At 43.5% G+C, this 138,755-nt stretch overlaps 1 protein-coding gene across 12 annotated transcripts; it reads right to left on the bottom strand.

Annotated features, from left to right (window-relative positions):
- Window positions 1-17,887: 17,887 nt before the first annotated feature.
- Window positions 17,888-123,355, bottom strand: SERTAD2 (SERTA domain containing 2). Of its 12 annotated transcripts, XM_036334342.1 has the most exons (8): window positions 40,074-40,392; window positions 39,542-39,622; window positions 38,567-38,639; window positions 36,221-36,586; window positions 27,979-28,883; window positions 26,409-26,626; window positions 22,207-23,140; window positions 17,888-20,086 (listed from the first exon to the last, which is right to left on the bottom strand). In XM_036334342.1, the coding sequence occupies exons 7-8, from the start codon at window positions 23,134-23,136 to the stop codon at window positions 19,931-19,933; spliced, it is 1,086 nt and encodes a 361-aa protein (XP_036190235.1). In that variant the 5' UTR covers window positions 23,137-23,140; window positions 26,409-26,626; window positions 27,979-28,883; window positions 36,221-36,586; window positions 38,567-38,639; window positions 39,542-39,622; window positions 40,074-40,392; the 3' UTR covers window positions 17,888-19,930. The 12 variants fall into 12 exon arrangements, with proteins under 12 accessions (XP_036190235.1, XP_036190234.1, XP_036190236.1 ...); XM_036334341.1 differs by lacking the exon at window positions 38,567-38,639; XM_036334343.1 differs by lacking the exons at window positions 36,221-36,586; window positions 38,567-38,639.
- Between the last annotated feature and the right edge of the window lie 15,400 nt (window positions 123,356-138,755).

The raw sequence follows: 138,755 nt of genomic DNA, 5'->3' as shown, positions 1-138,755 counted from the left end.
TCTGGCCGCCAGGAGTTTGCGGCAGTTTGTCACTCCCCAGCCCTAGGAAACGAATCCTTAGGACAATACTTGACCGAGGACACATGGCTCCTCTGCTATGGAGACTTGGGGTTTCTAAATATAAGTCCAGAGCTTGGTCCACTGTTGGAATGCCCCCTGCTGCTGCAAGCCAGCTCTCCGGGTTCATGAGGCAGGTGGGGCTAGAAGCAAGGCTTTCATCTGTGCTGGCAGTGATGGTGAGGGTAGCGAGGCCCCCAGAGAAAACAAGTCACCATCTCATTGCCTGGAGTCTTTTCATTCCTCAGGAAGCTCTGTTTCTAATGTTTCTAGAAACTGGTCTGAATAACAGAAATGCCTCCAGGACCACACACACTTGCACTACACAACTCCAGGGGGCGCCCTCACGGAGTCAATAGCACCCATGACACCCAGGGGGCTGCAGTGCACAGCACCACTGCACACAGTGGCCTTGGACACTTGTGCTGAACAGGCCGAGTGCCCCTGTGGCCAGGCCTTCAGGGAGGCGGGGTTCGTCGTCCTGTCCCAGCTCTCCGGCAGGAGTAGCTGGTGGGTCCCAGCCTGAGAACCGTGCGGGCTTCATCAGTCGGGGCCTTTGTATCTTGGAGCTATTACCAGAACGTAAGTCCACATGGCCCACAGGCTCCGGAGAGGACCGCGCCCGGACCCAGGGCCAGCGGAAGCAGTCTGGGCCTCCGCGGGGCTTTCTCACATGTTCTGTGTGGTTTGAGAAGGACTCCCTGGCTCTAGGTTTTTAGAGGAAAGTGTCGAGAGACTTCAAGTTGTTAAGCTTGGGGGCTGCCCTTGGACAGTTCTGTCACATCCCTGCATTCCTACTAGGATTTAACCTTTCCCTAGATTCTGTGAGCCCAATACATGTGCATGTATATGGATATAAACATGTATATTACTATATATATTTATATATAACATAACACTATATGTTTATATATTATACTAGAGGCCCTATGCACGAAATTCATGCACTGGGGGAGGGGGGGGTGTCCCTTAGCCTGGATTGTGAGAGGGCACAGGCCAGGCCAAGGGACCCCACCAGTGCACAATCAGGATGCAGGAGGTTGGCCAGCCTGGGAGGGAGCACAGGAGGGCTCCAGGGCGTGTCCGGCCTGTCTCACTCAGCCGGACCCCAGCAGCAAGCTAACCTAACAGACAGAGCGTTGGCCCCCTGGTGGTCAGTGCATGTCATAGTGAGTGGTTGAGTGGCCTTAGCATATAATTAGCATATTACACTTGGATTGGTTGAACGGATGACCAGACACTTAGCATATTAGGCTTTTATTATATAGGATATGTACATGCATCCTTAAGCTCCTCGGAACCAGGCTGCCTTAGATACGTCTCTGAACCATCTGACCTTCTGTGGGAGCTTCGCCTTCCTGCAGAGGGGGCGGGGGTGGGCGGGGGAGGACACGAAGTCCTTTGGATCAATGTGTTGGGAGCTGCCACCAAACGTATGAATTAAGAGCTAGCGTCTTTGATCTCAGTGAGTAAGTCTATAGGAAAATGGATTTAAGTTGACAATAATGTCATTTCCACACAGTCCTGGAAGCACATGAATTTGGCCTCAAAGCCAAAAGCTCCCTACTTTCTGATCAATGCTCTCAGCCCAGTGCAGCCAAGTCCCTGGCCGGGCTCCCCAGGGTCCCGCAGGGCATGTGACGTGGGGGCAGGGCCCGCCAGGCTTCGGCCTCCAGGGGGAGGGACAGCCCAGGGCTGTCGCTGGCCCAGCTGGATTTTCCAGTCCAGCCTGCGCGTTCCTCCCCCTTCCTTCCCCCAGCCTCTGGCAAACACGTGACGGCACGCCAGGCTCCAGAAAGTGAGGGGGGTTCTCCCGGGGCCCTTCCTGGTGGGGGCGCTAGAGGCTCTGCCAGCCCCATCTTGGGGGGCAGGACTGCCGGGCTAGTCTGGCAGAGGTTCTTGGATGCCCCCCTTTTCCTTCCCTCCACCTCCTCATCGCCCTGCGTCCTCGCCCCGGCTCCGCTCCCCCCGCAGACCCTCTCCCACCATCTGCCACTGACCCGTCCAGGTGGAGAATGGCAGCGCCTAGGGCTGGGAGGACCCAGAAACCGTCCCCTGCAGCCCGCGCGCCCGGCGCAAGGAGACCCGAGGCCACCAGGCGCAGCGAGCCGAAGAGCAGCGCTGTGGCCGATGGTCCGAGGGGCGAAGGCGTGCGCACGGGAAGCCCCCCGCTTCCTGTGGACTGGGAGGGGGTCCCCCCGCGCACCAGGGCCGGCTGTGGGGACCAGGAGGGTGGGCATTTGGGGAGGGAGGCCTCAGGTCAGTCTCCGCCTTGCGCCTTCGCCCCGGCGCGTGGCCCTGCCCACCTCCCGCTGCCTAGTTGGCGGGCGCGGGAGGACCAGGAGCTCAGCAGGCGCGCCGCGGGCCGGCGCTGGGCTGGGCTGGGCTGGGCTGGGCTGGGGAGGGCGGTCGCCGGGGCAGCCAGGTGTCCGGAGGCCTGAGACCCCCGCCGCCGCTCCCGGGCAGATTCCGCCCACTCCGCCCGCTGCCTCCGCTGCCCCCGCGGTCCCCGGGAGACGCGAGCGTCGGAGCCTCCCGGGCAGTCACGACCTCCAGCCCCGCCAGAGTGCTCGGAGTTCCCGCTCCATCGCCCGCCCCCCGCTCCCCGCCTCGCCCCCGGGCCTGGCGTCTGCATCCCGCCTGCGAATGTCCAGCCGCCGCCTGCCCTGGGCCTGAGCCCGGCCCGTCTCCCTGGGGCAGCATCCCTGGTCTCTCCCTCCGACCTCCCGGACCAGCGTCCGCTAAGTGGGACCCTGGGACCAGCACCATCGGCGCTCCTCCCCCCCTCGCCCCCCCCCCCCCCCAACTTGCTAGAAATGCGGACTCTACTGAATCAGAGTCTCTGGCCCCAGCAAGGGGTGTGCCACGGGCCTGCAGGACACATCTCGTCCTCTGACGTCTGAGAAGCGGGCTCTGGAGCAAGGACGACGCCTGGTCCCCCTCCGCCGGGAGGGTAAACTGAGCTCCTTGCTGGTTACTGATGGGTGAGCAGGGAGATTGTTTTTGCAGGCAGCCCCGGGGTTTCTTTAAGAAAATTGTCTCCCTGGATGGTGACTAGAAGTGACTTGGAAAATTACACAAATTTCCTCAAAGAACTGACCCACTTAGCGCCTCTTTCGATTAAATCCCGAATTGTTTACCTCCAGCTGGAAAAGCACACTGACTCTTGCCCAGGGCCTCCGGGCCTCACGGCCTGTGAGGCTCACGAATTCAGCCTTCTTCTGGAGAACCTTGGGCCACTGCTTTACGGGTGTCACTTACAGGCCAAGTGAAAATCTAGCCAAGAAGGTTTGGGGTACATTTGCAGAGACTGGTCTAAGGTCATTCCCATTGCGCTGGCCAGTTTGGCTCAGTGGATAGAGCCTCAGCCTGCAGACTGAAAGGTTCCTGGGTGCGGTTCCCCAGCGTGGGGTGGGTAGGAGGCAGCCAGTCAATGATTCTCTCTCATTGATGTTTCTATCTCTCTCTCTTCTTTCCTCTCTGAAATCAATAAAAATATTTTGTAAAAAATAAATAAAGGTCATTCCCATTTCATAGGCAGCAACTACTTCCCTGAACTAGAAAAGATGTGGACACATGGAAAAGATATGGCCATGATATTTTGTCTTCCCCCCACCCCAGAATATTCTTTAATATTTTTACATAATGTTTTTAAATAAAACTTAAAACCTACAAAACTCTGTAATGTGCCCCCATCCCTAAGACAAGTCTCCGTTGCTAACCTAGTGAGAGAGAAGGCTGGCCTAGTGGCGGTGGCTCAGTGGGGAATGTCTCCATCCAACCGGAAATCCTTTTCACATGCAGCCACCTTTGAGCCAGGCTGCCCTTAACCCAAAGGAGTCATTCTGATGATGGCGGATTAGAGAGAGGGGGAGATTTGGCAGCGGTTGGCCAGGCCCCTCAAGTCGCATCCCCCAGGCGACATTCCCACATGCCTCTGGGCAGTCTGAAAGGGCAGAGGGGTTTGGGAGGATAGGGCCTCTGGCTGGTCAGTGGGTGCCCCTGGGCGGGCGAGGATGGGAGAGGGTTTGATAGAGCAGTGCCTACTGTACGGTGTCAAAGAGCCTTGGAACTATCCCTGCTCTTTGTCCCAACAATTCCACTTCAGGTAATTCTCCCACGGGAATAATCAGAGAGGCCCTAAATGAAGCACCACAATGGGGGAGCGGTTTAATCAGAATTTCTCACATGAGAATTGCTCACAATATAATGTAAAAAAAAAAAAAGTCGCATTGAAAATATATGCACTGCAGCCCCCTTTTTTTCTATAATGAGTACATGTTACCTTAGAATTTTGGAAAAAAACTATTTAAGAACCCACAGTGCCAGATTCAAAGATGAATAAGAGACACATTTAGAGCCCTGGGCCCATGGTTAAAGGACATAAGAGGTGCCCAGACAGCAGCAATGGAAGCTGAGTGGATGAATGTGGAAGAAACCAGCCTGGTGCAGGGGAGCTCAGGGCAGGGAGAGAGAGAACATCTACTGGGACTTAAGCTCCTTGGGGACAGATCAGTGTACACGACACAAAGCACAGAGAAGGGGCCGTCAGAACCCAGTTTGGCTCCCCAGGGCCCTGTGACTTTAGGCAAATTACTCCAAACTAGTCTGACTTTCCTCATCTGTAAACGGGACAACAAAGAGGTTCCTATGAACAATTTTACTAATATAATAGAGGTGAAGCATTGCCTCTGGCACAAAGGAAGTGCTCAGGAAAAAATAGATTTATAATAAAAGTGTTTAATTTATTCATTGATTTTTGAGAGAGAGCAGTGGGAAGAGAGAGAGAGAAAAACATCAACCTGCTGTCCCACCCATCCATGCATTCACTGGTTGACTCCAGCAGGTGCCCTGACAGGGCATCGAACCCACAACCTCGGCTCCTGGGGAGGACACTCCAACCAGCTGAGCTACCAGGCTAGGGCTATAGTAAACATTTTAACACCAAGTCTAGGTGGGAAAGCGTAAGATCTGTGCGGAATCAGTGGGGGTGCAGGGCATGGGTTCGTGGGGAGAGGGTGGGAGAGAAGGCAAGGGGGGTGGGTGTAGTCTGGGGCAGGGAGTGGGCACAGGTGGAGGGGTGCAGCTGGTGTAAGCTCTGCTCAGGGGTCGAGGCTGGGAGACCATGTCTGGGGAAGGGGGGTGGTTCTGTCCTTCCCTGACTAACGGAGTAAGTGGGGAACGTGGGGAAGATCATGTGGACGGAGTTTCCAGAGATGGACTCAGAGCCCTTAGCTCCGACTATGGAGGGAAGGGAAAAGGCACGGAGGGGTGTACGCAGAGCACCCTGCATCTGCTAAGGATCTACATTACAGCACAGACTGCTTTGTCCTCTCAGCAAACCTGAACACCGCTGTGTCCATTTTACAGATGAGAAAACTGAGGCTGAGGATCACACACTAGCACCAAGTGGACTACGATTCAAGCCACCGAGCGTGAGCTTCCACCTGGCTGCGCACCAGCACCTGGAAGTGTTTGTGGTGCTCCCAAGGCCTCAGCAGTCAGAGACCTTGAGTAGCACAGAGCCAGCCCGTGGGTTTCCAGGGACCTTCCTGATGAAATCACCAGAAAGACCCTTTCAGCCCTTCCTGTCCCCCAAAGTGGGACCGAAAGCGCCTGCACTAGGTGGACCAGAGGTGTGTGTATGTGTGTGGGGGGGGGGGTGGGGGGGGGATCCTTTAGGTTTTAACAAAAATGAATTAAAATATGTTGGTTTTGGTTTTTGTGTTTTTGAGAATGTTATAAACCCCTTGGTAGGACTAGAGGTGGTGGAGGCAGCCCCTGTGCCCCCCATACTTGGCACATGCCTATGAGCCAGGGGACTGGCTCCCCCCTGAAGGGCCGGATGCCTTGGGCCCACACTCCTCTCTCTGCTGCTGACATCTGAAAGATGAAATGCCTCAGATAAGAATTTAATTCTTGCCAGAATAGGCCAGACTGCTGAGCTCCTGAAGGTGGGTACAAGAGAGAGACAAAAGGGGTCCCGAGAACCCTGGCTTTGGCCTCCTCCACGTGGAGCTCTGGCTATCTTCAGGCCGCGTCTCATTGCCTGAGCGAACGCTTCATTTTTCCCAAGCCACCTGGCAGAGAGCCTGACCACGGCATCTGCCTACCCCGTTTCCTGAAACTCTGGCCTCCTCCCTGGGATTTACAGACTTTGGAGGGAGGTGCTGTGTTGCCTCGCAGCGCTGATGCCCATTTTTCACTAGAGAAAACTGGGTGTCAAAGTGCCGAGAATAGATTCTGCAGTGAAAGCATTTGGAGCCAGACAGTGGGAGAAACCTCTTTCATAACAAGGGTTCTCAGCCATGGCTACAAATTCGAAGCACAGGACACTTTAAAAATACTCTTACCCAGGCTCCTCCAAATATTTACTCTGGGCTGATGAGGCTCTTTCTTCCTTTCCTTCTTTCCCTCCCTCCCTCCCTCCCTCCCTCCCTCCCTCCCTCCCTCCCTCCCTCCCTTCCTTCTTTCTTCTCTTCCTTCTATTGTTTGAAAAGTCTTCTAGGTGATTCTAACATGCCAGGTTCCACCTAAATAAAACAACTGTGTTAAAAGAAAACTATCTAATTGAGAAATGGAATGGACAAAGGATATGAATGGGCACTTCTCAGAGAAGAAACAAAAATGGCTGATAGGCACATGAAAAACTGTTGACCCCAATTAATAATTAAAGAAATGCTAAATAAAACAAAATGAGATAGCATTTCATGTATCAAGTTGTCACCCTTTTTTTTTTTTTTTTTTTTGGTAAGGAAAGAATATTTCAGGAATTGCTATGGTGTGTCTGTGTGTGCTGAGGTGGGGAGGGAGGATCTCAAACACTATTTATGAGAATAAACGGTTACAACCTTTCCTCAGGGCACTTGGGCAACACACACCCACCTTTCTTCACCCCATCAGTTTCACTTCAAGATTCCAGATAGGATGTACTGAGATTTTAACTAGTGCTGTGCATCATAACAGGAACAAAAATTTGGAAACTTCTAAATATTAAACATTAGGAGATTAGTTCAATTAATTATGGTGCAACAGTGGAATAGAAGGCTGCACAGCCATTGACCATGAGATGGTGGATGAACACATACATCCCCACTTGGGAAGGTGCTCAGATAAAGTATTGAGGGGGGTGGGGAAGCAGTTTCCAAATTGTAGTGATACTATTTTGCTTCATTAAAAAGAAAATAGAGTGTAGCCCTAGCCAGTTTGGCTCAGTGGATAGAGCGTCGACCTGTGGACTGAAGGGTCCCGGGTTTGATTCCGGTCAAGGGCACATGCCCAGGTTGTGGGCTCGATCCCCATGCAGGAGGTAGCCAATCAATGATTTTCATCATTGATATTTCTATCTCCCTCTCCCTCTCCCTTCCTCTCTGAAATCAATAAAAACATACTTTAAAAAATAGAGTATAAAATATATGTGTATGTATGTGTCTGAACTAGGATGAAACTTACAAAAATATATACAAAGTTTTTAGCAATCCTTGCCTCTGAGTAGTACAATGATGATCACTTTATATTCTTATCTTTGCTTCTTTGTGTTTTCTAGCTTTGCCCTACAAAGGACATACTTGTTTTTGTCAAAAGGAGAAAAAAATATTTTTAATGTGCATTTTACTCTCCAGAGAAAACTTTGCGATTGTGTTTTCTTCTGGGAGGGGAGGGGATGAGTGAACATCTTGGAGCCATGGAATCTGCAGATAATCCCCTGACCACTCATCCTCCTCTCTACATCTTACCTTAAATCAAGAAGCCAAAATAGAAGCCCAAACTGGGTTTCCCCTTCTCTTCCAGGCCTTTTGCCACACTGTTGGGCTGTGAGATGGCAGAGGGAAGTGGAACGGGGGAAGAAGAGGACCCAGAGGTCTGAGGGATCCCCATCAGAGTAGCAAAGACCCAAGCTTCCAAGTCCTGGCTGCACCTCTGTGTGTCTGTCTGAGCCTTGTTACCCTCTCTGAGCCTTGGCGTCCTTAGCTATACAAAGGGAATAATAATAATTCTGACTTCATGGGTGGGTGTGAAGTTTTACTAAGCTGGTGGAACGTAAATGCTTAACACATTGCCGGGAACACAGCACTCAATAAATGGCGCTACCGATTCTGACTTGGGCAGCCAGGCCGTTCCCTGCCCAGAGGTGGACAGATGCACACAGGGAGCCTCCAATGGCCCTGACCCTCACTGAGGCCCCTGTGGCCACCTCCAGAGGGGAAGCTGGGGAAAGAAGCCAAGGACCAGAGTCAGGGACCTATTACCCGGGAGCCGCACTGGGTAAGAGCTCCCTACCCCGTGTGCCCTGTCACTTCATCCGGTAAATGCCCTCAGGGACTGGTACCCCATCTTGGCCCTTGCTCCTACAGTCACTCCGTTGATCTCAGTCCATTTGGTGATGCGCCAGAGCGGCCCAAGGCCTCTGAACTCACCCTGCCACTGTCCATCGCCCCTGCTCTTTACCACGTGGGACTTGGGGGTTAAAAACAGCCTTCATGCACCCGTCCTCACACCCTCCAGGGCCATCTCCCTGCTTCCGAGCCCGTGGCTGTCAGCCCAGAGCGCAGGCTCCCACCAAAGCCGCTGAGCTCTTCAGTGCAGAGCGAGGTGTCTCCGGGGCACAGAGCCTCCCAGCCCTCAGCGGCAGGGCCTGTGGCCCAGGCATGGGGAGGCGCCTCTGCAACAGTGCGGATGCCCTCTGACAAAATCCGGAACAGAGTGGTTTTCTGGTCTTCTAGAAGTTTCCATCTGGACAGGGGAACTGCTCCCACCCACTGCCCAACCTAGAGGAGGCCATTGTCCCTGGAGGCAGCAGCTGGCCCCAATTCTCCAGAGAGGGCTGCCTGGACCAAGTCTCCGGAAACCATGTTTGGAGGCGAGAGCCTTTATAGCAGCGGGTTGAACGCCGGAGATTCCCTAATCAAGGAAAGAGTTGAGAGAACCTTTCGGGTTTAGTACAGAGGACCTGGTGGGCCAGCTTGACTTCACATCTCTGGAATGAGTGAGGGGATGGATGGACGAATGGATGAAGGCATGACTTGAGTTTACTCTTTATTTCTAGAGTTAATTAAGGCAGAGAGAGAAGAAAACATCCGTGGATGTGCTAACAGCAATTAGAAGCTACCAAGTTCCACAAGCCTGGCACGGAGTTGAGCACACAGGGTCAGTGGCAGCCCCTGTGCCGGTGCTGCCCGCAGCTAAGCCAGAACGTGGCCCACAGTGCTGTGTGGTCACCTCTCGGATGCGTGAATGAAGGACATTACAGACGCTCAGAGGAGTAGGAAAAGGGGGGGAGGACTCTGGGTGTGTCTCCACATGGAGTTAACGCCACCAGTGCTTCTCCGTGTGACCTGACAACTGCGGGAGCCTGGAAGTCAAGCACCCACAGATGGGAAGCTCATTTTAAAAAGTGAAATTACCAGAGCAGGAGGGGCACAGCCAGATCGAGAGGGCTCCAGTTCACACCCCAGGCGGCTCTCCTAGCAACCTCGCAGAGGCCAGAGCTCCTGCCGAGCTAGTCAAATAACACCTCACCCAGCTGCAGGCCTTCCCCTCAGAACTGTCTGACATTCTAAGATGTAACTGCCCTGACCCCGGCCCCGCGCGGACACACACACACACACACACACACACACACACACACAGTGACCCTGTCCTGGCTATTCTGTTTGACGCTTGAGCCAGAGTTAGGGTTTGTGCGGACTGGATTCCCTGAAGGTGGAGCTTCTGTGTGGGATGGGGTGCCCAAGAACTTCTCCGGAGAGCCCGACCCCGGCCCCCAGGCAGCCCATGGCTCAGGCCCTCTGGGTTCATTGCTGGGCAGTTGCCTCTCCCTGATCTGGACACAGTCCCTGGGCTCCAGCCTTCTGCTTGGTCCTCATCTGCTGTCTCCACCCCTGGACCCCCAGGCTGAAAAGGACAGTCTCAGGGGCAGTGCCAGGCCCTGTCAGATGGGGGCGTTGGACCCCGGAGGCATCTGGAGTGGAAGGCAGGCCTGCAAAGCTGGTGTTTTTCTCCTGGGAGTGGCCCCTTTGTGTGACTCAGACCCTGAGAATTTGGGAGCCCTGCTTGGCTCTGGCTGACGCTGGGCTCCCAGGGGCCCTCACTGGCCTCAGCGTGAATGCACTTGGGTTTCTTGGCTCCCCTGGCCCCCTCCCACTCCCCTCAGTGGGTTCCTTTTGTTGTCACTAAATCCCCTCCAAGCTCCCCTTCCAAAAGCCAGCAGATCCAAGTGGAATTCAACACCCAAACACTCACACAAAAGCGAGGATTAATAGCTGGCTTTGTCTGGGCACAGATGTGCAGCAGCTTGGGGGGGGGGGGTAACATTTTTCCTGCCACTCGAGTCAACCCAGCTCCACAGGGGGAGGGGGGAGGGGAAAGCGGGGGGGGGGGGGCGGGACAAGAAGGAGGGGCTGCCACATGGCTCCCTCAGGAGCTCTCGGAGCTGAGCCCCACCTCTCTGAGCTGCTGTGCTCTTGGGGTCTGGCCCCACCAAGGAGACAGGTCCTCTCCCACTGGAGGCCCCTCAGGGTCCCCTCCTTTCCCTTCCGACAAGTCACACTCAGCTGCTGGGGGGACTCACAGTCCCTGTTCTGGAGCCTGACTCTGACACAGGCCCCAGCAATCCTCAAAGAAACCCGTGAGCTGAGCGAAGTCGTGGGGCACTGACTGGAGGCCCCAGGAGCTTGTAGGCTCAGGCAGCTAGAGAGGGTTCCTGGAGGAGGCGGGGCCAAAGTCCAAAGGATGGGCGGGGTCTGGAAAGGAGGGAAGGAGGGAAGGAGGAGGGCGTCCCAGGCAGGGGACTCCAGGAAGAGTCCTTGGGGCAGGAGAGAGCAGGGCCGGCCTGCCGGGCAATCCTGGAGGAGGGTGTGAATAGTCCTTCGGGGCAATAGGGAGCCACCAAAGGTTGTGGAGCAGAGTAGGAGCTGGAGGAACACCGTGGGAGTGGGGACAGGCGGGAGGGGCTGGAAGCCCAGAAGATAAATGAGTGTTGCTGGGGGCAGAGCTGGTTTTCATCCAGTCTCCCCTCTGTCTCCAACAGAATCCCGCTTCTGAACAATCCAGGGCAATGTTCAGCCACGTGGTCATGGAGGTTTTGAATTTGGTTCTCAACACTTCAGGGAAAAGTATCATATTTCCCTTTTGCCCTGTCTCAGGTCAGTCAGGCTCCATTCCCAGCTCTCTGGTTGGAAATATGACATCGGTCAAGTTTTGGTGATTGGGATGGGGGTGGGGGGCCTCCCCCTCCTTAGGGTGGTGCAAGCATCTGGGGTCTCTAGCCCATCTGGTCTCTGAGGAGCTTGTTGACCAAGACAACTGTCAGGAGGCTCAGAGGGAAAACAGGGAAGAAACAAGGCAGCAAATAAATGATGGCGATGACTTTACATGGTGCTAACTGCTGCGGGGAAAATTAAAGAGCCATGTGCCTGGCTGGGGTGGGGTGGTCAGGGAAGGCCGCTCTGAGGAGGTGGCATTCGAGCTGAGACTTGGGTGGGGCAGGCAAGACAGAGCGGGACTGGGGGGGGGGGGGGGGAGAGAACCTGGGGAGGGCAGGGCAGGGCAAGGTGGCTGCAGAAGTTCACACTGGCAGCGTTTAGGAGCAGCAATTTTGTTAGGGGGGCACTCGAGGATTTTCTTCCTTTTAGGTTGAAAGTTTGGACCCAGCTCCGTGGGTCACACCAGGCCTGGGTCAAGCAACCTGGAACTGGCAAAGGGCCTATCTGCCCCCTTAGCTGAGCCCCTTCTGCTCCCTCAACTCCCGAAGAGTGTGCATGTGTTTGGGCTGGAGGAGAAGCCTGGCGGGGGTGGAGGGGACAGAGGGAAGCTCTGACTGGCTTCAGTCCCCGGAGTCGGAGACGGTTACAAAGCTCCAAGAGACCGGGCGACCCCAGCTCCACGGCTCTGTGGTCAGCAGCAGGGCGGCAGCAGGTGTCAGACCAAACCTGGGCTCAGCAACCTCGGTCCTTGGGTTCTGGCTAGAAAAGAATTCAGAGCAAGACCCACACTGTGAGACCATTCATGTGGTAAATCACAGAGTAGAAGAAGGAATTCCTAGAAGAAATGGGCTTAGGAATCAAGTTCTAGAGCTAAAAGGAGGGTCCTTGGAATTGGGGAGTGAGGGAGCTAAAGGTAATGTGCCTGGGGAGGGGGAGAGGGAGGGGGAGGGGAGAAGGGGGGAGGAGAAAGGGGGGAGGAGGAGGGGGAGGGGGGGGAGGGAAAACCATGAGTGTGTTCCCTGGAGGGTCCTCCATCCTTAGGATTTCAAGGGCAGAGGTTTTAGGGGAGGTCCCAGGGGCAGATCTCAATAGAATATCCAGCTGTTTCCCAGGTGTGTCCATTCAGGGTCGTGGTCTCCACTGATTGATTGGCCAGCACCAGGGCAGGGGGGTCATTATCCAAAGCCGCTGGGCCCAGGGCAGCCATGGCTGGTTTTGTTGCTTTTCTGGACCCGGAGCTGAAATACAACTGAGGCCTAGATCTCTAGGGAGGAAAGGCCAGGGGGTCCAAACCTCAGGACCAGCGATAGGCGATACTCGAGGGGAGGGTGAGATATGCGAGGGGAGGAAACGTCACCTGGGAGAGGTCCCACCCTACAACTGACTGTCCATTGTTAGGCGCCTGGGGCTTTCCATCCTGGTGACCTTTGTACCTGGCCCAGGTCCTTGCTCTGCTCCAGGCTGTCTAACTGCCTACAGCAGCTCCAGGTTCTAAAGAAGGTGCGAAGGTAGGAGCCAGAGGTGGGGACTGCCCTCCGCTGCAGGCTCTTCCACTTAGCAGACTGGGCCCCTCCCTGCACCTCAGTTTCCCCAGGCCTCCTCGGCCTGTCCCCTCCAAAATCGTCATGAGAATCCAACAATGCGAGTGTCTGTGAATGTGGGGGGTGATTATCGCCACCAATGGACCCTCTCCAGGCCCAGGGAAGCCGCAGTCCTGCGAGCGTGTGGCTTGGATTGACTTTGAACAACACCATTTCAAAGGCGCTGGGCCACCTGGCACTGTGTCCAGACACTCAGCTGGGAGGTAAGTGACCATAAATCCTTTTCTAGAGGCGGCCTGGCTCCGCGCACCAACGCACCAAACAGTGGCGCACACTCCCACCAGCAATCACGCCCTGAGAAGACAAGTGGAAAAGAAGTGGTGTGGTGGGTGGGGGGAGGGTGAGTGGAGGGGGGTCGCTGTTTGTGCTCTGGCTCCTGAGGCAGGCAGGCCAACCCCCCTGAGGTGGTGTCTGCGTCCGGAGACTGCTCCCAGCTCGCCCCACCCCTCCCCCTTCCTGGCTCCAGCCTCTCCCCCGCCTGAGCTGCTGCAGCCATTTCTTGTCACTGCTGAACAATAGGCCTTGCTAGCAGCTGGCAGCTTGGCCGCCCAGCCCGGGGAGGGGCGGGAGGGAGGGACAGAGGGAGGGAGGGGGGCCTCCTGGCGGCCTGTGGGCTGGGGCAGCCAGCCTGCTGCAAGGGGGTTCCCAGCTCCAGGGACAATGCCAGCCTGTGCGCCTCCCTGGTCGTGCTCACAGCTGTGTCATGTGCGTGCTCAGTGAGTTGTAACCCTGGGGACTGTTACTCCTGATTCAAAGATACCTTCCCAAGAGGAGCAACAGGACATTAAAAGCAAAGATGGAAGAGGCAGCAGGGACTCTGGGACCCCCGATTGCCATAGACTTGGAGCAGTGTCCTCAGTAAGTAAAGAGCTGACCATGATGACGACAAGCATGGTGTTAGGAAATCAGAGTATGGTGCTCGATCCGATCCGAGAGCTTAGTAAAACCACCAGGCAGGACCCCAGGCCTGGATACAGGCGGAGGCCCGGGGGATCTAACTTGCCCCCAGGGAGAGCCTCAACAGGAAGCACTGGCATGTAGTCGTCCTGTCAACCGAGTCCCTGAGAGGGACAGTGACTGGCCCAAGGTCACACAGAGCCAAGATCGGAGAACCGAGGGGGGCACTGAGCCCTGTAGGGCTCTCCCAACTCCTGGCTCATGTTGTCCCCGGGGGCATCTTCCTCCTCTTGTCCCTCCGGGCAATGCCTGGATGTTGTTCTTCACACCCCGAGAAAGAAGAGAGGTGTGAGGTGACTTGGTCAAGGTCAGGCAAGTGAAAGGGGTAAAGCCCCCACAGGGTCTCCAGCCTCTCACCTTGCTCAGCCTCCTGTCAGCCGGTCTGGGGGCCCCGAGGAACCAGGAGCAGTAACAAGCAACAGGGAGCGTGTGCTGATGTGGTTGTATGAGTCAGAGAGGCCCGGCCCACAGTCCTAGCTCTGCCACTTGCCAGCTGTGTGACTTTTGGGAAGTTGCTTAAACTCTTTGAGCCTGGACTCCCTCCTGTGTAAAGCAGGGGTGGTGAGATGAACGTCCAAGGACTGGGGCGAGGAGTCCACTTAGTGGTGTCTGGCACATGCCTGCTCAGTGAGTTGTAACCCTGGGGACCGTTACTCCTGATTCAAAGATACCTTCCCAAGAGGAGCAACAGGACATTAAAAGCAAAGATGGAAGAGGCAGCAGGGACTCTGGGACCCCCGATTGCCATAGACTTGGAGCAGTGTCCTCAGTAAGTAAAGAGCTGACCATGATGACGACAAGCATGGTGTTAGGAGATGGTGTGCCCACAAAACGTGCCTCCAGCGCTAAAACACCCCAGCATTGCTTTAAGGTTCAACCTAAAACACTACACTGAGCCCCCACCGGTTTGGCTCAGTGGATAGAGCGTCGGCCTATGGACTGAAGGGTCCCAGGTTCGATTCCGGTCAAGGGCATGTAATTTGGTTGCGGGCACATCCCCAGTAGGGGGTGTGCAGGAGGCAGCTGGTCGATGCTATTCTCTCATCGATGTTTCTAACTCTCTATCCCTCTCCCTTCCTCTCTGTAAAAATCAATAAAATATATTAAAAACATAAAGAGGAAACACTACACTGAGCGGAGACCTGGATCTTCACCTTGCCCACTGCCATGTTAGCTGTAGCTGCCCTTTAAACGCCTCCTCTTCCTCTTCCTCCTCATTCTCCTCCTCCACTTTCCCCTCCCCCTCCTCCTTCTCCCTCCTCCTCCTCCTCCTCCTCCTTCTTCTTCTTCTATGTTTTGGGGCTGTTCTAAGTGCTTTACATGTATGGACTCCTTTAATCCCCGCCATTGCATAAGATCAGCTCAATCTGACCCCTTTTATAGACGAGAAGCTGAGGCACAGAGAGGCTCTGGAATCTGCACGAGGCTCCAGATGTAAATGGTGGAGCAAGGACTCAGACTCAGACAGTCTGGCTGCAGAGCCAGACTCTGCAACTCAGTGCTATAAACTGTGTCTTGCCTTAGACAACAATCAATTCTCTGTGTCTCAGCTTTCACATCTAAAATGGGGCTCTTTGACCATTAGTTCCACGTCTAGGCCCCTTTCTTGGTCCTAAGTTCTGTGAAGATGTCCACTCTTATGTGACTTTTCTGACTGCTCTACCTCTCTGGCCCTCACACCATCCCCTCCAACACCTGGACTCTATCCACTTTCCTGGGGTGTACTTTCCAGTCTATATAAGCCCCTTCATTTCCCAGGCCCTCCTCCATTAACAGGGACTGTGGCCTGGCCCAGCTATGGCCAGACACTGTCTGTCCTAAGCATTGGTTTGCAAAGATCAGGGAAACATTTTCGGTTAAGGGCTGAAGAGCAAATACTTTAGATTTTGAGACCAAGCCTTGTGTTCTCTGTGCCACTGTAACAGGGCAACAACCATAGAGAATACACAAATCCATAAACAGGACCATGTTCTAATAAAACTCTACTTACAAAATCAGGCAGTGGACAGGATTTGGCCCAAGGGCCATAGTTTGCTGACCTGTGGCAAAGATGACTATCACAGAGTTTCTGCTCTTTGGAGCAGCAGAGGGTAGCAGAGGAAATGAGCAGCGTGCAGCTAACCTAAGACACGGCAGGACTTGCTAAGTGTGTTAGCAGAGCTGCAGAGCCCTCCAGGAGAGAGCAGGTGGGTTCTGACTCGGGGATGTGGATGGGCACTTGAGCTTGGCTTGGAGTGATGGTAGAATTTCTACAAGCAGAAGTGGGGACATACCCCAGGGCATGCAGTGTGCTGGGAATGGGGCATCCGAAGGGTCAGGATGGGAGTGGACCTGGGACCCAGACAATGAAGACTGACTTCTGTGCTTTTCTCATGCCCTAGAGAAGGGTGAACTACAGGGCTCTTCTCTTCTTTTGATTCAACAAATGTTCTGAGTGCCTACTATGGCTAGGCATGGGTGTAGGCATGAGAAGGTAGACAACATCTGCAACTTTAATTTTTATTGCATTGTCAACATTTGCACAGAGATTTAGGTCTGACTTTATCTTGGCCTCATAAGCAGAGAAATTGAATGAGTTGCTGAAGTTATGTCTAAGGAACAGTGGCTGCTCCTATTCCAGAGTCCACTCTACTGAACGGCAGACTAATTCCTAGCTGCCTAATGAGTATCTCTACTGGGATGTCTGGAAAGACTCATCCTGCTCTTCTCTCCATACTAGTTTGCTAGGGCCGCTGTAACAGATTGGCTTCAACAACAGATGTGTTGTTCTGGAGGCTAGAAGTCAGAGATTGAGATGTCAGCAGGGCTGGTTCCTATGAGGGCTGTGAGAAAAAAATCTGTCCCAGGCCCCTAGCTTCTGAGGTCTGCTGGCAGGTCTTGTAGACATATTACCTGGATCTCTGTGTTCATCTTCACATGGCGCTGTCCTTGTGGGTTTGTGTTGATATCTGCTCCCCTTTTAAGGACACTAGTCATATTGAGTAGGGCCCGCCCACCCCAACAACCTCATTTTAATTTGATTATCTCTGTAAATACCCTATTTCCAAATTAAGATCCCATTTTGAGGTACTGGGGGTTAGAACTTCAACATAACTTGTCTTGAGGACACAGTTCAACCCATAACACCTCTCCCAATGCCCCTCCCCCATATTCCATTGCTGATTGAATGGAACCTTCATTTCCGAGGCCTCTCATCTCCAGGCCACTCCTTCATCTCTTCACCAGCCGGTCTGGTGGCCAGAATTGCCTGGACCAGGCAAGGCTAGATGCCACAGGCCCGTCACAGATGTCCCGGCTGCCAAGGAGGTTGCATTGGATCTCCTCCATTAACTTCTGGAAGGCGGAGGGGGAGGCCAGGTTGTATAAACCGGGGGGCTGCTTGGAAGATGTGCAAAAATGCCTGAACCACTGGTGCTTTGGGGTGTCAACTCGAGCATCAAGGATGTGCTGGCGTCGTTAGGAAGCAGGAGCCCTAACCAGAGACGCCCTCTTGGGAAGCTGTGGTGGAGATGGAAAGTAGGTGGTGGGGAGTGGCCAACATTTGGGAATAGAATGTGGCTTGGACTGGAGAACAGGTTGGGAGAGCGGGGAGGTGGGGGGGATTAGGCCTGGGGGAAGGGTGGTGAGGCCAAACAGAGGCCCAGAGGGGAAGAACAGGCCCCATGGGGGAAACGAGGCTGTTTTCAAACACACAAAGTCTGATAGTTAAGTCCAGAGCTCAGGAGAGAGGCAGGACCTTAAAACAAGTTTTCAGACACCTGAGTGGACTAGAATCCCTTGGGAAAGCCAGGAGGAGTGGAGGCTCTGCAACACTCTAGTCACTGCCCAAACCCTGGGAAAAAAAACTATTCAGAGAGTTGGAGGGAGAGAAGCGAGAATGAGGAGTCCGAGAAGGGCCCCAGAGGCAGGGTGAGGAGAGAAAGGTCCTCCTGAGACCACAGCGGTGAGGGAAGGTCGTTGTCGGCACCAGCTCTGGCAGAGGCCCTGGGGGGTGGTTCCTTAACACGAGCAAATTGTGTCCCGAGCTGGTTCTGCTCAGGTCAGAAGGAAGCTGCACACGCACCTCTGTCACCTTTTAACTGTTTATTGTATAATATAAAACTACAAAAGTAAGACTGCTCATTTCCATGTACATTTCCTCTGTCCAGTTGTTTCGATTACAGCCCAAACCTACATGTGAATACAGCCATCGGGGTTCCAATGTAACGTCTGTAATATTGCATAGAAAAGGCACAGCTCTCAGGTCTGTGGGGGAAAGGTTACACTTCCTCTTTAGACAAAATCCTCCTTAAAAACTATGCACCAAATGTCGCTATGTACATCATTTCCAAAATCTTGGTTGTTTGCTTGCATGGACTGCACTTCTCTTCCAAACTTATTATCCCCAAAAGATGTCCAAGGTTTTTATTGGCTTTGTCTGCAATAGCATTTGATCCTGGCTAATTTTCAAGAAACATTTAGACTCATTCTTAGAAGCACTGAAGACAACGGTACACAAGCAGGAACATACACCTCGCTGTTCGCCCGCAATTACAGGAAGTTAACCATTTACAGCCAGAATAGGTCCAATATGCTCTTTTCGGTATTTTCATAAAATGTAGGAAGGCCCAATTTGTAACAGCAAGGTTTTTAAATTAAGACAATTCATGGAAAATATCAATCGCTACACTAGGTAGAGTCTTTTTTTTTTTTTTTTTAAACATCTGTCATTTAAGAAGGCTGCCCAGCGGTATTCATAATTCATTGTTTACCACAAAGGTGGTTAATAAATTTAAGCTTTAAAAACGATCCGTAAGTTGATACTTCGGCTCTTTGGAGCTTATTTATGTAAGAAATTTTCCTTGATTGACCTCAGGGCAGTTGGGACGCGCCAAGGGGCTATGGCAATAAAAAGCTCAATTGATAAAGACACTCGAGGTGTAGAGGAGGCCCTGGCTAGTTCTCACCTTGTGGTGTGAACAAGGGTGTCAGTGTGGTTGCCCCTTCTGTTGGAGAGAGAAAGTGCTACTAAAAAACATTTAAAAAGATCAACCCTTTGATGCTTGATTTTCTTTAAAAATTTGGAGGTATTGAAACATCCCTCACCCCTACCTTTTGCATATTTCAAATAGACCCACATTGGAGAAGAGAGTACAAATGAATGTGGACTGGGCATATGATGAGACGACCCGGGGGTCTGCCTCGGACCCCCTGTTAATACAGATTGACATGCCTACCAGAGAATACATTCCTACCATACATTCTGCACATGTTACGATCCAGATGTTGTTAGAGCTCCACAGTAAAATAAATATATTTACACAGAAAAAAAAAAGGAATAAATAACTTACGGAAAAAAAATCACTTCAAATTCAAAGCTCTTAATATTCTGCTCTCATCTTGTCACTTCATTGCACATCACTGTCCATGGGTGTCCTCTCCCAGTCACACCCAGCACGTCTTTCTCATGAAGGCACCTCGAACTGCCTGCCTGACTCTGAAGGCCACCCGATGTCCTCTGCACGGGGGAGGCGCGCCCCAGGCCGAGCTCAGACTGGGACGTGCAGATCGCACACGGCTCACAGTCTTCCCTGCTGGGACATCGCTTTGGGAACACTTGATGGTTTTGTTCTTTTTAAACCGCGCCACTCGTTTCCCGGGTCTTCCTCAGAAGACCGTGAATATCGAGCGTTTACGGCAAGGGTGTCCAGAGCTGACAAGCGTTTGCCTGATGTTGGGGCGTTTTTTTTGTTGTTGTTTGTTTTGATTTTCAAGACCAGCCTTACAAATACTAGAGTCCGAGACCACGTCTGGGCAACACTTCGCCGTGCTTATTTGAACTGTTGCCCAACATATGGGATTTGTTTAAACACACGATTTGCTAATCCAACCAAAGTACAGTTGTTCTAAGTTACTGTAAATCAGCTTTTAACAACGGCAAATCAACCGCCTTACCCTGTTATTGTTCGGAATAATCAACACTATTGTGTACGTATACATATGGATAAGTGTGCAGCATGTGGTGAGTGTACCAGGTCCTCCAGTTATCAAAAGCGTGGCATCCGGGCTGGCTTGTTCTCCACAGAAAAAGGAAGCTCTTAAAACGGACAGGCACAGCAACACTGGAAGCATTTACAACAACCCTCCCCTCACCTGTATATGGTCCCTGGTCCCATCACAGGAAATGACACATCTGCAGCAGTACAAGGTGTCCTGGTGGAGGTTGCTTGTAGGAGAACAAGAGCAATTTGATCTGTTTCCCACTGCTCTCCTGAGTTGATAATTAGCCTTTAAAAACACATTCAAGTGGGGGAGGGGCGGGGAAATAAATTAGAATGTAGATTTAATCATACCATGCACGATGAATCTTTTGATTAGATGAGCAATTCCTTCATCACAAATGTATTTGTTTTGCCATGTGCATTATAAAAATAAAACTATCTATGGCTTGTTTAAAGTGCCATCTTATAAAGCTGTCTTTTTTTAAATTGGCCAGAAAGACTCAATTTTATCCATGGCAAGAAGTGAGCAGAATTGGTGACTGAATATTGACAAATGACTAACAACAAAGACAACAACAACAACACAAATCCCATAATTTAAAAATTCTTAAATAAATATAAAAGTTATTCCTAAAGAAGCCACCTGCATTTCAAAAATATAGGATGTAACCAGCGACAGTACCATTGGAAGAAAGAAACAACTGAAAGGAAAAGGCCATAAACAATGTCGGCAACAAGCATGATACATTGCAAACATTTCAAAATTAAATGTACACCGTTAGGAATAAAAAGCTACTTCTCAAGTGTCCTGGTTTGGGGGTAGGGGGTAGGGGGTGAGGGTGGCAAGGGGAGGAGGAGGAGGAGGAACATGCATAGAAAGTCCTGTGTATTTGGGTAAAACAGCCTTGTGAAGTGTAGTTAAAGCAGTTGATTCAAGAAAGCAACCAGATTGGAAGCTGTGACATAATGGGACCAACTCCTGGTTCAAGGGCCACGGCTGTTTCAAGAGTGCATCCTGGGCTGGGCCGAGGTGGGCCGAGCTCATGGTGGTGATCATGAAGATACCATTTTCAGCATTTAGCAACAGAGGGAAGGGAAGCTGGAAAAGACAATTGGGCAACATGATGGATGCCTTCTGGGGGAGATTTTTTTCTCTAGGAGCCCTAAGCATTGCAAAAGGGTTTAGTTCCAAGAAGAGGTTGGTTGCTTTTCATAAAATTTTGTTCACATGTAAAATTTCAGGTCATCATAAAAATTATGCCAAAAAGGAAAGATTTGTGTTTTTTTTTTTAAAAAAAATAAAAACAATTAAAAGCGCAAACTTGGCATAAATACAGTGAGTATTCGGTAGTCTTCCCCCTCAAGAGAGGGAGCTAAAGAGAACCATCACTTAAACCCCGAGCTCCATGGCCACCTCCCGCCAACTGCTTAATGCAAGTTTGATGAGCAGATGTGGCTCTGGCTTTGGAAGTCACAGTGCTGGCGGGTGTTCATGCCAGGAGGCCGGCGCTTGTGAAATTTGGGTGTGATATCGCCTGGCCCTTTCTTAAAGCGCTGTGTGTGTGTGTGTGTGTGTGTGTGTGTGTGTGTGTGTCTGCATTTGGGGGACGCTGCGGATTGATTTGATCCAATTTTCTCTTTGCACCAAACACATATAAAACATTACAACGCTATAAAAGTACAAGTGCAACTTGTACATCTGAAGTTTGCAGGAACTATGTGAGCAAATCCTATCAAAATAGCTATCTCATATGTATAAACAGCATTTGTTTTTAGAAAAACAATATCATAAACTGCAGAATCTGTACAAAAATATAAAATAAATTTGGGCAGCAGTTTCTAAACAGCCATGTAAATGCAACACTTACGAGGAGTTAATGCCTCTAAAAAGGCTGAATTGCCAAGTCAACCTATACAGGGCGAAAATGCCGGAAAAGGTACTGAGATTATCTAAATAATATATATATATATACTTTTTCTTTGTTTTACCTCTTGCAATAAAACTTATAGAAAAAATAGACAAATATGCACATGCAATTTACAGCTTTCCCATCTTATTCCTTGTGCTTCACTTGAACTGTTAATTTTTGCCATTCGACACAGCAACATTGTCTTCAAATGTATTCTTTCCTATTCCAGGGTAGTAGGTCTCTGAGGAACCACTCAAAAACGTGTATTGAAAGTGGTCATACTTGGATGAAGGCACTCCAACTCTGCTCAAAGCAAAAACTAGTGTGATCCTTTTGTAAAACGTTCTTTTTCTCTGAAAAAGGCAAGCAAGGGTGCATGCACAGTGCGGAGCGCTGTCGGGGCGCGGGGACACTCGCAGGGTCCGGGCGGCACGGTCACCGGGGCGGGGGGGGGGGGGGGGGGGTGGTGTCCCCGGGATTAGGACCCCACGAGCACCTCCATGATGTGGTCCAGCTCCGTGAGGTCCATTTTGAAAGGCTGACTCGGGGCGACGGGCTGGCTGCTGTAGGGGGCGAGGGTCTTGAGGAGGTCGTCCGCCGACACGGGGGCCATCTTCGCGGCTGTGCCCGAGGCGGAGGTGCAGGGGTCGAAATCATACATGGACGTGTCAATGTCGGCGAACAGGATGTCATCCAGGGTCAGGTCCGTCAGAAACCCCGTGGACGTGGTGACCTCGAAATTCCCGGGCAGAGAGTCCATCAGTTTGGGGTCGTCGGGGCGGCCGTCGGGGAGCCCCTCGGGTTTCGGGGCGCTGGCCTCGCTGGCGCCCCCTTTGGAGCTGTCAGTGGCGGCCCCGGCGGCGGAGGTAGATGTGGGACAGAGCTCCTCGATCTCGTCCAAGGCGGAGGAGAAGCTGTCCTTCTCGGGCGGGAGGGCCGGGGAGGGGAGTCTGGGGGGGGCCGCGGGCGGCGGCGGGGCGGCCGGGGAAGTGCAAAAAGTGTCGTCGTCGTCCTCGAGCAGCGAGGCCGGGGTGAGGCAGGCCTCCAGGGGTGTAGTGCTGGCCAGGTCCCCGGGGTGCGCGGGCGGGGGCGCGGGGGCGCTGAAGGCGGGCGGGGCCTCCCGGTAGCCGCCGCTCAGCGAGGAGGCGCCGGGCTGGGAGGACGGGGTGAAGGCGGGCCGCAGGCTGCCCTCCTGCTTGAGCTCCTCCTGGATCCGCCGCAGCATGTTGTTGATTAAGACGGTCTTCTGCAGGCTGGGCTCGGTGAGGGGCCTCTGGTTGTAGAGCTTCATAAGGGAAATGTTGAAGATAGTCTGGCGCTGTAAGGTGTAAGACACCTTGGACGGACCGTCGGAGGGAGACAGGATTTTGCCTTCCAGCCCATCTTCATGCTCATCAAACTTCCGTTTTCCTCCTTTACCCAACATATATCTGGCAGAGGAGAAAGGAAGGAAACGGAGTTACTCACAGGAGAACTTACTGCTGCCATTAGGAAGACGCTGACAGAGGTCAGCACGTGGACTTCTGCGAGCCCCTTGCCCAGGCTTTGCTGGAACACACGGGTTAACCGGGGAAGACCCCAGAGTCAGGGAACTGGAAGATCTACTTCTGTATGCCCGTGGAGCACTGTTTTTCACTACACAGTCTGGTGAATGTATTTCTTGGGAAATGTGTACGACCCAGACAAGTTAAACGTTACCATGGAAACGGTGATTTTTACTTTCTCAGCTCCAGCGCTTGCCTAACATTACCATGCAGGTTCAATTTCCCTCCCCCAAACAGATTTATTTTTAAAGCCCAAGAAAACACTTACAATGCTATGACCTGGACAGATAAAGGTGTCAGAGGTTACAGCCTGAACACATCTTGAACGATTAAAAGAACCAACTTGGAGGGGAACATGCACAATTTTGGTAGCACTGTGTGTGCTTTCAAAACGCCTTTTCCTTCCTCATTATGCACAGAGCCCTTCTGTCTGCCTGGTGACACGTGGTGAAGCGCTTGGCCTGTGTTAAATGACCGCAGTGATTAAGTAGCCACCGCTTTTCAGTCTAGAATCAAGTGGAAGAATGTGGATTTCCCTGCCCAAGTTTTTCCATGGCTCAATGTCACTGCATACAGTTATGTCTGAATGCACGTGGACTAACTGAAAGTAATGTGCTCTGATTATAAGCATTGCTGTTTGGATACCTGAGACATTTCATAACAAAATACTTACTGTGAGTCCAGATATATATATATATGTATGTATTTCAAAGAATCAGCACTCTCATAGCTCAGACCTTGAGCATTTGGGAGTGGGTGGGACTTCAGCTCCTGCCCCGCCTTGCCTGACACTCACAGCCTAGGCTGAGGCGCCTCCTCTGCTGCCCTGGCCGGAGTCAAGACACCTTCAGTTGGCTGCACCTTCCTCTCAGAACTTCGACCATCTCAACACAACAAGTGCAAGTCCACTGGCCTTTGCCTCATGGACCTTAACTTCTGACTATTTAATCGAGAATGTTGTCCTTTTGTCATCCAGACCAGGAGACATGGCTCTACGCCAAGCCCGTGCTTGCTCTCACACCCTCTACACACGGACCCACAGACACGCGGAAATGCTCTCAAGGCCACTCACTCTGATATCTTTAAGTACGAGCACGTGCTTTTGAAAAAAGTTATTCAACTTTTCTTCTAACAGTGACTTGCCTTTTACCGAATTGTTTCAGCTGATTTTGACGGCACCTCATTCAATCCTTCACTAACTCATTCTGCATCTGTGCTGTCTTGGGCTCTCGGCCAGGCAGTGGGTCCCTCAGGGGAATAAAGCCTGGTCTTCAGGGGCTGAGTAGTTTCTCCTACACCTCCTCATCATTTTGGACTATGAGTCTCATCCTAAAGGGACACAGCTAACCACAATGAAACTTCAGAAATTCCTTCCAACTCTTCGTTGAAGAAGGCCACGCTGCCCCTGGAGGCGGACAGATATGCAGGTGGTCACAGAGCCTGGCACACAGGTCCCACTGGAGGTGACGACCTCCGTGTGCCTCAGTCGCAGGGAGAGAAAGACGAAGACAGCTGCAACGCATCAATGTCAGAATCAGCTCGAGAATTTGTTAATGCTCATAAAAATGTGGAGCTACTTGCATGAAACACTTTTCCGCATTTTATAAACATTAAGAAAATGTCTGTCAATCAATAGAACCAAAGACCAGTCTCATAATGAATTGTTCCCTAAGGTGAGGGAGGTATGATAGCGACTACTTGCTTATCCAAGACCTCATGTGACAAACATTTCCTGCTCTGTAGTGCTGAAAGTCTCATTTGTATATTTACTTTGCATAGAACATTTCCTATCTGAAGTATCTGTGCCCATTTAAACTTCAGTGTGAATCCGAGAGGAAGTGATTTCGTTTCATGTTACAAAACACTTTCTACTTTATGCATTTAGAAGTGTGACCGGACCACTGTGTTTTGAAACAGATAACTGTATTCACAATTACACTGTTTATATTTGCTTACAATTTAAGCATCTAAATACTTCCAGAGAAAATCCGCTTTTGCCAAAGAGCTCTAAGTGCATTTAGTTCTCATATAAAGCTGTTAGATGATCTATGTTATATATTATAATGTGAATAGACCCAAGACATTTAAACATGTGTGACAGAGTAGACAAATGCATACATGTAACAGCGAACGGATCGGCCTCTCTGACTCCATCTTGGTCAAGCCTGCTTCGTTCCCATGGCCTTCAGGCCAATGGCATCTATTTAGTTTTGCATACAGACATGCTAATCATTAGAGGAATCCTGCTTGTCCCTTGAATTAAAAAAAAAAAACACCCCCTGACCAGAAGGTGCCTCTCCCAAGGAGATAAGGGGAGTATATACGGTTTATCAAAGATTTGCAGGAACCTCGAGGCTGGACTCACATCAACTAGGATCAACAGGGTCAGCAATCTTCCTCAGACCCTTGCTGGCACCCGTATGTCTTTGGTAGTCAATCACGTCTTGCCCCTCCCTTTCCACTTCCCTTGACATAAAAGAAGCCTGAACTCTGTACCTTCTTAAGATGGATTTGAGTCACCAAAAGGTCTCCCATTTTTCTTGGTTGGTACCTTCTCAATCAATATACTTTTTTTTTTTTTTTTTTACTCCAAACGCTGATGTTTTGAGTTTGGGCCTTTTGAAGCACTAAGCACACATATGTTAGACCCGTAGCATACACAAATACTCTAAAACAGTGTTTCTCAAAGTGTGGTCCATAGATGATCTGTAAACTGTTACTGGTCCATGATGAGGTAAGTAGAGATACTATATGATTGAGAAACTTTTATAGTAAACTTAAGAGTAACTGTATGTTTGTAGATCTAATAAAGAATGAGGATTCTGTTTTTACATCTTTGCATTTTTGATTTCGTTTCTCTAGCAATTATTTTCCTTGTGTTCTACTAAAGTATTAGTCTATGAAGGAGGAAGAAATCAAACAAACTGGTTCTTTATCACAGCAACTTTTAGAAACACTGTCCTACAATGTAAACCAAATGCACAACTAAAAGCAAACTAGTAAGCTCACGGCCACTTTGAATCTTACTGGCTTTCTTGAGGAAAGGTAGGTAAGGCACTATAGACTTGTCCTTCTCTTTTAGTCATTGATATAGAACTGTTTCTGATAAAGATTTGTTTCTGAAATAAATAATAGGATTTTTCCAATAACTCACATTTCTCTAGAAATAATCACTGAATTCTTGGGACTCAAATATTGACAAAGCGTTCAGTCCTGTAGGCATTTAGCAGAATTCCCAGAGCTGAAGAGAGGCTTTCCGAGGGATTTCCATGTGAGAAGCACCTCATTTCCAATGAGAATGATCCAGCTGGTCATCGCGGCGGGATGACCCCAGTGATTTAGGAAAAGCTCATCAGAAATCTGTAATGCTGTCTGGATGGGGAAGAAGGAGGGCCCGTGTAGGCAAACTCTGTGAGCAGGAATAGACAGAAAAAAATCGAATCTTGGAAGCTTTTCAAATGAGTAAATAATAAGGACCCATGACAGAATGTGTCTCAAAGCAGGTTTGCCTTCATTTCTCTGTTTCTCTTTATGAGGCAAAACTGGCTCCACACACCCAGTAAGATTGCAAAAGGCACACAATCATGATGTGTAACCCTACTTCCACCTACATTTTTATAGAAAGGAATAAAATGCAACATCACAGAACCTAGCCCACATTTTTACTTAAAAATCAATTCTACAAAGTTAAAGCTTATCCAAAGTTTGCTCAATCCTGTTCAGAATCAAGTCTTCCCACTCGGCCTCCTAGAAGTGGGAGGACGTGAGAGGAACTCGCTCTCAGTGGCGTCTTACCGACCACCTCCGTGGAGCAGGGCACCATTCAAACAAGAAAATACAAGCCTCTCAAGAACCCGAGGGGAGGGCGAGAAGCCAGCAAACAGCATCTCAGGGCCTGAGCTCAGGTAGGCCCAAGCCAGAGCGGCAGGCAGCTCCTGAGCCTCTAGCCTCCAGCACTGCACTGCAGGAAACAACAATAGCTCAGGGAGCAGGCTATCCGAGAGACACGTGACCTTTTCAAAGGCCTCCCCGGGCTGCGGCCAGAAGACAGGCAGTAGCTGGGGCTCATTAAGGGCTTCCAGGTACCGGGAAGGGGGTTCCTGTCTGGAAAGCCCGGAGCTCACCCAGAAGAGGCGCTTGTGACCAGCCGGGTTTCTAGGCCACCCTGAGGCGTGACACCCCACTTTGTCTCCTCCCTCAGCTTCAAAGACCCAAAAGGGAATCTGGGCTTCAGGGCTTGTTAGAGACCCCCCAAGAGGAAGATGGAGGTGGGGGCGGCCTCCCTGTGCGGCCCATGCAAAGGGCCCTGAGACGAACCACAGGCACTCTTCCTTAGAACAGTCAGTCAGTGGCTCTTCAGGAAAGGTTTGCGGTAAGACGCCTTCCCTTCTCCAATACATTTGTTAGAACAAACTCCTGGCTTTCTAATTTTCTTACCATAATTGTTAGCAACTATTAACTACAGCAAAGTTTTGAAAATAAAGAACAAAACTCACAGGAAGCAATATAAATGAAAACTTCTCTTTCAGAGTTTTCCACAAAGTTTAATACGGAATAAAAATCTATATACACCGAGCCTGGCTTCCGGCTGTGCAGCTTTCATTCAGAAGGACCGGGCTGCCCTCAAAAGCGACAGTCCCCTTGGGCACATGATCAAAAGCAATAAATGTCACTAGAAGAATCCTCGGAAGAAAAGAGGATGGAGAAACAGGCGATGGCGTTACCTGATACTTGGGGGTTTGCATTTCAAGATTTTGAGTGACGCCCACAGTAAGGAACCTGAGAGATTATTATGGACTGGAGTATCCGGAGAGACTGCTGGAGATAGGCCTGCAGATTTGTATTTGAGGTGGGATGGTCTCTTAATGTCTATTTCCCACCCCAACCAGTAAACCCCAGGAGGGTGCAGCCTGCCTGTTCAGTTCACCTCCTCAGGACAGGGCAGTCCCTGACCCACCAAAGATGCTCCCTAGACAGTTGCTGAATAAGTAAACGGTAAATGGAAAGAATGAGGAAAGACACTACGGGACGGCCAGAGAAGAACGGTCACGAAGTTGGAGACGCGTGTCTCTGGTCCTGAGTGTGAACTGGGCCAGGGAGGGGGGGTGTGAGGAGGAGAGGTGGGCCGGCTGAGGGAGTCCTGGGACCGGGGCACAGAGGGAGGGCTCTGCTCAGCACGCTCCCCTGTGCCGGCCTCTCCTGAGTTCCGGAATGTGGGTGAGCACAGACTCACCTGGGGCATGTTACCAGAGAATGCTGCCTTCCACCCCGAGGTTCTCATTCAGCAGGTCTGGTGTGGGGCCCAGGAAACCGCACCTCAGGAACCACGACTTCCTCCCCCCCAATTGGTCATTTCATGTTTAAGCCCGAGAATCTGTCTACTCAGTTAAACCTGAGGCTGAAGTCTTCCCTATTCGTGTCTAAGCAAGGAAGGAACAAAAGAACAAACAGCGTTTCTGCGATGGCAACCGACAGCTGACATTGGAAAGAAGACTGTGTGGAATTAAGACGTCTTCTGCTCAATTTTCTTGACAGAACGCAGCTCCTCCGACGGATACATCAGGCCCCCCTGGCCAGTGGGCCCCGATTCTTCTTACTGTGATCTCAGAGTGAATGATGGCGGCGAGGCCTGTGCCCAAGGACCAAAAAGGAACGGAAACATTTAAATTAAATGTTTAAATTAAACACTAAATAATTAAAAGGGCAACATTTCACAGCTTTTGCATTTTTTAAGGCATTGTTATTAAATGTAAGTATTTAAAAAACCCACGTGATCAAAAAAAGTTCTCTAATTCCATGTTTTAAAACTACATATTCAAGCTATGATTTAAAAAAAAAAATTTTTTAAAACCCCTCTCTCCTTTAATGTTATCTGGACTGTCAAAATAAATGTCATGATTTTTAAATTAAGACTATTAAACCTGGCCCAGCTGGCATGGCTCAGTGGTTGAGCGTCGACCTATGAACCAGGAGGTCACGGTTCGATTCCCGGTCAGGGCACATGCCCGGGTCACAGGCTCAGTCCTCAGTAGGGGGCGTGCAGGAGGCAGCTGATCAATGATTCTCTCCTTCTAGCTCTCCCTCTCCCTTCCTCTCTGAAATAAAAAATAAAATAAAACAAAAAGGATGTTAAATTTACTGGTGTAAACTACCACTTCTGTCAGCCCCACTAACAACAACAAAACCCATTGCTCTAACCTGCAGGCTCACCATAGCCCTCAGTGGCCACTAGTGCCCCCTAGAGGCCCAGAGCCTGGTAGCCACGGACTGACAGGCCCCTGCAGGGTGCGGGCAGCATCACTGCTGGTCTCCTGAGTGGGGAGCCCGCCTCAGCCCATCACCAAGGCTGCCTTTCTGGCTTTCTGACTCTGTGCTGGTCCAAAAGAGATGTAAACATTGCATTGTGCTTTCACGTAACTCATCCCAAACAACAGTCATCACCCCAGGCAGAAGGAAAGCCACCCATCTCATCCTGCTCGATATCCAGGGAATTAATGCTTCAAAAGGTCTTTAGAGGGGGTCAAAATTGATAGCTTCGTCCCAGTTTCTGAAGGGAGCACAAGATTGGGAAAGGTGGGACTGACCACGTGGTCAAAAAGGCAGCAACGAGGTGAGGCGCTTGGCCCTGTGCCTGCGGAGGGTGTGAAATCGGCTCCCAGCTCAACACCACCCAGACGCAAGGATGGGTGATGGGGGACCCAAGAAGTCATTACTTTTAAACAACTCAAGGCTCAGCTGATTCCTCCTTGTGCACATTTTCAAGAGCTTATTCCAACGTCCTTCTGGACTAGTAAATAACAACCAGAATCTAGTGTTTTCCCTTCTCAGAAGTGGAACAGGCTTCGCGATTAAGTGACATGTTGTTTCAAAAGTCAGCGAACAAGGCAGAACTAAGTCGCGTGTCTGCAGTCGGGGACTAGCAGGGTAGCCTAGCAGGGCACGCGGCTTCTGCGGAGCTGGTCACACTCTACCTCCTCGCCCGCGTGGCGAAGACACTGGTGTTTGCCTGGGTATAAGTCACTGGCCTATACACTTAGATCTGAATACTATACATACTTAAAAAACACACACACACAAAAAACACCACCTTTTAAACCCTAGTTAACAGCTCTCAAGGAAAAGGTGCCTAATTCAAAGGGGAGCTTTAAGAAGCCACATCCCTAATCTCTTCAACTCCACTGTCCAGTGTGACCACAAGTGTGACCACTGGTGGCTGAAGCGCCCAGAAGTGCCGATGCAGACACTGCTCATCACAGAGAGGCGGCAGCAATGCCAACAGTTCGGAACCATGGCCTGTCCTCCTGGACCTACCTCGTTTGAAGAGAGAGGCTAAGAAGAAGTGACGAGTGTCTCCGAAGAGGCCAGCAGAGGCTATTTCCTCACTCTGACATCCTGTGTCGCCAAAACCCCAAGTCCTTTAAGTGGAAACACATTCTTTCCGTTTCTTTTAGGGGTAGTGGCGGAAGAAAGGAGCGCCCCTGTCAAAATTATTGTGTATGTGACAGACTTCCAAAACCAGAAGAGAGAGGCCGGCCAGAAATGGTTTTGCGACAACTTGTGAAACAGAATCTTCTCATTTCTCCTCTCTCACCCCACACAGTCGCTTTAAGATGTGTTTTGGACCCTGCTTTAGAGGTGGTCCGAGTATCCAGCCTCTGCTCCTAACAAAGACACCTACCCACCAGCCAGGGCCGCTGAGCCATGGTTCTGCCCGCAGGCTGCCACACAGCAACTCTCAGGCCGGAAGGAAAGCTGCTCCCACTTCAATGGGGGAAGACACGTTTGCCTGGACAACTTTCCACAGTTAAAATATCCCACCTTAAAAACACACAGGACCCAGACATCCGATAATGTCCATTCATTTAGCACCCTCCCTCCCGCAGGTAACAACAAAACACGCCAGGAGAACAAGGCCACCCCAAAGGACATGGTAGGGGTGGTGCCGACAGGATGGGAGAGGAAGCTGAGAGAAACAGGCAAGTCCTCCAAGGTTTTGCTATCCAAGGCTGTGTAATGCTGTGTGTGGCAAGCACAGAAGTAGTGATAGTCCATCCGCCCCCCCCCCCCCCCACCGCCTGCAAGCACCTGGGTGGCAATTTGTTGAGCCTCCAGGAAACAAGGGGGGAGGACCAGCACCCCCAAAGGCTGCCTTCAGACTCCAAAGTGACTGCCTCTGGCCCAGGGGAATGGCAGATAACAGGGGAAAAATTTCACTGGGGGGGAAAGCCTCTCTTATTATTTACAGACAAGCGTAGGGGCTCCCAGAAGATAAGGGATGTCAGTTACACAGCCCCTAAAGCTGCCCGGATGGGCTTTTTTTCAAACCAAAGCTCATCCAGGATGAGGTCCCTGCAGTCACAGCCATACTAATTGGTAAGTAAGACAAAGCCTCCCCTAACAAATCAGCAATGTCATTATGAAGCCAGTCGCTAGCTGAAGCCAGTTGGGCGCGCTGGGGCGCTAGTCTGCAGCTGTAACCCGACACCACTGTTTGCAGCGTGCCTGCCCCGCCTCTCCCCGGTGCAGGGGGCTCCGGCTGCCGGCACCGCACCCGGGGCTTAGTAATCGCCAGACAATAACTTTCGAAGGAGACCAAGGGAGACAGTTTCTGAACTTCAGGGGGAACAATCCGCTTTGCTTTCTTGACAGCATCTCAAAGCCTGGAGATCCAGCGAAATTTAGCCAGGAAGTCAATCTCTAAGTGAACTTAAAACAACAACAACAAAGACTTGTACTATTTGGGGAAGTCTTCTAAAGGCCACATTTTAAGACACTCTAGCTTTCCCGCTCAAGATTTTTACACACCTGTATTAAGTTGAAGACAGTTTCTGACACTATTAGTTTGTTAAATATAATCTGTTCTCTTGGAAAAAAAAAAAAACACTTAAAGCTTGACAACTAACTGCATTTAGCAGGCAAAATAAGTCCAATTCTGGGAGATAATGTTTCAAGTAAATATTTCTTTGGAATAAATTATGGCCTGGTTAATCAACATCTGGAAAGAAAAAATGGGCTACTTTATAGTGCAACTGTTAAGTAGTACAAAATGTTTCTAATATCCTGTCTGATTGGTTCTTCCAACAGCTGGGAATTTTGGGTTTTAAACCTAACTCCTGAAGCAAGGGACACCAGTCACTTTCTTTCAGAGACAGTGGAAATGCTAATAATTCGTTTATTTTACCTAAGGATTCTGGCTTAAAGCATTGCACATGTAAAGTAAAAGACTGGGCAAGATTATACAGAATTTAAGGTTAACAAGAACATACTCAATGATATGATGCTTGGAACCTGCTTTAAAATACTCTAGGAAAAAACCCTGGTTGTGTAGCTGATACAAGACTGACAAAATGTTGCTAACTGTGGACGCTGGGTGATGAGTACAAGGGAGTGCATTGTACTCTTCCCTCTACTTTTGAGTATGTTTGCAATTTTCCATAATAAAAAGTTTAAAAAAATACAACACATCAATAGGTTCTACAAATTTAAAAAATCAAGTAAGCACAATCAATTATTTACACTCTCACCGAGAGCTATTTTATTAACCTGATAGATTATTTTACACAGAAGAAAACTATCAGTGCTCCGTGTAGTAAACAAACATGCCCAGTAGGAGTCGGAACTCCTTCAAGCTCTGAAAGACAGAATTCCACATCCAGCCACAAGGGGGCGTAGCAGAGCAACAAGGCACTCCTGAAGTCTGATTACTCACAGCAATGTCTACCTACAGATCTCTCAGAGTATACACTTTTCCAAGATTGTTCCTCAATTCCGGTCTCTGCAGGACACTGCTAAGCAAGCCAAGTTCTGGAAATACTGTCTGTAGAAAAGGTTGTTGCCTGTATATAAGAAACACTGATGTTTCAAAGACCATGGTTAAAATTCTGGGAGGATTTCTCAAGTGAGAACACACAAACAATAACAAACACACAAACCCATGTGATAAGATGTGGATTCAGAGAAGCCAACAGTTCAGAATTTCCACTGGGGGTACTAAGGTAGAGTCCCAACCACACAATGAGTTTTAAGGTAAGCACTAAGAATTTTACTAGCATAGAAAAGCCTTCAGTAATCCTATTGCTTCTTAATATCAGGAAATTACTTACATGCTAAACAGACACAGCAGTTATTTGGGAAAGCTTCATAAAGGATATTGGAGAGAAGTCATTTAATTATAAAACGCAACACAGTTAACCTTAGAGAGATAATGGGGCAAGTTTTATAAGTGCTTGCTGGAATTCCTTCCATTCAAATACAAACTTCAGTTCTTTTACACAGAAGGGTTTGTGTAAAACTATATATGTGAACATACTAACTGCATTTAGCAGGCAAAATAAGTCAGTTGGGTGCGAGAACTAAATAGTTCTCGATGAGAGTGTAAAGTGATGTGTGTTCAGTAAGAATGTCCATAGGAGTTGAACTATGATCTCCAATATTTCCATAGGAAACTTGGTAAATATTATTGTAATTTTTTATAAATAATATATTACAGTAAGCATTTAAATTATGGTGCTACTTCATAATAATTTGATGTCAGAAACACATCTTTAGCTGAATCTAAAGCCTCATTAACATGAGAACTTAGATTTGAATTTCTTTCCCTTAAGATTATGTGCCTGTAAAGATTACCAAACCTCACCCCACCCCCATTCCTATGCATAATGAAACTATTTTTTTCTCCTGTATTTATAATTGCTTGGATGGGATTCTGGTTTCAGCCCTCCTGTAGCATCTTTTCCCCAAAGATACCTTGTTTTTCCCCTCACACGAGACCTTTAATACAATGTCATGGGAGGTGGGGGGAGCTTAAGGTAGAAACCAAATGCTTTGCCAAAAGTATGTGACGGTTGTTGTTTTTTGTTTTTTTTTAAAAGAGGGCTATCTGATATATAAAAAAAGACATACTAAAACAGATAAATGTAATTTGTTAGAACAAATCAGTGAAAAGTGCGATTGGATATTAATTTAAACAAAAGATTTCCTTTGAGGTTTTGTTAAACTACTGACCTTGAATAAAACAAATACAAACTAAGTATGTTACATCAGGAAGTGTTTGGATGGAAGTGTTTCTTAAAGGTTATGATTTCTTTTTAATTTTCTTTGCTTTCAATGTTGGAATGCTTTATTACTGTGAAAAACTGCTTAAAAGAAGGCATGCTATAAAACATTCCTCACAAACACAAAACATATTTCATCTTTTAATTTCCACATGCCCAGTTTAAAGAAGAAAAGCAGAGAAATGTTATTTATTTACTTACTGAGTGAACCTAAACATTGTATTACATGATCTAAACCTGAATTCCTTAAAAGAAAACTATCAAATTTCTACAATATGACATTTGAGTATAAAGATAGGCATGTAAAAGGAAGGAAATAACTATTCTATTGTGTAAATATCTGTCCCATGTAAGCAACATACATATTCTGAATGTTTACTTATTTCTATGAACTAGGCAGGCTAGTGATAAGGTTTTACAAAAACGACTTACACGTGATATCATATATGCGAATAATTCACAAAGTAGAAAAAGGAAACGATACAAACTAAACCCGAGGGCAGTGAGTGATAATTTGTAAATGTGGCGGCCATTCATTCTTACTTACTTTGGGGGCTATTCTGAGATCAAATGTATTTCTTCTGTATTGTTAATTAATGACCCACAGAACTTTACACAAAGTCATCTAGTCAAATACAATCAAAATAATCAGAGTACTACACTGAATGCAATAAATATTCACTTTCTTAGGAAGCTACCTCTTACTACTTCAAGGATCTTCAATGACCTTTAGGGAGAGATCGCCTGCCTCCAACCTCCCCCGCTGGTCCCCTGGACATTCCTGAACATTCCGATTCCTCCCGCCTATCTTACTTAGGGATCTGCATTTTGAATTTGTAAGCCGATTACTGTTGGACAGCAAACAATCATCAGATGGTAAAAAAATACTTTTAAAATATTAATCTGTTTTAAAAACTGTTCAGAGAAGACCACCAGGAGGCTCATGGCAAGCAGAGAGGCAGTGCGAAACCTTCTTCAGCCGCAGACCACAGGGCTCAAACGCCACGGCCAGCTCGGCTCTCTGCGACAGCAGGGAAGACACAGAAGCACACACACATACACGGAGGCTCCCTCCTCAAAACAGGGAAAGAAATCTGAAAAGCAAATCTGTATCCAGTTATTGTTATAAAACGGGAGAAGCACTCGGGGAGGATAGATCAGTCTAAAACAGTCGCCACCTCGTTATCTCCTTAGTGTGGATAGAACTTTATGCAAACCTGTCTGGAGGAGAGATGACCTTGGGACTTTCAGATTCCCTGAGTTTAACTTGGGCAACCCTTCTCAACACCAGGGTGGGGTACTCCAGCAGGCCTGCCGGAGCGTGGTGTGGGATGATAAGCAGCCAGCCAGAGAGAGGAGAGCAAGGGGCTAAAGGCTCATCTGCAGGCTGGCTTTTCAGTATTTAATTTTTTGACCGTGGCATATTCAAGTAGAACTTTTTACTTTTGTTCAACAGGTTCACACAGCCCACTATAAATGTGTGTGTGTGTGTGTGTGTGTGTGTGTAAAATGTCCTTAAGAGCCAGAATCCATTCTCCTATGTGAAACTCCTGAAACACACACACACACACACACACACACACACACACACACACACAACCTATGAAAGTTTTTAAAGAAAAAAAAAATCTTAGAATTAAACAGTAACTCTGCAAAGCTACAGGTTTTTTGCACAGAGGCGAAAAAGACAGTAATACAGACATGAAGTCATTTTAAGAATTTAGGTTTGCTGCTACCCGAAGTTACTAGAGAAACAAAGCTGCCTCTGGGCACCTAAAACTAGTCAGACCTGCTGTAGCAGTTGCACAGTCGGCTCCAGAGCTCTGTCCTCCACTCTCCTCCCTCCAGCCCCCACCCCACGCATCCGCATAGCTCACTCCACTGAGGGCGGCGCCCAGCCAGGCACACTCACCCCTCGCTCCTCCGCTCCTCCGCGGCCCCTGCTCAGAGGCAGGGCCGGCTCTAGACACACAGTGTGCAAGCCTGAGAGGAGGCCAGCTGAGAGAGCAGCCGATGCCAACTCCATTTGGAACTGAAAGCTGCAGTGGGTGCAGAAGACAGCTACGGGCTCCCCGATTGCTTAAAGAGATCCATCAAGTTGTGGTGCTTGCTTCAGTGACACCTGGCAGGTACTTTCAATTCAGTTCAGTTGAGGAACAGGAGATCTCGGGAGGAGACGAACCAGCCTTTCCAGCTTTAGGGGCCCTCAGACCACAACAGAGAGCAGAATTTCCAAAAGGGAGTTTGCACCGCATTGAAGATACGCATCTCTTTCGTCCTATTAGAAATCATACGTTGTCAAAGATATTGTGTTGGTATTTTTCGATTTTTATTTGTATTTCAAAGAAAATTTTCAGACAGCCAAGCATGTTTTGTTTGTCTCATGATCTTCAAGGAAAAAAACAAAACACAACAACAACAAAAAACAAGGCCTCTATTTATTACCCAGAACAGAAATGTTGTCTTATTGGCCTGACATATGCCATTCACAGACTCATACAAAGCATGAACTGCCACACAGTGCTCATGGAGAGAGACGCTGCTGCACAATGAGGGATGGGCGCTCCGGGGACAGTTCTGCTCACAGGGTGTCCCAGCATCTGTGCGGAGGGCAGGAGTTTGCCTTCAATGCCAATTGCACTGGCCACTGCAGACCCTTTCTCTTAAAAAGACAGGCCAACTTTGGTTAGTCGCCGGCTCCTTCGAGACTATGAAAACTAAATTGAACATCCACACACTTGCCGGCATCCCAGCTTTCAGGTTTCTGTCCATTGTTTAAGGAATGTTAACAGTGGGCAAAAAATACATGAAGTGTGCATAAGCAGTGGCCACTGCACTTTTAGGATTTCATATTCCGCTGGCCCAGATCAATTCATGGAAAGACCTAGGATGGTGACTGTTCCCCTTATCGCGAGGCCAGTTTTCCATAAAACTGGAGCTTGCCCTATGGTGCCTTTAGTATACAAGTGATCTTTGAGCTCAGTAATCAGAGAGAAAGTCTCTCTCTCTCTCTCTCTCTTCTTTGCCAAGAAACTAATACAACTATAGTTATTCCCTATAGGATATGCCGTAACACTAAATATAAAATTTCTGTAGCAGCAAACTTTTAAAAAATTCTACAAGTGAATTAAAGTTCACACTCTAAAATACCATATTTATCTATACATATTTTAATCTACATGTAAAACTGACGAAATCATCTTGATTTTTCTAATATAAATGAAATATAAGATATAGCTTTATGCTCTTACCAGTGTTCCTCAACAAGAAACTACAGCAAAAAAACAATTAAATAGATAAATAAGTACACAAACAAAAACCTTTAAAAGTTTTTATTGTAGCTTTTACCCATCTTAGGTATTATAAAATGTTTTGGCTGAGAGTAAACCTTTAGTATAATTTGATACTGATAATTTGTTATCTGCTCCTTTATTTAGCCACAGGAAAAATATCTTTAAGTATGTGGATGTGTATCTCCAACCCCCCCTTCTATCTTTTGATCTGTTTTGTGTATGTGTACATGTTTCTAAAGTAGTGTTGAAACTTATTCTGCCACTGGATCACTATTTAAAACAGTGGATGCCAAAAGCTATCAGCTGCTACACAAATCTGAGTGAGTTTTAAAATATCGTAATATATGCTATTTTCCTATGCTCATTATTAATGATCAGTGGATAGGAACTGGGTAAATTTTAGCACCTGAATTAAATAAAAATGCTTTCAAGAGGGGCAATTCAGCAAATAGGAGTCCAAAGATGTTTCTAAATGTGAGTTAATATCCTTCTCTTGGTCCTTAAAGGGAAACAAGCTTGAGCAGCTGTTACCTAAGGAGCAGCGGTGACACTTGCCTGACAATAAAACTGTTCCCTAGGACACCCCTTGTCCGCACTTGATGGGTATTACAAAATTCCAGTCCTCTCTCCTACCTGCTGTCATACAGCAAGGAACAGAGCTGAGTGTTTAAAACAAACACACCAAAAGGCTGTCAAATCTACTTCATAAGATTTCTCATCTGAGAGCAACATGGTTATACACATTGTAATTAGGAGTGGGGGGGGGGCAGGGGGGGTTAAAATTATTTTAAGGGCGCCAAGCTTGATGACCAACATAAACAACTTTACACCAACCTGTAACACCTCTAAGTAAATCAATGAAGTGAAAGGAAAACTTGCTACCATTCCTCACTTTAAAAAAAAAAAAAAAAATTTAACGAAGACATTGATAAAATGAACAGGGAAGCAGAGAGTCTTGCTCGTACCAGAAGCTGGGATCTTAGGAGGGTATTTTCATCCTCACAGCACACCCCAGCACACTCAAATCAGAATAGACTGCTATAAAAAGGGGGAGGAATAAATGGCAATGGGAGGAGCTCTTGGGGTGAGACGTGCCTTCTAGTTAGCTGAGCAACTCACCCCCCCCCCCCCATCAGCAAAACAACCCGGAGGCTCTCAGGTGGACTGTCCTCCAGGGGTTGAGTGGAGCCAAGAGCCCACTTCACTCCTGTCAGAGACTAGTCCCTCATTATAAAAGGCTGCTCTGAACACTCAAGGCCTCAGGGATCCTACTGGCTACTACAACTCCCAGGCTCTTTACACACATTTGTAGACATTTCTTAACATATATTGGGAAATCAGAAAGCATATTTCATGAACAAAGCTTGGAAACATTTACGTACTATCTTCCTGAAGGCCAACTGGGGCTGCTCGATTCGATTCAAACAAAAACTGCTCCAGTCTGAGCCTGATGGCTCACCCTGCTGACTGCCCTTCCCCATTCAGTGCCTGTAAAAACTTACTTTCCACCTCCCGAAAGATCCGGAAACTACCCAATGTGAAAGCAAAAAGTTATTCTAAGACAAAGTACCTATCTGATCTTCTCATGAAACAAGAGTAAACCCAGAACTCTCCTCCCATCTCAGTCTATTACTATGAATTCTGCTAAAGGTGAGGTAACTAATGACCAAGGAGAAACGTAAGAACAACTTGGGTTTTCTCTCCATGCACTGTCCCTCTTCCAGCACCCTCTGTCTTGACGGTACAAAGTCCAGGGCTTGGGACAGCTGGCTCCCCTCCACCCCCTCCCTTTCAGTCACAGGCGGTCACCACCAAGATGACTTGTAAATTTCTAACTTAGAGTTGAATATGCATGTATATTCAAAATCAATACCCTGGCACACGGGCGAAAAGAGGGTAGAGAGGGCTGTTTTTAAGCTGAAAAACACAGGAAAACTCACAGAAACACGCCAGAGCAAGTTGGATGCAAACCCGGGCACGGAACTCAAAAGTGAAGCAGCCTTGGCGGCAGCAATCCGAGCCTTAAAAAAAAAAAAGTCTCGCACGTTCACAACAACACAACCGCCACCAACACGCACACACATCCCGGCAGCAAAAGCGACAGCTCCCAGCTCCCTGGGCCTCACGGCTGGGCTCGGGGAGCTCCCGACACCCTCTTGACCCCGGTCCGTGACTCCTGTCCCCGGCCCTTCCCCCAGCAGATCTGCGCCCGTCGGCTGGGGGGTCCCAGCCCTCACCCCGGGCGTCCCCGGGCGCCGGGCCGGGCAGCAGCGGGAGGGAGCTCTCCTCCCGGTACCTGCTCCAGCCCAGGTCCCAGTCGCGGCGGCTTCCACGACCCTCGCGGCCGCCCGGGGCCCTCCTCCGCCCTCCAGGCTTTCCCGGCCCTCGGCCGGGTCCCCCCGCCGCCCCCCCGCCCAGGGGGAGCCCAGCGCAGCGGAGGACCCCCTCCGGCCCGGCGCCGGGAGAACTTACCACATGCAGCTCCCGCTGGGAACTAGCGCATCGGGAGGGGCAGCCCACTCCTCCAGCTAGTCCCGCTCCATGCGGAGCGCCCGGCTCCGGGGGCCGAGGGTGGCGCCGGGGAGCGGGCGGCAGGCGAGACTGAAGCTAAGCCTCCGCCGTCCTCTGCCTGTGCGCTCGGAACATTATACAATGGTGGCGGCGGAGGCGGCGGCGGCGGCGGGCAGCGGAGGAGGAAGCGGGAGGCGGGCGGAGGGGGCGCCCTGACCGAGCGAGCGGCAGCTCGTGCTCCAGCACTCGCCGTGCAGGAGTGACGTGCGGCCCGCGAGCCTCCCGCGAGCCCCGGCCCGGGCTCAGCAGGCCCCGCCCTCCCCGCCGGCCCCGCCCCCGCCGGCCCCGGCCCCGCCCCCTCCCCCGGCGGTCCCCGGAGGCGCGATGAATGCCGAGCGGGGCCCCGGCCGCCCGAGGAGCAGGAAGGGGCAGCGGGCGCACTGGAGACGCCGGGTGGCAGCGCTGCCCACGGCTGCCTCTCCGGCCGATGCGCCCTTTCTTTTCTCTTAAGGCTTAAGGAGAAGGGGAGCGGAAAAGAGACACCCGGGCCCGGGGACCCCTGCTCCCCCCCCCCCAACAGCCCCCCCCACCCACACACACATACACTCTCTAGAAAACACTCATTTAAAGGACCGAACGGCTGGTGACAAAGGCGGCGGCGGGTGCGGCGCGCGCACAGCCTGCAGAGTGGTGCGACCGCAAATATGACAAGCATCTGAGCTATTCGGCAACTTGGGGCCGGTCCGCAGGGCGGGCAGGGTCCCGCGGGGTGGGGGTGGGGGGCAAAAACCCGACCCCGAGGCGCGGCGTCCACGCTGCCGCGGGGCTTTCGGGAGGGGAGTCCCGGGAGGGCGCGAGCGGCCGCGGCCGCCGCTGGGGCACTCAGTCCCCGACGACCCCGCAGAACTCTCGAGCGACCCGCAAAGATATCGCAATGGCAGGGTGGGGGCTCCCGCTGGAGCCGGGGGAGAAAATGCCCCTTGTGCGTGGTGGCCTCGGCCAAGCTTTCGAAATGGGTCGCCAAGTCAACAGTACTTCCCGAGCAGGACGGAAGGACCGAGTGGCATCCTCCGTGCCAGGCTGAGCCGCGGGGCAGACCCGGCAGCCGGCGGCCACCGGCCCTGAAAGAGTCCACGAAGGTGGGGAGGCCAGGCTCGGAGACAGACTCAGGGCGGCCAGAGACTCCAGTCCTCTGCCCAGAAGTTTCACGTCCTTAGCCTTTTCCTCTCCGTAGGAAAGCTACTGCGAGGAACTACTTATATTTAGCAGGGACATTTATTATACTAGCTGAAAGAGGTTGTGTGTATGCCTACATGGTGCGAATTTAAAGAAAGACAGCTTTAAAAGAGAGACAGCTCCCCTGGAAAGCAGAGATGGTTTTATTTTAAAAATTACACGAGCGCTCAGTGTAAAAATGTTACAAAAAGTAATTCAGGCACCTTAACATTTTGGCTGCTACCCCAATCAGTATCTCAGATCACTTCCGTGTTTAATGGTCCACTATGCCAGCTATATTTAAGGATAATAAAGCTTTAAGGCCTAACATAAAGGTGATTATAAGTCGTTAACATCAACACAAATGTAGGCCTATTCGAACTGTTCTGCAATGATTTGTTATCAAATTGATGCTCGCATTGAAATTAAACCTGGGCTAAAATGTTTGGTAGAGGAGACAATGTTTCTTGTTTTATCTTTAAGGGGGATGGAAAAGGTTTTTACTGGACCCTCAATATAATGAAAACCTTACACAGATTTTTCTTTAAGTCTAACCGATGCCAAAGGCTAATTATTCGTGGATATCTTTGGAAAGACCCATTATAATGGGGTTCCAAATACACCCGGTGGAAGGAGTGCTCAGGCCCTCTGCAGGTCCTGCTCAGTTGGTGCCTGGGTGGCACAGCATTCAAACAATTTGCTGGGAAGCCAGGATATTTTTCATTTCCAGAGTTCTGCCTTTAGAGAAGACACTAACTACTAACAGTTTCCTAACCACCCACTCACATATACTTTCAGTGCTCACTTTAAGGAAAAGCCATTGAAATAGAAGCTTTAATAATCTCTTCCTGCGATCTCTTTTGTAGGGGAGGCCAGAGGGCTCTGTTGGACTTAACATGAATTTAAACTGTTACTCACGAATTGAAGTTAGCAGCAAGTTCGAGTTGCAGAATTTGTGTGGCACGGGTACTTTCTAGCAAATGGATTCCCAAACGCAGTATTCCTGTACAAAAGAACTGAGATCCAAGTGACAATTTTTGTGTCTCCAGAGTGGACACCTGATTCTGATAAAGCGTGCGTTCTGTACATGCTCCATCAAGGTTTGCGTTCTTAGGAGGCAACCTGAGTTTGGGGTGAGATGGCTGGCACCTTTCCACACGTTTGAAGGTTGTAATACTATCCCATCAGTGCACATGTTATAAACAAGTCCCGCTTCCCCCACTTCCAGATTCTGGCATCTTTCACCAAGAAGTCAATGCGTCAAGTGGCAGCTCCAACAGCCCCTGATGTGGTCCAACACCAGGTGGTTAACCTTCCCCCTTCCCCCTATGCCAAGTCCCCACAGGATGGCCCTAGGAATCCAAGTCCCTGAGGATCAGGAAAGGCCCTCCCAGAGCTTTTGAAGTCAACTCCCTTCAGTACGCAATGGCACGTTCTGTTTTTTAAATTATTTGTTCCTAGCAAATGAGCAAGAAATGCTTAGTGAACATGATAGTGTCATGTTCACGCTTTGGGACTTTTAAAAGCCCATTTAAAATAATCCTGCCTTCAGGATTGAGAGTTTAGTTTCTCCCTCTCACCTGCACGTAGAAATCAGGCCAGTCATCCACATTTAACTACCAGGAACATACCTGTTTAGGGAGAAAAGAAACATTGCTTTTCCAAGTAAAGAACTGTGATGGTAATTATTAAAAATACTTCGTGAGTTTAATTTCAGAGAGGTACTTCTCAACATTGCTTTGTAGTTCTGGGTACTTAGTTTGCACTTCACTGCTTCTCTTGAAAGTTTCTGTGCCTTCACATCCTGCAAACTACTAGACTACTGCACTAACTGAAGGCCACTTTTAGCATTTAATTAGCACGCACAAAAGAAAGACACGAGGACAAGCTGCCTATATAAACTGAGAAACAAAGACATTAAAACAGTTTTCAAACTTTAATTTTTCTTTGGCCTTTATTATCTTTTATCTTTCTGGTTCCACATGAAATACAGGTAAGAATCATCCACATACACACCTTGGAAATACTGGTCTTCTGGCAAAAAAAAAAAGGGGGGGGGGTAAATATTTCAGTTATTAAACACGTTGCATATAGCCTTTTCATGGAAAATACAGAGATCCTAACTCAATGTGGACTTCTCTTTCACGGATAACTAAAAACTGTCAATGAATCTTCAAACTAAAGTCCTGGAAGTCACATCACCTAACTGATTTTCAAAGAGTTGATGCAGGATACAATGACTTGGAAAACGAAATACTCTCACAAAGATAGCACAGACAGGCTCGGTACTTCTCATCCACCAGCAAGTTAAGACTTCATTGTACCAAAGGAACAAGTCAACGCATCTACTTCTGCAAACTCTTCTTCAGCTCTTCTTCCACCTGCTTTTGTCAGTTTTTCCCCCCTGCTTCTCGCTTCACACAGAACATCAACTCCAGTGAAGGGCTGCTTCTGCATTTTCCCTTATTGCTACTGGACTACTTTGCACTGATGTCCCTTATGCTCCGAGAGAGAGAGAGAGGTGTTCTGTTACAGATACACCATTTTCTCTTTCAAAACACCTGACAATATTTAAATTCTAATTTGGAACCAATTTTACTGGTACTATTTGAGGAAAATGCTTTTAAAACCATTTTTTTTCTAGTATTTTTTATTCGTTCCTTCTAACCTGTACTGGAGAAGATGACCTCCATTAGGCATTAGCTTCCTTCCTACTCCGTTTACCACTGTTTTCCTCGGATAAACTGTGGGGTGGGTCCAATTTGCAGCAGCCTCCCTTAAAGACCTGAGTTTTGCTCTCATCCTCTCCTCAGCTGGAAAGTGAAGGCCTTTCCGGGTGACAACTCCTGTGCTCCTTTCCGGCCAGAGGCCTCCCGACCAAGATTGGTGGTCGCTTCTCAGAAACATCTCCCCTTGTACCCAGTTCCCCGTACAGCGCCACCCTCCTGGTGGCATCTGCATGTTGACTCTGTATTTCCTGTCTACAAAACCAGCCTTCCTTCTTGAGTTCACACTCTTCTCAAGATGCCCAGCACTCCTGGCTTCCACAGGAAACTTCTTCAATGGCTGTTAGAAATCTCGCAGCCTCCAGACCTTCCTTGTCCCTGGGAACCAGCTCAGCGAGATGAAGAGGCCTGGAGTCGGAGTTTGAAGATCCTGCACAAATAAATCACTCAACTCTGATTAAATGTTGATAGTTTAGTTTATTAATCTGCTGTGTCACAGATTTAGAATCAGCATGGGTTCCAGTGAAAAGAGCGCAGGTCTTGGTGAGGAGATTTGGGGTGTGGTTCCTCAGCTACAGCCAGCAATGAGGCAGAATCAGGCCCTGGCTATCATGGGTCTGCTTCCACACTCCACACAAGGAGGAGTTGGGGCTCAAAGATTTCTGTACTCGTAGTCCCTTCTCAGAACGAGGAGTCTATGAAAAGTGACCACAGTTGGGAGGGGTTTTAGGGCTTAAATGAGATAATCTGCTTATTGGAAGAATATAAAAACAACCTCACACGCACACATTCCTAGAAGAAAGAAGTACAAATAATGCTCATTTGCTTTCTTCAAGAGGACATGTTCTTTGAAATATTTGTCATATCCAGAAGACAGATTTGAGCAGCCCTACCCATAGTCTCCTGGCTCATTCTCTCTGCTACCCATTATGGTTCAAGTCACCTCACTGTGAAATCTATAACACACCCAACCCCAGCATTTTATTGGAGCAGGTTTACACGGCGTTTTCATATGGATTCACTTGTTTGCTCTATATCACATCTTCCCTCTGCCACAGGCAGGACCAGGACTACTTCCCACATCTTACAGATGAGTACACAGAGGCTTAGAGAAGGACCTGCCAATTGAACTCCTTCATCAAGATGACTCCCAGGGACAAAGAAGATCTGGAGGCTGTGAGATTTCTAACGTTCATTAAGTGTTTGTGTAGCTAGGAAAGACTCAAGCAGGGTGCCTTGAGAAGAGTCTGAATTCCTCAAGAAGGGGAGGATGGCCGAAACCGGTTTGGCTCAGTGGATAGAGCGTCAGCCTGCGGACTGAGAGGTCCTGGGTTTGATTCCGGTCAAGGGCATGTACCTGGGTTGTGGGCACATCCCCGGTGGGGGATGTGCAAGGGGCAGCTGATCGATGTTTCTCTCTCATCAATGTTTCTAACTCTCTCTATCTCTCTCCCTTCCTCTCTGTGAAAAATCAATAAAATATATTTAAAAAAAAAAAGGGGGGGAGGATGGTTTGTGACAGCAAGTCCAGAGTCAACACGCAGAGACCACCAGGAGGGAATGCGATGCCGGGATCTGGGTACCACTTTGCTTCAACCCTATGCGAGAGTCATGAAATAACAATTCTACTTCTTACACAAAGAACTCCAACCCTGCCTGTTCTTGGTTTGTTAGAATCACATTTTAACCCGCAGAATTAATAACCCTCAACCACTACGACAACAACAAAAAATAAAACTCATCACACCCTCCAGCCTCTTACTCATTTCCAATATGGTTCATAAAACTGTCATCACTCTCTGCAGTCTCTAGGATAGTAGCTGATACAGTAGTATTTGGTAAATATGGAATTATATTCAAATGAAAATATGAATAAATTAAGAAATGCTAACAAGCTTACAACAGCTTCATAAACTTAAGGGGATTAATCTTTTCTGCTAAGATTTTCCTCTCATTACCTTTTCACTAACTCTGCATGTGTGTATATACGTATAAGTAACTGTTCACATACACTGTTCAAGCAGTATTTAGGAACCTTCATAACTAGAGAGGTCACTGTGAGTGATATAATATTGTACTTATAAGTGCTTTTCAGCATTTCTAAAACATGCCATTTGGGGTTAACATAGTTAAAAGGTCGAAATGGGCACTCACAAATACTTACTGTTAAGAGTTAATCCATGCAGCCTCACTACTGGGGGAATAACTTTGCAGATAAATTATTGCCATAATTCCACCACCCCCTACTTCTTTATGAAGGTTTTCTCTTCCTACTTACTTTAAGAAATAAAAGTCTTAGTTAAATCTTATTTAAATATGCAGCGGCATTTGATAAAATCTTTTAAAAAAAGATTTGCCTATTCAAATTTTCAAATGATGACTTGAATGGTTCAAATGACCATTTATTACTTTTACCATTTTTATGTCCTCTTGGTCATGAAATACAAAAATATGCCAATAATCAAACATGGTCTGAATATCATCAATCAATATTAATTTATAGGAAAATTTGGCAAAATGATCATAGGAAAAATAAATTTTTTTTAAAGTATTATTCTAATGCCAGCTTTGTTTATGTTTCAAAATCAAGCAAGTTTATATGACTGGCTAGACTCAATTCTATTTTCTGCTATACATATTCTCATGTCCATACTATCTAGAATTGTACACCTTTATATCACCTATATGAGTAAAGAGTTAATTTAAGAGAAGTACGGCAATTTGGGGAATGCAAATTATATATCTAAACCATTTTTTTGGCTCTAGCTATTAAAATTATACTTTGAGAATTAAAAAAAAAAATTCAAAGCTTTAAATGTGTATAGATGCCCAGAAAATGCCTTTACAGCCAGGCTATGAGGTATCATTAGAAAATAAACATGTGGACAGAGAGCACAGTTTAAATATAAACATAGCATACAATTAAAAATGAATCAGCTCTTTCCACTTTGAATTTTTATTGGTTTTCTGAAAGAGAGGTAACACTTAGGTAAGACGGTACAGACTTTATCTTTTCTTTTAGTCACCAGTGTAGAGCTATTTTTTTAAAGACCTGTTGCCAGAATAAACAAGACTTCTCCAAAACTATCCAACTGTCCAATAATACTAGTCCCTTGCTTTAAATTAAAATTTTTTTAATTTAAAACTTTTTATATTTAAAAGCTCGGAAATGCACAGAGTGACGTCAAGTAGGAAGAAACGAAAACAAGTATCTCAGATAAACACCAACACCAATTAGATACACTTGTGTAACCAGTCAGTTGTTTTTCTAAACATGCTTTAAAGGTTGAACAAAAGATTTAATCTTGCTAAGTAATATTTGTTTCAAAACTGTTGTCTCAGAGAAGTCTTGTTTGAGTTTTAGGAAACTCCTTAAATGGGCAATTATCCGAGAAACTGGGTTTTAAAGAGAAAATAATAGTGTGAATGAGCTATATGTAACTTCCCTTTTTAAAAACAGAAGTTGAATCTGTATCACCAAATTTAGAAGGAGAGTGGATGGCAGCAAACACCAGAGAATAGCATCTATAGCGTAGACGCCCACTGCCATGCTGTTCTGTTACAAATAAATATACACCCTACAATCCTGTGTTTGCTCAAACAATGCGTGCATTTAATCATCCCTAAAGATTATTCTTTTAAAAGCAAACATACATGTGAGAGAGTCACATCAAATAAAAAATCCTCACTTAAAAAGTGCCAGATTCTCTTCTTTGACCGTTGCGATTCAATTCGCAGTCCTCATGGTGTCTGGTAAAGCAAGTCCAGAAACTCATCTGGAATAGCAAAAAAAATGCATCTATACGTTTTTTAAACTTATAGCTGTAGTAAGTTTAAAAAACAATATGGGGGATGTGTCCTGTGAGGTATCAAGGCTTCTTATGCAGTTCCAGTAATTAAAACAGAGTGATGTTGGCATAGGGATAAATAAATAGATCAACAGAACAGAATTGAGAGTGCAGAAACAGACCCGCACATATATGGAAGTGTGACATAAAACAGTGGTGAGATTACAGATCAGCAGGAAAGAACGGACTGATTATTCAATAAACGACCAAGGGCCACCTGGTTACCTGTATGAAATATAAAATCAGTTATCTAATATTTTTCCAAAAGGCACATTTCAGGTGGACTGGAATCCAAATATGTCAAGCAAACCTTTAAAACTTTTAAGAGAGAATATAGGAAAGTATATTTGTGGCCCCAGGATAAGTCATGTGTGATGACTGTCTCCTAGGATTCATGCTCTTCCTGCCTCTGCTTCACCCCGCGCCTTGAAATGCTGGCTCCTCCTTTGCCAACTAGCTCCCAGATGCACTCAGCACATGGCAAGCCCCAGCAAGAGCTCAGTGGTTCCGAAGGGAAAGAGGCCGGGGCATGTCTCCTGTGCTCCTTCCTGCGGGGGGCTGGTGGAGCAGCAGCCCTCCCTCCACAACCACAGCTTCTGCAGGTGGCCCTCCTCCAGGGCGCCAACTCTCAGGATACAGTACTAGCAACACCATTTCTCCCCCCCCCCCCCTTTAGCCCAACGATAGTAACAGTTTCCTACTGTTGTTGGGTTTCCAAGCCTCAACTTTTGTCACATTTCTCTAAAAAGTCCCTTCGTGAAAGTCTCTTTAGTTGAATCATTTAGTGGAATTTTGTTTCCTGACCAGACTTTGATTATTAAGAAACAACACACCCAATGCATAAACTATAAAGAAAAAGGTTTAAAAAAGATCAATAACCTTGATTCATTAAAAATTAAACATAATATAATGTAGGGTGTCCCCCCAAAATGTATACACACACTTTGAATCATTAAAAGGGCAATGTTTATTAAAATACATTTGCCAAAACTGGTTTGGCTCAGTGGATAGAGCGTCGGCCTGTGGACTGAAAGGTCCCAGGTTCGATTCCGGTCAAGGGCATGTACCTGGGTTGCGGGCACATCCCCAGTAGGAGATGTGCAGGAGGCGGCTGATCGATGTTTCTCTCTCATCGATGTTTCTAACTCTCTGTCTCTCTCCCTTCCTCTCTGTGAAAAATCAATAAAATATATTAAAAAAAATACATTTAATTTTCACAACTGAGCTATCGGTTGTTAAAGTGTATATACATTATTTTTTTTTTTTGGGGGGGGGGGGACACCTGTATAAGGCCATAGACTAGGAGTGGGCAAACTTTTTGACTTGAGGGCCACAATGGGTTCTTAAACTGGACCGGAGGGCCGGAACAAAAGCATGGATGGAGTGTTTGTGTGAACTAATATAAATTCAAAGTAAACATCATTACATAAAAGGGTACGGTCTTTTTTTTCAGTAGTTTTATTCATTTCAAATGGGCCGGATCCAGCCTGCGGGCCGTAGTTTGCCCACGGCTGCCATATACTGTCAAATGCTATGTGTGATTCATGTAATCAACAGAAGATTAATAGTATTCAAAATTAATAAGGAACTCCTCTAAATCAATTTTTAAAAAGCCAAATAAACCTAACAGAAAACTGGGTAAAGAGGAAATTCAAATGTCCAACAAACATGTGAAAGGATACTTAACTTTATCAGTGATAAGAGAAATGAAAACTACAAGGAGATAGTTCACAGCTATCACAGTGACCGCTTTGGAGATAATTTGGTACTATCTAGGAAAGCTGGAGATGCATTTACCCTGTCCACATACATGCAGTCTTTCTCAACGGGGTTCCATGAGAAAATAAGTCCTACAGAAAATGATCCAAGGGACTATTTCCTCAGTCTTCCCAAGGATGGTATAAAGTTAAAAGCCAGTGGTGTGCTGGTAAATGTTTAACAACCGTCTGGGGGGATGGGGAAGGAAGCTCTTATCTGTAGCCATTTGCTGATTTCTGTGGTGTGCATACCCCACCAATGTTGATTTAAGCCTCCCAACTGAACTCAAGAATTAGAAGGAGATTCACACAATTGCTCTTAGGAGCAAGGATAAGTCATTTCACAGAGGTTAATTTATTACATACAATGGAAGCTTTAGGGTATTGGAGCTTAATTCTCCAGACGAAATTTGGATCAGAAGAGTTAAGTCTAGAATTTAGAGAAACTCTTATTTGTTTGTTTTTTTAATTTTATCTTTCAATTACATTGGGCATTCATTATTATTTTATATTAGTTTCAGGTATATAGTATAGTAATTAGACAATTATAGGCAACTTTTCTTTTTATCACTCGTGCAGCTCTAGAAGAATGTTTGTGGAAGAATGTTTGAAGAAACAACCTTAATGATCATTAAGATGAGAATAAATTGACACACTTGAAAACCACTGAGGTTAGAGGTACTAAAGGTTCCATATAGTATCAATATGGTTAAATCTCAAAAATATAATGTTGAGTAAAGTTAAGCAAGCTTGAAGGAAGAAATTGAAGATTCAAATAAATGAAAACATATACCGTGTTCATGGATAGAAAGAATTAACGTCTTTAAAATGTCCATACTACCCAAAGCAATGTATAGATTCAATGTAATTCCTATCAAGATCCCAATGATGTATTTCACAGAACTAGAACAAATATTTCAAAAATTTATGTGGAACTACAAAAGACCCTGAATAGCTACAGCAATCTTGAGAACGAAAAACAAAATTGGAGGACTCATACTACCTGATATCCAACTATACTATCAGGCCATAGGAGTCAGAACAGCAAGGTACTGGCATAAAAACAGACATATAGGTCAATGGAATAGAATAAAGGGCCAGAAACAAACCCATGCCTCTTAGTCAATTAATATTTGACAAAGGAGGCAAAAATATACAATGGGATAAAGGTAGTCTTTTCAATAAATTATGCGGGGGAAATTGGACAGATAAGTGCAAAAAAAATGAAGCTAGACCACCTTTTACATCATACACAAGAATAAACTCAAAATGGATTAAAGATTCAAATGTTAGATTCAAAACCATAAAAATCCTAGGACAAAATGTAGGCAGTAAAATCTCAAATATTACTTGTAGCAGTATTTTTTCTGATGTATTGCCTCGGGTAAGGGAAACAAAAGAAACAACAAACAAATGGGACTACTCAAACTAAAAGGTTTTTGCACATCAAAGGAAACCATCAACAAAATGAAAAGATAACCCACTGTCCCTGGCTGGTGTGGCTCATTGGTTGAGTTTCCTCCCATGCACCAAGAGGTAGCTGGTTCCATTTTGCGACAGGGCACATGCCCAGGGTGGGGGCTCAATCTCCAGTAGGGGGTGTGCAGGAGACAGCTGATCAATGGTTCTCTCTCACTGATGTTTTTCTCTCCCTCTCCTTTCTCTCCCTCTAAAATCAATTAAAAAAAAAAAAAAGAAAAGACAGTTCACCGAATGGGAGAGCATATTTGCAGATACATCTGATAAGGGGTTAATATAGAAAATGTATAAAGGATTTATAAAATGCAACACCAAAATGCCAAGCAACCGAGTTAAAAAATGGACAAAGGACCTGAATAGATACTTCTCCAAAGAGGACATACAGATGGCCAATAGACATATAAAAAGATGCTCAACATCACTAATCATCAGAGAAATGCAAATTAAAACCACAATGAAATATCACCTCACCCCTGTCAGAATGGCTATCATCAATAAACCTATGTTCATTGCAGCATTATTTATAATAGCCGAGATTTGGAAGCAGCCCAGTGTCCATCAATAGACAAGTGGATAAAAAAGCTGTGGTACAGTTACACAAAGGAATACCACTCGGCCATAAAAAAGAAGGAAATCTTACCTTTGCAACAGCATCGATGGACCTGGAGAGCATTACGCTAAGTGAAATAGGCCAGTCAGAGAAAGACAAGTACCATATGATTTCACTCATATGTGGAATCTAATGAACAAAATAAACTAACAAACAAAATAGAAAGAGACTCATAGATACAGAGAACAGACTGATAGCTATCAGAGGGGGGAGGGAGTTGTGGGGCTAAGTGAAAAAGGTGAAGGGATTAAGCAAACAACAACAACAAAAACAAAACCCCTTCATAGACACAGATATCTGTATGGTGATCACCAGAGGGAAAAGGGGGTTGAAGAGGTAGAAGAGAGTAAAGGGGGATAAATGGTGATGGAAGGAGATTTGACTTGGGGTGGTGAACACACAATAATACAACATACAGATGATGTATTATAGAATTACTAGAGGCCCAGTGCATGAAATTTGTACATGGGGGCGGGGGTCCCCTCAGCTCAGCCTGCACCCTCTCCAATCCGGGACCCCTTGGGGGATGTCTGACTACTGGTTTAGGCCTGATTCCAGGGATTGGGCCTAAACCAGCAGTTGAACATCTCTTTCACAATCTGGGGCTGCTGGCTCCTAACTGCTCACCTGCCTGCCTGGTTGCCCCCAAGTGCCTCTCCCCCCCCACCTGCCTGGTCACCCCCAACTGCTCCCCCTGCCTGCCTGGTCGCCCCACGCAGCCTGCTGTTCGGTCATTATTGTTACTGTGACAGCATCCTAGACAATTTGCATATTCCTCTATTATTAGTATAGATATACCTGGAACCTATATAATTTTAGTAACCAGTGTTACCCCATAAATTCAATAAAAAAGAAAAAGAAAAAAAAATTGCCAATCTGCCCAAGATAAAATCTATAGAATCTAAAGAAGCTGAGTTTTGAACTCAGGTCTGTTCATATTCCATAAACATGTAATGTGCATGTCTATGCCCAGCATAGAACCTAATGAAGTAGGTATTTAATAAAATATGTATCAAGTTAAAAAAATGAAAAAGCAAATAAATGTTATAATAAACAATTTGAATTTATTGATTTCATCAGGTTAAAAATGTTTTTATTTTCTTCCTTATAGTTCCTATGAGGTAGAACTTCATAAGATTTTTCCTACACTTTCTAATATCTACTAACAAAACATTTGCATTTCATATATTTATTTATATCCCAATATTTCAGTAATAACTTATTCCTTTCACTCCTTTAGATATATTGTTGTTCTCTCTCTCTCTCTCTCTCTCTCTCTCTCTCTCTCTCTCTCTCTTGCTTGCTCTCTTTCAATAATCTATAATAATAAAAGGATAATATGCTAACTAGATCGGACATCTTCCAGACGTCATTTGGACATCCTTCCTGACGAAGCCGGGGCGGAGGAGGGGATGCGGGGTGCGGGTGGGGGGTGGGGGAAGCCAGCCCAGGTCCCAGGTGCCTGCAGGCGGCCGAAGGAGGGAAGCCCAGGTCCCGAGTGCCAGAGGGAAGCTGGGGGAAGGAAGGCCTACTCTTGCACGAATTTTCGTGCATCGGGCCTCTACTAGACTGATAATGCTAGAGTAAAGTTCTTAATAGAAAGCCCGTCTGATAGGGCAAGTATAAGAGAATAATTGGTTTAAAGCCTTTGCCTGGGGTATATTTCTCATCTGCCAGGCTAACTTTTATCTTTTTAGAAAGGATAAAAGCATCCTCACAAAATATGGAAGGCTTCTTGTTACTTCTCAACCTGCCAAATAACTCATTTAACACTAAAAAGTGAAATCTTATTGTTGATTAAAAAGCAACAACTACAGAAACACACTTTCCCCCAAAATATCTCTCTCACTTGGTGTTCAGGTGACCACTGACTGCTATACCAAATGCATTTTGATTCTTCCTTATTTTATGTCTTTTGCTCTGGGCATCATAGAAATCAAGCCCACAACTATTTTTATTCTATTGACCTTTGGGAACGAGATGTCGTCGCAGTGCATGGGTAGCGAGACTTTTTTTTCAGAGATAGTCTTGAAATAAGCCTATGTTTTAAATACACACTCTTCGGCGCTAGCAGGCATTCTGAAGCTAGGTAGTTCTAAATAAAGAATGCTAGTCAACAACAGGAAATAACTCCCACAGAAAAAAGGGGCAGAATACAAACTCTCACCAACTCTTGTACACAGTTCACAACGGCCTTTTGTTCCCTGCACATTAAGCCTGAAATTTTTACTTTTCAGAGCATGTTTGGGCCTTTGCAGGGCAATTAAACTTCTCTTTTCCTTCTGAGGGTGTCCTTGCCTTCTTCCCTCCAAGGAAGTTAACCTTATCACTAATTTCTTACTAGGAGATAGTAGACCAGAAAATGGAACAGTTTCTATTCCAAAACTTAACTTTTCTTTTTCTTAATGGAGTGTCTCAAGAAAAAAAAAAATCAATTCTCAGTTTAAAACTTACTTTTCCTTCTAATACATACAGTGCTACATAAACACTCACATATATGTTTGAAAGGAATATGATCATCTGCAGTACGTGCTTCTAAATCTATCAATGAGGATACATCGTATTAACCCGTAAATCTAGATCGAAGGTTATCAACACTTTACCAGTGACATTTCAGCAAATCAATACAACCAGAAGGTAAATTTACATTCTACTCCAAAGCTCCCCATCTGAGTTTATGGTGAAAAAGAGGGAGAAAAATCTAGACCCAAGCTAACCAAATAGAAAGACATCTGAATGGTCCTAGCCAGTTTGGCTCAGTGGATAGAGCATCGGCCTGTGGACTGAAGGGTCCCGGGTTTGATTCCGGTCAAGGGCACATGCCCAGGTGGCAGGCTCAATCCCCAGTAGGGGGCATGCAGGAGGCAGCTGATCAATGATTCTCTCTCATCACTGATGTTTCTATCTCTGCCTCCCTTCCTCTCTGAAATCAATAAAAAATATATTTAAAAATAAATAAATAATTAAATTTTAAAAAGAAAAGGAAGACATCTGAATGGGTGGTTTTCAAAGTCAAAGTGACTCCAACTGAAAGGAACTGGTGGTATTCAACTATAGTAAGCACAGGTAGTCCTGACATGAAAATGGGCCCGAGAAAAACAGCCTAACTGTGACGCAGCCTGGGATCTCTGCCCTCTCCATACACCCAGCCTTGCCCTCTCCACTGGCCGCTTCCTGCAGCCAATAAATTACGGACGCCATGCTCTCTGTCTTCACTTTTGGAACAGGAAACAATCCTCCCCAGCTGCAATGCTGCAGGAATGCTGGTGGCTACTCCTGTCTTTGCCCTCAACAGCGTTAGTCCCTCCTACTTCCTCTGGCGTCTGCAGGACAACTATGCTGACCACACCCAGAAAAGAGCACCAGTGCCCTCGAAACGCCAAGGCCAGTTGACACTTCTCTGTTCTCTATACTACTGAGCCGCTCTGTAGCATTTGACATTGACATTACTGACCACCCCCAACCATTTCTTTCAGTACCTTTGGTTGAACTGTAGTCTCCTGGTTCTCTCTCTGACCACTTAGAGTTTTTTTGTTTTGTTTTGTTTTGCTGGCTCCTCTCCTCCTCTGCTCATCCTTAAACCTTTAGTTCCCAATTTTTAAAAAATTACCTTAGGTTGCAATTTGGGACCAGAGAGGGTTATGGAGATGAGTAGGGAATAGGGGGTGGTTGGTATTACAATCTTCAGGAAAATCTGGAGACACAATTGTTTTGGAAAAAAATGCCAACTGATAAATTACTATCTAAATGTCCATATTCCCTATGGCTTTGTTTTTGCTCCTTCTCCTCTTCTTATCTTATAAACTTCCCCTAGGTAACCTCACTCACTCTCAGGGCATCTATATGCTAATGGCTCACAAATCATTCACCACATTCTAGACTTTTCTCTTTAACTTCATATCTGACCTTTATAGAGAGAAAGACCATATATTCCAGTTTGTCAGGGTCATTCCTAGTCTATTCTTGTTCTGGCATAATTAACAGCACCCTGTTTCAATCTCAAAAGGGTCCTGGTTTGAATAATAAAAGTATATAATTAGGCTATTTTTATCCCATTGCCTATTAGACCTCTCTACTGGGTATCATAAAGGCATCTCCAACTCACAGCACATCTATAGCTGTCCTAATCTGACCCTCCTCCTGAATGCCTAAATATGGGTAAGGCACCACAAGGTACCCTGGTGTCTCAGCTGGAAATCTAAGATTCAAAGTGTCTTCTCTTCCCCCTTCCCTCACATTTAACCAGAGTCCTGTCAATGTTCTCTCTTAAATGTTTTTCAAATATGTTCCCTTCTCTCTATTTTTCCTGTAACAGTCCTAGTCAAGACCCCTAAACATCTTTCACTTGATTGTAACAATCCATCTCCCTATTTCCAGTCATGGATTTTCTCTAATCCATCCACACCACCTACTGCGTGACAAGTAGCACTCTAACAACAAGGAAAGACTAACTCATTCCATCACCGATGCAACAGGTTGCCTGGGATTGAGACATACACAGGATGACCATGGATACACATAGCCTGGCCAGTGTAAAGGAGTCAGGGAGGTGGTGAGGGGTCTTAGGGCACATGGGAGTTAGCCAAGGCCATCAAAAGCAGATGGAGCAGCAGGGATGGGGAGGTGAGAAACAGCACAGGATATGGGTGCAGATCTAAAGTGTAAATTCAAGCAAGGAGGAGCAACATACAAGACTAGAGTTTGACTGGGCACATCTAGGAAGGTCTTGGACCCCACATTAAGGGGTCTGGCCTTTATATTCTGAAGGTGGTAAGGAGGTACTCAATGACTTTCCACAGGGGAGTGACATGATGTGAGTTTTATTTTAGGGGTGCAAACTCCACATCTATTCCTGAACTTGATAGAGCGATCCTAAGATTTATTTAGAATAACCAATACACGAAGAAAACAATAAAATAAATCTTAAAAGCAGATATCAAAAAGCTATAATAGCTCTGGCCAGTGTTTTCCAGTGGTTAGAAGTCAATCTAAGCATCAAAGGGTTGCAGGTTCAATTCCCGGTCAAGGGCGCGTACCTGAGTTGCAGCTTCAATCTCCAGTCTGGTATGGGCGCGTGCAGGAACAAAACAATTGATGTGTTTCTCTCATATTGATGTTGGTTTCTCTCACATCGATGTTTCTCTCTCTCCCCCACTTGGAGAGTGGAGGGAGATATCCTCCAGTGAGGAGAGACAAAATATAAAAAAAAAAGAAAAGAAAGAAAGAAAAAGGCTGAAATAATTAAGAGTTGGGTCCCGACAAAAGAAAAATATAAATGTATCTGCACTGAAAAACTTGAAATAGACCTTAGTATAAAGATCACTCTTGTTAGTGAGAAAGGAAGGTGTGTGCAACAGTTTACCATTTCAAGGGGAAAATTTACTTTAGATTCTTGCCTCACACAATATGATAAAACACTAGGGATTAACTAAAAAATAAAATATATTTTTTAAATGTAAGAGAACTAAAAGAAATTACAGATGAATAATTGATCTTAGAGGTAGGTAAGTAAAACAGAATACACTAGAAAAACTATGTATCAAGAAACAACCGCCCAACCGGTGTGGCTCCGTGGTTGAGCATTGGCCTATGAACCAGGAGGTCACGGTTTGATTCCTGGTCAGGGCACATGCCGGGATTGCAGGCTGGATCCCAAGTGTGGGGCGTGCAGGAGGCAGCCAATCAATGATTCTCTCTCATCACTGATGTTTCTATCTCTCTCCCCCTCTCCCTTCCTCTCTAAAATCAATAAAAATATACAAAATAAAAGAAACAACATAAGCAAAATTAAAAGAAAAATGATAAACTGGAGAAATATCTGCAACATAAATAAAGAGTAATCTTATAGCCTAAAGTCATCTTATGAATCAATTAGAAAAACACCAACACTAAAATAGAAGACACTAAAAGGAAATTAGAAAAATGGGTAAAGGATACAAGCTAATGGTCATCAAAGGAAGAAATGCTTGGAAAAGCAAATGCAAATCCACCTAATCAAAGCAACATAAATTAAAAAGAAATATAACTGCCACATACCAAGCTGGCTACAGATATGTTAAAACTGGTAACGAGAGGGCACAGTGGACTGGGCTGTGTCATAGCCACTGATAAGAGTGTACAGTTGGAAAACACGGGTTGAGCGTCGACCTATGAACCAGGAGGTCATGGTTCAATTCCCAGTCAGGGCACATGCCCAGGTTGTGGGCTGGATCCCCAGAGTGGGGCGTGCAGGAGGCAACCCATCAATGATTTTCTCATGGATGTTTCTATTTTTCTCTCTCTTCCTTCCTCTCTTCCTCAATAAAAATATATTTAAAAGACAAAAACACGGGTTTGAACTGCATGGGTCCACATATATGGGGATTTTTTTGTCAATAAATATGGACACTACTGTAAATGAATTTTCTCTTATGATTTTCTTAGTAACATTTCTCTCTAGCTTACTTTATTGTAAGACACAGTACATAATACATAGAACTTACAAAATACGTGTTAATCACTGTTTATGTTACTGGTAAGGTTTACGTTATCGGTGAAGTTTTCAGTCAACAGTAGGCTATTAGCAGTTACCAGAAGTGTTGGGGGAGTCAAAAGTTAGATGCAAATTTAGACTGTGGGGCACCCCTAGCCCTGCATGGTTCAAGAGTCAACTGTTAAAGGATTCAAACTTGGGAAGGCAGGGTGGGTCACATGTATCAATAACTTTTTAAAATGTCCACTGTAATGTCATTTCATTTCTAGGAATTTACTCTGTAGAACTAATCAGCGCTACGTGTCTACTGTACCCTGGGTTCTAGGAGCTGGGAATGCGGCGGCAAACAAAACACACAAAAACCTGTTATCATGACCCTTATGTTCTAGTGAGGGGAAAGAGAGAACATCGGATTAGTAAATTACATGACATATTAGCAATGAAGTGCTTTGGGAACATAAAAGAGGGCAGCGAGATGGAGAATGTGCGCTTCGGTGTGCTGCGTGGGGTGGGGCGCAGTTTTGAAGAAGCCTCACTGAGAAGATGACATTTGAGAGAAGAGCTGAAGGTCATCAGGGCTCGGGCCAAGCGTAAGCGTTTTCACGGCAGAGCAAACAGAAAATACCAGCAGGCCCTGAGCAGGGAGCGTGCCTGAGGGCTCAAGATGCCCGTGGAGGGGAGAGTGGAAGGAGAGGGAGGATGGGGAGGGACGTGGTTACCGCAATGTTCTTGACCCCTAAATGTGTGTTCTCAAGACAGTGGCCAGCGATCCTTTTTAAACAAAAGTAAGATCATGTCACTCCTCTCTCAAAACTGGGTGGTAATGATTGATTGGCTTCGTGTTGCTTTGAGTGTTTAATCTCTTCAAGTTGAGTAAAAAATTCTAATACTATTTGAAAATGTGCTACTAACACTAAACAACTGAGAATCCCTGGGTAGGTGTAATGGGTAAGAGCTTGAGCTTCACCACGAAGGCAAAGCTGCCTCTTACGAACTTTCCACTTATAAACCGTGGGCCTGCTTCTCAACACCCCCATTCTTAACTGTAGAAAAGAGGAAATATTACCCTCCTCTCGGTTCTAAACAGATTAAATAAGATGATACTTTTTTTTTTTCCCAACTGAAGAGTGCCTCTGGTGGTACGTGAAGTGATTTTAAAAGGTACAAGGACCTGGCACTAAAGGATCATGGTGGAGGAGGGAGGCAACAGCTAGACGAGAGGTAAGTGCTGTGTGAGGGGATGCAAAGGTTTCCAGGGAGGAGGAGGAGAACAGGATAATGTTTTGAGCCATTACCTTGAGGTTTCTTTGCTGCCTAGCCCTTGTGCTGCGGGAGGCAGCGAGGCGATGCCGTTTTGGCTAACTGGGTGTAGGGGAAGCCTGCTGGAAGCCTGGGGGAAGAAATTTCCCTGCCTGATTACAAAGTGAGGGCCACACACTCAGGCAGGGGCAGCGCCCTCCTTCCAGGCTGCCTGTGTGAGGACGAGGATGTGGTGGCGGGAGCCGTGCTAGCCATCTTGTGTGCATGACGTAAGAAGGCTAAGGACAGAAGTCCAACTGTAGGGTGGTGGGGTGCAGTTTGAGGTGGAGCCTGGGTCCTCAGTGACATCACTGAGCTGATGAGCTGATGAGAACAACTGATGCTAGGACTACCTTCCTCCAGACTTCCGAGGGAACAATATAAATGGCCTTATGAGGGTTTGCAACTATAGGTGAGGTCCTAGGACACAGGCCACTGAATCACCTAGGGACTGACTTCACCCCACATCCATGGGCCCCACCCAGCTCTGCTAAAACGTTATCTCTGTGGGAGGGGCTTACGAATCTGTATTTTACATTTCCCAGATGTACTGGTTTCCTATTGCCGCTGTAACTAATTCTGAAAAATTCAGTGGCTTTCAGTGACACCAACTGGTTCTCTGACAGTTTAGAGGTCAGAAGTGTAAGGTCACAGTATTAACAGGGCTGCATTTCTTTGGGAGGCTCCCAGGGGAAATGTTTCCTCGTCTTTTCCAGCTTCTAGAAGACAGCTGCACTCGGCTCCTGGCCCCTTCTCTTATCTTCAAAACACATTCCAACCTCTGCTTCTGTCATCCCGTTTCCTCCTGCCTTTGACCTTCTTGCCTCCCTCTTATAAGGACCCTTATAATTGCATGGAGCCCGGAATAATAATGCAGGAAAACCGCCCCGTCTCAAGATCCTCAATTTAATCACATTTGCAAAGTCTCTTTACCATGTAAAGTAACATGGCGGGGGGCGGGGGGGGGGCACTATTACCACCACCACCACATCAGTTGATTATGGGACCAGTAATAATCAAGGGTTTAAGCTACCGTTGGTTTTTCTGTACCTGCAAGTGAAAGCATCTTAGTAAATCCCTTACTGGTCATAAAAACTTAACCCAGTGGCTCTCAGTGGGAACAGAGATGGGGGTGTGGAGGATGGGGAACAGGACCGGGGAGAAGCTATACACATTAGTATTGTTTGGGATCTTTTTTCAAAATATATTTACCTGGGTCCTGGCCCAGACCTGTGGAACTGGGACATCCAGGTACAGGCACCAGGCATGTATGGGGGAATGAGCCTCCCCGGGAGATGCAGCTGCAACCTCTGGCTAAAATCCACCGACTAACTTCCAACCATGCGTTAGTTTTCTTATCTGTAAAATATAAGAGTAACGTACGTCCTGCCTATCTCTAATGATCATGTGAGGATCAAGGGAGGCAATGGATGTGGAAGCATTTTATAATTGGGAATGGTTTATTTGATTATCACCGGTGATTAGGGGAAACTGATGCAGACAGTACACAGTGGTGGCGGGCAAAACAATTCCTCCAGTTACTTGGAACTAAGAAAGCAAACAAAATAAATCCTTGAGAAAAAAGGAGAAATCACAGAGGCCATGTGCCGAATCTCATGCATCATCATGCACGCCCTGAGCGTTTATGTTAAAGGTGATTTAACTTTTTTTTTTACCCCAAACCATAAATTGTAAATGGAAATCAGAGGGGAGGCTAGATTAAAAGAGGCAAGCACATGATACTAGAAAAATAAACTAACAAGTAGAAAAGGCGGAGATTGAAAAATGTTGGTACAAGAAACTGGAAAAATTTAGTGATGTGCGATCATTTAAAGTAGCGATCATTAAACGGCACGTGCCCCTCGTAGCTCTGCCCTAAGACTCTGGGTTCCAAGAGAATACCTCAGCGACTTAAATGATCCCCAGTCACGAAGGAAAGGTAGCATTATGCTCAGTGCTCTTGGTGGGGAAAATGTAACACTAACAACAACAGTAATGATATAGGAAAATATTTTTATGGAACAAGCTTACATTAAAAAATGTGGGTGTTTAAAGAGAAACTTCAAATATATTTAAAATGCACATGTACAGAATGCCTGCAGGCTATATAAATATCACCCTATAAACTAGAGCTGTTGTAAATCTATGCATGAGTTCTGCCGATGTGAAGGAAGTCCTCACACATCGTAAGAGCTCAGTATGTGTTGTCTGAGAGATTGAAATTGACATTGCCACCTTCATGGATGAAGGATGGTGTGAGATCGGTCCATCTGCTGGCTGTGGAGTATTACAAGGATAACAATACCACACCTTTAAGTCTGTATAATTATTTATTTACACGTTATAAAGCACCTTGACCTCATCATCTTATTTGATCCCTACTCCCTAAAGCCCCAAGAGCCAGTTACCACTATTCTCTTTCACTCTTGAGCAGTGGTTCTCAACCTTCTGGCCCTTTAAATACAGTTCCTCATGTTGTGACCCAACCATAAAATGATTTTCATTGCTACTTCATAACTGTAATGTTGCTACTGTTATGAATCGTAATGTAAATATCTGATATGCAGGATGGTCTTAGGCGACCCCTGTGAAAGGGTCGTTCGACCGCCAAGGGGGTCGCGACCCACAGGTTGAGAACCACTGCTCTTGAGGCACCGAGGTTCAGAGAAAACTCCCTCAAGATGCCACAATAACCAAGCAGTAAAGCCCCAAATCAAGATCCAGTTTCCACGGTCAAATTTACATTATTGTAAATATCACACTTCACTTAACCATCCAATGAAGACTCTTTGCCAAATTACATTTCTGAAAACAAACTCAGATGGGATCTTTCAGTGTGTTGACCTAACATCTATCTACCTACCTACCTACCTACCAGCATGAATCAGGGCAATTTTAACATATCTTTAAAAAATCTCATCTTTTTCCTTTTAATATGCCCACACACGGGCTAAGTTTCTATAAAAAGCTTTAGCTCAGAGTAAAATGTTATTACTGAATCTTAAACACTTTAATAAATTAACAGTGCTCAGATAACAGCTAGTAAACGAAATCATTCGCTCTAAACACCGAAAGCTCAAAATGTGCGGGTTCCACAAGTACTCGGCTGCTATATGAAGTGGTACGGTTACCCCATTGGTGTATTCTACTTGCACCTCTAGTGGACTGCTATGTTTCTGTGCAGTTTCAGCCCACATGCATTGATGACACATACGGAGCTGAAAATGCCGTGATTCACCAAGGCTGCCGGGCGGGCAGCTCAGCGACGCGCCCACCGGATGTGAAGCTGCACTCTGCGCAGTGCACGTGCTCACTCCTCTGACCCCTCCACGCACCGCGTGACTCCGGCGGAGCATGTTCATCCACCTCCGACCCACCCCACCCCACCCCACCCTCCCACCGGAGGAAGAGCACTCGCCGTGACACTGAAGTAAATAAAAAAGGATTATCTAAACTTCTAAAGGCACCCTTAGGCAGAAATCATCTTTTCTACATTTACAGTGAAAAAGTCTTCACTATGAGCGAGGCCATTTTTATACTATTACCTTTTGGCTCTTTGCAAAAAAACCAAAGCACAAAATACAGAGTATTTTGAGATTATTTAACATGTAATTAAGCAATACAGTCAACATTTTCCGACATGCCTAAGAACAGTAACTTTGGAGTCAAAATATTCCTGGGACAAACAGGGTTTCAAGTTCCAGCTTGACCATGTGTTGGCTATCTGACCTTAGACAACTTGCTCAAGCTTCAGTTTCCTCAAGTGTAAACTGGGGATAGAACCAGGACCGGAGGCATGGTGTTATTGTGAGAGTTAAATGAGATTATGAATGTAAAGGAATTAGCACAGTCTCTGAAAACGATACACAAAGGTAACTATTTTTGTTATTAATAATTACTTAATTATATAATGCTCATTAAGTTCAATGCTGTGCTGGTGGCCACTGGTGTTGGAAGGAGAGCTCCCCTGTTTATCCCCAGGAGGCCTGGTCATTGCTGCCAACTGTAATGAACCTTATGGACGGTTTGGGATGCACATTAGAGCACACTAGAGATTAGGTGGAACTCCATTCACTTAAAGCATTAATCAGACTGGAGTGCAGAAAAAAGATGTTTTTAGTGAATCAATTTCACCATCTGACTAGCATTCAAAATGTACCTCTGTCCCCACAATTCAATATGAAGCCAACCCCACCATTTTTTTCTTTGCCTAACTAACATTTATTAACTGTCCAGTGTGCCCTAGTCTAAGTTTAAGAAAGGGTTCTAACCTTGAGACCTCTGGATTCTAAATTAATTGTGATCCCCTCCTTGTTGTGTCTTTGCTTGAATTATATTCTAATGGGAATGTGCATATAACAAAATATAATAAAGACTAGGAAGGATCAGCTACTGTCTTCAATGACTTTAAAATGTAAGTAACAGAAGCAGCCAACATGCATCTTCCTATTTTCACTACTATAACTGGGCGACAGTACTTTCTTTTTCTGCCTAGAAAATATTAGTAATACTTGGAAAGTGAACCCAAAGGAAAGAAGAATGTACACAAAAATGTAGAAAGCTCTGAAAAATATTGGTACTCATCACGGACACAAATACCTCCATCTGTCCATGCTTCTACCAAGGTTGATGGATTATGGGCTTGAATTGTATATCAGGATTTACATTTGGCTATGAGTAAAGAAATACTAACAGTGGCTAATGACTATGAGTTGTTGTTTTTTCCCCCTCACAAATTAGATTTCTGAGATTAGGTCATCCAGGACTGGAAAGTTGGTTGAAAGGTACCTGTTCCATCATCCTCAGGGTCCTCAGGGTTGTAATAAGACTGCTAGCCACCAGCTATTTCATCCACATTCCACGTAAGAGTAAAACAAAAGCCTGTCTTCATGGGGCTTTCCCCTCTTATTCAAGAAGAACTATCCTCCCCAGGGACATCTCACAGCCAGATCACAGTCGGAATGTAGCCACCTCATCTATAAAGGTGTCAGAACATCAAGTATTTTAGCTTAGTACAGAGCTACCCAAAACAGAATGGTTTGGGGTAGATGGCAGAGTAGAAAGCACCGGGAATCTGTCTCTCCAACTAGACAACAATCACGCTGGCAGAATATGTCTGATATAACTGTTTTGGACCTAGGAAGTCTTTTGAAGGCTTGCAATTGGGGGGTGAGGGGGAGGACCTTGTATGGTCTATTGCAGCAAATTTCAGCTCTTAGTACAATATCAGCTACCCATCCCTCAGCCCCAGCTGTGCACTTGCTCCTGGAGCAAGATCCTTCTCTTCCAACTGAAGTGACTTCCAGATGATTTAAAAGGCCAGCACCCTCCCACTCCCCTTTCATTTTTCACTTTCTCCCCTTTTGGGAGCCAGAGATAAAAAACTAGGACATTAAAAACTCACTGCAACAGACAGAGAAAATAAGAAAGTGACCATGCACACCCAGAGAAAGTCTCATAAAAGACCCGAGAAGGCTTTAAGCTTACACCTTAGGCTGAGACGGAGACAGACTACAACAATCAAAAAACCAAAAACAAGCCCTAACCGGTTTGGCTCAGTGGATAGAGCGTTGACCTGTGGACCGAAGGGTCCCAGGTTCGATTCTGGTCAAGGGCATGTACCTTGGTTGCGGGCACATCCCCAGTAGTGGGTGTGCAGAAGGCAGCTGATCGATGTTTCTCTCTCATAGATGTTTCTAACTCTCTATCCCTCTCCCTTCCTCTCTGTAAAAAAAACAAAAAAACAAACAAAAAAACAACCAAAAAACAATAAAAAAAAAACCCCCAGCAAACTTTGAGGAAGAGGGAGAATCTGATTTCCGGAACTACCACATTATTAGATCCAACAACAACAAATCACAAGGCATACAAAAAAACAGTTAAGCATGGCCAATTCAAAGGGGGGAGAAATTGATCAGTAGAAACTGTCCTTCAAAAAGACCTAATGAACATGTATCAGATAGAGACTTGAGCTGTGTAAAAAATGGAAATATCAATAGAGAGAAAGCCTAAAAAGAAACCAAAAAGAAAGAAATTCTGTAATATGTTTCAACATGGATGAACCTCACCCATGGATGGAGACATCATGCTAAATGAAATAAGGCAATCACAAAAAGCAAATGCTATATGATTCCAATTATAGAAGTACTTAGTCAAAATCATGAAAGGATAGTGGCCTCCAGGGTTAGGGCAGGGGAGGATAGGGAGTTATTGTTTAATAGTAGAGTTTCAGTTTTACAAGATGAAAAGAATTATGAGGATGGATAGTAGTAATGTTTGCACAACAATATTAATGCGTTTAACACCACTAAAATATACACTTAAAAATGGCTGAGATGTTAAATGGTACATTATATGTATTTTACCACCAAAATAACACAAAAACAAACAAATAAAAACCAGAATGAGGGATAGTAGAAATAAATATAGCATAAATATATAGCTATATTAATAGAATTTGCCATACAGTAAGAGAATGCAGCTAAAATTTATGATTCATTGTGGGGGGATGAATTAAAATATCAAATGATTATTAACAATTAAAATAGTTCTACATAGGTTGATAATAATAATAACATAATGGCATCTTGGACTTATTCATATAGCGCTGTTTTCTGAAAATCTCCATCTCTTTTCTACACCTATTAACTTTTGTCACAAATTTAAAGGAAATTTTCCAGAGAATATTTGCATAAGGTAAGGGAAAGAAATAGAATATGAAACTTGTGTTACAAATGCTGCCTCATGTTCTCCTTTCAGAGATCCTTCAGAAAGGTTAGGTAGGTTTGTAAAGGCTGTTCATGAGAAATGCAATCTGAGTTTATTTAGGTTCAACCAAACTGAGTGTGCTGAGCCAGATTCTTCATTAATCCAATACTCACCCCTTATCAAGGAGGTTTGCAAGCGTAGCCCTTATGGGTACTACGTACAATGAAACAGAAAAGGTCTCAATGTTTAGGCCAAGTTGTCAGTGCTAGACCGAGAGAGGAAGGGAGGAAAAAAACAGGGAAGGGGGTGAGAGGTAGAGCTCTGATCACTATGAAACAATTCCCAAACATTTAGATGAACTAAAAGCATGTCACCTAAAATTATTCCCTTTAATTCAAATATGAGTCCACAGATGGATAGCTTTGTCCCAAGGAAATCAAACTTTCGGAGAACATGTATGCAACATGTTCAAGCCCAGGACATATTCAAATTCAGTAGGTTATCATGTAGCCATTAGTTAACATTATAGTTTGTAACTCAATTAGAGCTTTTTTTCTAGATCTTTAACCATTCGGTAGACTGAAAAAAGAAGTATTACAACATTATTACTAAGCAAAATACTAAAAATACTAGGACACAATGAAAGCTATTCTTCTCTGAGCACATACACAACCCCCATTGTTATTAAGAGAGCTTAGCACACACTCATTTGGAGAAAAATGAGAAATACACTGTAATGCCTCAGAACTATTGTAAGTGGTACATTACCTTCCTAAGACTAAATAAGAAAAAGCAGAGATTGTTAGATTTACAGTCTTCAAACATGTACATGTCCAATCAATTATTTATTTTGTGTAAATTTTAATTTAAAAAATTATCCCATAGAAAATGGTTGCATCATTGATGGGTTAGATTATAGCACTCTTTCAGAAAAGCAAAGATAAGTTTAGTAAGTTTAAATAATATACTAAATAAAGGTTCCCTTTCTCAGGCGAGAAAACACGTGAAATCAAATATGGGAAGTTCTGGAGTGAGTTTCATAATTACTTATGACCCCACAAGTAGTTAGAGCAAAAATTCTTCATTAAAATTTTTTTTAAAATTCACAATTATGTGATTGAGTACATATTCATTAATAGCTAGGAGATCATAAGGTCTCAAAAGCAAATTTTTGTTTTGAGACCTGGGTCCTTCTATGAAGAAGAATGGGTATGGTGCAGGTGGGACAAGGGGTGGCTATTAAAGGTGAAAAAGGCTTGGGAAGCTCATCCAAGACTTGCATTTTAAGACAGAGAAACAAACCAACAATATTACTGGGGAATATTTGCCTGGTTGCAATAATGAATACGCTTCTTTTACTATGTTTTGTATGTTGAGGAGTTTGACATGATTTTTAGTTGTATATTACCAAAATGGGTTTACAACACTTTCTGTTTGTTTTCAAACTAATTTTAAAAAAATGTTTTTAAGTAAAACTTTTTTTCCCCCAATGGACAAAAGACTTGGGCCCTAAATAGAGTTGGTTTTTAAAACCTGCAAACTAATTGGGTGACATTTAATCTCCGAGATTAAAATCACTTAGTGAATATTGTATTGTTCCACTGTCCTCACTGTCATTTTGGCATTTGGGGCCTCGCTCTGCTGCTTCTGTTGCTTCTGCTGCTTCTTCGGGCGCACTTACCAGCTAACGAAACCAGCCCAGGAGCAGCTGCCTGAATCTATGTCAAACTGCATCTGGCAGTCATCTATCTTGCAGCCATCGAAATGCACCTCTGAAATCATACAAAAGCAGCGCAGAGCTCCTTGCAGCCACACCAACACACCAGTCTTTGTTTCATCAAGGCTGTAAAGCAATTTTAGACTTTTTTTTTTTTTAATTTGCCACATATTTGAGAGTGGCAGCTTTCTAAAAAAACATGGGGGGGGGGATTTTTTTTTTAATCATGAGAATATCAAGTCTTAAAAATGTCCTGTTAAAATTTGGTAGACCGTTATTAGCACAGTTTTGGCTGAAATAGTACATTTAAGGGCTTGCCAGTAGAGACACACTGGTGCCGACAGATCCCAGACAAGGAGGCGAGTCTGCTTAAAATTCTTGAGTTGTCACGGTTATTAAATATGCTGTGCCACAAAACCTTCCAGGACTCATGGTTCTCTCCACTGAGTTATCAAAAATGCTGGCCGTAGCAGGAAAATTATTTACATGTGCATTCAAGGAACATTACTTTAAAGAAGCATGTTATAGGAGAAAGGTTTTTCTGAAGGGGAAGAGAAAGAGAGAATAGATAGATGATAGATTTTTGTTGTTGTTGTTGTTAATCCTCAGCCAAGGATATTTTTCCATTGATTTTTAGAGAGAGTGGAAAGGAGAGACCAGAGAGAGAAACATTGATGTGAGAGAGACACATCAATTAGTTGCCTCCTGCACATGCCCCAACCAGGACCGGATAGAGCCTGCAACCAAGGTACATGCCCTTGACAAGAATTGAACCAGGGACCCTTCAGTCTGCGGGCTGATGCTCTATCCATGAACCAAACCTGCTAGGGCAGATGATAGATTTTTTTAAAAAAAGATGAACTTTTTCCAAAAATTACAATTAGTTGGATTACTCTGTAACAATTGACTTTTCTCCTGCCCTTCTGATAGTAATGACCTTCATAAGGGGATATATATTTTTTCACTGTAATGGCTAAGGCCTGAGCCATTAAGAAAGGAATATAACAAACATGTACTAAAGAATGTACAAAGAAAGCCAGGCCATAGATGATGCCTAAAGCAAACTTAGTTCTTAGATCAGAAATAAGTGAAAAAATAGTATTTTTAGCTCATCAATTGATTTTGTTCATATATATATGTGTATATATATGTGTGTGTGTGTGTGTGTGTGTGTGTGTGTGTATATATATATATATATATATATATATATATATATATATAATCAGTTTCACTTTATGCAGTATTTTACCTGTATCCTACACTTTCTTTTTTGTGGAATTTACATTTACCATTCCAACCTTTTTAGAGTGTATAATTCAGTGGCATTGAGTACATCCATATTGTTGTACAACCATCACCACTATCCATTTCCAGAACTTTTTCATCATCCCAAACAGAAACTCTATACCCATTAAACAACAACTCTCCATTCCTTCCTGCCCCTAGCCTCCGATAATCTCTATTCTACATTCCATATTTGTGAATTAGATTTTTTAGGTGCCTTATATAGGTAGAGCCATACAATATTTGTTCTTTTGTGTCTGGCTTATTTCACTTAGTATGTTTTCCAGGTTCACCTATGTTGTAGCATGTATTAAAATTACATTTCTTTTAAAGAATGAATAGTATCTTTTTTTATCTATCATCTGTTGATAGACATTTGGGTTGCTTCTGCCTTTTAGCTGCTGTGAAGAACGCTGCTGTGAACATCGGCATACAAGTATCTGTTTGAGTTCCTGCTTTCAATTATTTTGGATATATACCTAGAAGTGGAATTGCTATGATAATTCTAGAACTGATTTGAGGAACCAAAGAGTAGCTTTTTATTTATTTATTTAAAAATATATTCTTACTAGAGGCCTGATGCTCAAAATTCGTGCATGGGGCTCAGCCCTCGCAGTCCCAGCTTTGTCCGGAAGGTCGTCCGGAAGGTCGTCCGGAAGATCGTCCGGATGGTCATTCTGCTGTTCAGCCATCCAATCTAATTACCATGTTATGCTTTTATTATTATTATAGATTGATTTCAGAGAGGAAGGGAGAGGGAGAGGGAGAGAGAAACATCAATGATGAGAATCATCAATCAGTTGCCTTCGGCATGGCCCCCACTGGGGATCAAGCCCACAACTAGGGCATGTGCCCTGACCAGGAATCGAACCATGACCTCCTGGTTCATAGGTTGATGCTCAACCACTGAGCCACGCAGGCTGGGCGAAGAGTAACTTTTTAAAACAAATCTTCTAAAGCTTAATTTTGTCCTTGTAATGAGCCACAGATTAGTTTAATGACTAAAATTTTTCCTGTCTGATGTCTGGAGATCTCAGTTCTTCTCTCATCTGATCTGACCTACAAAGTTGATCAGCTGGTGACTCCCTCTTCCTCCAAGAAACACTGTTCACTTTGCTTCCAGGATGCTACCCCCTTGGTTTTCTTCCCCTCTCGCTGGCCATACTTCACTGCCTCTCTCAGCTAGCTCCTCGCCCTCTCCCTGACCTCTAAAAAGTCTCTGGGGCTCAGTCTTTGGTCTTCTTCACTACATGTACTCCTCCCTTGGAGGTCTCATCTAATCTCCGGGCTTTAAATATCATATGAATGTTGACAACTTGCAAATTTAGATCTCCAGTCTGTATAAGTCTCCTCTGCACGCCAGACTGGAACACCCAACTGCCCATGCAACATCTCCGCGCAGGTGTCTCAAATTGGGCATGCACGCCTCAGCTTCCTCCTTGCAGCTTTTTCCCTTCTCAGTTAGTGATAACACCGTTCGTTTAAGTCCTCAGCTCCAAAGCCTTGGAGTCATCACTGACTCCTCTTTCCTTCATACCCAACATCCAACCGGGCAGCAAATCCTGTTGGCTCTGCCTTTAAATACAAATGGACCATTTCTCATGACTCTACTGCTACTATCCCAATCCAAATCACCATCACTTCTCGCCTGGAATACTGAAATGGCTTCCGAAATACTCTTCCTTGCTTTTGCCCCATTCTCCTACTGTCTATTCTCAACACAGCAGCCAGAGTGACCCCTTTTTAAATAAGCCAGGTCATGTCCCTCCACCCACTCACAATTCTCCAATGCCTCTCATTTCACTCAAAGCAGGGCCCAAAGACTTTATAACACTCTAAAAGGCTCTACAAGTTCGGGACTCTCATTGTCTTTCTTAACTTCATCACCAAACTCCGCTCCCCCAACTTCACTTCCTTTTTTTTTTTTTTTTTTTAATTGACTTCAGAGAGGAAGGGAGAAGGAGAGAGAGATAGAAACATCAGTGATGAGAGAGAATCCCACTAGGGTTCGAGCCCGCCACCCAGGCATGTGCCCTTGACCGAAACTGAACCGGGGACCCTTCAGTCCACAGCCAAGGCTCTATCCACTGAGCCAAACCCGCCAGGGCTGGCTTCACTTCCTTGCTAGTCCTTGAACATACTAGACATCGTTCCACCTCAAAGCCTTTACACTGGCTGTTCCGTATGCCTAGAGCTCTCTTCCTCCACATACCTCCGTGGGTTTTTCTCCTACTTCAGGACTTTGCTCAAATAGCACTGTCTCTTCGTTTTTAACCCTGTTTAAAATTGCAAATTACAACCCACTCACTCCTGAGCCATTTCCATATCCTCACCCCCTAAACACTGCTCTAAAAATTTCCCCACAGAACTTACCTCCTAGCATTAATTCTATAACTTATGCATTATATTTATTGTCTTCTGTGCCAGTTAAACTGTGAACTCCATGAAAAGCAGGGAATTTTCCCCCTGATTTTGTTCACTGTTGTATTTCCAGCATTTAGAAGAATGACTACCAGAAGGCAGATGCTCAATGGATAGTTTTTAAATGAATTGGTCAGCAGAAAAATATCCTTCATCTTGGGATATACTGCCAGTTTCTCTCTCCCTCTCCCTCTTCCTTCCTCTCTGCTTAATAGGGTTACATTCAAATGTAACCCTATACTGCTTAATAGGGTTACATTCAAATGTACAGCCTCTCTCACTTATGACAACACACAAACATTTTAAAAATATATATATTTTAATTGATTTCAGAAAGGAAGGGAGAAGGAGGGAGAGATAGAAACATCAATGATGAGAAAGAATCATCTATTGGATAGTGGTTGGCATACTGCGGCTCGGCAAACCACGGCTTGAGAGCCACATGTGGCTCTTTGGCCCCTTGAGTGTGGCTCTTCCACAAAATGCCAACTTCTGCGCATGGGCCACGAAGTTTCAATCACACTGTAGTGCGCGCCCGCACATGGTATTTTGTGGAAGAGCCACACTCAAGGGGCCAAAGAGCCGCATCTTAGCTGATGACCTAATTTGTGAATTCTTCCATTTATGGATCATGCTTTACATGTGTAATACAATTTATTGTGTAACAGACCTGAGTCTTCCATGAGTAAGAGTTTGCCAGATTGGGAAATGGGAAGGAACATTCAAGGCTAATGAATCAGAATGGCACCACTAGCTAGTGATGATGTCAGTTAGCTTAAAAATATGAGAACTGGAGAATCCTTTTGACAATCCTATACTTACAACAATACTCTAGTGTATGTAATCAGAAGGCGCTGTACTCTACACAGGGGGGTGGGGATGGGGAGTAACCGTTCTAGTTTACAATTTGAAATATTTTGGAATTGGCTAATACAGACACTTTTAAAAAAATTGATTTTGAGAGAGAGAGAGAGACAGACACACACAGAGAGATTTGTTGTTCCACTTATTTATGCATTCATTGGTTGATTCTTGCATGTGCCCTCACCAGGGACTGAACCCGCAACCTAAGTGTATGGGGACAACACTCTAACCAACTGAACTACTTGGCCAGGGCCCAGACAGTTGTTTTTTTTAAAAAAACAAAATATTACTAATGCCAACCATTTGGGGAGAATATATAATTCTAGATACCGGAAATGGAACTTAGAAAGAATTTTCCTATACAAATACAGAGGTGGTGATCAGATAAAGGTGAAGAGTATTGTGAGTAGTGGGGCCTCTCCTTTATTTGACATGATCACTTTTATAGACCATTCTACTTAAACCAATTTTCCAGATAATTGATGAAGCTTACCCCTTTCTGAGTGCCAACATGTTTTCTCTTTTAACCACAATGGAAGACTCTGGACTGTTGTTACTAAATCTAACTATTTTACTGTGTGGTAATGTTGTTAAATGAGCGATGCGCCTTGGGGCTACTATAGTTCACAGGACTGGTTGCCCCTGGATCAAATTCCTCTCAACTGCCAGCTTCGTTTTTACCTTGGCCTTTTATGTGTCCATGTTTGTTACTGGACATTCTGTTCTTAATTTTTGCAACTGTCAAGATGCCTGCTTCTCACACGTCCCCCTCATCTGCAGTGGCTTGGGAAGCCCTGTAAGCCAATAATAATTCTGTCTAACTTAAGAGTAATAGGTTCTAAAGGAGGACATGATTCTACTCACCTCAGAGTAAGATGCGTCAGTGCATGGCACATGATGGGATTTTAATGCTGCTAAAAACTTTGGGAGGAGGCTTCTAGCTTTCCCCAAATATATATTCCCCCTTTTTTCTGTAATAATTTTTAGTTGAGCCCATGGGTACCCAACCAAAAACTAAATTTCCTAGCTTCTTTAGTAACTGGGTGTGACCATGCGACTATGTTCTGGCAAATGGGATATGAACTGAAATGACAGTTAATTACAACTTTTGGGTTACGCCCACCTACCCTCCCACCACCCCTCACCCCTCCACTGTGTTTCCCCTTTCCAGTGGCTGCTTTAGTGGGTGTTGAGCTATCCTGAACAAAAGCAATGTTCCAGGGATAGTGGAGCAATAAGATAGAAAGTCATAAAACGGTTCTGGTGTATTGTCCCCAGTCTTTATCTATTACATCTTTAAGTACCAATAATATTTTCAAGAGATGCCATAGTATTTTTTTTATGATTATCATTTTGCAATTGTTCTATTTTTCTCTTTTCATCCTAAGAATGTAGTTTTATTTAGAGAATGTCAGTTAGCAGGTCAAATTTAGGCTTAAAACATTTATCCACACTTAAGCAGAGAGGTTGTAGAAGCTATTACACCAGTCAGCTATTCTAAACCTTTTATGTTAAATATGAACATTTTCCCAATACTACTCTTAAGTCACATCTCATTTATCTTCCTCCTTAGAACTGCATAGGTTTGTTGTAAATCGCTTAAAAACCTGTAATAAACTACAGAGTTTGTTAAGAGTACAGGTACTCTGGTTAATGTTCAAAATGGTGTGGCCAGAGGTAAAGCAAGTATTATTAAATATGAATGCAATCCTTATCAACACAAATTGAACCTTTTTTTTTCAATTAAAAAGCTAGTCCAATATACAACCTCATTCTATAAATATATCACTTCCAAATCACAGTGAAAGAAAGGGACTTTTATGGAAATTACCACCCTTTCAAAGGCTAAAGTCCCATCTTCCAAAGCTAACCTGCAGGAATTTTTCAAAGCTTATTTTCCTTCAAACAATTAGCTAAAATTCCAGATTCCTTTTAGTCTTTATTCTTAAAGGACTCTGCCCTTCGCGCCTACAGCCTATGTTCGCCCTTAGACACTGACTGCTCTTCCCCCCTTCCCTCTAGCTGTATCCTCCAGAACCACAGACCTGTATCCTCCAACAGCACAAGACCTGGCACTAGCACCTGCCTGCCTTGCTTCACAGCTGGGCCTCACCTGGACACCTCCAAACCCAATACAAATAGCAAATAGCTGCCGAATGCAGATCCCTCTGTAGCTCCCGCTGGGTAGCCCAGGCAGTGGCTGACTTTGCACCTCCCTGGAGGTTCTAGAGCCAGCCAGTGCACCCTGTGGACAGCTTCAGACCATAGTAGAGTACAGTTCTACACATCCACAAGTGACACACTCAAAAGGCAGACTGAGGCAAGTCCTGCTCCATAGTGGTGTCTCCTGCCCAGCAGCTCCCCCACTGTAGTCACAGCTGGTCCTCACAGTCAATTGGTCTGAAGATCAACTCCTCCCAGTGATGCCAACAGCAATCAAAGCTCAACTACAAGACTGTGCACACAGCCCACACAGGGGCACACCTAGAGTGCCCAACTCAGGTAACTGGGGAGGCTGAGCTACTGGGCCCTACAGGACACCTATTACACAAGGCTACTCTACCAATTCCAGGAGACATATCAGCTCTGTCGAATACATAGAAACAAACACAAGGAAGCAGCCAAAATGTGGAGACAAAGAAACATGTCACAAATGAAAGAAATGGAAGCAAGCAAACTACTGGATACAGAGTTCAAAACCAGGGTTATAAGGTTACTTAAAGATCTTCATGAGACTTTTAAGGATCTTAGTGAGAATGTCAAAGACATGAAAAAGGACCAGTCAGAAATTAAGCATACACTAACTGAAAAAAAGAATAATTTACAGGGATTCAACAGTACAGTAGAATATTCCAAGAATCAAATCAATGATTTGGAATATGAAGAACCAAAAACCACCCAAACAGAAGAGCAAAAAGAAAAAAGAATAAAAATATATGAAGATAGTGTAAGGAGCCTCTGGGACCACTTCAAGCGTACCAACATTTGCATTATGGGGGTGCCAGAAGGAGAAGAGAGAGAGCAAGATATTGAAAAACCTACTTGAAGAAATAATGACAGAAAACTTCCCCTACCTGGTGAAAGTAATAGACTTACAAGTCCAGGAAGCCCAGAGAGTCCCAAACAAGAGGAACCCAAAGAGGCCCACACGAAGACATATCATAATTACAATGTCAAGGGTTAAAGACAAAGAGAATCTTAAAAGCAGCAAGAGAAAAGCAGTTAGTTACCTACAAGGGAGCACCCATACAATTGTCAGCTGACTTCTCAAGAGAAATTTTCAAGCCAGAAGGGAGTTCATCACCACAAAATCAGTATTACATGAAATGTTTGAAGGGTATTCTTTAAGAAGAAGGAGGAGGTGAAGGAGGAGGAGGAGGAGGAGAAGGGGAAGAAAAAGGAGAAGAAAAAGGGGAAGAAGAGAAGGAGGAGGAAGAGAAAGAGGGAGGAGGAAGAGGAGGAGGAGGAGGAGGAGGAGGAGGAGGAGGAGGAGGAGGAGAAGAAGAAGAAGAAGAAGAAGAAGAAGAAGAAGAAGAAGAAGAAGAAGAAGAAGAAGAAGAAATTAAAATATGAACAATAAAATGGCAGCAAATATATCTATCAACAATTGAATCTAAAAGTCAAAATAAATGAAAAATTTAATGAACAAAATAAACTGATGAATAAAATAGATTCAGAGGCATAGAAGCTTCTGACAAATCTCAGAGGGAAGCGGGGAGGGGGGACAGGAAGAGATAACCAAAGATCTTCCCTATGGACACAGACAGTAGGGTGGTGAAGGCCTGGGGCAGGGTGGGAACTGGGTGGAGGAGGGGATGAGGGGAGGGGAAGGGGGACATCTGAAATACTCTCAACAATAAATACTTTTAAAAATAAAACCTTAAGAGAAAACTTTTAAGGGAATAGGTGGTAGCCAAACAATTGGATTTACTACGTATTAGGGAAGGTAGAATACAATTGTGCAACACTGGAATTTGACCAGGCCATTAAGGTCAAGTAGTTAAATGTAAAAGGTGCTCCTGATTGCATGGAATGTAAAAACGTCTATATTTTTCTATACATTAAAACAAAACTTCTAATCACCTTGACTTTCAATTCTTTTTTCCTTAATTCTGAAAGCGATCAATTGCACTGAAATAAGTGGTACAACTGGAGGAGAGAGAACACCCAAAAAAGTATATATGAGAAAAATCTTTTAGTGATTTTAAAGGAGTTTAATCTGTGTATTAACAACTGTAGCTCTGTAAAAGGAAACCATGTGGAGAACACAGCAACATTTAGTTTATGTTTTCACAAGTATATGCTGACTGTCTCATAATTAAGTACACAGCGCTCTAAACAGCCAAGCCAACACTACAGAGAGCCTACACTGTTAACCATTATAGAAGAGGCTGAGAGATATTTGCTAATGACTACCATAAAAGGAACTGATGACTAAGAACAGGGAGGATGTGTGACTAAAAAGTCCCACTACGGTTCTTTGAAAATTCCCTGAATAACGAGGCATGCCAAATGTGGTCTGTCATAAAAGCATCTGATGCTAAACTCTGTAGTTAGGCAACAAATACATGCTCTGCCTAAAGGATAAAGTGCCAAAACAACAAGACCATCAATGAGTGAAAGTGTTAATCAAATTAAAGTGGGGCCCAGATGGCAAATGCTGCTGGGCCACAGTGGGCTGACTCCCGAGATGAGTCATTCAGTTCCTCGGGTGCTGGACCGCTGCACAGGGACCCGACACTTCGGGCCGCTGCTGTTCTTTCCTGCACCTGAAAAATGTACAGAAAGTTTCTCGCAGGTCCTCAAATACTAGAATAATTCAAGTCAGCACATCATAGCTTACTACAGCTATAACCAAGCTGCAGAAGTCAAAAGAAAATCCCAGTACACATTTGGGAATGCACTCGATTTCTTTCATATACACAACTGTCTCTGAATTGGCACAATTGATTTTCCAAAAGAAGATTACATTTCCCACAAATAATAATTCCAAATTATAACAATAGTTAGCATTGTTTTATGAACAACATCATTTAATCCTTTAACTCATGAGGTAGGTATGACATCATTTTTCAAATGGGGATGCTCAAGGTCACCATTAAGGTCAGATTGAAACCCAAGTTTGGCTGAGTCCAAAACCTATGTTTGTTTCACTACACTTCACTGTTTCTTGATATTTTTCTGTTTGCCACCCGCACTTGCGGGAGAAAATACACTAAATACTGACTCAAATGGGGAAACGGTTCTGAATGACTGCAGAAATGTGTTGCAACACACTGCAGTGACTTTTCATGCCACATAATTAAGGGTATATGTATTTTTCTTTTCAGTTTTTTATTTTTGGCTTTCCTAGTATATGCTACTATCTGGACCTCTAAGCATGGTTATAACACTGTATCAGGTTTCAGTAGTATATGGATTTTTAGTAAAATGTACATCTCCATCATGTACTAGTATAAATTTTGCATCTTTAAGAACCCATGTTCTATGTATACAATGAAAAAGAAGCAATTCTTGACTCCTCTATAGAACTATCTTTCATTCAATATAATTGATTCGATAATAAAGGATGAAACTTACTTTCCTCATTAGGATTTTAATATTTCCTCTACCTAGTGACTGATGTACAGTGAGAAAGAACTGATTAATAAAAAAGACATTTTAATTTTCTGACACAATAAATTGGAAAGTGGCATTTTGCTCTACTGAAAGATGCAGAATACAGTATTATTAAAAATGTCAAATACCATGATTACAGAGGACATCTGTTGCTCTTGTTGCATCCATTTCTTTTCTTCTATAATTACACCCCACTTTTAAGAAGCCCCCTCTTTTTTTTTTCAATCCTCTAGCTGATTCTCTCTTTACCATGATGGACACATGACCTAGGGCTGGCCAATCAAAGCATTTTACCCCACCCTGGCCACAGTGATTCATTCACAGATACATACAGGTCAATGAGATTTAATGCCAAGACTTTTCACAAGCTATTGAGAAAGAAGTGCTCTCTTTCTGTTAAGTATGCTAAAGAGACTGTTGCTTCTGGCTGTCTTTACTATCACATGGGGATAATATATCTAAGAATGAAAACACCACAGGGGAAAACAATGATGAAAAGTAAGACTACATATTCCTGATGCTATTATTTGAGTGGTAGCAGGTTCAGGATGGAAAGGTTGATCTTTCTAGCCAATCCCTGTCATGTGGTCTTACTCTGCTGCAGGCCACTAAGCTCCTCTTGACTCCTTGTTTCCAGCCTTCCTGGCAATTCTGTGAACACCTGATACCATTTTTGGCTTAAATAGAATAGTGTCTGTTTCTGTTTTTGCAACCAAGAGTCCTGCTAGCCCAATGGGCAAACAATTTTATGTTCTTGGGATAAAAAAGGCCTGCCTAGAAAGAGAGTTGACTACATAACAATCTAAGAATTAAAATAAAATAAGAAAAAATAAATTATATAAAAATAAGTATATGGATATGCAATTCACAAAAGAAGAATACTAGTCAATACATACTCTTAAAAATATTCAAATTAATGAGAAGAAATGAAGATTAAAATAAAACATAAAAGACTAATCTCCCAAAACAACAAATCCTGGGCAGGCAAAAACCATTTCTGTGTTGTTTATTATTGAAACCCCAATATAACACACACTCAGACATTTATTAAACAAATGGATGAATCAGTTTAGGAAGGAAGCAATTGGGTCTAATAAACAGACCCTCTCAGGTACTGTTAGTGGGAGCACACACTGGTACAGCATTGGAGAGCAAGTCGGCAATATTATAAAATGTTTTAATGTACATTCTGCTGGACTCAGCAAGACCATACCTACAAATTTATCTTACAGAGAACAATGAAAAAAGTGTGCAAGATGTAAGGATAAGTGATGTTCCCAGCAGTAGATTGTTTCCAAGAGGACAAATGAAAAACAATACAAATGTCTGGCAATAATGGTTTATTGAATAAACTAGAGGCCCAGTGCCCGAAATTCATGCAAGTGGTTGGGGGGATCTCTCAGCCTGGCCTGCACCCACTCACAATCTGGGACCCGGGACCGCTGGTTCCTAACTGCTCACCTGCCTGCCTCATCGCCCCTAACCACTCGCCTGCCTGCCTGATCACCCCTAACCATTCTGCCTGCCTTCCTGATCACCCTTAACTGCCTCTGCCTGCCTGCCTGATTGCCCCTAACCACTCACCTGCCTGCCTGATCACCCCTAACTGCTCGCCTGCCTGCCTGATCACCCCTAACCACTCTGTCTGCCTGCCTGATTGCCCCAACTGCTCGCCTGCCTGCCTGATTGCTCCTAACCACCTCTGCCTCGGCCCCACCACCGTGGCTTCATCCGGAAGGATGTCCGGAATGACGCCTGGAAGGTCATTCGGCTGTCCAGTCTAATTAGCATATTACACTTTTATTATTCTAGATTATTTTACATCTATTCACATTGGAATATTATGCTGCTATTTAAAAAGGTATCCTATATTGGCATGGAAAGAGTTCCATGACTGAAAATAGCAGAAAACAAACAGCATCTATAGTATGACTTTATTTAATAAAGTTACCTTTTTCTTATCTATTCCCTGGGGTAAGGTCTAGAAACGTATTCATTGAAATGATGCCAATGGATTCTGAGTGCAGAATTTAGGGGAGGTTATAATTGTATGGGTTGAATGTTTTGAATAAACATTTTATCAAGGTACCAAATAATAATAAAAATGACACATACATGCACAGAATTTGTGCAATTTCCAAAGGAATCACATATAATATTTAGTCCAGTAAGACAGAGAATTTTAATCTTTTCATTATGGCATAAGCCTAAAAATTTACCAAATTGGCCTAATAAGGGAATAAAATTCTCCTTTTCAAATCTAGACCCAAGGCAAAGGTAGAGGCTAGAGTAGCTACCCAGGTAAAATATCTTGAGAAAAGAAGTTATTTAAATCTTATAAATGATGCTCTTATGAATTAACACAAATAGCCAAGAATCTCGAGAACTATGAGGAAATAAATCAAGGTCATCAATTGTTCAAATATGCATTGCATCAATTCTGACCAGTCAGAAAAGTACTGTACATTTGAAAACATCCAAAATGCAATGGCATTCTTTTGTCCAACACTACCGGATTGTCTCTTATTTCACTGCAAACTCTAACATACTCACCCACTACTTATCCCAAAGTCCTGAGACATATAATCAATTTTAAAAGTAGTAAGTAAAATGCTTGACATGTAATATGGAAGGCAAGATTGATACCAGGAAGAGGTAATGTGATACAAGCTGTCAGCCTTGTACAATAAATAGTACAACCGGTGCATCTCAAAGTCTTATTTCCATGGCCCATAATATTCTGAAGCACTTAAATTCTCAAGAATTCTACCTTTGAAACAGAAACCTGCCGAGAGGTTAATGCAAGTTAATATTGTGAATACTCTCCACGTCTTTAAGAAACTAAGATATATGGGGAATTCGTCCCAGAATTTGCACATTCAAGTATGAGCAGTCTAACAGTGGTTAAGGCCCTGGAGGTGAATGACCTGAGTACAAGTCTTGACTTTGCCGCCTACTAGCTTAGAAATCTTGGGCAAAATAAGACCTGCTTCAGAGTTGTAATGATTAACTGAGTTAATACAGACAAAGCACTTAGAATAGTTCCTGACACAGAGAATGCCCCCCAAATATTAGCTGTCATGATTATGGGGCATAAAAATGATTCCAGGATTCTAATGCTGTAGGATAGCTATGGAACTAACCAAGCCAAACTTAAATTATAAGGCATTTTATAATTCACCTCATTATGGTTCTTTTTTAAAAAGTAGTGAGTAATGAGTAATTTTAATTCTTTGAGGTGCTTTAAGACTCTGCATTAACTAAATGTTATTCACAAGATTATATAGTACAATTGTTTCAAAGAGCTCAGAGGCTTAATCTAATTATTTATTTTCTGATCCAAAATGTGATAATTTTTTTCCAAATAGACAGTCTCTAAATGTGAATATGTTTACTGGTTACAGGTTTTATTCTGAAGAAGAAAAAACTTTCCAAACATGACACATATACTTCAAAGAAGTGGTAATGAGGAGTTTACGCCAGTAATTGCTATGAATTTGAAAGGGACCATTGCAAAACCCAGCTATATGAAAAGCCTAGCACTAAAAAATGCTCTCATCCTAGACGTACATCCCCCTCCATTCTTTCTTTTTACCCCTTTATCACTCCGTTTTTTAACTATCCCTTAATTTCATTATCGCATCATTAGACTTCATTTCATTGTCCCTTTTCAACAGGAATGCTGTTTTAAAATAAATGTCTCTTCATTTTTTTTTAAATATATTTTTATTTTAGAGAGGAAGACAGAGGGAGAGAGAGAGAAACATCAATGATGAGAGGGAATCATTGATTGGCTGCCACCTGCAGACCCCACACTGGGGATCGAGCCCCCAATCCTTGCAACCTACCCGGGCATGTGCCCTGACAGGGAATCAAACCGTGACCTCCTCGTTTATAGGTCAATACACAATCACTGAGCCATGCCAGCCGGACTCCTTTTTTTTCATTGTAAGGCCTAAATACTGGCAACTCATGGATCATTTCACGAACTAAGAGTCTGCCTTTAACACACAGCACCACTGGTTTTGGTAAAGGCAATATATACCTTAAATTACTAGAAACTACTACATCCTGATGTATTTGGCCTTTGTGCAAAGACCATGTTTTTGTGTCTTGATTGGCGTATCTGTTTTGTTCTGAGATTTGAGAGAGACCTTTTAGGACAAGTCATAAATACGGCCCCGTTACTGGTTGTAAAATGTCTGAACTTGGCCAGCAGCCCTTTCTATTGGTCCTCAATTTGAAAGGCAAAGACAGTCTAGGGGTCACAGCTTAAACTCTAGTAAAAGTCTGACCTTGTGATGTAAGTTATAGCGAAATCACACTTAGGAATCGGCACACGCCGTTGTTACTACAACTACCAATCATAATTTCTAATAGTAGTGAGTGTTTTCCAGGTATCAACTTAGTCCTCACAATAAGCCTATAAGTTAGGTATTATTTTCATGCTGGCTTTATAGATGAAAAATATGAGGAAAAGAGAGCTTAAGTAACATGACCAAAGTCACACATATTGTGACAGTGACATAATTTGAACCCAGTTGGTCTGGGCCAGGGCCCATGCTCTTAACCATGTGCTATCCTCTCTCAAAGATAATTTGGGGCAAGCAAGAAATAATAAAAAAAAAAAGTGTGACTGCATCTCATGCACTTATTTTATTCAAATTCAACTATATGTGCTCAATTGAAAAAAGAACACTAGAAAATAACAATTTAGGTCGTATAGACAATTGCCCCTGTTTTACTCATTGAATGCCCAGAAGGACAGAGATGGGAAACTAATTTTTTTGTACTCTTAATCCATTTCAGTATTTAAGTATCCATTGTTAATGACCCAAGTACTTCTCCTTAATGAGAGTATTTAATTAAGTTGAATGTGGCTTTAGTGTAAAGAGACATTTTTCATGTAACGTTAGTTATATGCAAGTCAACTATTTCATCTGGTGCGCAACTGAAGAAACAGTGATTATCCTATTGCTGCTGGGGAAAACTGGCTCTCCGGGGAGATGGAATGTCAGTCCCCACTGTGCACCTTCCTCTGGGATTAACAAGAGAAATTTTGACCAAATACAATTTTTGCAACTTCAAAACTTACCTCCTGCCTTCTATGCAGCTCCACTAATGCATCACGGTTGTATGCAATACTTCAATAACAGTGAGTAATAGAGACCAGATAATTTACAGAATGCAATTCGTGCTCATCTAGGCCATTACTGTGGCTTTGCAGTCTCTTACATTCCTCATAGCATCTGTTCAGTTCCCCCCCACTTTCCGCAAAGTCTCAGATACCTCCACACCCACTTAGTCGCTGACAACAACGCGTACTTTATAAGATGTGAACCATGCAGCATCAATTCTCTCCACTTAGTCTACTTTCACCACAAAACTGTATCATCCAGCCCCTCCTGCTACAAACTGAAATCTAGTCTCACCGTTTTACTGAAACTGCTCTCTCAAAAGCCACTGATGACTTGGTGGCCAAGTCCAATAGCATCTCAGTCTTCATCACTCTTTCTGTATAGCAGTGGTTCTCAACCATGGCTACAAATTAGAAGCACAAAGAAAATACTGATGCCAGGGCCCCACCCTGGGGCCAACTTAATTGGTCTTGGGTTGGCAGAGGGCTGGGTTCTTGCTTAAAGTTCCCCAGATGATCCTAATGTGCAGCCAGGGTCAAGGATCACATCTCACTTGTAACTCTTCCACTTGAAAGTCTTGGTCATCATGATATCATACTTACTATTTCTATTTCTCCTATGGTTTCTCTCCAATATCCTTCTCTGAGTCCATTTGCTCTGCCAATTGGTCATTTTCCTCTCAACTCTTAATTTAAGGTTTCTAACAATCCCAAATATCCATATCTAATCTTGAACTCAAACCTCAGCTCTAGACCCTCACCTCACAGAGATGATGTCCCTCTGAAGTCAAACTTCACACATCCCAAATCATCATATTGTGCTAGCTGCCTCTCAATCCTCTCTACATAATAGCTTTTTCAAACTTTCTGCATTTTTCTCAAACCCTCCATTTTCTACCACATCTCTTCTTGTTCACAGCAGAAAATCTTGCTTTTATTTCACAGAGAAAATACAAGTCTCACTCAACCTTAACTTGACCCAACCTGAGAGAGTATCCTACACATGCACTTTCTCTGTACACCAGCCCTCTGGGGCTTCTGTTTTCAGCCACTCTGGAGACGAGGACCTATCAATTATTTCCTTTCCTCCTTCTGGATCCTTCTCATCAGCATCTAACTACATGGAAGCCTTTCCCATTTTCAAAAGATAAACTCAGAAAACTGTTTAACTCTACATAATCTCTTAGGTACCACCATCTCTCTTCCTATGCAGTCAAAGTCCTTAACAAGTTTTTTACATTCACTTTTTCCCCTTCCCATTCACTGCTCAACTCACTACAACAAGTTTCCATGCAGTCCCTCCATCCAACCAGTTCCTGTCCTAGTCAGCAAGGACCTCCTTGTTACTAAATCCATGGAAAACTTTCAGAACTGTACACTACTAACCATTCTATCCTTTTTAAATGCTCTCTTCTTCCCCTGGCTTCCAAAATATTCCATGTTTAAGTTCTCCTTGCTTCTCTGGCCACTCAGTCTCACTCTCTTTTGGAGGCTCTTCTCCTGCAAGGTATTCCCGAGGCGGCTGTCCTCACCTGCTCACTCATATTTCTCCCTGCACGCACTCATCTATCCCATCGCATCACCTGTGTACAATGTGCTGCTGCCACAGAAGTATTTGTCCAACCAGATCTTCAATGAGATTCAGAGTTACAAATTCAAGTATCACATGATCTCACTCATATGTGGAATCTAAAGAATAAACTGATGAACAAAATAGATCCAGAGACACAGAAGCATGCAACAGACTGATGAATCTCAGAGGGAAGGCGGGGGGGGGGGGGGGAGTGGGGGGGGGGAGCGGGGAGGGTGCGGGGTGGTGGTGGTGGTGGTGGATGGATGGGAAGAGATTAACCAAAGAATTTATATGCATATATGCATAACCCATGGACACAGACAGTAGTGTGCTAAAGGCCTAGGGTGGGGGGCAGGGTGGGGGTAGAAAGGGTCAATGGGGGAGTAAGGGGGACATCTGTAACAATAAAGTAAAAGAATTTTTAAAAACACACAAAGCAGAGTTACAAATTCAAATGCCTACCTCTACTTCTCCTCGGAGAAGTTTTATGGGTGTTTTAAATTCAACATGTCCAAAACTGAACTCATCTGCTTTTCATGCCTCTCCTCAAACCTGCTGCTCTTCCTCTTTCTCAGCGGAGGCATCACCATCATCCAGTTTCCCAAGCCAGAAACTTGGGCATCATCCTCATCTCCTCTTTCTAAACCCACCATACATTCCAGCAAGCACTAAATTCTGCCCGTTCCACTCCAACTGCTTCAGTTCAGTTCAGGCTGAGACTATGTCTTGCTTGAATTTCACTGCAGCACAATCCTAACTGGTCCGTGTAATCTCTCTTCAAATGCAAATCTGATCATGTCACTCTGCTGCTTAAGACTAGGCAAGGTGGTGCACGTTAGACAGGCACAGAAATAGTCAGAAAGATTCCAGGGATGGGATGGAGTTCAGAAACAAACTCAGAAAAGTAATTTTATATATGATAACATTTAAAGCAGCATTTAATATCGGTGAAGGTGATTCAATGAATGAAGTTGGGATAATTGGGTATTTAGTTGGGAAAAAATTAAAGGATGTATCCTTATCTCATATAATGAATGAGTATTAATTCCAGATAAATTAAAGCTCTAAATGCAATAAAAAGAAGCCATAAAAGAACATAGAAGAAAATATATGAAAATTTTGTTACTAATCTGGGGATGAATAATGTATTTATATAAAAGGTCCAAATGCTTCCGAAGGCCACACAAAGACCCATGCTTAGCTCCTTAACATCATCTCTCTCTACTGCCCCTACTCCTCCTCTCTAGTCGTGGGAAGTTCTTGCTCCAGGAGATGCACCATGCATGCTCTCTCACCTGAGTGCCTTTGCAACGCTCTTTTTGTCCTCTCTCTCTAATACACTGAACAATTCATTGTCTTCCCTCTGATTGGAAATGCTGCATTTATCATATATTAAATTTGGCTCAATGTCATTCCCCCCTCCCACCCCGGATTCTGTTTGTGTTCCACTGATTTGTTAGTCTTCTCCTGTGCCAATGACATAATGCTTTAATTATCTTAGGTTTTTAGGTACATGTTTATACCTGCTATCTTTATTATAATTTTAAGAAACACTGGAATCAGCTTATCAAATTCTATTAAAAACTCCATTAGGACTTTTGGGTGTAATTGCACTGAATCTATAGATCACTTTGGGGAGGACTGGCATCTTTTCATCTAGGAATGTGTTTCTCTACCTCTTTAGTCCATCAGCAAATTTTTTTTATAATATATGTCTTATAGAACATAATTTTCCTAGGTATTATAGTTTTAATTGCTATGGTGATTGGGGTTTTATTTCATTATATTTTCAAAGTGATCACTGATGATGTGTAGGAAAGCTACTATATTTTGCATAATTACTTTGCATTTAACCACCTTACTGTTTTCTCTTACTTGTTCTAATAGTTCTCCGGGAGAGTGAGAGTATTAGATTCCACAGGAAAGAAAAAAGACAGATAGTTGCGTCAGGTTGTATGCAATATAATGAGGTCCACATAAGACAGGTTAAGTTGAAAGTGACAATGTTATACTAAACTAGAGATGTCCTAAAAATATACAGAAATACAGAACTGGAGCAGAGGAGAGGGGTGAGGGCTGAGCAAGGTATAGGAGTCACGTGCATTAATGGTAATGTCAATGCCAGAAAAATAAAAAAAAATGTTTGTCTATTCTAAAATTTGCTATTAAAAATACAATTAAAAAGGCACTGTTTTAATTGTGTGGTGGCTTCATACTATAATTATTGAGTATAGGCCTATACAAGGTACTTTTCCAAAAGAATTTCAGGAGACCAAGGGTGGGGTCTCCTGACTGTAGGTCTGACGACTACATTACTACCATGGAATTCATGCGAAAAAAAAATCCTGATGATCAAAAGTAAAGGCAGGAAACGGGTGGAGGGAAGGGGAAATGCTGAACTACAAGGTCATGGTCAGGAAACCAATTTGGCAAGGCATGTGGAAAACCAAGGCATATAGAATCAAGTACCACATACAGTAGTGCACAGTCCAAAGCCAGCTTTGTTTTCAGCAACGGGACTCAAATGGCAGGGTGAGAGCCAGTGTCTGTGATCCACAGAAGCAACCACCTCAAAAGTCCCTGTCAAGCTCATGTTCTTTTAACAGCTCTTACTGCTGAAACAGACTCCTAAGTGGAGCTCAGACAAAAGGCTGCCTCAGGCCTAAGAAATATATTAGTAATTAATGCCTAATGTTGATTGTCAGAAATGTATACAAAGTCTCCTTTTCATTCATTTTCATTATTTTTAAACAAGTCAAAGAATGATATCTGTAAATCATACAAGAAAATTAAGATAAAGTATGTACATCCAAATCCTAACTTTATAAAAGAAAGGTGTTTGTGTGTATACATTATAGAGGTATGTTTACTTTGTGTCTATTGTCAAGTTGTTCAAAGTAAATATCACTAAATACCAGAATGTAGCTTAGTTTTTAATTGATTTATTCTTTTCTGAAATTTTACAGTTTTCTACAATGAATATATATTGATTTTTATAATAAGAAAAAAACAACAGGTGTCATAAAAAAACACACAACAGAAATCAAAGATCCTGAAATACAAAATTTCAGATCACTGAGGAAGATAGGAATTCTGATTAAATCTCCAAATTTTAGAATCTAAGTAACAAAGAATGAGAGATATACCACTAAACTTCTCCTTTGGAGAAAGTTAAAATAAAAGGGCCTTTAAAGGAACAAGTGTGAAACCCACGGAAGTGTAGCAGCATGAAAGGGAATGTAATTGACTCTCACATTATGCTGGCAGAATGGGAAAGAGGTTACAGAAGACAAGACAATCACCTCAGAAATGACCCCCTCAACACAGCACAAGTCAAACAGGATCATACTCTTGGGAAATGAATGCCATATCTCTGAAGCCCATGAGGGGTACAGGGTTAACTATGGGAGGGGGCTCCTTCCTGGTGCAGTCACGGGGGAGGGGCACCTGGTGGCAGCTAGGCCTGCCTGCCCTGTGACAGCTGTTTCCTGGCTTGGCCTCTTACCTTCCCGCGCCCCGACCAGCCGCCTTCCTGGTGCCTGGTCCTTCCGGAGAGTCCCTACCAAGTCCTATGACCCGCCCTCTCATCCCCCCAGTCTCAGGACCCAGACTTTTAAAACTCAGAGGGAAGAGGCTGGGAAAGCAGCTAAGTGGACAAATTAAAGTCCTTTGATCTGAGCCTGGAAGCTGGTCTGCCAGAAGATCAATGCCCACAGCAAGAGCAGTATCCTTGTGACTAAATGTGAGAAACAGGTTTGTTTATTATGCTCATTTGTACACATACTTACGAAGTGTCTTCCACAGGTGAGGTACCTGCGAGGTGCTGTAGGGGATATAAAGAAAAATTATTCACCTTCCTAAGGGAGCTAATGTTGATAGAGGTGGTGACAGCCAAACAAAGTAAGTGAAGAATTGTGCAATACAAGAATGAGGAGGAAATCTGCATGGTGGGTGAGAGTGGGTTCTGAAGTCAGGGGATTGAATCCCAATCTCGGCCTCCTACTTGTGTGACCTTGAGTAACTTCCTTATATCTTAGTTTCTTCATCTATAAAATAATGATAATGTGGTATCACCTCATAGTGTTCATGGAAGATAACAGAGAGTTCAGAACAGCACGTGACACATAATAAAACGTTTGCTATAATTCTGTGCCTACTGCATAGCAATGTGCTAGTATTTTATATCTTATATTAAATAATGGAGGCATTATTAGCCCTGTTTGCAGATGAGGAAACTGAGGGTCAGAGGATTAGGTAATCTGAACAAGATCTAGAGAGAGGAAGAACAGGGTTGTGATTTGAGCTGACATCTGCCTGAACGCAAAGCTTACGATGTTTATTATTACTACTACTAGTATTGCTGTATAACAGCAGCAGCCAACATCTGTTTAATACTTACCCTGTGCCAAGTATTATCTGCATAACTGCAATTCTTCTCACAAGATACTATCTGAACCCATTTACAGAAGGAAGAAGGACACCTACGTGGAGAGGCTCAGAAGTCACTGAGGAATGCCAGGATGTCAGCTTGTATCTGCCCTTTTCCAGGCCAGAGCTCATCGCCCTGCCTCGTGGTGCTTAACTGGGGGGCTTCAAGGAGAGAGAGCAAGAGATTTCAGAGGATCCAACCCCTAGAGGGGTAGTACCTGCCTACAGCTGAGGAAGGGAACCATGGCAGCCTGCTCACCTCCTCACCGGTGGTTCTCATGAGCCTGCAAAAGCAGGTGTGGTTGTAGATCATATATGCCAAGGTGAAAAGTTTATACTCAGGTCATCTAGAAATGGGGAGTCAGTTAAGTTTTTTCAGTGAGGTTTTTCAGTAAGCAGTATTTTAGGAAAATTAATCTGGGAGTAATGAATAGGATGGGCTGGAGGGGAAAGAAAAGTGTGGCAGAGACCGACTGGCAAGGAGACTATTCTAAGCCACAAAGCTTATTTTAGTCTTAACATAGCTATATGTCAGACACAGAAAATAAGTCCTTGGAAAAAGACCCACCTGAACACAAAATGACTTGCAGCTTGCAGAAAACTGCATTTTAATATCTAGATCTATATATAACAGCTCAAATAAAAGTGGGTTTTTCCTTTTTAAAATTAACAAAAGAAATATATACATATGTATGCACAAGTAGTAATTTTTTAAAAGTAAACTATGAGACAAACTAGGTATGTAAATATGATTGAATTAATCCAGCATATGTGAAGGAAAAAAAATTAGCATTTTTATAGGGATTTATAATTTTAAAAAACTAGTGATATAAACTTTCTGGAAATAGTAAAGAAATAAGAAGATAATGTGTAGGGATTATTTTACATAATAAAGGATATACCTTATTTAGGTAATTATAGGAACTGAATTTATTTTTAATTTATATGACAGAAGTAACTGTAGGTATAAGATGCTAAATGTAAGGGAATCATAGTTTTTGTCAATTTAAGATTAAAAACTAAAATCAAAATTGTGGTCAAATAGAAGAGTTTTATAGTTTCTAGGTTTATTATCACTAGAGTGTTGAGCAGATACAGAAAGTAGTCCTTTCCTGAAAGGAACTGAGATAAGAACCATAAAGATATACCCTTTGAGTAAATAAATCTATTCCTAGGAATCTATTCTAGGGAAATTAACTGAAGAAAAGCAAAAGGGCATCTGTAGGAGATACACAATGCAGTGTTTCTCTAGTACCTCAAATCAAGAAACAATGTGCCCTGGCCGGGTGGTTCAATTGGAGCATCATCTCATACTCCAAAAGGTTGGGGGTTCAACTCCCAGTCAGGGCACATACCTATGTTGTGGTTTTGATCCCTGGTCGGGGTGTGTATAGGAGGAACTGATAGATGCTTCTCTCACATCGATGTTTCTTTCTCTACCTCTTCCTTCCTCTCTCTCTAAAATCAATAAAAATGTATCCTTGGGTGAGGATTGGAAAAGTAAAAAGAAACAAACAATCTAATAATCCAATATTAGAGAACTGCTTGATAATTATGATGTGTAAAGATTATAATATTTTATAATACTAAATAAGTTTCAATTATAAACATGATATAGAAATACAAGAAAATGATTGTTATATTTTAAGTGCACATTACAGAATACATAATTATATGGATATTATTTATACCTATATAAAAACATACATACATGGAATAAGGCAATGTCAAAATTAAAAACAGTAGTTCAAGCGTTGTGATTAGGTATCTTTCTTGAAACAAAAACTTTAAATATTGTTCTACTGTCTTTTTATCATCTTCCTGTCCATATAGATTTTTCAGTTTCTTTAAGGTAGAGGAAACTTCTTAAGGGAAAGCCACCTATCATCCCTAATCTCACTGATCACATGCAATTTCTCCCATGTAGGATTTTGCCTAATCAGCTTCATTTCTAAAGCATAACTGCATAATATTTCTTTTCACTGTTCTTATTTATATTAAGTAAAAATAACATAAATCACTATCCCTTCTCAAGATTCTGAGTCCAGGGCTAATCCAGGCAAATCCAAGAGAGCTGTTCCCACACCCACATTCCTTCCTTAATTTTTGGATAGAAGAGTTCTGTAGCCACATGGATTGACTTATGACAAAACCCTTCCTATTTCTAAACAAAATATTTCTCTGTGCTCACAAGTGAAAATGCACTCAGATTCTCCCCAAAAGCTCATTTTATCTGGGCCATTAGATGAATGCCTGACAAAGGAGACAGAGATTCATGGAAGTGAGAGCTGCAGATGGCTTTCCCGAGAAGTCTTTCTACTGCCAGGTTTTTAGAAATAGTTTGGGAGGAATCAGCAGTTATAAATAGGTTGCAACAGAAATACCTTATCTTAATTTTTCCAGTATTCTGTACTCAATTTCTGGGGGGAAAAAAATCTCGAGAAAAAAAGATAGTTTTCAAAAAGAAAACTTCCAGCTTTTTTCTTCTAGGAATAACCCAAACAGTGGTTTGAAATGGGCCAACATACATCTTGTAGATTATAGAGTAATATGTAGACACTGGGCAACAGTGGGTGAGTAAAAGAATGAGTTTCCTTTCCCTTGATCCAGCCGCTACCCCTCCCCTTTCCCATTCTCTCCCTGCCACCCCACCACCATTGTTCATTGTTCAACATGTACTATTCCCTCACTCCTTCACATAGCCTCCTTTCTTCAGCAGACATGTGTCTATGAAAACACATCCGCTTCCAGTCCTCTCTCCTCAGTGTACCATCAAATTCAGCTTCCTAACAGACAGCTCTATCCAGGTCATCCTCCTCTTCAAAACCCGTAGTGACTTGCATGGGTCCCAATTCTCCCCAGTTGGTCCATCTATTGTTCCTGTAATTGCCCTGAGCTTTCCACCTCTCTGAAATGCCTTTCCCCTCTTCATGCTCAGTGTTCAAAGCCCTACCCATCCTTTACTATTAAGTCCAAATTGCACTTCCTCCCAAAAGCCTTCCCTACTGGCACTAATGAGAAACTTTGTTCTTCCTCTGAACTGTCATCCTAATTTATGCCCCTATGATGTCTTGGAAATTTTGTAGTTATTTGTGAATAAAGTTATTTCTCCACCTTAAAAGCATTGACAATAACATCTCTTCTATACCTCTCACTTTGAGTAACTATTGAGTCAATGAAGGACCAAGCTTTGGTGAACTTAAGACTGCATATGGCCCTAGTCAGTTTGGCTCAGTGGATAGAGCATGGCCTGCAAGCTGAAGGGTCTTGGGTTCAATTCCAGTAGGGGGCATGCTGGAGGCAGCCAGTCAATGATTTTCTCTCTCATCATTGATGTTTCTCTCCCTCTCCCTTTCTCTCTGAAATCAACTTAAAAAAAAAAAAAAGACTATATATGCACATGTGTGTGCTGGTGCATGCATTTAAAAAGTCCCCACTTGTTTAGAACTTGGAATGGGCAGGCTTCCAGGCTAGCCTTCACAAGTAAACTTAGCCCATATACAGCTGGGACTCAGCGGCTCAAAGATTTGGATTTGAGAGACTAAGGCAGGGCCCAAGCAAGCATGGGTATTTTTTTTTTTAAGGTGACTTTTTGAAGTTCTGCAGGTGACTGAATGTGCAGCCAGAGGGCAGATACGGTATTAACGATGCCGGCCTGTGTTTGGGGTCCTAGCAACAACGCGTATATAGTTCAACAGGGAGGAGGAAGAGGAAAAAGAATTCTTCCCCTTTCCTGGGGAAAGAATATAGCGAGTCCTACTTTTTAGTCTTCCTCTCATTTCCTGGGGACCTTACGATGCTCTAAATCTCCTGCGTTTCCCTAGTACTTCCCTGCTAAAAGGTCACTACTGTCCTAACCCTCTCAAAATGTTAGCTTCTCTAGTGAGTAGTTCAATTAGATATCTGGGGTTCCAAGCACTGCCGTAAAAATAATTTATGCTGTAGGGGTCATGAATGAACCTTTTAGTTGCCTGCATATGTGGTAAGAGCTATCGTCTACTGAGAATTTACTATATCCTAGGCATGGGGTCATGTACACTGTATGTATACAGGTCAATTTAATCCTTGAGTAACTCTGGGAGGCAAGGCAGGTACAATTATCCTAGTTCACAGAAGATAAAACAGACTGGACCTGCCCAAAGGTTAGACAGCGAGGAAGTGGCAACACCCAATATCTAGTCTGAAGTGTCCGATTCCAAACTCATGTTCTTATCCTCCTTGCTGTGTGTTAAAGAAGGCTCTTGCCATCCTGCACTTGTTACTCTGTTCAATGGCCCTTGGCAAGGATAAATAAGCAAAAGAGCTCTAGCGGTGGACAAGAGGACAGGAAACTGCCAGTGTGACCAGACGGGCTCTAGTGCTGGGGTCTACTCCCCTGGTCCTTCCTCCACTCGGACCCTCAGATTCCCCATGAGCATCGGGGCCTGGTTAGAGGGGAAAACTGGGGCAAGAGTAGCAGCCACTTGTGTGTAGGGGTTGCTTATAATTAGGCTGCTCTACTTGAAATGCATCAGGAGAAATGTAATTAGTACACTCATTTCTTAGATCTCTGTTATATTTCACTAGTGAAAAGACTTGGATTAAGACCTACATCTTAGAAATAATATCCTGGTAGGAACTAATGAGAAAAATATTTATGGAATTGGAACCTGGTTGTGAAATACAGGGCTTATAACATCCAAAAATATTTTTCTTTATTCAGGGACACTAACACTTAACAAAGGTATATATCACTTTTTTTAAAAAAAAAAGAAAAAAGATTAGCCTGGACAAACTAGAAAAAGAACCTTCATTTATTTCTAATTACCACTCTGTTGCCAGAGATTCTTAGCCACTTTCACGAAGCCTTCGTGTGTCCATTTAAACCAGAGCTCGTTCTGTGGGCAGGCCATTCCAGCAGCCTCCAGGGTCCAGGCAGCCTTGGCCTGAGGCGCTGCGTGCATTCTTAGTGCGTGCATTCTCGTGCACACACAGCTCCCGAGCGTCTGAACCTCTGCCAAGGAACAAGAGGACAGTCTGCTGGGAGATCAGGTACATCTGAAAGCTAATCAGTTTCACCTGCAGTCCAACTCCACCACTTCCCAGTCATCCTGACAGCTAATAAGTGGAAAATAAACACTCCTCTAGCTTATGGCACGTGGTTCAAGTTGAAGGCTATGATTAGTAGCACCGAATGCACACCTCAATGAACTCAGTTTCTAACAAACAAAACTGAAATGGAATTGAGTCTTCAGGGTTTTCTGAACATTCTTATTCCAAGTCTCAGAACACCAGGAAGCACAGTGGGTGGTGCTGATGTCCACACCGAACAGTGACTGATGTTCCTGACCAAACGTGGGAGAGATCCGCTTGCAACAAGAGGACCCATGAGGCAAAGACAAAAGTGCCTGGGTTTTATGACTGTCTTGAATTCCTTACAATTAAACTAGCTTGATAGGAAAAGCAAATGCTAGGAGTTCTGGTTGTGTTACTGAATTAATTACTAATCTTTTCTGTGCCTCCGTTTTCCTATCTATAAAATGGAAGTATTAGTATCTGCTGTGCTTAATTCAGTGTAATGGAGATAAAAACTTGACAACTAGAGGGAAAAGTGTTCCAAGAGCATGATCAAAAGATAATCCAGTAATGCCAAAATCTTATTACTATTTCTTATTTCATTTACAGTCAACACCCTCTTACGATTTAATAACAACAAAAGAAGTTACAAATGGTTTTATTTTCCACTTGTGCCCTTACTCAAGTCACTTTTCATTTTGTTCCCCTTCCAGAAAATAAGGATATGGGAAACAGCTTCTAGGGTAAGGTTTCTAAGTCTCAAAGAACTAAGCGCTACATAAAGTTTTAAAATAAGAAGTTTCCTTCTCATAATTGTCACTGCCTTGGCCAGGTCACTCACTGACTATAAGGGGGAAAATGCACAGAAGCACTTGAACTTCCACCTCAACTATAACATCATCAAAGGAACCACAGCCCCCAAAGGAGAAAAGGGTGGGCGTTTTCATCACTTCTCAACATCCTTTATGTCTCTCAACCAGAAGCTAACAGGGCTAAAAGGACTGAGGGAATCACACTTTTAAATGACAGAGGTATAGAAAAGTATATAAATACAAATGGACAGATTCACGTATTATAGAACACATGTCCCCACCCAGGTCAAAAAACTGAACACTGTCAGCATTCCAGAAGCACCCTCCCCACCACGCCCTCCTTCCTGATCGGTGCCCTCCTCCCACGCTCTCGTGCACATTGTCCTTGATGGATCCTGGTGCACAGGAGCTGTGCATTCTCTGGGGCAGCAGTCCTCAATGTGGTCCAACTCTTGGAGGCGGGGAAGGGTCCTGAGACCCCGGGGAATCTCTAGATCCCTTCAGAGGGTCCACAAAGTCGAAACTATTTTCAAAATAGTTCTAAGATGTCATTTGCTTTTTTCACTGTTGAAAAAAAGTGAAACATTTGGGTGGGTTCAAGATGACATGACAGCCCGAACCGGTTTGGCTCAGTGGATAGAGCGTCAGCCTGCGGACTCAAGGGTCCCAGGTTCGATTCTGGTCAAGGGCATGTACCTTGGTTGCGGGCACATCCCCAGTGGAGGGTGTGCAGGAGACAGCTGATCGATGTTTCTCTCTCATCGATGTTCTAACTCTCTATCCCTCTTCCTTCCTCTCTGTAAAAAATCAATAAAATATATATATTTTTTAAAAAAGATGACATGACAAAGGCAGCAGCATCAACTTGTATTAACAGTCACTGAATTCCTCGCCTCCACACTCTGAAGAAAATATGCCAGGTTCATGCTAAAATGTTCTTATTGAAGCAGTAAAAACATTAATTTTATTAAATTTCTTCTTCTTTAGGATGTACAAATTGCCAGTTATAAAAACAGTCTTGGGGATATAAAATACAGCATAGAGAATATAGTCAATAAAACTATAATAACTATGTGTGGTGTCAGATTGGTACTAGACTTACCAGGGTGATCACTTTGTAAGTTACATACATGTATAATCACTATGTTGTATAATTACTGTGTTTTAAGTTTTTTAAAAACTCTGTTCTAAAAAAAAAAAAAACAAAAAACAAAAAACAAAAAAAAAAAAACTCTGTTCTTGAGTACATGCCTTTTCAATATTCTGTGTGACAAAATGGGCAAGTACACATAAAGCACTTCTGCCACACGCCACGGTACAAAGGTTGCCTGGAGAAAAGCACTTGGGCAATTGTTTGCCTTTGAGCTAGATGACCATAGCTGCTTTTTTCTGAAGGAGTGACAATCAGACAAACTATGGTTATTCAGACTTGAATATCTGACGGATCAGTCAGCCTAACCCTTCAAGAAAAACAACTGAGAGTTTGGGTGCCAGTGGAAAAATTTGGGCTTTCAAGTGAAAATGACAATTTTAGAAAACTTGTATCTGCCACTCCGTGCTTGACAGCTTCCCAATACTTGAACACTTTTCTGATGAGGTTGGTAGAGAAGTTAAAGCACGTCACAGTTTAATATTGTATAATGAAGTGTGGCAACAATGAAAAGATCTACGAAACTGCGTAAACAAGTATTTTGCAAATTATCAATGTATGATATTACAAAATCGCGTGTGAGTGAAAATCTACTCAACATGTAAGGTAAACTAAAAAATTTCAATGTAACAAAATAATTAAGTTTATTGATATGGTTTCAGATTTCACATTGCCACCCACCTTTAAGAAATTACCATTTGTAGTTTTAGTTGAGTATCAAAGAAGAGTATCTGCAATTATTTGAGAAAGTTATTACAATACTCCTCCTTCCTCCAACTACTTATCGGTGGGAGGTCACATTTTCTTTGTATACTTCAACCAAAAACAACATACCACAGCAGATGAATACAAAAGTAGACAGGTCTGAGACTCCAGCTAACTTCTACAAAGGTACACATTAAATAGACTCGCAAACTGTAAAACAATGCCACACTTCCCACTAATTTTTTAAGTTATTTTTCATAAAAAAGAATAACACATAATGGGCTTTCCATAAATAAATATTTATAAATTTCTCTTTTTTTAATATGGTAGCTATCTATAGATATGACCCACATAAACAGAAGTTCTTTGAGGTCAATCATTTCTAAAAGTGTACAGTGAGATCAAAAGGTTTGAGGAACTGCTACCCTAAGGTATAAATCTAGTAGTGAAACTACTGGATCACGAAGTATCTTGTCTTGGGCTTCACTAGATACTGCCAAACTTTTTCCTGCTGTGGTTGTACCAATTCACACTCTCACCAATAGTTATTTATATATTCTGACTATAAGTCCTTCATCTGTTATATGTTCTAAATATTTTTTCCAATATATTTTTTAAATTTATTATTTTTTTGTCCTCACCCGAGAATATGTTTTTATTGATGTGAGAGAGAGAAGGAGAGAGAGAGTGAAACCTCAATATGAGAGAGAAGCATTGACAGTGATCGGTTGCCTCTTGTATTCGCCCAACTGGGGATCGAACCTGCAACCCAGGTATGTACCCTAAGTCAAACCTGCAACCTTTTCCCAATCTATTTTCTCTAATCTTTTTAGTGAATAGAAGTTCATCAAGAGTAGTCAAATGTATCAATCATTTCCTTTATGGTCAGTACTTTTGTGTCTCGTTTATGAAGTCTCTCCATATTCCTAACTCTATAGTCTCCAATCCTCCCAAAAGTCTTATTGCTCTGCTTTTCACAGTGAGCTCCATGGCACTGCAGGCTATCCGCTATTTAGGACATCTGTGGGCTCCTGTTTGCAGTAAGGAACACAACCACTCTTCTCTGTGTCTTCAGATGTCTCATTCAGGAGTCATTCTGTACTGCTATTGCGTTTCCATCCGAATCTCTCAATTCAGCTTAAGAAATAGAAGTTGGGGATTCAAATATTTCAATAGAAAATCAAAACCAAGAGGCCTTACTTTTTCAACGGACTCTTGGATATGTAAAGCCATCATCCATCTCTTTATAATATTACAATGAACTGGAAAGCTGCCCTTCATGCTGCCACAACAATGTTTTCAAGAAAACTGTATTGATGTTTTGTTTTAAGACAGAACTGAAAGCACTCTGGGAAATTTTCTAGGTCTACAGAACTTCCGTATGTATTTCTCAGCAAAAGATAAGTCCAAATCAGAGTGTAGTGTGGCTGAATGCATTGGTTTTCCTTACTTTCCTTTATTCGCCCCTGAATACCCCTCAGTAGGAAAAGCGCTGTCCTACCCACCATGGGAACTAGAAAAGGCATTCCCGTCACGTATCTGTCACCCTCTGAGATCCTAGTATCTTTCTAGAATGTAAGTTATTTCTTCAACAAGACTAAATAAATAAATATTCATGCCCAAATACCTATTTACACATGAACTTACCTACCTGCTACTTTTAATGTCTAGCATAGTATTTCTCCAACTAGAGATCATTATCCATTAATGATCATGAAATCAATGAGTCATGAAATCAATTAGGTGAATTACACTCAGTATTTTTAAAATATGAACTACAAAGTATGTAATCCTATATAATAATCCTATATAATAAAAGGGTAATATGCAAATTGTTCCCTTGACCAGGAGTTCGACCGAAGCTCGACCAGGGGGTGGGGCCGGCCCTTGAACCACCCGGGGCCCCTTCCCCCAGCCAGCCGGACCCCACCCATGCATGAAATTGTGCACCAGGCCTCTAGTAGAAAATATGAGAATGCCTGTACATGGTGAGGGTAAGCATTGTTTCATGAAATTCTTTTTCAATTAAACATGTGTGTATCTGTGTGTCTCAATGTAAAATGTATTTTTTTTTTTTTACCATGGGCTTCTGTCAAACATTTAAAAGGTATTTGTCTGATATGTTTTAGTGAGCATACATGCTGGGGAATTTTCTCCCCAACAACCATCTCTTATCCTGGGAAATATCCACCCACTACCAACCATATGGGTAAACACACATGTCGCTATGTTTCTACATGACCCCCACCTCCATGACCCCCACCTTCCTGACCTCTCTACTCAGTGACACATGACCAATATTGATCTGATGAGTTCCTTGCCTTGCCTACAATTTGACATCCCGAGGCAGAAGCTATAGCATAAACTGTGGCAGTCATGTTTCCAGCCATGTGGGAAAATGGTCTGCCATAGAAGGAATGAAGCAAACATACAGAAAGAGATGGAGATGAGAGACGGAGAGAGTTCTGGCCTTGTTCAGGCCAACTGCAATACTGCTCTTCCTATAGTTTGGTGGCCTAAGTCTTTCTTAGATTCTGTAAGTCTCTGTTTGCTAAGTTAGTCTGATAGGTTTCTGATACTTCCAGTCCAGTAGATAGACATGCAATGCCTGCATTTCTCCTAAAGTCTTGGGGGCTGAAGTGATGAATTGAAAATTTAAATCCCAATGAATCGGTTCTTACCCTAAACTTCCCTCCACCATGTATCATTTAAGAGGGAAAATTGGTGCAAATTATAAAAAGCTACGAATATAAAAAGAGCCTGACCGACGTGACACAGTGGTTGAGCATCAACCTAGGAACCAGGAGGTCATGGTTTGGGGCACATGCCAAGGTTGCAGGCTCCATCTCCAGTAAGGGGTGTGCAGGAGGCAGCCGGTCAATGATTTTCTCTCATCATTGATGTTTCTATCTCTCTCTTCCTCTCCCTTCCTCTCTGAAATCAATAAAAATATATTTATATTTACATATACACATACATATATATATACACATATATACACATATATATACACATATACACATATACACATATACATACATATATATATATATGGAGAGAGAGAGAGAGAGAGAGAGAGAGAGAGAGAGAGAGAGACTGTTACTGAAATTCAGCTCTGGTCTTCACCACCAAACGGAAATGAAGGACACTTTGGGATAAGCGTGGTAACTGGAGGGAGGAACCTCAAAGCCTCTCCAGCAAAGTCGCATACGCACCATTTATAATACTTTGCCTCTGTCTTTGGCCTGAAATACAACCATTGAGACACATTATAGTAAAGGTACAGCACAGACTTAAGTCAAAGGGTATTTGTTTATTTTTTAAAGCTAACCCAAAATCATTCCATCAAGTTCTTAGGCCCTGGTGAATGGAATGAGGGTAAGATCACCTGATTATAACCAAGTATATGCCGGGTATGATTCAAGGACTTAAACGCAGAAATTGAGAATGAAGAAAGGTTGGCTGAGAGCAAAACCTGGAGCTGACGGAGGTGAGAACGATCCAAGCCAAGAAATAGGAAAACTGAATGCAGCTTTTAGGTTTAAGAGAAACTTCTTTTAAGAACACAAATATAGCTCTTCCTATATCTGCTTGACTGGAGGCTAGTTTGCCCTTAAAATTTATAATTCAACTGCCTTTGTGTATACCTGAGTATTTCATGCAGAACACTGCAGAAACTGACCCATTTACACATGAAGTTTGCTCAGCTTTGGAAGTAACTACGAGAGAGACAAATTTGCAAGGTGCAAGGTAGGTCTATAAAGGCATTCCGTGAATTTTTTTTTTCTGGCAAAGTGATCTCTTTTATATAATGGAACTTGTGATTATTCTGATCAATTCTGCATTCCCTACCAATTCAGCTTGACTTGGAGTCTGCCCAACTTATCAGGGGTTTCAGAAAGGCTCTCCAGGTTCGCAGCTCTATGGAAGGCCAGCAAACATGTGACTTGCTTGCCATCAGCTCTCTGAAAATATATGCCAAGGAGTTAAAGGTTACTCGCTGAGCTTTTATAATGTAAGTAATATGTGATTTTCTCAGTCCAAAACTTCTCAAGACAATGCCCAATGAGAAATCTGGCGCTAAAAATCACAATGCGATTTGCTTTTGATCTTTATACTTCAACTTCTCAGGGACAGGCAGCATTATTCTGAAAGGTTTGAAAGTGGCCACCGTTGTCATTTTTCATACAAATGGGAGGTCATATAAAAAGGGGGTTCTTCATAAATGTTTCCAGAAGACTGAGACCAAATCTGGGCTGTCCATGAACCCATCTGTGACATTCTTAGACTTGTACATGGCTGAACACAGCACTGGGTACATTAGACCCTGGAGTAAGTCTCCCCAACTAGATCCTAAACCCCTGCAGGGCTGGTTCCAGCACAGGGCTTTGCAAAGGGGAGGTGCTCGGGAAAGTCTCCTGGGATGAGAACGGTAATCTCTGTTTAAGGAGGCGTCCTTTTAAAAGGAAGAGCACACTGGTCTGAGGCTGGGGAAATAGGACCTTGTCCCTGCACTGACTAGAGTTTCACTTTCCTAATGAAGGGCTTTCCTCTATCTTTAAAAAATAAAAACCGTATATTAAAACTGAATGGTCCTTAAGGTTCATTGGGTGCTGCCATTCTGATTCTAAGTAAGACGTAACAAGGCTCCTATTTTTTAGTAGTTTATTAATATCAAAGTCAATCGAGAAGTTGCCCGTTGGTGATACATAGGTTCCCGCTGTGAGCAACATGACTGGTCACCGAGCTGGCTCTGCTGACTGTGGCTCTCTGTGCAGATGTGAAAGCGAGAGGCACCCAAGACCTTAGCGCTGGATGTTATCAAAGTGCTTGCTCCCGGCCCAGTGAAGGGAGCAGTGGAGCAGAAGTCCAAGGACAAGGACTCCGGTCTCGGCTCCACTGCTTACTGGGTGTGTGTCCTGCATCATACACTCTCAGAATTCTGCTTTCCCATTTATGAAGGGGAAGGGCAATACCTCACATGGTGGCTGCAGATGTGGGTGTTAAATAAAATAATGGTCCTGTGAAAGCTTACACCCTGCAAGGCACCAGCCATACAAACGCAGGAGGTAGGGCTGTTTGCAACACAAAGCCAAAACTGTGTTGTTCAACAAACTCTGCAGAGTTCAAATAAAAAGCAAATGCTTGAATGAAGGGTGAAAATGAAAATTCTACTTTGTTTTCCACTCAAATTATATCCACCATGGAACAGACAGCGCAATAATTACTTAAGAGTTAAAATCTAAGCCCCACTTGGCGTTTCCACGGCTCCACCACTGACCAGTTATCTAACATCTGTCCTCTACCCTCACTACTACTTGTTTACAATTACGGACAGCCTCTTCGTGATGAGAAACTCCACGGCTGTTAAATGACAAACTGGGACACGTGTCATTGTTGTTTTAACTTACAGCAGGGCTGGGCAGACCCCTGCGGCCATTCCTGTAAGACGTGGGTGTGGGCTTCCCCCAGGTCCGTGCTGGGGAAGCCCCCCGACTGGTGTGCGCCCTGCACGGCCACTCCCTCCCTGCAAAGGCGCTCTGCTCCCGCCGCAGACCTAGACTCTGAGACTTCCCTGCACAGCAGAAGCGCGAGGCTGGAAGGGTAGCTGCTACTGGCTCCTTATTCTTTGTCACTCACAGAGAGCCAAGGACGGTGAGAAGGCCAGGACTCGTTTTCTTTGTTAAAGCAGATTTTCTGTACTTCACCTCTATTGTAATTTTAAAAACCACAAGTATTGTCTTTTAAAGGCAAAAGCATTTTACACCAATTAAGGAAATAAAATACAAAAGAAACAGTTCTTTTGGTTCATTTGAAGTTATGCAGTAGAACAGGTTTCCTTCACCCTACATGCACTTCTTTCCTTGGTTACACTAGTAATTTAGTCAACTACTGTATGATGCTCGTTTGCTGAGGTTGCTAATATAGCTAACTTCTGATGCTCACAGCTTCACTTATTTTTGAATGCCCACTAATATACCCAAGTGCAGTTTAAGAAAGCAGTTTATTATATGTGCCCTTTTTAATATTTAGGGTTTTAACACATTTTCTGTCAAGGGTAAGCTAAAATCAACATTTATCTGAAGTCCCTAAACATACACCTCAAAATCAGGGGGGCTAGTTCAAATGGGGCATTGAGTAGAAAGTTAAGGTGCGAATAATTTACTGTGGGTAGTCCACACATATCTAAACACTTCCCACCTACTCTTAATGTCACATTGGAAAACCAGCTTGGAGTCACAAACAGAAAACCACATTACCTACAACCTAAAGCATTCCCAAACCATCTATGCAACTATAAATCATGGAAAGTAATTGTTCTTTTCCAATTTTTATAACTGCCTGAAAAAAAGCAAGAATTAGGCAAGTGAGAAAGACAACTATCTATACTAATAAAAAAGTAATATGCTAATTAGACTGGGAGACCTTCCGGACATCCTTCCAGACAAAGCCATGGTGGCGGGGCCGAGGCAGAGGTGGTTCGGGGCATTCAGGCCAGGAGGGGAGGGCAGTTGGGGGTGATCAGGCCGGTGGGGCGGGGGGCAGTTGGGGACAAGGAGGCCAGCAGTGGGCGGCAGTTGGGGGCAAGTAGGCTGGCGGGGGGTAGCAGTGGGGGCAAGCAGGCCAGCAGTAGGGGGCAATCAGGCCGGCAGCAGGGGGGGGGGGGCCGTTGGGGGCAATCAAGCCACCAGGGGGGGGCAGTTGGGAGTGAACAGGCTGGCAGGAGGGGGAAGTTGGGGGCGAGCAGGACGGAAGGGGGCTCAGTTGGGGGCAATCAGGCTGGCGGGGGGGGGGGGCAGTTGGGGGCAAGCAGGCCAGCAGCAGAGTGGTTAGGGGGAATCAGGCAGGCAGGCAGGTGAGTGGTTAGGAGCCAGCAGTCCCAGATTGTGAGAGGGATGTCCGACTGCCGGTTTAGGCCCGATCCCTGTGATCCCTATGGGTCCCAGACTGGAGAGGGGTCCTATATTGGAGAGGGTGCAGGCCAGGCTGAGGGATACCCCCCCCCCCGCCCATGCACGAATTTCATGCACTGGGCCACTAGTTTTATATAACAAGTTATATTTTATCAAGTGGCTCAACTTTCCTCCAAGAAAATTCTGATTTCTAACTAACAGAACACCCTTTCTTTCATGTTGGTTTTGTCTCTTCCAGTTAACAACACAAAACAATTACTATCATTCAGCCGCTCAATTTTATGTAGCTTTCAGAGTTTAAATGAAGAACAGGATCATCTTGTTAATAAATCCTTCCCATTGAGCTTGTGAGTATAGACTTATGCTAGATTTTTCAAAAGGCCCTCTCTGAGGCAAGGGAGTGGGTGACCTTGTCGTCTAAGAGTTCCCAAATGCAAAAAGATTGTATCTGATTTTAATGCACAGATGTCTTGACTGAAAAAGAAATTCATAAATCATCATCCCACATATTTTAGGTGGGAGAGGAAGTAACAGAATTGAACAATTAACAATTACTGAAGAAGTTATTTAAGGATAAGAGAGACAAAACAGTGTTTAGAAGGCATGAATTTCAGCCATTCCTCCACTTGCTAACTTTTTAATTCTTTGGACTCATGTTAGTTCATTTCTACTATTAGGAATAGCGACAGTTCTGCTCATTACACAGGTTTCTTGCTGGGGATTACATGTGAAAAGTCAAGGAAAAGTACATTACAATTATTATTTTTTTAAAAAGGGGGGGGAGCTACCCCAGTATTCCTGACATGAACGGACTTCTCTGCATTGCATTTATTCAAGTGTGGCTGAAGATGATCAAAGCCAATAGCAGACCTTCGGCAGTTCTGCAAGAATCTCTGAAGTGGGTCTGCTATCACTGCTGCATGGGGTGACGTCAGGCTGTTGTTTACAGAAGAAAGGCTGCCAATTTCCACCGAGCAGAAGACCGCAGTGGCCAGCCTCCTTTGGCTGTGAGTGAGCAAGAATGGACTCTTTATGCGTGGCATGTGTGTACATGCGACGGTTCACGTGCAGGGGCACCCAAACCAGAAAACTGTTTTGTGTGCACGCACCAGCCCACACTTTGGGGCTTCCGTTTTCACTAAGAAGACTAATGAAAATGGATCAAAATGCAACTTTCACTTTTGTTACTCTGAAGGAAAAAGTAAAAAAAAAAAAAATGCCACTCAGAAACTTCATCCTCAGTTGGAGGTTTGAAAGCATTTTAAAGGCAGAACAGTCCATTCTTCTAGTTTTTATAGGCTCCTCCTTAAGTTTTACAAACATTCACTAACAAAAAGAATTATAGAAGATGTGCTTCAAAGCACAAAATATATTGACTGCAGTAGCCAAGTTTTACAGGAACAACCTCATTTTCAGAGTGGTTGGAGTTGCTTCCTCCTATAAGTTCAGGAAGTACTCACTCAAGTTTTAACATACTCTAACTGAATCCACTTCGGGGAGTTATTTTGTTAAGTTTATGACTATAAAGAGAAAAAAAAAATCTGGCTTATTAACATATGCCCATTCATGAAGTTTCCTGGCAGAAAGCAACCTTATATTAAATCAAATTTAGAAGGGCAAAAAGAAAATAGGGGCTGCATTCATTATACTCTTTCTTCAACTATCCATCACCTTCTGGGACAGCAGTCAAATCAGGAATAATATGGGAACAGATCATGTTTATAACTGGCACTGAAACTTTACTTCAGACAATAAATCTAGTGTAAATCCTACCACTGGAACACTGAAGAGGAGACAGAGGAAATGTTTTTGGTACCTAAAATGCATTTCCTTTAGTCCTGCTGTAAGTATATCTGAAAAGGGAGAAACTGTGGCCCAGAAATAAGGTGAAGCCGAGAAGAACCTTCAGTTCTGTGTTTGGCTCTGTGGCTCATTACACATAATCCTGGGTCAAATATTTACCCAAGGTGTGCCTTATTCTTTCGTATCTGAGAAATGGGGGTGTCAATAGCAAATATTATTTTTCAATTTTTAGGAGAACACAAGAAAAAAAGATAATAAGTGAAAAATCTTTAGGCAACATTGCATTACATGTACATTTCAGGAATCAGAAAATAATAGAAACATGGGCTGGGAATCCAGCCCAATATTGGCCAACTCCTTTGAGAGCTGGGGAGGAAAACGTGCTAAACAAGAAGGAAGTGTTATTAACACTTCCTTCATTTTATAGTGAGACATAACAGTAGCATGAAAAACATGGCACCAGTTCAACTTTTCCAGGGCCAGTTCCAGCAAGTAACATTGGCTACATCTTCTTAAACATATCAAGAAACCTTTTTAAGAAATATGTTTTTATTGATTTTTAGAGAGAGAGAGGAAGAGATAGAAACATTGATGAGAGAGAAACATCATCAACTGGCTGCTCCTACATGCCCCCTACCGGGGACCAAGCCCGCAACCTGGGCATGTGCCCTGACCTGGAATCGAACCAATGAATAACCTCTTGGTTCATGGGTCGATGCTCAACAGCTGAGCCACACCGGCCGGGCCTAAATTAACCCCAATAGAAAATGTTCCAATATTGCTCTTACAATGCTTAAGTACTGCAAAAAAAACCCCCACAAAAATCCATCACCCCTGTCAACCTCGTGCACTTACCATTTAGTCGTCACCATGTTAGTGATAACATGCGACATGAGTTACAGTGGAACTCGACAACGGTGCTGGGAACACAGGGGTGTCCCCCTACCACAGGGTTTTATGGCTAAGTTAGGAAAAAAATGAACTGCATCACTGGCAGGGTCCATGACTTGGTCCCCAGTCCAACTAAATTTATAGCTAATTACTGACAAATTTTCTGACAATCAAAATTTTTCACCATAATGCAATTCTAATAATACCCTCAAACTTCCCTTTGTTTTTGCCCAACTGTAATTTTTTAAAATGATTTCTCAAAACTCAAGTTGACCAGTAAGTATCCCCAAATGCTTCAACTCAGACACACAGCATAGTTCAAGATGACACACTGAGTGGCACAATGCTTGCTGTGGGACTCGTGGCCCTAAAACTTCCCCGTATTTCGGTCTTTCAGAAATAACGAACATCATTCTCCGAGTATAACTGCTTTTCCAAATAATTTTTTAAAAGTTACTGTAAACCTATTATCGTTCATTGGTTGGGGTGCAATTTTCAGTCAAAATAAGAACTCCTATGGAAAATGAAAACAACAAATGACCTGGGACAAAAACAGTTTGCCCTTAGAATCCATTCCACACAAGTTTAGATCCCGCCCATAAGAAGTTCCAAGACAGAGCACAGGAGCGATAAAATCGAGGAAGAAGACAACGCTCAGGCCATCACTCTATCATTGCAGCATTAAGTCCTGGGTAATGAGAGGCAGATAATGTACTGCTCTTCAGCCTACTCACTTGGACTTCTGTTCCATTCTCTCAAGGAGACTAAAAATTAAGGACATGACTGTAACATCTCTCAGTAGAAAGGTAAAAAGGAATCTGAGTCAGTCTCGACTGCTTAGCCTTGACGGGTTGTTCACCTAACTGACGGAGTGTCTGAGGACAGAAACACATTTCCGATTCAACTGCTAACCCCAGCAATCAGTTTGACCAACTGTATAGCCATGAACAAATGTTTCCTATGCATGACTGTTCACATCATGGCAAAGCCAGCCTTATTCTAGTTAGGAAATTAAATTTTAGTTTGAGCTTTTGAGTCTTGATCTTTGTTTTCTTTTCATTTCTTTTTTTAACTTTGGGTAGTGGAAATAAAAATAAAATCTGGTAGTAGATGGGAAACAACAGCCATTTCACTTTTCATTGCAGCCTCTGAGCCATTAGCAGCAAACCTTAGCTAAACAGTAAAAGCATTTGTTACAGAGCAAAGGGAAGCTTGTCCACAAAACTTTTCTGCAAGATTCTAAAATTAAAAATTTGCTCAGATATGTCACCGTTTTAAAGGTGACCAATAGCACTTCAAGGAAACACAACGCAAATTTCAAATTCCCCGCCCCCCTCCCACCCCCAAACTAGCATTTTTAACTATAGCCATGGTGTCCCTCCTCTGGCTTCTTTAATAAAATTACTATTTACTTTAGAGTTCTGCTTTCATTGTGCTGCTTTATAATTTAACGTTTACAGAACCTTCATTTGAGATGTATAAGACACATCAACACACACTTAAATAGTTCCTTTAAAAACTATCCCTCTGACTGAATGACTCATGCCAGCAGAAGCATGAAGTATGGATGGAACCATTCAAAATCTACGTCTTTTCAGTATTCACGGAGCTTAACAGATCAATAGATGCCTGTCAATACTAAATACAAAAATTTAATGACAAAGTAAAAAAAACTGTAACTGAAAAGGTACAAGCCAAGGTTCAGCATCTTCCAAGTCAAGAGAGCCTCCAGACTTTTCAGCCTTCTATTCCCTTGCAGGAGGTTGGTAGGAATAAAATATTCTACTTAAGGGGTCGGGAAGGCTCGATTGGTCTCCTTCAAGAGTGATCCTGTTGTTTCGATGGAATTTTTTTTTTTTAATGTGAAGATCTTCCCATGTGATAGTGACAATTTTGCAGGTGTCTTCAGGAGTGCTTTAGAAATCCCACAGGGAAGAAAAAAAAGACAATCCTTCTCTACATATTTCGAAAAGGGCATGCCTGAACAACGACCCTAGAGTGTTCACACATCCTGGAAAACACGTCTTTGGATGATGACTTTCTCATGGTACGTGAGAGAGGGTTCAAGACCAAACAATCAAAAAAAAAAAAAATACTTACTGGTAAAATACACACAATTCTTTTTAGAAAATAAGTTCTAGAGAAACCAGGGCAGCTAAACTACCATATAAGCCCAGATTTCCCCAAAGTATCAAAAGCCTGGTGCATCCTGGACAACTAAGATACTACATTTCAAATAGAGCATTTTACTTTGCTACTTTTCCACAGGGCACGTTGCAATTTTCTTTTAATAAAAGGAGAAAAATCTATTTTGACTCTTGTTTTTACAGAGAGTTAAATTAAAGAGATTTTTGTTCACATTTGATCTGGAGCATGATAAATATGCATACACTGTTGACAGTTTTCCTTCGGTGGCTTTGGAATAATATAAAGTGAAGTTGAAATACATAAGAAATAATAATATAGGCCAAGACAGGTTAATGGACAGTATACGACCAGTTGCAAAGTATACATAAAATGCTATGCCCCTAGATACTGAGGGGAGAGGACAGGGAGAAGACCAGTTAAGGAAAAGTCACTTACATATATGCTTACTAAAATTAAAAATTTGCTCCGATCATATGTCACCGTTTTAAAGGTGACCAATAGGAGTGTGGCAGTGTCAAAGGAGGATTCTATAAGATGGAAAGAAGAAAAGAAAAAATAGAAATTAGCATTTATTAAATATCAGCTGTGTGTTTGTTGCTTTACCTATTGTATGTCAGTTAATAATCACAGAGGTAGATATGACTGTTCCTATTTTACAGCAAAGAAAACTGGGCTTAGAGAGGAATAATGAACACTGTTAGTGATTATGTCCATTCCTACTGTCCTCTCCCTAAGTTAACCTCATTCCGAGGTCACAGGTCCAGATAGGGGCAGAGCTGTCAAATCAGACAGAAAGACTGAGAGCCCGCCGTGTGGAGAGATTCCGACTTCCCCTGAATAAAATATTATATGAATGTGAAGCAGCTTCAGGAAGGAGCCAGAACAGGAGGTGGAAGCTACGAAGGAGTCTGGCCCAGCAGAAAGATTCTAAGAACCTGAGCCACAGGTGTGACCAACCCTGAATCCTGCCCTACCTCTGCACTTGTGAAATGGTAAATTTCCTGATGATTCCAGCAAGCTTGAGGGTGGTTTCTGAAAATACTCTAACTGATAAAGGAATGTAACGTCTCTAAGGTCACCCACAGTAAGTGGCAGAGCAAGTATATGAACCAACAACATTCTGCTCGAAACTGAGCTTTTTCCAGTAAACCACGCTGTGGCGTGAACTTTGATGAATGTTTTTCTCATACCATCATGCAAGGTTAGCGCTGGAAAGGATCTTACCTCATCATAATAATGAAACGCATTTATACCTCATAAAAATGAAGTAGTGGCCCTTGCAAACAGAGAGAAGAAACACACCTTTAGCAAAAAACTCCCAGGATTTTATATTCTGCAGAACTTCTCACTTCATATGCATTTAATTTTTAGTAAAATATGAATTCACATCCTTTAATAAATGGAATTGAGCTCTTGAAAAGCATTTCAAGTTATTATTAATTGTCTTAGGTGGGATAATGGTATTGTGGTTACATAGGAGAATGTCCTTATTTTCAGGAGATGCAGAGTGAAGTATTTAATGGTAAGACTTATGATATATGTAACTTATTTTCACAGGATAGAGAAAGTAAGAGAGCCGTAAAGCAAATACAGCCAAAGGTTAACAATTACTAAATCTAAGTACAGGGAATATGGGTGTTCATTGAATTATTCTTTCAAGTTTCCTAAATGTTCAAAAAGTTTTACAATAGAAAGTTTGGGAATGACAAAATATGGTGTAGGACACAGCACTGCCAAGTATAATGTGGCTATCCATTAGAATAACCTGGGCATTTTGAAAAATATTGAAGTCGGGGTCTCACCCCATGTTTTGGCCTGGGCACAGGTGATTCTAATGTATCGATCACATGGTATGGTAGAACCTGAATTTTAAAGTCACAACTCACGAATACTCTGATAGTCCATCCCAACTCCATAAAGACAAACTTGAAAATTTCTGTAGACTATGTTTTATTCGTGAAAAATTGCCAGTGTTTTAAACTTAACATAGGGATTAATTCCAACAATAAAGAAACTTCCCTGAAACATACATTGGGTGACATAGGAAATATTCAATTAATATTAACCATCACTTTAACAAACCTATTTAAGTTTCCTGGTGCTGTGCTCAAGACCACGAGGGCAAGAAAAATAGAGCAGACTTAATTTTTTCTCTAAACAAATCTATTCATAGAGTCTATGTTCCAACATGCCAAATTTTAAATTATAAAAATGCAAAAAAAAAAAAAATAAAGGAACAATATTTAAGGAAAAGCATTAAGCCACTTAACCTCTCTTAAAAACAAAAGTCTTACTAAATCATGCTCTTTATTCCATGCCAAAGATGAGTCATAATTGGTTCAACTATAAGGAAAGGAGGATTCCTTGAAAAACACACAACACTAATTCTCCAAATTCAAATTTGTGCAAATTACTTAAAGATACTCCAGTGAGCCGTCCGTACGGAAAAGAGCTCTCTAAGGCCCTATATCTACATGTCAGCTCACGCACAGCCTCCTCAGTTCTATTTGCTTTTCTTAAAATATGTGTGTCTGGGGTATGGGGTAGAGGTGAATAAAGAGTAGATGAAATAGAGAAATGAAAATAAATGACAAGCTTTAAAAACATAATTCTTATAATAGAGGTTTCATCTTGGAAATGTACTTTACACCCATGTGGCGTAAAAAAGGTTTTATTGATATACAATAAAAGCATATATTTAAAATGTATAATTTGGTAAGTTTTCACATACATACGTATACACCTTTGAAACGATCACAGCAATCAAGATAACGGATATAACTATCCTAGGTGGCCTTCTTTTTTTAAAATCCTCACCTGAGGATACGTTTATTGACTTTAGAGAGAGAGGAAGGGAGAGAGAAATATCAGTATTGACTGGTTGCCTCCTGTAAGTGCCCCAACCAGGGATCAAGCCCACAACCTTTTAGTGTGTGAGACAACGCTCCCACCAACTGAGCCACCCAGCCAGGGTTCCTAGATGACAATCAAATAGATGTGTCATAGCATAGATACAGTTTTCAGGGGGGAAAAAAATTCTTGATATAAATTGTTACATTAAAAAAACCAAAAAAGCAAAAGAGTCTCCACAGAAGTGTCCTAATACTTTCATCAACAGTTAAAATAATCATTGAAGCTTTGTATTCCCCCCCCCCCCCCCCCCCCCCCGCCAATTGAAATTTAAGAGACAGGCATATGTTGTATTGTTTTATCTTAGACTTAGGTCCAAATAAACAAACAAAGGCACTCTAAAAACAAAGGCATACTTAATATTTTCAAACATCCAGGAAGATAAAAATAGAAGTCATAGTCACACTGCATTATGTTTGAGAACTTTTAAACACACACATTAGGGATTTGACTATTCCAAAGCAAAATAATTTAGAAAGATTATACCTACATATTATAGCAATATATAGACTTCCTAAATTTGTAATATTAAGCCTGTAGCACTCCATTTCACAGGCAGGTAGGGCTACTCCGGGCAAAACAGAAGAAAAAAAAAGTGTGTCTTCAGTAGCTGTCGAAGGCTCCATCTCCACTACCCACCCCCCCACCCTCCCCCCCCCCCCACCCCCCCTACACCACTTTCAGTGTTTCTTCCATTTAGAGCCCTCACTGATGTACCAGGTTTCCTAAAGTCATGAAGTAACTCTTGTCCTCAGACCCTAACCCACGTCAAAGGTATGTCTATATATTGTGTTCTCGGGTGCAGAGTTTTTGCTTAGGTAGCTAGCTAGGGAATGTAATAAATGGCTAGGATGTGTGCTCCATTCCCTTCCCCTCCCCTTCCTTGCTGAGCAGTTTTAGTAGCTAAAAGAGGGACTGTTCTACCCTGAGGTGCCTAAGGTACAAGGAATACCTGCTAAGCATCTCTGCCCTAACTGAAAAGGAAGGATGGGTTTACAGGAAGGCCATCCAGGAGCCCCAGAGGGCAAGTCCAAGACGAAGTTTACTGTAGTGGCCTACACCAGACTTCCCATCAGACTAATCCCATATTGTTTAATACAAGAGATTTCATTTTCACATGGAGATCTCTTGTCTCCCCAAATGGAATGTGAACACCATGTCTTATTAGTCTGTGATACTCCCAAGAACTTGGGACCTGTATTAAATATTTATGACTAAAAATGAAATAATTAATGAAAATCATTTTATTGTATCATTTTGTATTAATGCTATTTTACTACAAAATACTTAGATTTATCGACTTTAATATATGAGGTAAAAATGTATACTACGAGTTTTATTTGTTCGTTTAGAAAATTACATAGCATTACAATCATAGAAACAAAAGATTAGTTCTTTCCGTATACTGGACAAAAACAAAGTTAAGATATTCTTGCTAATTGTGCAATATAGCTGAGATGACTACATTTCCATTGTGCAATTTTCAGTGTTACACTTTTTTTTTCCAGACTCTGTTACCGAGAAAACAAAGCAAAGGGAGAAAACAACTTAAAAGTATAAAGAAAACCTAGTAAATAGTTCAGATCACGTCCACTGTCAGGTTTCCCAGGGCTCACCAATGAGGATGACTTCAGATTTCTGCTGGAAACATCCAGTTACATTATCAGTTTTTAACATTTCAACTCAAACTCAAATGAAAATTGTCCATTCAAATGGAGTTTTGTTTTAAGATTTAGGATTCCTTTATACCAAGTCAAAGGACATAAATTCCATATAAAGAAGCCGTACTTTTTTCCAGATCATTATTATACAATGCTTAGTTATGACTAATCCAAATAGGAGATAATAAGTTCTGTACACACCAAATTGTTTGAATGTAATTTCTACTAGGAAAGGAGTATTTGTCTCTTTTCTTCACTGCTGTAATGTATGTGCCTAATAAGAGTAGCTGGCACATAAGAGCTCAATACATTTCTGTTGTACGAAAGGAAGGAAGGAAGGAAGGAAGGAAGGAAGGAAGGAAGGAAGGAAGGAAGGAAGGAAGGAAGGAAGGAAGGAAGGAAGGAAAGGAGTGAGTCAAGAATGGGACATAGGTGTGCAAGAAAAGACCACGCTTCTTCCATGAGGCACAGTTTCATAAAGTACAATTTCTGGAAAATCTCTTATTTAATCAACTCCAAAATGCAGTTTATCTAATATTATATTTGAATTGTTTAAATAAAAAGTAACAGTGGACTGTTTTCTAAATCAAAAGGAGGATTCATTCTGTTTACTCAAATTGAAAGTTTTTCTACTACTGAAGTCTGAATAATATCAGGTATTTTGAGAAACTACAAAACATTCTCTCCAAATCAATGGATTTTGGTCCTTAGGAAAACATTTTACTCAAAAGATTTTTTATGTAAACTTTTTTTGTTTAATAATAATATGCATTTACATACCCTTTGATTTCCTGGGTGAAAAGACCCCTTAAAAATCAAAACAAAAGTTAACTCAAAGGGACACATTTCATTTGAGCTGAAGCCACGGGAAGACAATGAAGCTGATGGTTACTTCACCAGGAACCATTAATCATTTAACAATGGTGAACCCCGGAGAACCTCACAGTGGACTTGGTCTGATGTTCAGTCTGGTTTTAAGGAGTTCAAAACACAACAAAGGAGCTGCTCCTCATGCCTAATGCGATGTTCTCAGGCCAGCCGCCCCTCCCCATGTGGTCAGGTGCTGATGGTCATTGCTGAAACAGCCTGCAGGGCTCTCCAGAGCACTGGGCGTGCAGCAAAACAAAGGGTGGATGTTTGAGATGTTTCAAAGTCACATGGACAGAAAGAATTCTGCTCATGTCCCACCGTAAAAGAGGTGAACAGGAAAGCAGTAAAAAATAAGCATGTCAGTTTTCTCTTTTCCCACCTCACTTAAGCTAAAACTTGGTTTTAGATTTACAAAAATGGCTCCTTACGTTCTGTGTAGATTAAATGCCTGGGAGCTCATCTTTTGAGATGAGCTAAAGCAAACTTTCTATATAGAAGGACTTTGCCTCAACCTCATAAAAGCAGACTGAAATAAATGGAAACTACTAACTTCATACCTTTTACAGAGGCAGAGGCAAAAGACAGCTAAAGGAAAAAGCCCACTGTGATCAAGGAAAAAGAATACCAATGTGAAGAGAAGACGGAGCAAAATAAGAGAGATGCTGCACAAAAACAAAAAACAAACACACGTGGAAATATTAAGAAACTGAAAAACAATGGTAGAACAAAGGAAAGAGGGTTCTGAAAAACAGAAAAAAATTACATTACAAGTGAGCTGTTTGGGTCATTTTATTTACTACGGTAAAAGTAAACATTTAATATACTAAAGAGTCATACATGCCATCACACTGAACATTATAAACATCCATGTGGACTTCAAATTCAAAAGAGGAGAAGAAATCTATCATTCTAAGTCTCTGTCAGTTGAATGCTGAACAATAAGGGGGAAAGGACACAATATTTTTAAAGTTGCTTTTTGCTAAGCAACTTCATATTAGACGATAATTGCTCACTATACTCAATATTAGTTGAAATAGATATTTCTTTATATGTCCACTTGTTTTGATGGGTCTTATTCTGAGTCGACTAGAATTCAGTTCCATTTTAAAAAGTGAGTAACATCACAAGGCCGTGACAGCTTTTCTGCTGATAACCACAAAGAGACAAAGCTAAATGAAAAGAAATGGACACCAGGTGCTCACTGTGGGCTTTGGACTTTTAAAGTCTGCTAACTCACTTTTCAGGACAAGAGAAGAAAGACTAGTTTCTTAATACACAGCCTTTCCAGATGTATCTTCAGTCAAATTTTCAAATAAAAGATTAGCTAGATTACATGAAATCCTACACCCGCTATATTCTGATGTGTGCACATTTCACTGCATTCAGGTTCAGAATAAATGAGTATAGCTAAAGGATCATTTTGAAATTTAGAAGTAAATAAATAATTAATTTTTCTCACAAAGTCTGATATGTCTGAACATCTTTTCCTGCAATGCGCAAGCAAGTTTTACAAGCTTTAACTTAATGCAATGTATTATCTCTTAAATACATAAAGTTTGTCCTTACATCAACCCCTGCTATAACCCAGGGTATACCAAAACTCAGCATTATCATTTTACATATATATAAAACATATATATATATATATATTGATTTCAGAGAGGGAGAGAGAGATAGAAGCGTCGATGAGCCCTAGCCTGTTTGGCTCAGTGGATAGAGCATCAGCTCTCGAACTGAGGGGTCCCAGGTTCAATTTTGGTCAAGGACAGGCTCGACCTTGGTTGCAGGCTCGACCCCTGGCCCTGTCATGGCACATGTGGAAGGCAACCAAGCTGATCGATGTTTCTCTCTCATTGGATGTTTCTCTCTATATGTCTCTCCCTCCCTTCCACTCTCTCTAAAAATTAACGGAAAAACATCCTCGGGTGAGGATTAAAAAAAAAAGAAGAAGAAGAAGAAAGAAACATCAATGATGAGAGAGAATCATTGATCGGCTGCCTCCTGTATGCCCTTTACTGGGAGTTGAGCCCACAACCCGGGCATGTGCCCTGACAGGGAATTGAACCGTGACCTCCTAGTCTACAGGTGGCTGCTCAACCACTGAGCCATGCTAGTCAGGCTCAGTGTTATCATTTTAAATCCCATTCAATTAAACCAAAGTTCCTTGCCTCTTTAAAAGGTACCTTATACATTCTTGTGAACATATCAATTAAAAATGTCTTCAAATATAAAGTTAAAAGAAAAAATGCCCTTCAGACAAATGATCTAAAAGGCCACAATTTTTAAATGATGATAAATATCCATTTCTAAATGCTAATGTTTACTTTATATTTGCTTGCATTTTGTCCTCGTGCTTTCAAAAAGTACTTACAACGTACCCCTACAACATCCTCTGTGAGTGAGGGGAGGGTTACCTGCCTTCCCTCTTCCCACTGAAAGGATAAGAACGCCAAGAGCCATGGAGGTGAAGTGTAAAGCTCAAGGTCCCCTGCCAATCAGTAGCACTGCTCAGTCTAGATCCATGGGACTTAATTTTAAGTTTATGTCAACAGATAATGTATATATTATTTCCCTCTATTTTTGATCACTGACAGATATAGCAGGTCCTCGAACAATGTAGTTTCACTCATCATCATTTCATCTTAAGGTATAAAATTAACTCATATCAATTAGCCTATGGTAAATTTTACATTGATTTCATTTTACGTTGTCTTGCTTAAAGTCACAGAACCTATTGATGACATTAAGTGAAGTCTTAGTACACAGTTACTCATTTTCCTAATGTTAGAAGACAGCACAGAAATCATAAGCCTTAAAGTTTTTATCTGCCTCATTCTTCTCTTCTTTCCAAACAATTTTTCATCAGAAACATTGCTTTTTTAAAAAGCTGGATACATTATATATGACTATAAAATACTAATACTCAAATGTCTTTACAAAAATGTTACATGAAAAAAAGAGGTAAGAAAGAGATGTGAGCTACAGAAACAGTCATGCTAAAATGTGCCAGGTGAAAAATAAATGACCTTCCCATCTTGCAGACCAGACACTTGTGTAGTTTCTGCATGCCTATAAATTAATTTTTTTAAGTTTCATTTTTAGATTGGCTGCTTTACAGTATATGAACGCCCTAACCGGTTTGGCTCAGTGGATAGAGTGTCGGCCTGCGGACTCAAGGGTCCCAGCTTCGATTCTGGTCAAGGGCATGTACCTTGGCTGCGGGCACATCCCCAGTAGGGGGTGTGCAGGAGGCAGCTGATCGATGTTTCTCTCTCAGTGATGTTTCTAACTCTCTATCCCTCTCCCTTCCTCTCTGTAAAAAATCAACAAAACATATGTTTTAAAAAATAATAAATAAATAAAAGTATATGAACAACAAAGGACAAGTTTCCTAAATTAGTTGTTTTAGCCAATGAAGATGCAATATATTCAGCTAAATTGGGCAACTGGTGATTAGGTTAAACAAAGGATTATATATACAAGAGTATCCACATCGTAGTATATAATATACATATTTGAAAAGTTTTAAAAATGTTAGGGAACATTAACACTTCCGAGTCAATCAGTATCTAGATTTCATTACTGAGGATATCTCTTTTATAAAAGGTATTTTTGCATTTTATAATTTCAGAGGCTTAATAAATTAAACTGGATTTTATTGACAAATAAAACAGAGTGATTCTATAAATGAAGCAGGTGCTAGGCCTCATCAATTTTGTTTATTTAAAATATATATATTCCCTAATTGTGTAATGCCTACTAAGTATGTGGTGAAGTTTAAAGTGTTTTATTTACTAATTACATATACCTCTTTATGAGTCCTATTACAATATTTACTACAGCTATTTCTAAAGTTAATTATTTATTAAGATTATGCAAGAGAAAGAGTTTCGTTCTTGAATGGGAAGAGAAACAAAGCTTTGGTTCTTAAGGAAATGACACCGTTTTATTTTCACAGTGTTAGCTTGATAAATTCTCTTTATTATTATTAATTCTGAAGCTGAAAATAACATCACAACATCATTTTGGACATGCAAAAATCTAATTTGTATAATTCACAGTTATAGTAACATCCAACTTTGTAACAGGAAATTTGGGAGTTAGAACATCTTACAATAATAAATGGACATGTCAGGTATCAAAGGAATATATGTGATATGTACTTTTCTGACTATTTTAAGTTTAATCTTTAAAATGAAAAATAGTTTCTTAGTAAAATGTTATACTGTAATTGCCCTCATTGGTCCTCTATTTACAAAAACAATAATTGAGAGAATAAAAATTCAACTTAACAATACAAATACTAGCATTCTCCACCATATTACGTACATATCATTTACCTAACTCATAAATAACTTCAGAATAACATTATTTAATTCATTCCACAGCATTCATTAAGCTTCTTTATGTACCAGGAACCCTGCTAGATACTGGAGATTAAATTATGAATGAAACACACATATTTTTATATATATATACACACACACATACATACATACGGTGGGGCCTTGACTTACAAGTGTCCCGACTAACGAGTTTTTCGAGATATGAGCCGTCTCTCGGCTGATTTTTTGCTTTGAGTTGCGAGCTAAAATTCGGGTTACGAGCCAGCTTCAGATACCCCACCACTAGTTGGCACAGCGAACGTCACAGTGAACGCCACAACATCAGCCCAGCATCAGGTGTCTCACTCATTCACTTTTGATTTGACATACGAATAGTTTGAGTTACGAGCTCCGTCACGGAACAAATTAAACTCGTAAGTCAAGTCTCCACTATATATATATATATATATATATATATATATATATATATATATCTACATTAATAAAAGAGAAACATGCAAATTGGTGTCACTCTGCTATGCCCACCAGCCAATCAGAGCGACTATGCAAATTAACCCAACAAATATGGAGGTTAATTTGCATATGCAGGCACGGAGCAAAGACTAAAGACTGAAGACTGAAGACTGAAGGGGCTTGGCTTCTCCACTGTGGCCGGACCAAAGGCCTGGATCCTGGGTGCCAGAGGAAAACCGGTGCCGGCAGCCAGGGGAAGGAAGGCCTATTGCACGAATCTCTTCATGCAACGGGCCTCTAATAAATACACACACACACACACACACACACACACACACACACACACTCTAGAGGCCCGATGCACAAAATTCGTGCAAGGGGCTTGGCCCTCACAGCCCTGGCTTCGTCCGAAAGGTCATCTGGCTGTCTGGTCTAATTAGCATATTATGCTTTTTTTATTATTATGGATATTTTTTTTTAATTGATTTCAGAGAGGAAGGGAGAGGGAGAAAGAGGAACCTCAATGATGAAAGAGGATCATTGATTGGTTGCCTTCTGCATGCTCCTTACTGGGGATTGAGCCTACAACCTAGGTATGTGCCCTGACTGGGAATTGAACAGTGACCTTCTGGTTCATAGGTCAAAGCTCAACCATTGAGCCATGCCACCAGCTGGGCTGAAATAGTCATCTTACCCTCAAAGAGCTTTCTCTTTAGTAAAGGAGAAAATCACAGGTAACAGCAAATGTGTGATAGGTATCACCATAACAGAAGTATATACATCCTCTTATGCAAGCTTAAATGAAAGAGTGATCAACTCAGCTCATCGAATAACTAAATTTCATAAATATATAAATAAATGCTTGTTTAAAGTATAAATCCCAAAGAATATCATGCATATTGATAATAATTCTGCTTATTTTGACAGCAACAATTCTTTATCTTTACAAAAAATTTACTCATGTTTCAAGACATACACAAGAGGATAACAGGGAATTAAACTTGAAAAGATGTTTCAAATGCTAGTCAAGATCTTTACAAAGATGTACTAAATATTACTCAAGATCTTTGCATGGCCCTGGCCGAGTAGCACAATTGGTTAGAGCGTCATCTGGATACACCAAGGTTGCTGGTTCAATGCAGAGTCAGAGCATATACAAGTGGAGGGGACCTAATTTATGGTGACAGAAGATGGTTTGACTTTGGGTGGCGGGCAGACAGTGCAATATACAGATCTTCTATCATAGAAATGTACACTTGAAACCTATATGATCCTATTAACCAATGTCACCCCAATAAATTTAATAAAAATTTTAAAAATGAATCAACCAATGAATGCATAAATTAGTGGAACATGTGATCGATCTCTCTCTCTCTCTCTCTCTCTCTCTCTCAGAAATCAATTTAAAATATTTCTTTTAAATCTTTGCAGCCCGCAGGCATGGCTCAGAGGTTGAGTGCTGACCTATGAACCAGGAGGTCATACTTTAATTCCCGGTCGTTGGGGCATATGCCCGGGTTTCGGGCTCGATCCCAAGTGTGGGGCGTGCAGGAGGCAGCCAATCAATGATTCTCTCTCATCACTGATGTTTCTCTCTCTCTCTCTCTCTCCCATTTCCTTCCTCTCTGAAATCAATAAAAAATATATTTAAAAAAAATAAAAAATATTTGCATATGTTAACTCATCCTGACCCCACAATAACCCTATGAAGTGTTTTCTATTATCCCCATTTTACAGATGGGGAATCTGTGGTTAACTTGACCATGGTCACATAGACAACGAGAGGAAATGCTGGGACTTGAACTTACAGAACCTAACTCTAGAGGCCCCACTCTTAACCACTATATTAGACATCCTCGCGAAGGGTGGTGGTGATGATGGAACAGCTAACGCCAAGTGCTCTGTGACATGCATTCTTAGTTACCCTGACAGCTGCCCTTGAAGGAAGTCATCCTTCCCATTTACAGGAGAAAATCAGCAGAGGCCAGGTTTAAAAGTTGCCCAAGGTCAAACAGCTATCTAAGGGTGGCAGCAAGATTCAAACTCAGGCAGCCTGGCTCCTGTGCTATGGGGCCTCTCAATGATTCCGTCCGACACTCAGGCAAAAGGCCACATGATACATTTATTAAACAATTCAAAAAAGCTTTGTATAAGTCTTCCTGAAACACTTTGCAAGATTTGGGAGCTTATGACAAGCATTTCCTCACGACAGCATTTACATTTGAGTCAACTTGACTACTTTAGGCTGATCATAAACACATTCCTGCTCTTCAAAAATATATCTTTCTATAGAAAATTGGCAGGTTTTAGTACAGGTTTAGTCTATTCTTTAAACTTAAATTTAGTAACAACTTATTCTGATTAGTCTGAAAGAGAAGGAGAGAATGAACTACTAAGAGGCCTTTCCTATAGTTTAATATATCAAAACACGTTTGGTTTGGCCTAATTTGAATCTTGTGGACAACTAGACCAGAACTTGATACACAAGAGTAATAACATTTTAAATAGGCTGAATTCTCAAAAGTAACCTCAGAAGCCGATTCAGAGTAACTATGCATAATTTTTACTTTTATCTCCAACTAAATACTAAAGATGCATAAGGCAAGATTCTCATAAAGCATATATGGGCAAGTATGTATACTTCTGAGCTACCAACAATCAAGAAACCAAATTAAATTTTTACAAAACTCTGTAGCATGGCATTGTTTAAGAGCAATCAAAAATACAAAAGAGGGATAGCAAAGGGGAAAAAAAAACCCCACTATTTTTATCCTTAACACACCCCACTGTGCCCAGTGCCTGAGAAATCAAAAATCCGGTGTTGTAATTTCTTGCTAGAAAAGAGGTGAACTGAAGATGCAGTATGAAGCCGGATTTTCATCTTACCTTGCTTTCCTCCAACAGGTTCAAAGACTTCATCACCTTTACTTTAATACTTAATTCATATTTTTTTTCCAAAAGGGAACCTATAAAACTATTTTAAAATAAAAATAATCAGCCACACTACTAGGCAACCTGCCTTCCCTTGCTCTAGTATCACACACCCAAATGAGAAATAACCTTTTGTCTTGCCTTGACTCAATAAAAGTTTAACTCTAATTTGGAGGAACATGTACCCACTGGCCATGTGACACTCTGTGCAGGTCACAGAGTCTCTTAGATCGCACTGCTGACTGTTACAGCTCACGAAGCATCCTAGAGACAGAAAGCGTGCCATTGCCGCTCATTTTAGAAGCGTGCTCGTGCCCCGATGGTGGAAGTCTGGCAATAAATACCTAGAAACACAGCAGGGCTGGTGAATGAGGGGGGCGGGGGGAGCGGGAGCCGGGCGGGAGGCAGTCTCCACCTCGGGTCCACGCCGGACCCGGAGCCTTCTCCCCACCATGCGACCCCTGCCCCCCCGGGGTGGACGGCTCCAGCATTTGCCCACAGCGCCCCAAGACCCCGCACGGCACTCACCCTTCCGCGGAGAAGTCGCCACCGGGTCCAGCTCCGAGACGGGTCGGGGTGGCAGCGAGGGAGGGGACGTCTGGGCTGTGGGCGGGGGGTGCCGGTGCGTCACTCGAGCGCAGGACGGTGAGTTCGGGCGGCGGGAGCCGAGAGGAGCGGGGACATCAAGTCACGGCCGAAGAAAGGAGGAGAAACGTGGGGGGCGGGGGACGGGAGGTGGAGAGCCCCCTCCCTAAAATAAACTCTCGGTCCCCTGCGACCCGCTGCCCCGGAGAGGGAAGATGAAATCGGGGGGCACTAGACTGATCAATGAATCTCTAAAACGACGAGGAGCGAGGAACAGACTTTAATTTAAAGGGGGACACGGAGCGAGGGCTGGCGGGGAGGCAGAAGTCACGCTGGGTCTATCCCATGCCTTTGCAGTCCCCGAGCAGAGGAGGAGGCTGGCGGAGGGGAAGTTGCAGCGGCTCCTGAGGAGGAGGTGGAGGAGGAGGTGGAGGAGGAGGAGGTTGCACCGTAACAAGTACAGACAGACAGCCATGGATCAGAGGGGCGCTGCGAGCAGGGGCGGCCGCGGCGGGGCGAGCGGCGGCGGCGGCGGCAGCACCGCCTGCTCAGCTCGCTCAAGACATTTAATTGGATTGATGGGTTGTGCAGTGACTCACAGACTTTACAGAGTCGTACAGCAGTCCCCGCCCAGCTGGCCGGGGGGATGCGGCGGAGACGGCGGGGAAAGGGGGTCGCGGACGAGCCGGGAAGGGAGGCGGTGACTGAGAGGGCGAGGCGTTGGGGGCGGAGAGCGGAGCGGAGCCACCCAATGGCGAAGCCCGCCGCTCCGACGGGCGTGAGCGTCGGCCAATGACAGCGCGGCTCGCTCGGCGGCTGGCTGCGCCCCTAGCCCACTGAGTCTACCGAGGACACTGCCGCGATCGGGGCGGGGGAAGTGGCGTGGGGGGTGGGGAGAGTGGGTGGACGTTGAGGTGGGGGTGGAGGGAAAGAGGAGGCGCCGGAGACCCGCGGAGTCACTCCGCTCGCCTCGCTTCAGAAGTGGCGCCTTCCGCCAATCGGAGGGCCGCTTGGGGGTGATGGACGCCAGGGTGTGACCAATTAGGAGGAGACGATGCCCTCAGCGAGGCAGAGGGGAAGAAGTAGGCGGGCCGACGCCCTCCTCCTCCCTCCCGCCCGCCCCGTTGGGGTCAGTCACGCAAAGAACAGTGTGAGGGCTGGGGCCGCGCGGGGGGGCGGCGGGGGGCCGCGCTGCTGGCGGCGTGACAGCGATCGCGACAGGCTGTGGTGCCCACACCGCGCCGGCGGGAGGAGGCGGCGGAGGCTGGCTCCTTACTCAGCTTGCAGGCTGCGGCGGCTGCTCCAGCTCAGCCTCTGCCGTGCGCGGCCGGGAGCCCCGGAGGCCAAGCTCCACACCCGAGGAGCAGCCGCATTGGGAGTGAATCAGATCAAAACTTTGCCCACGTCCGTGCAGCGCCCACTCTCGGAGACAGCTCCGTGGGGCTGTGCTTCAGGCTCCGAGGCAGCTGGGAGCCAGAGACCCGAGGCTTGGCCACGGCATTTGCGTCCTTGCTTGCCCGTTTTCTGGGGAAGTCAGGGGAGGGTGTGGACAGGTTGAAACAGCTCCTGAATACATACCTTTTCTTCTCTTCTTCTTTTTTTTTTTAAATGGAGTTTCCGGAAAAGGCACTTCTTAACCTGACACGAGCGAAGCTGTATGGGCTTTGTTTTTTAAATGCATGTTTGCACCTTCCGCAACCTCTCGCCCATTCTCTGCCCAGCAGCCTCCTTCACCTGCTCCCTGACGGCAATGCTAGGGAGTGCTCACTATTAGATCTTGTCACTGCTCCTGCTCCTTCCCAGGAACTATGGCTTTTCTCAGTTTCTTGCCTACGGTCCAATAAGTATTTTACAGACCTTAACCCTTTCCGCTCACGTTTGCAAGTAGCGGTAATTACCAATCAACCTGGATAGAAATGCCCACAAAAGCAGTTACTTCTTTCCCGCAAGGTGCATTTCTGCACCTTGACATTTAGGACAGTTGCTTCCTATCCCAGGAAAGGAAACTCATATCTCATCCCTCCAAAAGAGGTTTTCAAAACTACTTGGAAGGCCCATTGTCCACTTGCCATAGACAAGACAGCTAAGAGACCCAGAGTCGATTTAGGGTCCTGAAGTGACCTAGATAATGTTTTCTTTTCCATAAGATTAAAACCTACAGGGGTCTGGAAGTCAGAGAACATGGACGTTTGCTCTGACCATGTTGAAGTTTTCCTTGATTATTGTCATTTTCGGGTATGATTCTTCCCCTGAGCTGTAATAGTGACACTCAGCCTGATGCCGTTTACCTCTCCCCTTTCTGACTTTAGCCCTACTCCATGATGTCTGCTGTAATCCTGAGTCCACCTAAGAAAATGAGCTGCGCTGCAAACTTTTGCAATACCTCGTTTGCGCATGCGTTGCCCCTCTGTGTGTCCAAACTCCTTTGGAATTCAGCAGTGCAAGGAGGCCAGTGTCCTCACCCCAGGACATAGTAACCCATGAAAGGTAGACCGTGCTCTCTTGCCAGGTCACCCTGTGATAATCTAGACAAAGTAAATCCCTCACATGGGAAAAATCACTTCCATTTCTAATGTGTGCTTTTGTACTACATTTAAGAATGTGCTGAAGATGCATTTTTTAAAAAATATTTTTTATTGATTTCAAAGAGAAAGGAAGAGGGAGAGACAGAAACATCAATAATGAGACTCATTGATCAGCTGCCTCCTGTACGCCCCCTACTGGGGATTGAGCCCTCAACCCAGGCATGTGCCCTCATCAGGAATTGCACCGTGACCTCTTGGTTCATAGGTCAATGCTTAACCGCTGAGCCATGCTGGCAGGGCTAGCCAAACCTAACCTTAACTGCTATAGTAAGAAACCTAAATATGAAATCAATTTATGAAAACCAAAACTATTCTTACATACTAGTACTAATAAACTAGAAAATACAACAAAACTGTAAAGTTAAGAATTCACCTGAGATAAAATGCACAAAACCTTTAGGAAGAAAATGTTAAGTCTATTAAAAGACTTCAAAGAAGACCTAAGTAGGGGAATATATAATATTTGTGGATAGGACGCTGTGAAATTACTAAGCTCTGAATGATCTCTAAATTTATTCATAAACTCAATGTAAACCTTTCAAACTAAGGAAGAAAATGTTAAGTCTATTTTTTTAAAATGTATTTTTATTTATTTCAGAGAGGAAGGGAGAGATAAAAAACATCAATGATAAGAGAGAATCATTGATCCGTTGCCTCCTGCACACCCCGCACTGGGGATAGAGCCCACAACCAGGGCAAGTGCCCTTGACCGGAATCAAACCCAGGACCCTTCAGTATGCAGGCCAAACCACTGAGCCAAACCGGGTAGGGCTGTTAAGTCTATTAAAAGACTTCAAAGAAGACCTAAGTAGGGGAATATATAATATTTGTGGATAGGATTGTTAAGCTCTGAATGATCTCTAAATTTATTCATAATCTCAATGTAAACCTTTCAAACTTGTAGCAGGATTTGAGGAATTTAAGCATTCTGAAATGCATACAGAAGACTAAATTCCATTATAACCTGGCCATTTTTTAAAAAAGAAAACCCGAGGGAGGGGGAATTCACCTTCCCAGATAGTAAGACATAATATGTTCTAGTAACAGGCATGTGGAACAGAGTAGAGAACTCAGAAACAACCCATTTACCTGTGAGAACTTGGTATGCAATAATGGCAACATCACACAAAATCTATGTTAAAATCATGCTGAGATAGTCAACTATTGCTGCAATAATAACACTATATAATAAATAATCCGAAAATATCAGTACCTATAGCAGCCATTGTTTTTTCTCCTTCATGAGTTAGTATGTGAACTGAGATTTTGCTGATCTCATCTGGGTTCAAGACTTGGCTGGGCTCAGCCAAGTTCAGCTGGGCTTGGCTCCAGGACACAGGTTAAGTTCAGGTCTTCATCACATGTGTCATTCTGGCAATGGCAGAAGCAGAAAAAGTGAAGTCAAATCACTCAAACACATTTAAGGCCCCTGCTCCCATCACATCTTCTAACATTCCATTGGCCAAATAAGTCACATGGCCATGTCCAACCTCAATAGTGGAAGAACTGCAAAATCACATAGGAAAGGGCCTGGGTATATAAATCTATAGCAGGAAGGACATGAAGGGTTGGGAATCAGAATTCAATCTAACACAGAGGTTTCATAGATAATATTGGGAAAATTGGTTCATTGTGGAGAAAAAGTTGCATCCATATCTCCTACCATATGCAAAGGTATGAGCTCTCAGTGAATTTTAAAAAAAATCTAAAAGTCAAAGGGAAAATTATAAAGCCAACAGAAATTAAAAGTAGAAGAATAGCTTTGGAATCCTAGGATAGGAAAATGCTTCTTAAGTAAGACTCTAAAAGCATAAACTATAAAACCAAAACAATGATAAAACGTGCTACCTCAAAATTAGAGTTTTCTGTTCAACAGAGAACATCATAAATAAGTTAAGGTAAAATTGATAGATTGAGAGGTATTCCCAAAGGTTAAAACCAACAAGAGATTAATATCTAGAATATTCTAGGAATTCCTGCAAATCATTGAGGAAAAAAACACACACACAAACAACCAACCAAACAAACAAACAAAAACCCACAGGAAACATAACAGAACAATAACCAAAGAATATGAACAGGCAAATTTACAGAAGGGAAACTTGAGAAAATAACAAGTAGGTGAAGAGATATACAGATAAAAGCATATTAATACAATAAGACACTTCTTTACATGTATTAAACAGGCAAAAATGTGAAAGATGGTTAACACCCAGTGTTGGCTAGGCTGGGAAGAAGCCATTGCTGTTAGAACTTAAGTCCAGGTCATTTTGGAGTTGCTTGTAGCATGTATGTTTCTGATGGCCCAGCAGTTCCACTCCTGGGAATATGCACCTCTAAGAAACTCTTGCATAAGCCCATAACAGGACGCGATTGAGGATACTCATCACAGCAGCATTTGAGATAGCAGCATATTATATGCAAACTTAGTACACATCACCTGTAAAATGGTAAGAAAAACAGTGAATACTCTGGAATAACATACAGCTGTTGGAAGTAATGCACTAAATGTACATCTTGCAACATGGATAAATCTTTAAAAGATGTTATAACTGGCCCTAACCGGTTTGGCTCAGTGGATAGAGCGTCGACCTGAGAACTGAAGGGTCCAGGTTCAATTCCAGCCAAGAGCATGTAACTTGGTTGCAGGCACATCCCCAGTAGGGGGGTGTGCAGGAGGCAGCTGATCGATGTTTCTAACTCTCTATCCCCCTCCCTTCCTCTCTGTAAAAAAAAAAAAAAAAATCAATAAAATATGTCTGTTTGTTTTTTAAAAAGGAAGATATCTCTTTAAAAAAAAAGATGTTATAATTGAAAAAAAGGTAAGAAAGAAAAGATCATGTAAGTCCCAGACCTTGGGATGTGTTTCGTTATAGGATGTATCAATATGTTTTTCATTTCTGCTCTTAATCTGGGGCACTCAGAGGGGAGGTACGAAAGGTGCTATTACAACTCACTTCTGACTCAAATATTTTCTTCCCGTTTTCACATGAAGTTGTGGCAGGCTTTCATGCAGGCCCTCCCCCCACATCCCACATTTACTCCTTCTCCAGGCCCATGGTTTCTCCCACCATGGCATGCCCTGTCACCTCCCTGCTCCCCCGTACATGTTGAATATACATTTATCTGGTTATAAGTTTCCTTCTCAGGCTGGGTGGGAGAAGAGTGATGGCTCTTGAGGAGGGTTGCTGCACAGTCAGAGATATAAAATACAATCTTGCCACTGTACACTCACACCTGCCTACATCCCCATTTCCAAGTGAGAAACACCCAAACATCTCTGGATTTTAGAAAGCTTTATTTCAAGACTGACCTAAAAATGTGTTTGCTTATGTATTTTTATATACCTTCTAGGGTGCTATCGGTGCTAATAATAACCATAAGGATGATATAACAGTAATTGTAATATGAGCTTTGTGTCAATAAGCAGGAGACACTGAGGTCTTTTAAAGTTGACTGAGAGGGACGTGTTGGAAAAAACATAACTAGCTGTAGAGGCTTAGGACACGTATCAGACATAGATCCCTGAAATCAGGGTTGATAAGCAAGTAAAGGAGTTACCAGAAGGGTTGGGGATAGATAGATGAGTTAGGGGGCTTTCTAACCTAAAGACTGGAATACATGCGATGGCTCTTGAAATTTCTCCCAGCCCTGTCAGGTTATGAATCTCTACACAATTGTTTCCCACAAAGGTACACTGAAAATAGCCCCTGTTTGGATTATACTGCCTTAAAAGCCTGTCTCTACCCAAAGCATTCCTTAATGGCTCATTACTAGCATATGAAATTCTGACCCTGAGTAATGGCTATGATTGCATGGTCCTCAAACTCACATATGCAGGAGCTTGCCTGAGCCCAGGTAGGGAGCTCTGCAGGGTAGCAAATGAGGACCAGCTGCCCACACCCCTTCCTGGGGGGACTGAGCAACAGCTGCAGGCTTCTCTCCAAATAGCTTTGGGTCCCTGGTTTCTGCAGAAGCCAGAATGTGAGCCTGCAAAGATGACTGTTCTCAGGATCGCCTATCTTATGATCCCACTTAGGGTCTGTAATGCTCATCACTAGCTCCCCAAATTGGAGCATTAATGTTAGCTTGCCTCTCTTACGTAACACTAACCCTAAAAGGTCTAATAATTTATTCATCTGTAGTTTCTGTAACTCCTGGGAGCTGTGTGATCCCCTCATTCTGTATTTGTTGAACACTTTCTGAGTTCTAGACAGTCTTGGGAGATGTAAAATGGAAAAGTAGATTGAGCCCAGATTATAGAACCTTAAACGCCTGGTTAAGAGTGTCAATTTATAGGATAAGGCAGTAGGGAGCCTTCGAAGGTGATTGAGAACTGGAATAGCATGATGAAAAGAGTGTTTTAAATTTCATTGAGCAAAAAATCTGGGAAAAGGACAAACAACCAGTAAGTCCTATTATAGGAAAGCCTCTCTGGTAAGTGCAGGGGAAAGAGAGTCCTTGCCTTCCAATAATTTGTAGCTGCTAGGCGTTGTTCCTGTGTCTGTTTTTAATACAGGGGGTATAGCATTTTGAGGTATTAGCCAGTGTAGTTTCCCTGTATTTCCTATACCCGCGTCCATTTCCTCAGGGTATGTACATGCACAGAAGAGATTTGGGTCAACTCCTGACTTTCTGGTCTCAAAATGGACTTGAAGAACTCCCAGCAGACACTAGCTCTAGAGAAAGGCCCAAGTTTTCATAAGCTTGTTTCAAGGCAACATGATAGCATAGATTTGGGAGCACAATTTGTGGGGCCCAGAAAAAAGTGTTGTTAAACGTACTAGAATATAGATGTTTTCCCTTTCTTCTACCGTTTTTATCTCAACTTGCATTGGTTTTCAAAATCTGTTACTTAATGTCATTAAGCAAAAAATTGAAATTATTAGCCTGAATTTTTATTGTTCATTTTTGTATCGTGCAATACCAGTTTTAAATGCAAATATAACAGCATGTAACTTCTAAGCAGAATCACTGAAATTATGCAATTTATATCTTGTATTTTATTCTTACCCCAGTGGGACAATGAAAATGCTGCACACAACTAATTCAACCATTTGTCTTTTTCACTTCTTAATATGTGCCTTCTACCAACACTCTTCCTGCACTTTACTGATGACTAAGGAAGGGCTGAAAGGGAAAGGAACTATGGGGTGCCCTATATTTCCCTTTCCTTCCATGTCTTCATTTTAGCATGTGGTTGGCTAATAGAGGGAAGTACCCAAAGTGAGAAAGGCCATGATAAGATTCCTGGGCTGCTCATGTGTTTAGAATGCCATTGCCCTTCTTCCGTGTTCAAACAAGTCCTGGTTTGAAGGAAAGCATGACCCCTCAGAGTTGTCAGCGCCCCCACTTAATCAAAGATGAAACACACATCTTGCTGAACTCCCAGGACCGCGGGACATCAGAATTCTGTGCTCACGGGGCAGCAGGAGCAGCAGAACTACATTGCACCGCATACTCCTCTGCTCATGCTCCACTGTCCCACTGGATTTCACAATAGAACATGCTGAATGCAAATCTTTGACAATCAGCTGGGTGAAGAGGTATAGTGAAGAAACAATCCTGTAAGTCAATAACAACAACACAATACTCCTGTGGAATTGCCACAGGGGAGGGCAATCCAGGTTGTAAGGAGCCCATATCTTCCATGGTGGCATTTATGGTTCTAAGATCTTGCAAAAGTCTCCACTTGCCTGATTTCTTTCTTATTACAAATATGGGTGTGTTCCAGGGACTATCTGATGGCTCTATATGTCCCTCTGCTAATTGCTGATCAATTAATTGTCGGGCTGCTGAAATCTTGGACCTTAATCATTCTAGCCACTAAATATACTCCTACAGGATGCTTATGGCAGGAAGGACCTTTAGAATGGATACATTTACCTGTCACTCCTAGGAAGATTGTAACATCCTATCCCTCCCTAGTGGCCACTCTCATTATCAAAGGTAGACGACGCAGTATCGAACTCTTTGGAAGAGAAGTTCCTGAGATAATAATACCTTATGAAAGAGAACCTGCTCTGCTGATGATCTGAACGCTGTCTCCATGTCATTCCTTCTCCGCCGACTCCGACCACACCTTTGGGAACCCCTGGACCTGCTGGGGCTGGACCCCAACAAAAACATAGATTCAGAAATAAAACCAAGACTTGAGATAGCACAGCAGCAGTGTGCCCTTCTGATTCCAGGTGCTGTGCAGTGTACAGGGGACCCTGTTTAAAAGCTGGTTGAAGGGCCAGGATGCCCTACCGTGGACAAGTGAATGATGCTCTAGACCGGGGGTTGGGAGGGAGAGCCAGAATTCTAAATACGAACGTGTCTCTGAGAAAGGGGACTGAGTCTTGCTCTTCTGCCCACTCTTCCACCTCCCCACTGGGTCACACCCCAGAACCCACTTCCAAAGTTTTATGTCATCTGTTGAGAACTTGGAAAATTACAAAGAAAAAAAAATTAAACTATATATCATATTGCTGTCTGGAGAGAGCCACTATTAAAATTTTGGTCTATATGTGTACAAAATTTAGACAGTTCTCATGCCACTTCATATGCTTCTAGAACACAGTTTTAAATGTAACTTCACTTTTTTGGGGTGAATATTTGGTGGGATTTTGCACAATGAATTCTGGAGGGAAGACTCTATCAGCAGGGAGCCTGGTCAGGAAATAAATGCAAGAATTCAAGAGGGGGATCTGGGCTGGAAGTCGGCAATGGAGAGAGAGAGAAGGGGCCTGGAGGAAGCTCAAAATAGAATGTTGAGTGAAAAACGCAAGTCATCAAAGAGTCCATCTATTTATAGTTTGAAAGGCAGAGAAAACTAAACACGATGTTATACAGGAATACATACATAACCATTGCAACTATACATGTAAAGTAAAACATGATTCTGAAAAGTATTCCTGAGGCGAGGCCAGGGAGGCGAAGGTGCTGAGAAATGGGCACTCAGGGGCTTCTAAGGCCCTGGGGATGTTCTATTTCTTTTTACATGTATTTTTGTTGATTTCAGAGAGGAAGGGAGAGTGAGAGAGAGATAGAAACATCAATGATGAGACAGAATCATTGATTGGCTGCCTCCTGCATGCTCCCCAGTGGGGATCAAGCCTGCAACTTGGACAGGTGTGACCTCCTGGTTCATAGGTTGATGCTGAACCACTGGGCCACATGATGTTCTATTTCTTAAGCCTGGTGGTAGATGCATGTGTGTTCAAATTATTTATTTTTTTTTCAGCATGGTGCACTTTCATTTTATATATTCTTTTGTATAATATGATATAGGCTAGTATATCTTAAGCCAATTCCAAAAGATCAGGTTTTCCCCAACCTCACTCTTCTGTATCCCGAGGCTTTGCCAGACAGGTTATACAAACTGGGCTCTTCCCCCAAGCATCCCCTCCCTCCCCAGCTGCTTCACGATGCGCATAATTTAATCTTGTTCTTAAGTAGCTATCCGGAGTATATTTATCTGAAAGTGTCATTTCTGAGCTGAGGCCAGCAGCAATGCAAGCATACACCAGAATGTGAATACGCAGACACACGAATATACGAAGGTCTAATCATGCAGAGATGAGCATGGCCACGGGCTGGAAAAGCTTTCTGCTCTGAAAGTGTCTGCCTTGCCGCATGAGTAGCAGGTGCATAGCATGCTTTTCCAAACCAAATCTAAGATGTTGAAGGGAGAAGAAGTAGGCAAGTGCCTCACAAGGTCCTCTTTACAGTGTGGCAAGATCATCAAGGACAATTACATGGTGATCTCTCCATTCCTGTAGTAGACATGCTACAGAAGATACTTTCAGCAGACTCACAAACCTTTTTTATCCTAACAGTATACACATATTTTATTCTAAAATGCATACTACATATATCACTGACACCTAAAAGCCGTAACTATTGTTTAGAGCTAAGCTAAGCTAAAGTAGAGAGCAGCCCTAACCAGTTTGGCTCAGTGGATAGAGCATCAGACTGCAGACTGAATGGTCCCAGGTTCGATTCTGGTCAAGGGCATGTAGCTTGGTTGCGGGCACATCCCCAGTAGGGAGTGTGCAGAAGGCAGCTGAATCGATGTTTCTCTCATCGATGTTTCTAGCTCTCTATCCCTCTTTCTCTCCCTTCCTCTCTGTAAAATATAAATAAAATACATTTAAATAAATAAATAAAGTAGAGAGTAAAGGTAGCTTAGATTAATGTTTCTTAAAAACTCTATGAATGATAGTATACCTGGCACTATACTATTATGAAAAATGGTTCACTTTTCAGGAAAATGGCTTATGAAAGTGGTTACAAAAGGCCTTTTTGGTTCTTAAGAAAGTGGAATATGGGCTATGGGCAGCCCTATCCTATGACCCCAAACACAACATGTCATGTTGGCGACCACTGCAAACCTCTCTTTCCAATAGTAATTCTATTTTGAGTCCTTTTTATCTGCCAGGCTCTCCATACATTAGCCCCTACACCCGAAAACACTTGCCATTTCTGTTTGTTCACAGATATCCTTCCTTGTCTTCATTATCTTCTTCATCACAAGGCATTGGTTGCTGGGCCCTCAAAGGAACCCACCTGGGCAACATCAATCCTACACTCATTCCTGTTGTTCCTCTGAAGAGTAACAACATACACTTACATGAGCGTATGTAAGAAATACCGACATCACTTTGCAGTATGGAAGTGTGTCAAATCAACACATTGTGCACCTTAAACTTATACAATGTTATATGTCAATTACTTCTCAATAAAGCTGGGGAAAAACCTACAATGGAAATGAAAATATAAATAACTTGGCTCACTTCTGGTATTACTCCCTAGTGCACACCCTTTGTCTACCCTCTGCCTCTGGCTCTGTTGTTGTTTTTTCCACTTTGTAATGGAGGCAGAAGTACTCTGAGCACACTGCAATATTTTGAAGTCTACCCACCTGATCTCTCACATAGAAAGTCATTGTAGGCAATATGAATTCTGATAAACAAGACTTTCAGTGATAGAATGGTGCAAAAATAAAACGGATGAGTTATAAGTCTCTACATAATTATTTTATAATCGTTACTCAATTGACCTTTAACTCTGCCACCACTCCGATTCATAACATATCACAAGCACAGAGAACAAAATCAACAACAGAGTGCCATCTTTAAAAAGGATGGTAATAAAGTTCTAGCAACCTCCGGGCAAAGCATTTCTATGATGACTCATAGATCAGGTAGAGCAAGGTTAAAAGAATGCTGAGGATAAAAGCTTAGCTTAGTTTTGTTTTGTTTCATCACAGTAAAATTCTCTAAAATGACAATAATCCCAAACATAGAACTGCCATAAATGAAAGAGAGATCTATCGTATGTGAATAAATTTAGAAAGAAATTTAAAGGTATTTTTAATTTAAAATATTTTAATGGATGATGAATGCTATTGGAACAAAATTTAAAGATACAAGAGGATACATAATAGAAAATAAGTTCTTGTCCCATCCCAGCCTCCCAGTTACCTCCCAAGAGGCAAATATTATTACCAGTTTCATAAATATTCCCATATATATATGTGTGTGTGATATATACAAGTTAATATATGCAGTATATTTATTTTTAAAATATAAATTATAATGTTTTATAATGTTTATGCATCTTTCTTTTTTCACTACCTTAATCTTCTTCAAGATTGGGTTGGGCAGCGTGGCTCAGTGAGTATCGACCTATGAACCACGAGGTCACAGTTGGATTCCAGGTCGGTCAGGTTCCCCAGTGTGGGGAGTGCAGGAGGCAATCAATGATTCTCTCTCATTACTGATGTTTCTATCTCTCTCTCCCTCTCCTTTTCTCTCTGAACTCAATAAAAAATGTTTTTTTTAAAAGACTGTAATAGTTCATCGTATAGACGTACCATAACTTCAGAATATTTATATTGTTTCTAACCTTTGGTTCGTACAAACACTATGACAACCAATGACTTAATGTGTATATATTCCCAAGAGAGAAATTGCTGAGTCCAAGGGCATGTGCATTGAAAACTGTGATGGTGCCCTGGCCGGTTTGGCTCAGTGAATAGAGTGTTGGCCTGTGGACTGAAGAGTCTCAGGTTCCATTCTAGTCAGGTGCACGTACTTCGACTGCAGGCTTGACCCCCACCCAGTCAGGGGTACATGTGGGAGACAACCAGTCGATGTGTCTCTCTCACATCAATGTTTCTCTCTCTCTCTCTTTCTTTCTCTCTCTCTCTCTCTCTCTCTCTCTCTCTCTCTCTCTCTCTCTCTCTCTCTCTCTCTCTCTCTCTCTTCCTAACTCTCTTTTAAAGAAAAAAAATTAATAAAAATGTGATGGCTATTGCCAAGTTGTCTTTCATGGGGATCCCAGCATCAAATGGGTATTTTATAATGCACTATAACAATTGCTATTGTGGTTGTTCTTTAACTTGATTAAGTACTTATACAGTACGAGGGCAAAGCACTCTCCACAGTAAAACCATGTCATAATGCTATTATTACAGACACCCCTCACTTTATAGGCTAGATGTTAGCAAGAATGTCATGTTAGATATTACCCTGCCTGCCTCTTGTGGTCTTAGAATTACCTGCATGGTGACCAAGCTGTGGCTTCGCTAGGCCTTCAAAAAACAGGCCTACACAAAGCCCAGAGGATTTTTTTAGGGCAGTGAAAATGCTTTGGAGGATATTATAAAGACGAACATATATTATTAAAATTTGTCCAAACTTATAGACTGTACATACCAAGAGTGAACCCTTAAGTAAGCCGTAGACGTTGAGTGATTATGATGTGTCAGTGTAGGCTCATCCTTGGTGTGTTTTGTTTTTGTTTTTTTAAAAAGGTACCGTTTTGGTGAATGATGTTGATAATGGGGGAGGCTATGCATGTGTGAGGGCAGAGGGTATATGGGAAATCTCTGTTCATCCTTCTCAATTTTGTTGTAAGCTTAAACTTGCTCTAAAAGATAAAGTCTTTTTTGAAAGGCCTATATCTACATATGCATATCCTTTTCTTTAATAAATCTAAAGGGCAGTACTTCTTTGATCGACTCTGGAGTTTATAAAGTGAAACTGAATAGAAACCAAGAGGAAAGATAGTCATCAAGGCTTCCTCTTTAGCATTGACCAGCAACTAAATGATGAGAAATAAATTACAGTTTTGAAAAAATTCCGTTTTAATTACTGCAAATGTTAATGTGACTAGGTAAGAATTATTTTTAATCACCTATAATTACATGGATGGTGTACATCTAAAAGCACAAAGTCGTATCAAAAGCCACAATTTTAAAAAAGCCCCAAGACAAACTTTGCTTTTGTTTGAAACGTGCTGTATTTCCCCTTTATATGCTCTCTCTCCCCCTAATATGTACGGTTAGAATGGCTGGTTTGTAGCAAATACAGCAAGCCAGCTAGAAACATCTTTCCCTCGCGTTCAGTGGGTTTGCGTCTTACCCAGTTTGAGCAAATTCTTGGCGAATATTTCATGAACTCACAAGAGACTAAGAATTTATTTGACATGTTTAGGAGATGTAAAACAAACTCGTGTACGTTTTTTCAGCTTTAGAAAACTGGGGAATTCCCTGTGCCAAAGAGAGCTCCCAGGCCAGCAACGCTTGCAGCCCTTGAAATCGGTCAGCACAAAACAGAATTCCCCCTGATCACTGAGTTCAGGATCTTCCATTCTAGGTAGGATTTTTCGCTCCCTCCTTCACGAAGGAGGGAAGGAGAGCGAGGGCGAGCTAGGTCTGCGGCCGGAGGAGTGTCTATAAATAGAAGGTGAAGTGTTCTAATACCCGGAGGAGGGCGAGGGGGAGCGGGGAGGAGGGGTGGGGTGGGGGGTGCGTCACGGCGTCCCTGCCCCGAGCTGCCAGCGCCGGGGCGGCTGCGGGAGCCACAGCGAGTCACCGGGACGCCGGCACCGGCCCGGCCTTGCTCCGCCTCCTCCCGGGAGCTAGAGACCTGCGGGGAGGACAGGATGGGGTGGGTGGAGGCCCCCGACGACCCCCACATCACCCCAGCCCCAGGTTGGATCAGATCCACTCCCGGGCGCACGGGCGCCAGCGGAGAGGCGGGGCGCCCTGGACTCAGGCGCCCCTGCTCGGGTGGCAGCCGCGCGCCGCCGCGGTCCTCCTTTTGGCCGCTTCCCCCACCCGGTCCCCCCGCCACCCCGCCACCCCTCCTCCCCGCCTCCCGCCTCCCGCCGGCAGCCGGAGAACAATAACCCGAGCGGACAATGCGAGGGGAGTTCCGAGGGGGCGGCCCGGGCGCCCCGCGCGGCGGGAGGCCACGTGGAAGATGAGTTAGGTCTGCTGAAACCTAACATCTCAAAGGGTCTGTCTGCTCAGGGCCGGGGAGAATTTCCTCCGGTCCAGATAGACCAGCAGCCGTTGGTTAAGAGGCGCACCGCGTGTGTGTTTGGGTTCTTTTCTACTTCGGATTTGAATCTCTGCCGTCACTTGTGGAATTTCCACAGGCCTGTCTTTTTGTAAACAGGTCGCTCTGGGATTCCCCACCCAGCCTCCCGCCTTGGCCTCTGCTTCCAGCTCGACCCTGTCTAGTCTCCATCGAGATTCATCCTCTCTCCCCTCCCTTCTCTTCCACACACACACAATTTTGTTCCCTTTGCACTTTCTCTAATGTGTGCGTGTCCTGCAGTTTTCTCCCTTCTAACTGGCGCCTGCGTTGGGTTCCCCTGCCCTTTCCTATGTGTCGATTTTATTTCAATCTCTCACAATCCCCAGCCCCCCATTCTTTCTTTCTTTTGTTTTCTTTCACAGGGAAATATATTTGCGTGATTTTTTTTCTTCCCACTGGTGAAGGTTGTTTCACCTTAAGGACTCAAGGGTTCCTGGGGGAACACCAAGAGGATTTCATTGCATTAAAAAAAATTTTTTTATTGTTGGAAGTATTACATATGTCTCCTTTTTCCCCCATTGACCTCTCCCCGGCCACTCCCCAGCACATGTCTCAACCCCCTACTGTCTGTGCCCATGGGTTATGCTTATATGCCTGCATACAAGTCCTTTGGTTGATCTCTTACCCTCCCCCCAACCCCCACCCTTCCCGTGCCTTCCCTTTCTTTGCATTTTATCTCCGGGCCCTGACAGGCAGTTCCATGTCCACAGTCTGGGCTAGCCAGAGTGTTATACTTATATGTGTGTCAGGCCATCCTAGCTAAGGAAATCCCAAAGCTCTGTAGTGTCTTGGGTGCTGGGCTGCTTGCTTACAATAAAAAGGCATGCAGGAGTGTGGGGGGGGGGGGGCATTTTCAAGTTAGGTCTCTGAATGTGGATCTTACACACACTTACTTTAAAGCAAATTTTTGAGCTTACAGTATTTGAAAGTCGGGGCACTGGCATCTTTCAGTCACCCATGAAGTGCCATCTCCTTGGTCATCTTCTTGCACTTGTTCCCATCTATGGCATGAATATGTCACCACTTGGTTCTCTCCTCTGAGTCTGGTCTGGAGTACAAAGTACAACCCTTTGTCAGAAATAACTCTTAGACTTGGGACCTGAAGAAAAGGCAGGCCAAAGAAAAGGAAAGAAAAAGAAAGGAAGGGAGGAAAGAAAGAAAGAAAAAAAGGAGGAAGGAAGGGAAGGGAAGGGAAGGGAAGGGAAGGGAAGGGAAGGGAAGGGAAGGGAAGGGAAGGGAAGGGAAGGAGGAAGGGAAGGGAAGGGAAGGAAGGGAAGGGAAGGGAAGAAG

This window comes from Myotis myotis, unplaced genomic scaffold (assembly GCF_014108235.1).
Source record: "Myotis myotis isolate mMyoMyo1 unplaced genomic scaffold, mMyoMyo1.p scaffold_m19_p_14, whole genome shotgun sequence".
Classification (NCBI taxonomy): Eukaryota; Metazoa; Chordata; class Mammalia; order Chiroptera; family Vespertilionidae; genus Myotis; species Myotis myotis.
This window is presented reverse-complemented; position numbering and strand designations above follow the sequence as displayed.

Excerpts from the sequence above, each read along its gene's own strand:
- SERTAD2 (XM_036334351.1), bottom strand. The coding sequence starts at position 23,136 with ATGTTGGGTAAAGGAGGAAAACGGAAGTTTGATGAGCATGAAGATGGG. Across the intron at positions 20,087-22,206 it reads AGCTGGACCACATCATGGAG|GCTAATTATCAACTCAGGAG; the intron begins GTGCTCGTGGGG and ends GTGTTTTTAAAG.